The 144,179-nt window shown below is 38.7% G+C and overlaps 1 protein-coding gene across 2 annotated transcripts; it reads left to right on the forward strand.

Annotated features, from left to right (window-relative positions):
• The first annotated feature begins 10,515 nt into the window (after positions 1 to 10,515).
• DEPDC1B (DEP domain containing 1B) lies at positions 10,516 to 116,977 on the forward strand. 2 transcript variants are annotated; one of them, XM_003827405.5, is made up of 11 exons: positions 10,516 to 10,676; positions 21,970 to 22,235; positions 66,411 to 66,546; positions 68,326 to 68,453; positions 69,066 to 69,196; positions 71,082 to 71,129; positions 75,046 to 75,186; positions 108,063 to 108,229; positions 110,332 to 110,508; positions 114,629 to 114,814; positions 115,975 to 116,977. In XM_003827405.5, the coding sequence occupies exons 1-11, from the start codon at positions 10,629 to 10,631 to the stop codon at positions 116,134 to 116,136; spliced, it is 1,590 nt and encodes a 529-aa protein (XP_003827453.3). In that variant the 5' UTR covers positions 10,516 to 10,628; the 3' UTR covers positions 116,137 to 116,977. The 2 variants fall into 2 exon arrangements, with proteins under 2 accessions (XP_003827453.3, XP_057158277.1); XM_057302294.2 differs by lacking the exon at positions 10,516 to 10,676 and adding an exon at positions 10,691 to 10,880.
• Positions 116,978 to 144,179: the final 27,202 nt, after the last annotated feature.

Genomic DNA, 144,179 nt, shown 5'->3' on the forward strand with positions numbered 1-144,179 from the left:
ACTTTGCTCATTGTACCCCACCCCTCTTTTCTTCTATCCTCTGCATTCCTGTAAATTGGTAATTGGATCACAATGATGAGGTATGGTCAGCTTTAGCTTCAAATTTTGTGGCAAGAACTCTCAGTAGATGGAGCTGTGGTCCTTATCTCTTTAAAGGTTCATGGTCAAAACTTGGCTCTGGCTATTTGCACTGCAGCTTATAGCTGCTCCAGGCTCTGCCTCAACATCCTCTCTGATTGTGCCTCCTCTGTTTCCATCTCCTTCGGCTCTGTACTTTTCCTGGTTCAGTTTGAAGACTGGACTTGAATCTCTTTATGACTTTTATCTAATATTCCTTTAAGATGCTACTTCTGATAGCTTAAGCTTCAAGCACAGAAGAACAGCAAGAGCTATTCTCTCCTAGGATTCTGCCCAGGTCCTCATGACACTTACTAGCAAGGCCTGCAGAACCCCACTTTCAGCTCTCAGGTAGCTTGCAGGAGGAGATCAGATAATAATGGCATTTCTGGCTGGACAGTGTGGCTCATACTGTAATCCAAGCACTGAGTTGAGAGGATTGCCTGAGGCCAGGAGTTAAAGACTAGCCTGGACAACATAGCAAGACCCCTTCCATACAAAAATGAAGAAAACAAATTAGCCAGATGTGATAGTCCTAGCTACTCAGGAGGCTGGGGCAGGAGGATCATTGAGCTCAGGAGTTTGAGGTTGCAGTGAGCTATGATTGTACCACTGCATTTCAGTGATGTCACTGGGTGACAGTGAGACTCTGTCTTAAAAAAAAAAAAGCCTGGGCATGGTGGCTCATGTCTGTAATCCCAGCACTTTGAGAGGCCAAGGTGGGCAGATCTCTTGAGCCCAGGAGTCGAAGACCAGCCTGGGCAACATGGCAAAACCCCATCTCTACAAAAAATACAAAAATTAGCTGGGCATGGTGGCTTGCACCTGTGGTTCCAGCTACTTGGGAGGCTCAGATGGGAGGATTACTTGAGCCCGGGAAGCAGAGGCTGCAGTGAGACAAGAGATAACACCGCTGCACTCCAGTTTGGGCAACAGAGTGAGGCCCTATCTTAAAAAAAGAAAAAAAAAGACATTTCTGTGGTAACTCTTCTGGTCCTTCTCTCCTAAAAGCAGCTACTTTCAAGGGCTCTGAAGTCAGGCCTTGGCAACTCTTTTTAAAATACTCTCCAGGGTTCTGGTTTGTTGACAGATTTGGAGGCAACTTCATAGTGAATTCTGCAGAGCCACTCTCTACTAATCCCTCGCTGGAGCTGGAATAACACCACTGCCCTGCGAATTAATTCCAGGAGCAAGCCAGAGGCTTTTCAGAGAAAGTTAGACAAGAAAATGCAGTCAAACAGGTTTCAATGTCTAGAAAGTCACTCTTTAGTTTTAACTGAAACAGGAAAATTCACAAATGGTAGATCCAGTCTGAAACTGGATACTATAAGGGTTTTGTCTATTAAATAAAATCCTTTTATCTTTTTCTCCTTAAGTTTCCAACATTGGTTTTTGGGTTATAACGTAGAGGGACTAAATTCCTATAACTTGTGTCTCAGCGTCTGTTCCCTTTTTGGTCTGCTGTATAGTCTTTTTTGCTTCTCTTTTTTCTTACACAGTAAAATATCTGTGTCAGTTACCCTTAGCGAGTAGAGACTGGCAGTGCCATGAGAGGGTCTTCTCAGGTGCTGGTCATCCTTTGTTTCTTGAACTTGAACAGCTGGATTCAGAATCCAGAGTGTTCACCATTACACTGTGGAACTGCTTGAGGAGGGATACTCTTCATATATTGTTTCTTGATCTGGGTGCTGGTTACAAGATGTGTTTAGGTTGTGAAATTCACCAAGAAATATAAAGAAGATTTGTGTACTTTTCTCCATATGTGTGTATTAGTCCATTCTTGCATTGCTATAAAGAAAAACCTGGGATGATAATTCATAAAGAAGAGGTTTAATTGGCTCACAGTTCCACAAGCTGTACAGGAAGCATGATGCTGGCCATCTGCTCAGCTTCTAGGGAGGCCTCAGGAAACGTACAATCATGGCAGAAGGCAAAGGGGAAGCAGGCTCATCTTACATGGTGGGAGTAGGAAGAAGAGAGAAAGGGGAGAGGTGCTATACACTTTATCCAGATCTCGTGAGAACTCCCTCAAGAGAATAGCACTAGGAGGATGATGCTAAACCATTGAAAACCACCCCCATGATCCAGTCACCTCCCACCAGGCCCCACCTCCAACACTGGGGATTACAATTTCACATAAGATTTGGGAAGGGACTTAGATTCCTACTAAAAAAGAAATATATGTCAATGTATTATAACCCAGTGAAAAGTTAAAACATCAGTTGTAACAAATGCACCACTGTGGTGGAGGATGTTGATAATGGGAGAAGCTATGCACATGTGGGTAAAAGGGTACATGAGAAATCTCTGAACCTTCCTCTCAATTTTGCTGTGAGCCTAAAACTACTCTAAAAAGTCTTTTAATAAAATGTGTATTTTTATACCACAGAGGATTTATCAGATTCAAAACATTGAATATGATTAAATGATAAGCCTACATTTGAATTCTCATTAAAACCTTTAAGAATAAACAAAAGAAAAATATAAAATCTAATGATCATCAGTAAGGACAAAAGCTTAAAATGATTTTGTTTTTTATATTTTTATAACCTTTCAAGTTTCAGTTGCTTGGCTGTGCAAGAAAATAAGAGCAGCAGTGTTGGGGGCGAACACAATCACCATTGTTGCCTTTGTTAGCCCTTCAAGGTAGCCCAACACATACAGACACCCTGCCCCAACCCCAGCTCACAGACCTTCCTTGTTCCCCAACTGCTTTTGCTCACAGTCTCAATTTCATCCTGTTTCTGGCTTAGTGACGCTGACCACTATCCATTTTTTAAAATTTATTTTTTATTTTTTAGAGACAGAATCTCGCTCTATTGCCCAGGCTGGAGTGCAGTGGCATGATCATAGCTCACTTCAGCCTCAAACTCCTGGACTTAAACAGTCTTCCCACCTCAGCCTCCTCAGTAACTGGGACCACAGGTGTGTGCCCCCAAGTCTGGCTAATTAAAAAAAAATTTTTTTTTGGTAGTGACAAGTGTCTCGCTATTTTGCTGAGGCTGGTCTCAAACTCATGGCTTCAAGCAATCCTCCAGTCACTGAGATTGTGCACCCGGCTACTCTCCACTTCTGATTCTGGGTTCTTGCATGTGCGTGTGGTCCATGGGCCTAGGCACCCAGGATGCTCTACTGTTGATTCCAGGTGTAAGAAATTTCCTGTTAAATATCTTGCCCTGAAGGAAGCACCCTCTGCCTTTTGCACCTTACTTCTTCTAAGTGTCTGTAGGATCTGGCAGTAGTGTTTCCCAAAAGTTCTATATATTCCCCACCCTTCTACCCTAACTTCCTTTTTAAACTTTTAATTGAGTTTTTTTCCCCCCAGCTAAATTAAGTACACTTGCTATTTCAGGGACCATTTGTGATGAATCTTTAAAAAATGCCAATAATTTTATCTTACTTTTTTCATTTCTTTTAAAACTGAGCTTAGGTGCCATGGGCAAGACAACTGATCTACTAATACTGGATATCAAACAATATATTGTTTGACTATTTGTCAGCTGCCCCAAAGTTCAGTAATATGTAATGATCTGTAATTCTGCTGAGGCAGAAACTTGACTCTTGTGCCTTTAAAAGTAAAATAGAGGAGAAGGTCTTTGATGAATGTCCAGAACTTTAGCCTCCAGGGTTGGAGCCAAGAATGGGACAAGCCCCTGTCATAAGATTTATCACGGGCCCAGGGAAGGCTGAGAGATTGTGGTACATGAAGAGCCAGGTGTAGGCAGATAAGTCTAGACACAGGGGTGAGGCAGTAGTATGAGGGCCAGAGAAACAGGTCAGTCAAGGCCATAAAGCAAAAGCCTTGAAATGGGACATTGGTAAGGTCCTCTGTTCCTCTCTCTATTCTTCCTCCCTGTAACTTCCCCAACTGTACCCAACCTCTTCATCTAGTATTTTCAAATATGGGTTATTTCTCTTTGGATATTTCATTCTCATTTGAATGCTGCATGTCCAAGTATCAACTTCTTTTGGCCTTTGGCATGTATAAGGAATAAGTCCAATGACTTGTGTGAATTATCCTATATCAGTATAACAAAATATTTTTCCGGTAACATGCATTGGCATGAAAAGTAGAGATTAACTCTTCTTTTCTCTATTAGAAAAGTAGAAAGCCATATTGAGCTGAGGATCCCAGGTGGCTGGATGGGCTTAATTACAAGCTGGATGATATTCTCTTACTCTCCATCCCCCAAGGTGGGGATTTCAAGTTTTTGATTCATCAAAATTAGAAATCTGTACATGTCATGGATCTTTGGAGCTACTAGCAAATGGTCAAACAGCAAATTAGCTATGGAATCTAGGTACTTCTAGCTACCTCTGTGGGTGGAATCCATAAAATTGAGTTTTATGCACTTTACTATGCATAAGAACCTTGACAATTCTTATGCACAGGAAAGTCTGAGACCCCTTCTCCATGTTCCTCCTTGCTTACCCAGACAACTCTTCTTTCCTTATGGTTAATGGCACAATTTTTTTTTTTTTTGCCAGGTTCCAGAATATATTTAGAGCCATCTTTGACGTTTTCTTCTCCCTCATCCCTTGTAAATAATTACTCATTAAATATTGATTTTTTTCTCCCATTCCTACTCCAGCCATAGAGTAACTAGAACAAGCATTTGAGAGTTTTGTATGTAAAATGTGTATCAGTTTTCTGTTGGTACATAAGAAATTACTACAGATTAACTGGATTTTAAGCAACACCTATTTATTAGTTCACAGTTCAGTAGGTGAGAAATCTGGCACAGTGTGGCTGCTCTCTGTTCAATGTATCAGGTATTGGGAGGCTGAAATCCAGGCATCAGCCAGCTGAGTTCTCCTGTAGAGGCTCTAGGGGAAAATTTGCTTCCAAGCTCATTCAGGTTGGTGGAATTTAGTTCTGGCTTCCCTTATACAACTAGTTGGAGAAATTTCTCTCCTTTTAAGGAGCTCATATGATTAAGTAGGCCTATCTAGATATCTGTCCTACCTCAAGATCAACAACCTTAATTACATGTGCAAAATCCCATTACAGCAGTGTCTAGATTAGTGTTTGGTTGAATAATGGGAAGAAGGTTTATGTATATCAGGGGCTGGGGATCTCAGGGGCTGTAATGGTTAATTTTTTGTGCAACTTTACTGGGCCACAGGGTGCCCAGATATGTGGTCAAACATTATTCTGAGTATTTCTTAGGGTATTTTTGATAGTTTAACATGTAAGTCAATAGACTAAAGTAGATTGCCCTCTCTAATATAGGTGGGCCTCATCCAATCAGTGGAAGGCTTCAATAAAACAAAAGACTGTTTCTCTCTTGCATAAGAGGGAATTTCTTCACCTGAATGCCTTCAGGCTGGAACAATTTTTTTCCTGACTTTAAACTCAAACTGAAACAAACATCAGCTCTTCCTGGTCTCAAGCCTACCAGACTTCAAACTGGAGCTATACCATTGGCCCTGGTTCTCAGATCTTTGAACTTGGACTGCAAATACACCATCATGTCTCCTGGGTTTTCAGTTTCCCAACTACAGATCTTGGGACTCATCAGGCTCCATAGTCATGTGAGCCAGTTCCTTTTAATAAATCTCTGTCTGTTTTTGTCTCTTTCTGTCTGTACATATATGTATATGTATTCTATTAGTTCTCTTTTTCTGAAATAGGGGCCTTCTTAGAATTCTGCGTACCATATAAGGGAAACAAAATTCTAAGAGCTTTGTATATATTTCCTCAGTTAAGTCTTTCAACAACCCTATGAAGCAAGTACCATTATTATTTCTGTTTTACTGATGAGGAAACTGATAATCAGAGAAGGTGAGTCTTGCTCAAGATTAGATGGGTATTTTCTCATAACACTGTATTACTCATGGAATTCCATGCCTATATTCCTTCAGCTGTCTTCCAAATGGCTTTCCTATCTTCAGAATCTTCCTCCTTTAATTCATCCTATATTTCTTGGCCAGATCAATGTTAGTTAAAATTTTTTTTCATTACGTCTCTTTCTGAGGTGTAGAGAATTATACTTCACCATATGTGCTACATGGCATAGCTGCGATGTGTCAGAAATTGAGCTTATTCTCAAATATGAAAATCCATTTAACTATATTCCTTGGCACAGGTTTTATTATGCTAACTTCGTACTGTAATGGTGTAAGTGTGAGGCGGCAGGAGGTGGAGGGGCAATTATAACACAAGTCATGGAGTATGTGCAGATTGTATTTTCCCAAACTCAAAATCTCAGAGGACTTTAATGATAAAAAGTAAGAGTTTTAAAAACAAATTTGATACATTAAAATAAAAATATAAAAGCTAGCTATTATTTTGTTGCCCATATTCATATGAGAAATGGCAAACAGAATGAATGAATCAAATTGATCTTTAAGAAATGAATAACTTCTAAAGCTTATGTAAGAATACACTACATGAGCAATATATTTGCTCACTCATTTACTCACTCAGTAAGTAGCTGTTGAAGGCCACTATGTGCCAAGCACCATACCAAGCAAATATGTTTACTTTCTCCAGTGAGGTATTGTAGCAGCTTCCTCAACTGGTTTTCCTGCCTCCTCTCTCACCCTCAATGCCTACCCGAGTCCAGTATCCACGCAATGGCCAGAGTGATTTGGCCAAAATGATTGGCCAAAGATCAACAGAGTGATTGTGATCTGTTTTGATCACTCTGCTGATCAAAACTTTCTAATATATTTTCACTAATTCAGAAGAGGATCAGAATCCCATGGCCCATAATGTGGTCTGAAAGCCCCACTCCACTCTGTATTCAACTCCATCTCCTCCACTGCCCCTTTTACTCCCTCACTTTAGTCAGCACCAACCTCCTTCCCATGTCTCCTGGAAGTTTCTCATGGACTGCTCATTCTTTCGGCTTAGAAGCTCTTCCCCAGACAACTACCCCTTACTTTACTCAGATCGTCTACACAGATGTCATTTCATCAAAGATGCCTTCCCTGACCACCTGAACCAAAACAGCAACTTCCCCCTACCACCCTCTCCACTTTAGTCTTTTACTTTTCTTCCCAGTACTCAATCACCACCTGATATATAATACATATTTGAATGTATTATAGCTGGCTTGTCATCCCTTCCTCTACTTAGGAGTCAGCTCCTAGAAGCTGCATTTTATCTATTGCATGATTTCAGTGACTGGAATTATACCTGGCACACAGTAGTGTATTCTTACATACTTGCTGAATAAGTGAATGAACAAATGTAAAACCTCGATTTCTTTGAGGCATTTATTTATTTATTTAGGGACAAGATCTCACTCTGTCACCCAGGCTGGAGTGTAGTGGGGCGATCTTGGCTCACTGCAACTTCCACCTCCCAGGTTCAAGCGATTCTCCCACCTCAGCCTCCTGAGTAGATGGGACTACAGGAGCGTGCCACCACAGCCAGATAATTTTTGTATTTTCAGTAGAGACAGTGTTTTGCCATGTTGCCCAGGCTGGTCTTGAACTCCTGGGCTCAAGTGATCCACCTGCCTTGGTCTCCCAAAGTACTGGGATTATAGGCATGAGGCATCGCTGGATGACACCATTTTATTGACCCTTTTGTAGAGAAATAGTGTGTGTGTTTGTGTTGCGTGATTGCAGAAGTCTGGGAAGGGTGCTGCACAGCATTGTCCAGCGTTGGGGAGATGTCCCTGGCCCGTGCAATGACTCTTTGTGTCTTCTGATATGTAGATCCTTTGGAAGTATGCCTTTCTAGTAACAGCCATCTTGTCTATGGCTAATAACAGGCTCTTGGGAAATGCTCAAGAAGCTGGCATGATTTTTTTAAAAAAATATATGGTTCTTTTTATTACTGCTATATGCTGGGCACTTTAAATACATGCTGGGCACTATATTTAGCACTTTACATACATCCTTACAACTCTGCAAGATAATCATTAATATTCCCAGTTTACCAGTGAGTAGATGGAAATTAAATAATTAGCTTGAAGTCACTCCACTGGTAAGCAGTACCAGTCATTACTGAAATCCAGATCTATGGAATTTCACAGTCTGTGATACTTACCGAACTAGAAAGCTGCATAATGCTGGACATAATGTTTTGTATCAGATTCCAGTTTCACCACCATGATAGGTGGTGGCAGGTCTCAGACAAGGCTCTAAATTCCCTTTCTCCTGTTTCTTGTGTAAAGGACACAAGTATCTCTTTATATTCCTTGCCAAGGACAAGAAGATCTCTTCCATGGAGCTTAGAGGTTAAAAGAAAAAAAGTTCTGATAAGGATTCACTTACTGGAAGTAAGAAAAAAAAATTTAAATTGCTTTTTCTAATTACAAAAGCAATATATATGTATCATCTCAGGACATTTCTTGGGCTAAATAAAAACCTAAGGCAGCAAATGGGTGGTGGTAGTGGTGTGGTTTTGAGGATGAGAAGAGGTGGTCCAATCCCTTACTTAGATCTTTCTTATGATGTTATAGGGGAGCCAGAGATCACCTCCAAACTCCCTTTTACCTCTTAATTGAGCTCTCCAGTTGTATCTAGAAACCACATTGACACCAGGAAGATTATCAGGAGAAAAGTATACACATTTTATTAGTTTTACATGCACATGGGGATCTTCACAAGAGAGTGAAGTCTGAAGAAGTGGCCAAAGTAAGATGCTTTTATTCATTTTTTTAGGCAAAGAGAGATAAATTTGAGAAGAAAAGCCATGACAAAGAAAATCTGGTTAAGGTGTTACAGTAGGTAGCTAGTCAGGCATGAGCAGGGCAGGAGAGGGCTCCCCCTCATACACACACACATCAGGAATGTCAGGCAGCCATCAGGTGATGGTCAGGTGGTTGTTAATCGTCTCTCTAAAATAATAGTTGGTCACAGCCGGCACCAGGGAAAGGCAGTCTCCTAATAGAAAACACTTGAACTGTTCATCAGCAGCTTCCTGATAAGATCTTAGGAGTTGGGCAAGTGGGCTCAAGTATGCGCCTGTGGACAGCCTACTCTAAGGGAAGAATCAGGAGAGAAGTAATGCAAAGCCCCAAAAGCAAGACCCCAGAAGTATGCCAACGTATAAAACCCCAGGTCAAAAGGTCAAACTACGCACTAGATCTCTCAAGTCACTGGCTTGGCCCTCTTCCAAGTGTACTTCCTTTCATTCAAAGCTTTTTAATAAACTTTCACTTCTGGTCTGATACTTGCCTTGGTCTCTCCTTCTGCCTTATGCCCCTCAGTCGAACTCTTTCTTCTGAGGAGTCAAGAATTGAGGTTGCTGCAGATCTGTAGGGATTCACTGCCTGTAACATACTTTGGGGCCGTGTCTCGGATATGGGCATCTGCTAACATATTTTGGTGCCCTGTGACTCGAGTTAACTTCCACAGCTCACAAAGGCAGTAACATTTTCTAGGGAGTCACTAGAAGATATATGTAAAAAATCTCCTATATCTCCTAGTGGAAGATAGGGTTACTTCGTTAAGAATGTTTATTCAGGTCCACTGCAGCCTTCAATTCCAAGCCTTTGGTGATAAAGGCTATTTTCTTACCGTGGTAGGGAGAGGATGCCCATCCCAGAGAAATCTTTGTGGCCTGCTGCATCGAAGAGGCAGGTCAGCTTGCCCTTTCTGAAACTACCATTTCTCCAATGTTTTCCGCTCGAAATAATCAATATACCAATTAGGCATATTTTGGAATGGCACACCTTCACTCCTTCAACGTCTTGTCCTGGGTACTTACCGAGATGACCAAATTTGAGTAGGTGTACAGAGTCCTAAGTATATGGAGTTACTTCATTTGTCCCTCTGAAAGATTGCAAATCGGACTAGCAATTCCCAGGGGGAAAATTCTAAGCAGTCAAAAAAGGACTCACAACCCTATTGCCGAGGACTAAAAGTATCAGCCCAATACAAAACATAGAACTCAAATTAAAGGAGAAAAGACTATCATGAGAACAAACAGAAGAGGAATCGGGGCTCCCTTCCCGCTCTTTATTGCCCTTAACACACTGTCTACGCTCCTTGTGCTCTCTATCCCGTTTTTAAATGTCCCTACACTGGTAAAAGCTGTCGCCTCGCTTCATTTCACTACCGCTTCTCCCAGCGTTAGCAGCACCTCCAGGCTCACAGTGCACTTGGTAGGGAGGACAGGTATTTATCCACGCGGCCCAAAGCTGGGTTTCGGTCGCTGGATAACACTTATTATTGACCCTTTTGTAGAGATAGCGTTGGGTGTGTTTGTGTTGCGCGGACGCAGAAATCTGGGAAGGGCGCCGCACAGCGTTGTCCAGCGCTGGGGAGACGCCCCCGGCCCCTTAGTCGCACCTGCCCAGGTGTGCTCGCACGGTGGGACCAGGGTGGGCAACAGATTTCGCCCCGGGCAAGTTCGCACCCGGAGCTCCCAGCGCCGCGCGTCTCGGAGAAGACGCCTGCCTCCCCGCCCACCCCGCGCATTTCCGGTGACGTGCTGCCGCGCCGCCCAATCAGCGCCCGGAGCCCGCGGGCTTGGGATTCAAACTGCTGCTCCTCCGGCTGGCGGGGATCAGCGCTGGCGCGGCTGCGGCCGCTGCTGCCTACGCGCCATGGAGCATCGCATCGTGGGGCCCGGGCCGTACCGAGCTACCAGGCTGGTGAGTGAGTGTGCTGGGGCCTGGGCGGAGCACCCGGTGCCGCGAGCCCCCAGTCAGCGCGCGGACAGAGTGCTTGTCAGTCTTCGCTTCCGCAGGCCAGCGGGGCTCGGGTGTGGAGCATTTCAGCTGGGACTACTGGGGCTGCCTTTTAGTGGACAAGCCTCAAAGAAACGCTAACGGGGCCCAGAGCTCAGCCGGCCGGGGGTGAGTGCAGCTTTGTCCATGAGATGTTGACTGGGTTCTCGGCAGTAGATGGCGCCTCTCTGTTTAAAGACCCCAAGACCAGGCTGTTCCCTGCCTTTTGTCCTCTGGAATCTAACCGACCCGGTCGGTAACCTGAGGGGCCACCACGTACCCCGTAACGCTCAGCGTTCGCGGCAGTCCAGGCAGGGCGTGTCTCCTTCCTGAGTGACACCTGATGATACCTGACGAGGTATTCGAACAAACGGTGCCCAGAACAGAGGGGCATCGCGCTGGCCACATTTCCGGCCCCTGGCGTTTCTGTTTCTGTCAGCACCGATCCAGATGAGGAGCTGGCCAGGACAGATGTTTTAGGAGAGTCTTTGCCGACTCTGAGTTCCTGGTTTTTTTTTTTTTTTTTTTTTCTGGGAGAAAAGCTTTGGTATTGAGGTGTACTTGGTCTGCTTTGACTTGGAACAAGTAATTTTAGTGATTTCTACCTCAAAGGCTTACTATAATGCAATAAAGGGTGACAATTTGGTAATGTCTGTGGCAAGTTTTTAGAGGACTTTCTGTGGAAGTGTAATGGTAATTTGGGAGGACAGTAACTTGCTCCTTGGTCTGCCGACCTCTCTGGCCACATTTAACATGGGAATTACTCTCATCGTTCCATGCATTATAATGAATACACAGGAAAAGATGGGAACTAACATCCAAACTCTTACTCAGCTAGACTCATGGAAGAGGTGAGGATGCTGGGATACAGATAATGTAAATAGGGTTTCCTTTTCTTTCCAAAGCCAGCCACACACTATACCAGTAAGTCAAGCCAGAGCTGAGAAGGCCAGCTTCTGGAAGAGAAATCATAGTTGGGGCTGATGGGTCTTTACTTGTTAAATTTGGCTCATAGATCACTTTGAGAATCTGATGAAGATTAAGGATCTTCTTCACAGAAAACTGCACATGGCACATACTCATGAAATTTTACATGATTTAAGGGGACGGATCACTTGAGGTCAGGAGTTCGAGACCAGCCTGGCCAACACAGCAAAACCCCGTCTCTACTAAAAATACAAAAATTAGCTGGGCATGGTGGCATGCGCCTGTAATCTCAGCTACTCAGGAGGCTGAGGCAGGAGAATCTCTTGAACCTGGGAGGCGGAGGTTGCAGTGAGCTGAGATCACGCCATTGCACTCCAGCCTGGGCAACAAGAGCGAAACTCCATCTCAAAAAAAAGTAATAATAATAAGGAGATTGGGAGAGTCTGTGACATTGTTTTATTTGGCATAAAGACAAGCATTTTATTTGCTCATCCTTTGGATCAGTAATCTGGGCTAGACTCATGTCAATGGTTCTTTTGTGGAGGTCACTCATGTGCCACAAATAATGTGACTTGGCTAGTACTGGATGATGGAAGATGGCTGCTTGACTTGGTCCTGGCTGTTACCTGGGCCAGATATCTCTAACAGGTTATCGGAGGCATCTTCACGTAGTGGTCTCATGGTTCCAACGTAGCTAAAAGGAAGTTTCAGCTTGTGACTTTTTCTTCGAATCTCATTGGTCAAAGCAAGTTAAACAGCTAAATCCAGATTCTAGAAATTCAACTCCACTTCTTGATGGGCAGGGTGGCAAAGCCACAGAGGTGCATGTGGAGAGGATGGGAAGAATCATTGCACTCATGTTTGCGAACACTCTATACAGACACCAGAATGATCTGGGGTCAAGAATATTGATAGGTCTAACTTTAGGGAGGAAAATAAGGCATTTGATCATTCCCTTCACCAGTTTATTTACAGCACTTACATAAGGAAAACATAGCAAGGCTCTGGTTCTTGACGTGACTAGTCTTCATTCTTCCTGCATTAGACTAAAAAAAAAAAAAACCTCATAATTGGAATTGTATTTTAGTCTCATATTCACAGAATTGTATGAGGTACTTCTTTTCATGGATGCAGAGGGTCCATATATAGATACTGCTGGATTCTTGAGTCACATTAAAATATTATCAAATGAATTTGTTTAATTAAAAAAAGGTGCTCTCTGCTCTCTAGAAGTCTTCAGTCCCTAACAAATAATATTCAGGCTAAATTTAGGTTGATTAAGTTAAGAAGATAAATGACATGGATAATTAATGAAACAAACACCTCAGTTTCACCAGAATTTCCCAGGTAATCAATTCAGTTCTCAACTTCATAGTGTTTGAGGAACATAATATTAAACTAAGATGTGGAAAACAGAAAACAATAGCCAATTTTTTTTTTTTCAAAAGTGAGTATTCCTGCTGTCAGTGATTGCAGCCAACATTGAAGATGCTTCTTTCCATTGTAAAATCTGTAATTGTTTCCCCAGTGTAATTCAGGTGTGACTTAAAGCTTTTGCTAGGTAAATCATATATTTAATAGTTTGAGACTAGTCCTCTTTTTACTTGTTGGACCTAGTTGGCCTTTCCTCCCTCTATCCGCAGCATACAATTTCTCCCTTTTCCCATCATGCTCATTCTAAACTTTCTTCAGGGGAAGCTTGGTAAAAATCTATTGGGATACAAAAACTAGGCCTTTATTTTGTCCTTTCATGGCTCACTTTACTTTCTCAAAGCATGTACAGCTTTAGAAAAAGCTCTTTGGTGCTTTTTCTAAAGCACCAAAGTCTTATTTGAAAATAACATTTTGTGGATTAGGTAAAATGTTATGACAAAAGTCAAATGACAGCCCCAACTCATGATAAATGTGAAGCTAATTAGCCATTTATACATTTTCACTGAAATAACTTTCATCTTTGTAAACTTGGTATAAATAATTCATTCAAGTAGAGAGAAAAATTTTTTTTCTAGAAACTGCTTAAATCTTTGAACTTATTCTGAGTTATATATATGGTCTGATGCAACTGATAAATTTTAAAAGACATACAGCTTTCATTGAATCTGAGAGTTAGAATGGCAAGATCACACAACGAGGTTGTGGCAAGTGCAAGTAGATCTAGGATTGGTTGTCACTGAACTCCCAGACCAGTCAGTTTTCTTTATAGCACCGCTATCATAATATTTTTGGTACTAAGAAGAAATGAAATGGAATATCCTGGAGAAAAGAACAGGATGCACAGCAGTAGGTGTATGTCTTATAGTTTGCCTCATCATGTTAAGAAAAAACAATTGTGTGATTTTATTTTTTCCTGAGAAACTAGGGGACTGAAATTAATAAGTAGAGCAAAACAAAAAGTGTTTTAAAATCATAAAACAAATCTGTTTTGTTCCATTTGTTGTAAAGATTCTCTTCAAATATAATGTCATGAAAAAAAAAATTCAAGCTCTTTCTTGTTCTTTATTGACATAGGATATTTTGTTTCCAAAAGTGACTGAGAATGGTATATTGTTAGATTATTTAAGATAATTATTTTTCTTTCTAAGCAGAGTAGCCAAATAACCCCTTAGTTATATTTGGAAATAAGTGGGAACAGAGACCAAAGTGACCTCAGTAGGCTTTGAAAAATCTAAAGTATCTCATATATTAAGGAAATATAACCCATAATGATAAATGCCATTCAAAATCAAAATGAGTAAATTCAAAAGTCTATTTATAAATGCTCTTTTTAAAAGGGGCAATGAGACTTTGATAAAGATGTTTTATTAGACATTTTCTAGTATGAAATAAAAGTCAGTAGCAATAGAGCGGTTAATCCATTCTGAATCCTAATGGATTTTTTTTTCCTGTGTGGGAGAATGCAATGAATTGAAAGCTCATGCTGAAGAGTAAAATTCTGAGAACTGAAAAAAGTTTTCCCTCACAAAAAGAAATGAACTTCACAAAAAGAAATTTTCACGCTGGGTGCGGTGGCTCATGCCTGTGATCTCAGCACTTTGGGAGGCCGAGGCGGGTGGATCACGAGGTCAGGAGATCAAGACCATCCTGGCCAACATGGTGAAACCCCGTCTCAACTAAAAATACAAAAATTAGCTGGGTGTGGTAGCACATGCCTGTAATCCCAGCTACTTGGGAGGCTGAGGCAGAAGAATCACTTGAACCAGGGAGTCGGAGGTTGCAGTCAGCCGAGATCACGCCACTGCACTCCAGCCTGGGCACCAGAGCGAGACTCTGTCTCAAAAAAAAAAAAAAAAAAGAAAGAAGTTTTCACATTCTCTTACAAAGAAGACAGGGGCCTTGTCCTACCAGGGATTTATACTTGGTATTAACTGACTGTAATGACAACTGTATGATATTACACAGGAACAGATAGTCGCTCAATGGGATAGAAACAATCAAGAAGTGTGATATGTAAGGTTACTTAATAGTATTTCTGTTCATTTAGAAAAGCATGGCATAATTGACTCTTGATATGGTTTGGACGTTTATCCCCTCCAAATCTCATGTTGAAATGTAATCCACAGTGTTGGAGGTGGGGCCTAGTGGAGGTGTTTGGGTCACTGGGGCAGATCACTCATGAATGGCCTGTTGCTGTCCTCATGATAATGAGTGAGTATTCACTCTGAGTTCATGTGCGATCTGATTGTTTAAAAGTGTGGCACCCTGTCCCTCACTCTCTCTTGTTCCCCCCTTGCTGTGTTACGTGCCTCCTTCTGCCTGCTTCCGCTTCACCTTCTGCCTTGAATAAAACCTTCCTGAGGCCTCACCAGAAACTGAGCAGATGCTGGCACCATGTTTCTTGTACACTCTGCAGAACCGTAAGGTGATTAAACCTCTTTCCTTTATAAATTACCCAGTGTCAGGTATTTCTTTACAGCAACGCAAGAATGGACTAACACAACTCTCCATCCAGAAAAAAATAGTGATCCCCTGCCTCCCACCACATAAAATTCAGTTAAAGGTTTACATATTAAAAAACATACCCTCTAAAATATTAAAAGAAAATTTTGATAAATATTTTAATACCTCAGGATAGGGAAGCTTTCTTAAGAGAATAAACCCTGAACTGATAAAGAAAATAGATAATTATTTCCTTATAAAAACATCAACATCTACAACAAAATCATTGTATAGCTAGAGACTATGTAAAGAAATTGATAGTCTAAGATAAAACATTCGTAACATAACAAAAAGGTTTAATATTCTATATTCATCAGTACATATTAAATGGGTATACTATATGTCTGGCACTGGTCTTTGTTGTGAGTATATTGAACTGAACAAAATCGATTAACTTTCCTGACTTCTGTGCCCTTAAACATTAACAGATTAAACAGTTCTTTAAATTGATTTTAAAAAAGAGATAACCCAGTAGAAAAATGGCAAATCTCAGAAGAAGAAATGAGTATGACTAAAGGTAAAGATATGAAAATGCAAACAAAATATGGATCTATCATTTCTTTTACATAGATTGGCAGAAATGAAAGAAATGATAACATCTAGTGTAGGCCAAAGTGTAAGGCTTTAGGCTCCCACATTGTTGGTGGAAGTGTGAATTGCTACAACTGATTTAAATATGCTGATACTTTCTAGAAATCTATCAAAAGTAAACAAAAGCCTTGGTACTTTAGGTTATATAAACAAGTATAACTTGTAACATATTTGTAAAAATTGAACTGGGCAGAACTTGTATGACCATTTGTTAGAAAATGGCAGAAGAAATTATGGCACATTCTTAAGAATGGGTTAGATCTGCAGGTATGACGCAGGGAGGTGTCTGTTAGGTGCAAAAGCATGTTTTAGGATAACATATACAACATGATTGATCTCATTTTTTAAAATGGCAAACAACAATAAATGACACACCTACAAAGGAAAAATTCTGTCTATGTGTCTGTATGTGATAGGTATGGAGTAAGACATGCAAACTCTTTTGTGTATACTTCTGTATTTAATTTGTTTGTTTCAATGAGTGTTATTACTTCTGTAATTAAAAGAACAACAGAACTGCTAACCAGACTGGGTCAATTAGTGGATATACCTAGTGATATTTGGAAATATTGGGTCCTAGAGAGCCATGTCTTCATTATGTTTATGTAATGCATAAGGTATTATGCATTAGGTAATTTTAGTTCATGATTATGATTGTTCAACCAACATAAACAAAAATCTTTTTTATTACCCCTTCCCCCGGCCCTACATACTTGATTATGCCTTTTCGGTGCAAAAATCTAATGATAAATGAAAGCTAGGTATCAGAGCATGTATTAAAAAATCAATAATCAATGATTAAAAATATGGGAAAATTGTTTAAAGGTATGGTAATATCCATAGGTACTTGGTATAGTGAAATGACTACTCGAAGAAAAGTCCGTAGCACAGGATTCCAGATCTTATTCACAGAGTAAGTACCTGAATGACATTTGCTAAGTTGTGTATCCTGCTAAGGTCTTCATTTTGTCCCAAAGATTTTTTCCAGCTCTAGAATAGATTGAACCTTATAATTTAAGAGATATCCTGGACATTTTATATATTATCCTTAAATTTGAGGAACACATTTTTAACAAAGGACTTTTATAGTCATGATCTCATTTGATCTTACAATAACCTTGTAAAGTGGGTGGATAGGTAGAGAAGTTAAATCAGCGTTCTTGGACTCTTTATGGGCTTCCTTTCTACTATTCATTATTTAGCCTTTGCTCTGCTTTTCCTGTTTACATACTTTCCCTCCTTCATCCACTCACTTGGTTTCTTCTCCAACCTCCCTACTCTCTTCCACATCCAGTTTACCACCCCAACCAACCAGTTCATATTTACCAACTTTCATGTGGGTAATAATTTTAGTATGTGAGCATGTGCATATGTGTATGTATGTGTTTTTGTTTTTAGGTGTTAATTAGGCATAATGTACAGAAAAATGCTCAAAAAAATTTGTTGAGTTGTATAAAAAGTGTACAACTCAACAAATTTTCATGAAGTGAGCATCCCATGTAACCAACATTCAGATCAAGGAATATCATATTACTAGCACCGCAGAAGTCTCCTTTCCCCCACTTGGTCCCTACCTCCTTATGAAGGTAACTGCTATCATTATTTTAAATATCATGGATCATTTGGCCTGCTTTTGAGCTTCAAGTAAATGGAATCATATAGTATTTACTTTTCATATGTGGCCTGTTCATCTCAATATTATTTTCTGAGATTCATTTATGTTATGGCATGTAGCAATAGTTTGTTCATTTTCACTGCATTCTATTGGTGAATATATTATAACTTATTCTTATGTTGATGGACATTTGGGTTGTTTCTGCCTATTATGGATAGTGCCATTATGAATAATGTGTCTTTTGGGGAACATATATATGGATTTCTGTTGGGTATATGCTTAGGAGTAGAATTGCTGAGTTATAAGGTGTTCAGATATTTAGCTTTTGTAGATATTGCCAATCTGTTTTCCAAACTGGTTGCACCAATTTACATTCCTTACAGCAGTGTATGAGATTTCTAGTTCTTTCACATTCTTACCAGCACTTAGTATTGCCTACCTTTTTTCTTATTTTTTAAGTCTCTAAAAAAAATTTTAGTTTTGTAAATTGTAAACTGACAAATTATAATTGTATATATTCGTAGGGTACAAAATGATGTTATGATTTATGAATTCAATGGAATAATTAAATCAAGCTAATTACCATATCCATCACCTCAAATACTTAATATTTTTTTGTTGTACACTTGCAATTTACTCTCAGATTTTGAAAGTACATTATTATTAATATCTTCACCATGATGTCAAGATATCTCAAATAAAAAAGATAATTTCCTGTCTAGTTGAGGCTTTGTACCTTTTGACCATTATCTCCCTGTTCCCCACTCCCCTCAGCCTCTGGTTACCACCATTCTGCTTTTTGCCTCTTTGAACTCAATTGTTTTAGATTCCACGTATAAATGAGAATAGACATTATTTGTTTTTCTCTTCCTGGCTTATTTCACTTGGTATAATGTTCTCCACTTCCATCCATGCCGTTGCAAATGACAACATTTCTTTCTTTTTTTAAAGGCTGAATAGTATTATATTGTATATGTATACTACATTTTCTTTATTCATTTATCTGTTGATGGACTTTTAGGTTGATTCCATAACTTAGCTCTTGTAAATAGTAAATGACATGGGAGTGCAGACATCTCTTTGACATCTTGACTTCAAATGTTTTGGGCAAATACCCAAAAGTGGGATCATTAGATCCGCCTGTCTTTCATTTTAGTTATTCTGACAGTCATGTCGTGATATTGACTTGTCGAGTTCTTTTACATTGCACTGATAATTAATGAGGTTTAACATCTTTGTATATGTTATAGGACATTTGAAGATCTTTTTTTTATGATATACCTGTTTAAATTTTTTTTTCATTTTTTAATTGGAATGTCTTTTTCTTATTGATTTTTTTTGTTTTGTTTGGAAATGATAGATATATCTTATCCTACTCAGTGGCTTGCCTTGTTTCTGTGTGTTTTTAAGTTAAAAAAGATTTTAAATTTGGACTAACTTAATTTGGAGCATGACTCACAACAGTGTCAAAAGAAGTAGAAAGATTAACGTAAGAATAAAAAGCTATTTCAATTTGGCCAGGAGAAAGACATGATTAGCAATTAGTGGGATTAAATTTCTTGAGGTTGAGAAGTTGGTTTAAAAAAGTAGAAAAAGTGCTGGGTGTGGTGGCTTACGCCTGTAATCCCAGCACTTTGGGAGGCTGAGGTGGGTGCATTACCTGAGGTCAGGAGTTCAAGACTAGCCTGACTAACATGGTGAAACCTCATCTCTACTAAAAATATAAAAATAAGCTGGGTGTGGTGGCGCATGCCTGTAACCCCAGCTGCTTGGGAGACTGAGGCAGGAGAATCGCTTTAACCCGGGAGGCGGAGGTTGCATTAAGCTGAGATCATGCCATTGCACTCCAGCCTGGACTATACGGTGAGACTCCGTCTCAAAAAAAAAAAAAAAAAAGTAGAAAAAGTGAAAGATCGATTAAGCACTTGCTTATTGACTACCTAGTGTGGGTCACACACTGTGCTACACATCCGGGGTACATGCATACACAAACCCCACTTCTGTCCCTCAAGCTCCTGCTGTTGTATGCTCAGGAATTATGAATGTGGCTGAGAAGGTTAGCCATCAAAAATAAAAGAGAAATAGGATAATAGTTTCTCAGGTGGTTGGGCAGCAGAGAGTATGAAGAGAAATCTGGAAGAAAAGTCATGATTAGAAGGGAAAACATGACCCAAGGTTGGGCAAAAACAAACAAACAAAACAAACAAAAAACAACTCTGAGATCAGAAATACAGTTTAAAGAAAAAGGTGACATCAGAAAAATCTGATTTAAATAGGAAGAGAGGTGAGAGACAAAAGATTCAGAGTTTGTAAAGTGACAGACTTGAAAGAGAAGAGTAAGAGAAAATGAGAATATGACTATGAATTTTAAGGACTTTAGGAGGACTGGCAGGGAGCCTACGTTCCTAAAAAGATGTTGAAATAATTATGTAGAAAGAAATTAGAAATATGTTACACAATAAAAGTTGCCTTATATTCCTTCTTCAAAAGAGATGACTTTCCTTTATTTTTAAGTTTGTTGTATATTCATTTAGCTTTTCATATGCATATACCAAAGCAGATAGGATCAGATTAAATATAGTGTTTTGTACATTTTTCTTCCACTTTTTTATATTTATGATACCTATTTCTGTCTGGAACTATTGATAATATTTTGTTTTGTGGCTATTCCACACTTCAGTCAATTTTACTCAAATTAGTTCTAGTTTTTCTCTGATTATAAAATGGCAAATTAGTTCTGATTTTTCTCTGATTATAAAGCATAAATATACTTATGTTTGTAAGTATATAAAATGCTTATAAATGCTTTCTCTGAAAAAACACTCAGGTTTATTAAATATAATTCAACATGTTTAAATAAAATTTAACTTGTAAATACTTTTATTTTATCTTTCTTTGAGACAGGGTCTTACTCTGTCGCCCAGGCTGGAAGGCAGTGGTGCAATCATGGCTTACTGCAGTCTTGACCTCCCAGGCTCAAGTGATCCTCCCACTTCAGCCTCCCCGCTCAGTCTGCCAAGTAGCTGCAGCTACAGGCACACACCACTACACCTGGCCAAGTTTTAAATTTTTTGTAGAAATGGGGTTTCCCCATGATGCCCAGGCGGGTCTCGAACTCCTTGGTTCAAGTGACCTACCCACCTCATCCTCTCAAAGTGCTGGGATTAGCGGTGTAAGCCACTGCACCTGGCCTGTAAATGCTTTTTAATCCGTTATATTTCTGCTTCTACATGGTGAATCCCTAAAAGTAAAGTGGCTGAAAAAAAAAAAAGAGATCACATCTTATATAAGCATTTATTAAACAAGTACTTATGAGATTCTTTTCTAGAGCTAGCTTTAAAACAATATGGAGATGAGACTGTTATTTCCCTTTAACATTTTTGTTAAAGCAAATAAAAGTCATTTATTTGCTTCCTGATTTCCTGCTCACTGATATAACTTCACAGATATAAGGAGAAAGAAGCTGAATTGTCATGAAGTTATTTGAAAGTAACATTTAAGAGAGACATCTGGTTTTTGTCTTCAAGGATGCTATGAGACATGGCAGTTCACCTGCCGCCTAGTGGCATCTTGTAGTGGAAGGAAACTGGATTTTTTTAAAGTTCTTAACCATGTGCCAGGGCCTGTGCAACCAGTATATGGCAGAACTGGGATTTGAACTCAGGTCTGACTCCATACCTCATGTTTTCCCCATTCCTCAGGGATTGATTCTGTTATCCTGAAGTGGTCCAGTGTTTCTTAACTTGAAGATTAGGATCATTGTGTGGTGAGCATGGCCAGCAGAGACACGCCACTGCACTCCAGCCTGGGCGACAAAGCTAGACTCTATCTCAAAAAAAAAAAAGTTTTTATTTTTTTTTAAATTGTGGTAAAATATATATAATATAAAACTATTTTAACTGTTTTTTATGTGTATAGTTCTACGGCACTAAGTACATTCACAGTGTTGTACAGCCATTACCACCATCCATTCTCCCAAACTTTTCTTTATTAGAGTTTGAAGCCTGTAAATAAAACATTTTCAAGGCTCTACCTGTTATTAAAGCAGTTTAAGTGGAAAAATTGCATTCTTTGCTTTAATTATTTGAGATGTGGTAATCTTAAAAAAATCAGTTGATTACTAAATGCCATTCTCTTTCTTTCCCCTAGTGGAATGAGACCGTGGAGCTTTTTCGTGCTAAGATGCCGTTACGGAAACATCGCTGTCGTTTCAAGAGCTATGAGCATTGTTTCACAGCGGCCGAAGCTGTGGATTGGCTGCATGAGCTGCTGAGGTGCAGTCAAAACTTCGGCCCTGAAGTGACCCGCAAACAAACGGTCCAGCTGCTAAAAAAATTCCTGAAGAATCACGTTATTGAAGACATCAAGGGAAAATGGGGTCAGGAAGATTTTGAAGACAATCGTCACTTATACAGGTAATGGCAACATGTAAACCTGGAAGGTGAGGAATTGGGGAGATTGCTGAGAATGATGGTTTCCAGCTTCATCCATGCAAAGGACATGAATTCATCCTTTTTTATGGCCGCATAGTATTCCATGGTGTATATGTGCCACATTTTTTTTTTTAAATTATACTTTAAGTTCTAGGGTACATGTGCACAATGTGCAGGTTTGTTACATATGTATACATGTGCCATGTTGGTGTGCTGCACCCATTAACTCATCATTTACATTAGGTGTATCTCCTAATGCTATCCCTCCTCCCTCCCTCCTCCCCATGACAGGCCCTGGTGTGTGATGTTCCTCACCCTGTGTTCAAGTGTTCTCATTGTTCATTTCCCACCTATAAGTGAGAACATGTGGTGTTCGGTTTTCTGTCCTTGTGATAGTTTGCTGAGAATGATGGTTTCCAGCTTCATCCATGTCCCTACGAAGGACATGAACTCATCCTTTTTTATGGCTGCATAGTATTCCATGGTGTATATGTGCCACATTTTCTTAATCCAGTCTATCATTGATGGACATTTGGGTTGGTTCCAAGTCTTTGCTGTTGTGAATAGTGCTGCAATAAACATACGTGTACATGTGTCTTTATAGCAGCATGATTTATAATCCTTTGAGTATATACCCAGTAATGGGATGGCTGGGTCAAATGGTATTTCTAGTTCTAGATCCTTGAGGAATTGCCACACTGTCTTCCACAATGGTTGAACTAGTTTACAGTCCCACCAACAGAGTAAAAGCATTCCTATTTCTCCACATCCTCTCCAGCATCTGTTGTTTCCTGACTTTTTAATGATCGCCATTCTAACTGGTGTGAGATGGTATCTCATTGTGGTTTTGATTTGCATTTCTCTGCTGGCCAGTGATGATGAGCATTTTTTCATGTGTCTGTTGGCTGCATAAGTGTCTTCTTTTGAGAAGTGTCTGTTCATATCCTTAGCCCACTTTTTGATGAGATTTTTTGATTTTTTTCTTGTAAATTTGTTTAAGTTCTTTGTAGATTCTGGATATTAGCCCTTTGTGAGATGGGTAGATTGCAAAATTTTTCTCCCATTCCGTAGGTTGCCTGTTCACTCTGATGGTAGTTTCTTTTGCTGTATAGAAGCTCTTTAGTTTAATTAGATCCCATTTCTCAATTTTGGCTTTTGTTGCCATTGCTTTTGGTGTTTTAGTCGTGAAGTCCTTGCCCATGCCTATGTCCTGAATGGTATTGCCTAGGTTTTCTTCTAGGGTTTTTATGGTTTTAGGTCTAACATTTAAGTCTTTAATCCATCTTGAATTAATTTTTGTATAAGGTGTAAGGAAGGGATCCAGTTTCAGCTTTCTACATATGGCTAGCCAGTTTTCCCAGCACCATTTATTCAGTAGGAATCCTTTCCCCATTTCTTGTTTTTGTCAGGTTTGTCAAAGATCAGATGGTTGTAGATGTGTGGTATTATTTCTGAGGGCTCTGTTCTGTTCCATTGGTCTGTATCTCTGTTTTGGTACCAGTACCATGCTGTTTTGGTTACTGTAGCCTTGTAGTATAGTTTGAAGTCAGGTAGTGTGATGCCTCCAGCTTTGTTCTTTTGGCTTAGGATTGTCTTGGCAATGCGGGCTCTTTTTTGGTTCCATATGAACTTTAAAGTAGTTTTTTCCAATTCTGTGAAGAAAGTCATTGGTAGCTTGATGGGGATGGCATTGAATCTATAAATTACCTTGGGCAATATGGCCATTTTCACGATATTGATTCTTCCTATCCATGAGCATGGAATGTTCTTCGATTTGTTTGTGTCCTCTTTTATTTCGTTGAGCAGTGGTTTGTAATTCTCCTTGAAGAGGTCCTTCACATCCCTTTTAAGTTGGATTCCTAGGTATTTTATTCTCTTTGAAGCAATTGTCAATGGGAGTTCACTCATGATTTAGCTTTCTGTTTGTTATTGGTGTATAGGAATGCTTGTGATTTTTGCACATTGATTTTGTATCCTGAGACTTTGCTGAAGTTGCTTATGAGCTTAAGGAGATTTTGGGCTGAGACGATGGGGTTTTCTAAATATACAATAATGTCATCTGCAAACAGGGACAATTTGACTTCCTCTTTTCCTAATTGAATACCTTTTATTTCTTTCTCCTGTCTGATTGCCCTGGCCAGAACTTCCAACACTATGTTGAATAGGAGTGGTGAGAGAAGGCCTCCTTGTCTTGTGCCAGTTTTCAAAGGGAATGCTTCCAGCTTTTGCCCATGCAATATGATATTGGCTGTGGGTTTGTCATAAATAGCTCTTATTATTTTGAGATACATCCTATCAATACCGAATTTATTGAGAGTTTTTAGCATGAAGGGCTGTTGAATTTTGTCAAAGGCCTTTTCTGCATCTATTGAGATAATCATGTGGTTTTTGTCATTGGTTCTGTTTATATGCTGGATTACGTGTATTGATTTGTGTATGTTGAACCAGCCTTGCATCCCAGGGATGAAGCCCACTTGTTCATGGTGGAAAAGCTTTTTGATGTGCTGCTGGATTCGGTTTGCCAGTATTTTACTGAGGATTTTTGCCTCGATGTTCTTCAGGGATATTGGTGTAAAATTCTCTATTTTTGTTGTGTCTTTGCCAGGCTTTGGTATCAGGATGATGCTGGCCTCATAAAATGAGTTAGGGAGGATTCCCTCTTTTTCTATTGATTGGAATAGTTTCAGAAGGAATGGTACCAGTTCCTCTTTGTACCTCTGGTAGAATTTGGCTGTGAATCCGTCTGGTCCTGGACTTTTATTGCTTTAATTTCAGAGCCTGTTATTGGTCTATTCAGGGATTCAACTTCTTCCTGGTTTAGTCTTGGGAGGGTGTATGTGTCCAGGAATTTATTCATTTCTTCTAGATTTTCTAGTTTATTTGCATAGAGGTGTTTATAGTATTCTCTGATGGTAGTTTGTATTTCTGTAGGATCGGTGGTGATATCCCCCTTATCATTTTTTATTGTGTCTATTTGATTCTTCTCTCTTTTCTTCTTTATTAGTCTTGCTAGCGGTCTATCAGTTTTGTTGATCTTTTCAAAAAACCAGCTCCTGGATTCACTGATTTTTTGAAGGGTTTTTGGTGTCTCTGTCTCCTTCAGTTCTGCTCTGATCTTAGCTATTTCTTGCCTTCTGCTAGCTTTTGAATGTGTTTGCTCTTGCTTCTCTAGTTCTTCTAATTGTGATGTTAGGGTGTCAATTTTAGATCTTTCCTGCTTTCTCTTGTGGGCATTCAGTGCTACAAATTTCCCTCTACACACTGCTTTAAATGTGTCCCAGAGATTCTGGTATGTTGTGTCTTTGTTCTCATTGGTTTCAAAGAACATCTTTATTTCTGCCTTCATTTCGTTATGTACCCAGTAGTCATTCAGGAGCAAGTTGTTCAGTTTCCATGTAGTTGAGCAGTTTTGAGTGAGTTTCTTAATCCTGAGTTCTAGTTTGATTGCACTGTGGTCTGAGACACAGTTTGTTGTAATTTCTGTTCTTTTGCATTTGCTGAGGAGTGCTTTACTTCCAACTATGTGGTTAATTTTGGAATAAGTGTGATGTGGTGCTGGGAAGAATGTATATTCTGTTGCTTTGGGGTGGAGAGTTCTGTAGATGTCTCTTAGGTCCACTTGGTGCAGAGCTGAGTTCAGTTCCTGGATATCCTTGTTAACTTTCTGTCGTGTGGTTCTGTCTAATGTTGACAGTTGGGTGTTAAAGTCTCCCATTATTATTGTGTGGGAGTCTACGTCTCTTAGTAGGTCTCTAAGGACTTGCTTTATGAATCTGGGTGCTCCTGTATTGGGTGCATATATATTTAGGATAGTTAGCTCTTCTTGTTGAATTGATCCCTTTGCCATTATGTAATGGCCTTCTTTGTCTCTTCTGATCTTTGTTGGTTTAAAGTCTGTTTTATCAGAGACTAGGATTGCAACCCCTGCTTTTTTTTGCTTTCCATTTGCTTGGTAGATCTTCCTCCATCCCTTTAGTTTGAGCCTATGTGTGTCTCTGCACGTGAGATGGGTCTCCTGAATACAGCACACTGATGGGTCTTGACTCTTTATCCAATTTGCCAGTCTGTGTCTTTAATTGGAACATTTAGTCCATTTCCATTTAAAGTTAATATTGTTATGTGTGAATTTGATCCTGTCATGATGACGTTAGCTGGTTATTTTGCTCGTTAGTTGATACAGTTTCTTCCTAGCCTTGATGGTCTTTACAATTTGGCATGTTTTTGCAGTGGCTGGTACCAGTTGTTCCTTTCCATGTTTAGTGCTTCCTTCAGGAGCTCTTATAAGGCAGGCATGGTGGTGACAAAATCTCTCAGCATTTGCTTGTCTGTAAAGAATTTTATTTTTCATTCACTTATGAAGCTTAGTTTGGCTGGATATGAAATTGTGGGTTGAAAATTCTTTTCTTTAAGAATGTTGAATATTGGCCCCCACTCTATTCTGGCTAGTAGAGTTTCTGCGAAGAGATCTGCTGTTAGTCTGATGGGCTTCCCTTTTTGGGTAGCCCGACCTTTCTCTCTGGCTGCCCTTAACATTTTTTCCTTTATTTCAACTTTGGTGAATCTGACAGTTATGTGTCTTGGAGTTGCTCTTCTCCAGCAGTATCTTTGTGGTGTTCTGTCTATTTCCTGAATTGAATGTTGGCCTGCCTTGCTAGGCTGGGGAAATTCTCCTGGATAATATCCTGCAGAGTGTTTTCCAACTTGGTTCCATTCTCCCCGTCACTTTCAGGTACACCAATCAGACGTAGATTTGGTCTTTTCACATAGTCCCATATTTCTTGGAGCCTTTGTTCATTTCTTTTTACTCTTTTTTCTCCAAACTTCTCTTCTTGCTTCATTTCATTCATTTGATCTTCCATCACTGATACCCTTTCTTCCTGTTGATTGAATTGGCTACTGAAGCTTGTTCATGTGTCACGTAGTTCTCATGCCATGGTTTTCAGCTCCATCAGGTCATTTAAGGTCTTCTCTACACTGTTTATTCTAGTTAGCCATTCATCTAATCTTTTTTCAAGGTTTTTAGCTTCTTTGCGACGGGTTCAAACTTCCTCGTTTAGCTTGCCGAAGTTTGTTATTACCGATCTTCTGAAGCCTTCTTCTCTCCACTCGTCGAAGTCATTCTCAATCCAGCTTTGTTCTATTGCTGACGAGGAACTGCGTTCCTTTGGAGGAGAAGAGGTGCTCTGATTTTTAGAATTTTCAGCTTTTCTGCTCTGGTTTCTCCCCGTCTTTGTGGTTTTTGTCTACCTTTGGTCTTTGATGATGGTGATGTACAGATTGGGTTTTGGTGTGGATGTCCTTTCTGTTTGTTAGTTTTCCTTCTAACAGTCGGGACCTTCAGCTGTAGGTGTGTTGGAGTTTGCTGGAGGTCCACTCCAGTCCATGTTTGCCTGGGTATCACCAGCAGAGGCTGCAGAACTGCAAATATTGCAGAATGGCAAATGTTGCTTCCTGATCATTCCTCTGGAAGCTCTGTCTCAGAGGAGCACCTGGCTGTATGAGGTGTCAGTTGGCTCCTACTAGGGGGTGCCTCCCAGTTAGGCTACTCGGGGGTCAGGGACCCACTTGAGGAGGTAGTCTGTCCATTCTCAGATCTCGAACTCCATGCTGGGAGAACCACTACTTTCTTCAAAGCTGTCAGACAGGGACGTTTAAATCTGCAGAAGTTTTTGCTGCCTTTTGTTTGACTATGCTCTGCCTCCAGAGGTGGAGTCTACAGAGGCTGGCAGGCCCCATTGAGTTGCGGTGGGCTCCACCCAGTTCGAGCTTCCCAGCTGCTTTGTTTACTTACTCAAACCTTGGCATTGGCGGGCACCTCTCCCCCAGCCTTGCTGCTGCCTTGCAGTTCCATCTCAGACCTCTGTGCTAGCAGTGAGCAAGGCTCTGTGGGCATGGGACCCTCTGAGCCAGGCGTGGGATATAATCTCCTGGTGTGCTGTTTGCTAAGACTGTTGGAAAAGCACAGTATTAGGGTGAGCGTGACCCAATTTTCCAGGTGCTGTCTGTCATGGCTTCCCTAGGTAGGAAGGGGAATTCCCCGACCCCTTGCACTTCCCGGGTGAGGCGATGCCTCACGGTCAGTGGGCTGCACCCACTGTCCTGCACCCAGTGTCCGACAAGCCCTGGTGAGATGAACCCGGTCCTTCAGTTGGAAATGCAGAAATCACCCGTCTTCTGTGTCGCTCGCACTGGGAGCTGTAGACTGGATCTGTTCCTATTTGGCCCTCTTGGAACCTCCATGTGCCACATTTTCTTAAGTCAGTCTATCATTGATGGACATTTGGGTTAGTTCCAAGTCTTTGCTATTGTGAACAGTGCTGCAATAAACATACGTGTGCATTTGTCTTTATAGTAGCATGATTTATAATCCTTTGGGTGTATAGCCAGTAATGGGATTTCTGGGTCAAATGGTAATAATTCAAGATGGATTAAAGACTTAAATGTTAGACCTAAAACCATACTGATTTCTATAGTAGTTATCCTAATTTACTTTCCCCCCAACAGTGTATGAGAGTTCCCTTTTCTCTGCCTTCCTGCCAGCATTCGTTGCTGGCATTTGTTATTTTTTGTCTTTGACAATAGCCATTCTAACTGAAGTAAGATGGTATCTCATTGTGATTTTCATTTGCATTACCCTCATGATTAGTGATGTTGAGCATTTTTTTCACATGCTTATCGGCCAATTGTATGTCTTCTTTTGAGAAATATCTATTCAGATCCTTTGCCCATTTTTTAATTGGATTATTTGAGTTTTGTTGTTGAGCTCCTTGTATATTCTGGATATTAGTCCCTTGTTGGATGAATAGTTTTCAAATATTTTCTCCCATTCTACGGGTTTACTCTTCATTGTGTTGTTTGCTATGCAGAAGCTTTTTAGTTTGATATAGTTCCATTTGTCTATTTTTGTTTTTGTTACCTGTGCTTTTGTAGTCTTACCCATAAAGTCTTTGCCTAGATCAGTGTCCTTGAAACATTTCCCCTGTTTTCTTCTAGTAGTTTTATAGTTTCAGGTCTTACAGTTTAGTGTTTAATCCATTTTGAGTTGACTTTTATACATGGTGAGAGATAGAGGTCTAGTTTCATTCTTCTGCATAAGGATATCCAGTTTTTCTAGCTTATTGAAAAGGATATCCTTTCCCCAATGTATGTTCTTGGCATCTTGGTTGAAAATCATTTGGTTGTAAACACATGGATTTATTTCTGAGTTCTTTTTTCTGTTCCATTGGTTTATGTGTATTTTTATACCAACACCATTTTGTTTCATTACTATTGCTTTGTAGTATATTTTGATGTCAGGTAGTGTGATGCTGTCAGCTTTGTTCTTTTTGCTTGGGATTGTTTTAGCTATTCAAGGTCTTTTGTGGATACATACAAATTTCAGGATTGTTTTTTTCTGTTCTCTAGAATGTCATTTGTAATTTGATAAAGATTGCGTTGAATCTGTAGATTGCTTTGGGTAGTATGGTCATTTTAACAGTATTAATTCTTCTGAGCCATGAGCATGGGATGTCTTTCCATTTTTTTGTGTCTCTCTTCAATTTCTTTCAACAGTGTTTTGTAGTTTTCATTATAGAGATTTTTTTACTTCCTTGTTAAATTTATTCCTAGGTATTTTTTTTTGTAGCTACTATAAATGGGATTGCTTTTTTGATTTCTTTTCAGCTAGTTTGTTATTGGTGTATAGAAATGCTACTGATTTTTGCGTGTTGATTTTGTATCCTATAACTTTATTGAATTTATCAGTTCTGAATTTTTTAGTGGCATCTTAGGATTTTCTCTATATAAGTTTATGTCGTTTGTGAAAAGGGAGTACTTGACTTCCTGTTTTCCAATTTATATGTCGTTTATTTCTTTCTCTTGCTTAATTGCTCTAGTTAGGACTTCCAGTACTATTTTCAGTAAGAGTGGTGAAACTGGGCATCTTATCTTGTTCTAATTCTTAGAGGAAAGGCTTGCAGCTTTTCTCTGTTCAATGATGTTAGCTGTGAGTTTGTCATATATGGCTTTTATTGTGTTATATTCCTTCTGTACCTAAGTTATGGAGAGTTTTTGTTATGAATGAATGTTGAATTTTATCTAATGCTTTTTTTCTGCATCTATTGAGTGGTCATATGGTTTTTATCCTTCATTCTGTTGTTGTGATGTATATATATAAGTAAATCTTTATTTCTTTCACTGCATTCTCTCTTTCTTTTTGAGACAGGGTCTTGCTCTGTTACCCAGGCTGGAGTGCAGTGGTGCGATCTTGGCTCACTGCAGCCTCAACCTCCCAGGCTCAAGCGATCTTCCCACCTCAGCCTCCTGCATAGTAGGGACTACAAGCGCACGCCACATGCTCAGCTAAATTTTTTAAAAATTTTTTGTAGAGACAGGGTTTTGCCATGTTCCCCAGGCTGGTCTTGAACCCCTGAGCTCAAGAAATCTGCCGGCCTCAGCTTCCCAAAGTGCTGGGATTATAGGCATGAGCCACCATGCCTGGCAGATTTGTGTATACTGATCCTTCCTTTCATCCTTGAGCTATGTCCCATGTGATTATTGTATATTACCTTTTTGATGTGTTGTTGGACTTGGTTTGCTAGTAATTTGTTGAGGATTTTTGTATCTATGTTCATCAGGGACATTGGCCACTTTTTTTCTTTTTTTGTTGTATCTTTGTCTGGTTTTGGTATCAGGGTAATGCTGGCCTTATAGAATGAGTTAGAAAGAATTTCCTTCTCTTCAAATTTTTTGGAATAATTTGATAAGAATTGATATTAATTCCTCTTCAAAGGTGTGGTAGCATTCATTAGTAAGGTTGTCCAGTCCTGGGCTTTTCTTTGTTAGGAGACTTTTTATTAGTGATTCAATCTTGTTACTTGTTATTGATCTATTACAGATTTTCTATTTATTTCTGGTTCAATCATGGTAAGTTACATGTGTCTATGAATATATCCATTTCCTTTAGGTTTTCCAATTCGTTGCTTATATTTATTCATTAAATAGGTTTTCTATGCCTTTTGCCATCTTTCACTTTCTGAAATGCTCAAGATACACATATTTATTTGCTTAATGGTAATCCCATATGTCATGTAGGCTTTCTTTATTTTCTTTATTCCTTTTTCTTTATTTATTTTTTATTTTTATTTTTTTAATTATACTTTAAGTTTTAGGGTGCATGTGCACAATGTGCAGGTTTGTTACATATGTATATATGTGCCATGTTGGTGTGCTGCACCCATTAACTCGTCATTTAACATTAGGTATATCTCTTAATGCTATCCCTCCCTGCTCCCCCCACCCCACAACAGGCACCGGTGTATGATGGTCCCCTTCCTGTGTCCATGCGTTCTCATTGTTCAATTCCCACCTATGAGTGAGAACATGTGGTGTTTGGTTTTTTGTTCTTGCAATAGTTTGCTGAGAATGGTGGTTTCCAGCTTCATCCATGTCCCTAACAAAGGACATGAACTCATCCTTTTTTATGGCTGCATAGTATTCCATGGTGTATATGTGCCACATTTTCTTAATCCAGTCTATCATTGTTGGACATTTGGGTTGGTTTCTTTTTCGTTTTTATCAGACAGGGTTATTTCAAAAGACCTGTCTTCAAATCGAGAAAGTTTTTCTTCTGCTTGGTCTAGCCTATTGAAATGTTGGTTGTATGCTTTTTTATTTCATTTACTGAATCCTTAATTTTCAGGATTTCTGTTTGGTTCTTTTTAATTATAACTATCTTTTTATTAAATTTCTCATTCAGAGCTGGGTGTGGTGGTGTGTACCTACAGCCCCAGCTACCCAGGAGGTGAGAGTATTGCTTGAGTAGGGGAGTTTGAGTCCAGCTAGGGCAACATAGTGAGACCTTGTCTCTTAAAAAAAAAAAATTATAATTCAGATCATAAGCTATTTTCCTTATTTCTTTGTATTGTCTGTCTGTGTTATTTTGTATCTTATTGAGCTTCCTTGAAATCATTATTTGAAATTCTTTTTCAGACGTTTCATTGATTTCCTTTTCTTTGAGATGTTAATGGGGAGTGATTGCGTCCCTTTGGAGGTTTCATGTTTCCTTGCCTTTTCATGTTTTTTATGTCTCAATGTTGTTATCTGTGTATCTGGTGGAACAGTTGCTTCTTCTAGTTTTATGGATTGGCTTTTGTAGGTAAAGACTTTTTTCCTGTAGATCTATCTATAGTGTTGGCTGGTTAGAGTGCCTTCCCTTTGATTTTGGGTATGCACAGTAATTTAGTCTCTATTATTTCTTTGGCTGTAATCAATGCCAGTGGTGTCTGTGAGTTCCTCAATGGCTTAGGTTGTTGGCAGAGGCTGTGGCAAGGCTTTTCTGATGATGTAGATGCCAGGCAGGCTGGTCCTGCCGCTCTGGGTGGTGTATGTGTGCCCTTGGGTGGTGGTAGTGGGCAAGGTGTGATGGTCCTCAGGTCCCTGGGTGGTATATGCAGGTGCTGGCATTGGTGGTGGGGGGCCTGGGTGGGCTGGTCTGAAGGGAAACATTTTGTAAGTAGTTCTGAGAATACCGGAATGGACATTGAAGGGTTCTTGCTGGAAAGGAAGGAACTAATGTTCTAGAGCTTCTATGATGTTCCATCCTCATCACATAATTCATTATTTAACTCAACACCTGTAGGTGGAAATGGTAGTATCCTAGTTGTAAAGATTAGGAAATTAATAAAGCCCAAATAACTAACTTGTCCAAAGTAATCCAGGTAGTGGTAGAAGAGTCAGGATTTGAAATGAGGTCTTCATCTCTGAAGCCTATGCCAGGCTGCCTCTATTTTCACAACATGAGGTTGACTTAGTTTATCAAATATATTAGTGAATGAAAGAGTAAACACACAGAAAAAGCAAGAAACATTTGATGTAATCAACACATTTATATTCACAAAGTTCTTGCAATGCATTAAGTACCATGTAATACGTATTAAATGATGAACTGTCTTCTTCAAGAAGTTCTTCTCAAATAAAGAAGGCAAGGGAAACATAACCTAAATACTTATATAAATATAGCAAAAGAGAGGTGGTTTCCTTTATCTATTTGTTAGAGAAAGCTACCTGAAATATAAGGGTTCTTTTTGTATATTTTGAAGAGAGGGAATTTGCATATATATATGTTAGAGAATTTTATAACAAAGATGATTAGTAAAGCCCTTATTTTGGAATATGTCAAAAATGATTTCTAGATTTAAAAAATGCATGTCATATTTGTTCTGTGAATGCATTTAAATTTGTAAGTTTTTTTTTTAAAGACTCAAGACGTTCAGTATAGAAAAATTGAAGGGAGGAGTGAATTTTAGTGTATAAGAAAGGAAAGCAAGTTTGTAATATCTGAATGCCTATAATAATAATGAGATGTTACAGAGATGTACTCAGCACTATACTTCTTTCCTGTTAACCAACAGCAATTACTAGAAAGAGTTCTGGGTTTGCTGCTGGTGAAAACAATTTTACATTTCACTAAATGGTGCTCATGGTTGAACCAGATGTTGTTGTCTGTGTCTTAAATCTTCATGACCCTAAACTTCTAATGGATAAGGAGATTGAATTATACTACTTTATATGTTTATAAGAAATTTTGGTTTATGAAACATTTCTACTTCTGTGATGTCATTTAATCTTTGTGATCTCCTCTGATCTTTACGACAATTCTATGAGGTAGACAGGGTACATATTTAATCCTCAGACACTTTCCCCTTTAAAATGTCTAAACAAAACACCAAGAATGTTCTAATTAAAGAAATTCTGTACTTACTGCTTCTGCCCATCTGTGTATGTGAACAATTATGTAATATTATTTAAACCTAACTTAGTGGGTTCTATACAAATAAAAATATATATTATGATAATTGTTTTGGATTATTTAATGAGAAAGGTGTTTGTCCTGTTGTAGCCCTTTAGCAGGAAAGGTTTCTCTGGCATGGAGCCTATACATGGCTCCTGACTTGCTCTCATCACTGGTGCTAGCTCTGGTGGGTGGTTGAACTGGGAAGGTTTTCATGGCTTACAGGTAGAAATTCACAGCTCAGATGGTGGGGATTGAGATCTAACATGTAGGGACCATTTTCTTTTTATTCTCCTGCCTGTCTCATTCCTTTTTTTCTTTCCTTCTCTTTTTTCTTTTTTGTTTCTACCTCTGTGTGTGTCATTCTCATGTTTCAACTTCTCTTTTTCTTCCTCTTTCTTTCTATTCCTTTTCTCTCATACTTTCTTGTTTTTCTGGCCTATTTCCAAAATACTGATTTTAATTTGAAACTAAAGTTTGTTATGTAGCTATCGCCAGATTTATTGAATAATGTTACTTTCACAGTTCTTAATGTAAAAAGCAGAGGAATCATACTACCCAGTTTTATGGCTTACTATAGAAAGCCACAGAAGTTAATACTATGGTGTTGGTGAAGTGAAAGACATATAGATCAGTGGTACAGAATAGAGAGTCCAGAAACAGATACATATAAATATGCCAATAGATTTTTTTACAAAGATGTAAATTCTATTTAATGGGAAAAGATGAGTATTTTCAGCAAATTATGTTGGAATAATTGGGCATCCATCCATGCATGTGCCAAAATAAAAAAAGAACCTCAACATAAACCTTATACTTCGTACAAATATTAGTTCAACGTGGATCATAGATTTAAATATAAAACTATAGAACTTTTAGAAAAACAGAAGAAAAATCTTTGTTTTGGTATTAGGCAAAGAGTTTTTAGACATGACACTAAAAGCACCAAACATAAAGGAAAAATATGATAAATTGGATTTCATCAAAATGAACAATTTTTGCTCTGTGAAAGACATTGGATGAGAGGATGAGAGGACAAGCTACAGATGGGGAAAATATTTGCAAACCACATATGTGACAGTGGAGTGGTATCAAGAATATGTAAAGAACTCATCACCTCAACAGTAAGTAAACAAGCAATCCAATTGAAAAATGAGCAAAAGACTTGAAAAGACATATCACCAAAAGTATGCAGTTAGCAGATGGACATTTGAAAAGATGTTTAATGTAGTATACATTAGGGTGATGCAAATTAAAGCCCTAGGGAGATACAACTATGTATCTATTAGTATGTTTAAAATAAAAATACTAATGATATCTAGTGCTAGTGAGGATGCAGTCACTGGAAATCTTATACATTGCTGTTGGACACCTAGATTGTTAGTCACTTTGGAAAAGTTAGTTTCTTTTAAAGTTAATAAGTACATTGACTATATGATTCAGCATTCCTACTCCTGGGTATTTATCCTAGAGAGACAAAAACAATGTTTACACAAAAACTCATTAAGTGAATATTTATAGATTGCCAGTAACTGGAAATAACCTAAACATTCTTCCATGGGTAAATGGATAACTGTTGTACATCCATACAATGTAGCACCATTGGGTGGGAGAAGGGTGCGACTGTAAAGGGAGAGCAGGAAGGAGCGTTTTTGGGAGTAATGGAATAGTTCTGTTTCTTGATTTTGGTGGTAGATACACAAATGTATACATGTGTTAAACTTGATAGGGCTATACACCAAATAAAAAATTTTTTTTTTACCATATGCTAATAACTTTCTTAAGCTAGAGATTTGCAAAACCTGTATTTGTACCTCCAGTGAAAGAATCTCAAATTTAAGTTGTTTGAGGGAGGTGGCCCTTAAGTCATTTTCTGTGGCCCTGGGAAAAATTCTTTCATCACTACCCAGTAGGTCTTTTGGACCCGTTTTAGATACCTCACCTTTAAATTAATGGACTACTTCCTCCCTCTAGTGGACATCTTTTGTTTTTCTAGGAAAGCACAAAACTTGTTAGTGTGATTTTATTTTTCTTTTGTTTTTACTCATTTCATCGTCATGGGTTGTTGTCCTGTGATTAGTTGGATAAGTTCTTAGCCTTACTGGGCATTGTTTTTCTCAAATATAAACTGACAGGGCAACAAAGTGATACCCTGTCTTTACAAAAAGTTAAAAGTTTAGTTAGGTGAAGTGGTGGCATGTACCATAGACCAAGCTACTCCAGAGGCTGAATGGGGCAGATTGCTTGAGTCTCAGAGTTCAAGGGTGCGGTGAGCCATGATCATGCCACTGTACTTCAGCCTGGGTGACAGAGAGAGACCTTGTCTCATAAAAAAAAGAAAAAATAAAAAAGAAAAAAATGACAGGGAGGACTAGATCTTTAAGATCCTTTTTAGTTCTAAACTTTTATGTTTCCAGGTATGGAGTACCTATCACATGTTTTCTAATCCGTGGCAGTGAAGGATCTAAAAAGGAAATACAATGTGATTCTTTATCTGCCTGACTTTATAATCTCTTTTGAGAGAGAGAGAGAGAGAGAGAGAGAGTGTGTGTGTGTGTGTGTGTGTGTGTGTGTGTCTGTCTGTATGAAAAAGATTCTGCTACTTAGCAGAATCAAGACAGTATTTAATTAATTACCTAAAATAACCCATAACAAACAATCAGTTACACTGGCAGTCATTGGGTTGACATATCTATTTTGTTTGACCAGCATTGTGGTTTAGTCATCAAGTTTTTTCTATCTCCTTTTTATTTTTAAATTTTGTATATTTTGTGAAGATAATACATTTATGTGGTTCAAAATTTACAAAGTACAAAAGGGCATATGCAATGAAAAGCCTTCCTCACATATCCCTCCCCCAGCCACTCAGTTCTCTTTCTCATAGACACTTAAGATTATTAACTTCTAGCACAGTGTCTTAATACATTATGAACTGGAAAGTCTTTAGATGGGGCAAACTCACTCCAGTGGCCACATTCCCCACCATTTCCCTATAATATTATACCAGACTGTGTTATGATTATGTTATCTGCCTGGCCATTGTAGGAATTGTGTCTGTGATCCAGTTGGTGTGGACTGGAGTGTTTGGAACCTCATGGAACGGGAGGGGAATGGGGAGGAGAAGGAGAAGGGGAAGGAGACGGAGGAGGAGCAGGACTTCAGCCTGGGTCTGCTAAACAGTGCAGGATCTGGATAAAAAGAAGGGATGGGAAGGAAAAGGAAAGATGGCAAGATCAAGGCTGTCAGTCAAAAACACACAAATAAGCTTCCTGGGAGAAAAGGGAGGAGGATGACCTGGCTGGAACAGAAATCTTAGGTCAGGAAATCATGAGGGATACATTTGGTGGAATTTCTTACATTTCTGACTACGGAGTAGGGTTTTATTTCAAAAGGAGAAGTTATTAAAGCGAGGCATAGTGCCATGCGCCTGTAGTCTTAGCTACTTAGGAGGCTGAAGCCAGAGGATTCCTTAAGCTCAGGATTTTTTTTTTTCATTATTATACTTTAAGTTCTAGAGTACATGTGTACAACGTGCAGGTTTGTTACATATGTATACATGTGCCGTGTTGGTGTGCTACAGGATTTTTAAGGCCAGCCTGGGGAACATAGTGAGACCCTGTCTCTTAAAGAAGAAAAAAAAAAAAGGCCGGGCACGGTGGCTGACGCCTGTAATCGCAGCACTTTGGGTGGCTGAGGTGGGCAGATCACGAGGTCAGGAGATCGAGACCATCCTGGCTAACACAGTGAAATCCCGTCTTTACTAAAAATACAAAAAAATTGTAGCTGGGCGTGGTGGCGGGTGCCTGTAGTCCCAGCTACTCGGGAGGCTGAGGCAGGAGAATGGCATGAACCCAGGAAGCAGAGCTTGCAGTGAGCCGAGATCGCGCCAGTGCATTCCAGGCCTGGGCAACAGAGCAAGACTCCGTCTCAAAACAAAAAACAAAAAAAAAAAAAAAAAAAAGAAAAAAGAAACAGAGAAGGCAGCTACTGTTAGTGTTTTGAGCAGTGATGGAGTCTTTGTTCTAGAACAGAGTTAATTGAATAATAGGGACAGAATAGATTGTAAGGCAGAGAAGCTGGTGAGGCGTTTAAGGTAACTGGTGAAAGCGATATTGCCTAGATGAGAATGCTAGCCATAGGGCTGAAAAGGAAGGAAGGGCCTGTGTTTTATAGGCAAATTTCAGGCTAGACCCTGTAACTGCTTTGTATGTAGTCCGTAAGCTTTGAAGTCTGATTATTTTTGAACAAAGTTTTAAACATATTGTTCATTAATCTGAAATTGCTGTTTACATTTAGAATCTTTGTTAATGTTTAGCATCTGCTTACAGAGGCTTGGAATGTAACTGTAACTGTTTTCAAGCCAATGAACAGTTCTTCAAACATACCTGCAGTGTTTAGTGGGTGTCTAAGTCTTTGTGATGGCTTTGTTCCTAGGTAATCTCTCAAGGATTTTGGAGTCCCTGGAGCTGGGTGACTGTCTCAGAGTCTGTACCCACATCTCCTACAAAGATCAAGAATGAATGCCCAGGTTGTTGTGGGATAATGATGAAAAAAATATATAGGGACAACTTTGTTGCTGCCAGGCATTTCTTTTCTATTTCTGTTTCTTGCCAAACTCCTTTTCTATTTTGTGGGAATCCCCATTTGTGTGGGTGTTGGTGGGAGGCAGGGCCCTGTGCCCTACAGTGGAAACCGACAGGGGTGAGACACTCCTGCTTCCTACCCCTGGCAGTGAGGGCTCAGGCATGTCTTCTCCTTGGCCATTTATATGTTCCTCCTTAGGACTTTGAATCTTGAATGAGGCATGCAAAGGGGAAGGGACAGCTTAGAATCCTCCTGTGACAGAAGTGGTGGACTGCAGGAGCAAGGACAGAAGTACACAGAGGCATCCAGAGCTACTGGCAGTGGCTTTAGGACCAGATTATTCCTGGAGCATGAACTCACTTGTGCTTCCTTCTGTGTGTGCTGGGTGGCCTCCTTTTCCCCCTTTGTCTTATCCGCCACCCCCATCCTGTTTCTCCAGCTGTCCAATTGATTTTGTGCTCTATTTGATATCTCCAAATTCCTTTATGGTTAAATCAGCCAGAATTTGTTTCTGTTCCTTACAGTTGCAACTAAGAACCCAGATGGATATAACAAGCAATGGCTGTAGAGTGAGCAAGACTGGGGCAGCTTTTTGGGCCTAGGAAATAGCACAATGACTATTATGTCTTTGTGACTGCAACAGATTATTAGGTGTATGTGAAAGCAAAGCAACAGATCAGATTGATCTGTAGCAATCACAGATATGGGGGATGGATTTGAGTTCAGGATCCTTTGTAGGCACTGAGGCACAGGAGCAGAGTCTACCAAGTATAAGTAGTAGGCCAGTTATATGTGGACCCAAGGTTCAAAGTTATGTATTAAGCTGTTAAGTCAAACTGATTCTGGGGTTATGTTATCATTGCCATCTTTGCAAAAGAACTAGTACATGTAGGTGTGTTAAATAGAATGTTGAAATATATTGCCCTGAGTCATAAAAGGTAATTCCTGGTTATTGATAGACTTTTGTTTTATAATGTCATTTTTTAGGCTTTTTGGTGATTAACTCATGATAATTTCAAATCCTTGGCTTATTCTTCTATCCTGATCCTTCATTTGGGGTCATAGTTCCTGCTGATTTCTTTATCCTTTTCTTTTATATTTATTTGTTTTAAACACTTGGTCTTACAAACTGGCCTTGAAATTTTTTTTTTTTAAATATCCTTACCCAGGTTTCTTTGCTGAGAATTCATGATGCCTAGTTATCCACTAGTGTCCTTAACCTGTTTATTCCTGAGGTTGCAATTTTTTGAATTTTTGCAATCAGACCTTGGTGGTGACCTTGAGCAGTAGGATAGAGATGACTCCCACATGCTTAGCGTTCCAATAATGGAACACTAGGCATAAATGAGTTTAAATGGGAAATGGAATAAAGGACTCCAGAAATATGAAAGGAGCACGGCTGACTGAAAGCTCCCAATTTACACAGAAGAGAACACTCTTTTGGAGAGAACAGGGATTGAACAAGAGTAGTTCTCAGATATTATTGACCTAGAAACAAAATAATAAATATCATATAGGCATTAATCAGTTGTAAACTATAACTTGCTGAGAAGAGTGGTAACTTGCCTTGAGATGTTGGTTGTTAAGACTAGATTTATAAAAGTTGTTGAAAGCTGGGGTATACTAATCCCTGAATTTGTGGAGTTGACAAGCTCTCAAACTAGGAATGGGAGAGGCCCACCAAATGTTTCCTGTGAACATAAGGAAGCACAGTCAGCTTAAGCATTTTATGCAGCTAGTGCCCAGTCAGCATTTCCCCAGTCACTTGATTAACACTTCTTTTCTGGCTTCTTAGCTCAGTTTTGTGTTTTTGGGTCTCTGTTAATTAGATCCTCACATATGCTGCTTCTTCCAGTGCCCCCCGCTCCTCCTCCTCTCCTTTCTCAGGCATCATGGAGTTCCTGTTGTATGCCAGGCATGGTGCTAAACACTTTTGATGCATGCCCCTATCTATAGTTTAGTTAGAAAGACAAACAGATAAATTCGAATTTATTGTTTCAAATACTGTAATGTATGTGAATTCATTGTTATAGGAGGGCTGAGGAATTAACTCTGCTTGAATCAGTCAGAGAATAGTTTGCTGTAGAGGTGACACTTGAGTCTTGATGCATCAACAGGTGTGTGTCAGGGAAGGAAGAGAGACAGGTTGGTCAGGGTGATCAAGGGCGCGGGAACCCAGTAAACAAGTTAGGTATTATTACGCAGGCAGTTGTGGGAGATAAGGCTGTGAAAGAATTTGCCTTTTATCTCTGTGTCCTCAACACCCAGCATAATGCCCAGTATTTATTGACAAAGAAGTTCAAAGGTTAGTCAGTGAGTTCCCTTTCTTACTGTGAAGGAGTTAAACAATAATCACCCCACCTCTGTTCCCCAGTTAAGGTCTCTCAGTCCTCCCCATATCAGGTGAACTGCAGTTAAGTATAATGTGAGCTTAGTATGGAAGGACTATAACAAACACAGGTTTAGAATGAGGCAGGCCTGGGGTCTAATCTCAGCTTTCAGTTACTACCATTCATATGATCTTAAGCAAAATGCTGACACTCTCTGAATCTCTGTGACCTCATCTACAAAGTAAGACTGCTAACATTTCTGTTTTTAGGATATACTGGTCACCAAAATAGATGTAGGTATGACATGATTTGCCTCTGTGTCCCCACCCAAATCTCATGATGAATTGTAATCCCCACATGTCAGGGGAGGGACCTGGTGGGAAGTGATTGGATCATGGGGGAGGATTTCCCCCTTTCTGTTCTTGTGATAGTGAGTTATCACGAGATCTGATGGTTTAAAAGTGTGGCACTTTCCCCTTTGCGCTCTTTCTTTCTCTCCTGCCACCTTGTGAAGAAGGTGCTTGCTTCTCCTTTGCCTTCTGCCATGATTTTAAGTTTCCCGAGGCCTCCCCAGCCATGTGGAACTGTGAGTAAATTAAATCTCTTTTCTTTATAAACTACCCAGTCTCAGGTAGTTCTTTATACCAGTGTGAAAACGGACTAATACAAGGTATTTACCAAGTCTGCTGTAACTTGCGCTCAAATTGAATGAGCCAGTTGTTGGGGATACAGTGGGAACATGACAGACAGACTTTTTACCCTGGTGAAGGCTATACAACAAGCAAATAAGTGTTCCTTTATCTCTGTATCCACCAGACCCAGGTCAACAAACTTGTTCTGAAAAGGGCCAGATAGTGAATATTTGCAGGTCATATAACCTCTGTCAGAATTGCTTAACTGCAGTTGTAGGGAGAAAGCAGCCATACACGGTGTGTCAATGAATGGACATGGCTGTGTTCCACCAGTAAGACTTTACATCTAATAAAGCAAGTGGTGGGATTTGGCTCACAGGGCATAGTTGTTAGACTCTAAGTTTCTTGAGGGCAAAGACTTGTTTATTCTTGTATCTTTGTTACCTATTGGTGTCTGATATGTGGCAGGTACTTACATTGTTTGGACTGATCTGAATTCATTACACATAAATAAGTACAAACTAATAGGAGACTCCATTAATTCAGGTCCTCTGAGAAGAGAAGCAGATGCCAAGAGGGAACTAGATGTGCAAGAGATTTAATGCCAGGGGTTGGGGTGGGGCACCAGGAAAGGATAAATGGGGAAGGGAACAGGAGGCGATGGAGTGAGCCTATAGGCTGTGATGAACGCCTGACCTCAGGGAAAGCAGAGGGGAAAGAATTGGGTAGCAAGAGCCTAAGACCACATGCCACAGTTCTGAAAATTTCCCCGGGCTGATGGGGAGTTCCCAAGCAAAGGATGCTGTTAGAGGAGTTTTAGGTCTTCTGGAAGGATTATCTTGGCTCATTACCTTGCTGTGCTCCTTGGTGGGCTGGAAGCAGCCTGGGGAAGTGTGAAAGGTAGAGCAGCTGGGAGCTGTTGGCTTCTTGGAGGGAAATGTGAGCTGTGCACCCCTATGGCCAGCACAGTCCATTTCTTGTGCTTCACGGATCCGCTTGCCCACACGTTGGTGCTTTCTTCTTGAGTGGAAACCTAGAAGATGGAAATTACTAGGAAGACTATAGCCCCTATTGTTGCAGTTAGTCTCATTGCTGCAGCTGGTACTCATTCTCTCCCTCCTTGACTCTTCATCCTCAATCCCCTTACTGTCAGCCATCACCTTGGCAGGCCTTGGGTGCCTTACCTGGTAGTGTGACCCAAAACTTCATTCCTAAAGATCTGGACCCATGGTAATCATGCACTTTTTGAGCTAATGTTTCTGTACAAACCCATTCACAGTTACAGTGGGACAAGGAAGTATCAGGAAGTGCCATGTAGATCTCCAGGAAGTGCCACAGGTGTTTCTCCCTGCCCCGATTGTGTAAATGCAACTCTCCTGCCTGCTGATCAGGATCCATGACCTCTGCCAAGATAGTGATTCCTTTTCTCTTCTCACCTGCTGCTCCCTGGCCACAAGGAGTCCAAATTACCCTTAGTATGTCCCCTGTCAAGAATATGTCCCCTTGAGTGACAAGACTGCTAATTGCAGAGCCCAGGGTTATAGAGATGGGAAGCACAGGGAGGGATGGTAAGTAGGGCCACTCCTGCTTCCACCCTCTGGTTCCCAGTACCTGTATTCTTCCTAGGGGGATACAATGCCATATAGAGTCCTCTGACTTAATTCATATACCATTCCATTCTACATGTGTAGCTTGTCTCCATTGAAATCAGGTAATGTGAGTCCTCCAACTTTGTTCTTTTTCAAGATTGTTTGGGTTATTCTAGTTCTTTTTCTTTTTCATATACATTTTAGAATCAACTTGTTTATTCCTATAAAAATTCTTGCTGGGATTTTGAGTGAAATCATATATTTAGGTGCTTAATCTCTCAGCATTTTTTTTGTAGCTTTCCTGAGTATATAGATCCTGAACATATTTTGTTATTTTTTATTTTTTTGAGACGGAGTCTCGCTCTGTTGCCTAGGCTGGAGTGCAGTGGCGCAATCTCAGTTCACTGCAAGCTCCGCCTCCCTGGGTTCATGCCATTCTCCTGCCTTAGCCTCATAGTAGCTGGGACTACAGGCGCCTGGCACCACGCCCGGCTAATTTTTTGTATTTTTAGTAGAGACGGGGTTTTACTGAGTTAGCCAGGATGGTCTTGATCTTCTGACCTCGCGATCTGCCCGCCTGGGCTTCCCAAAGTGCTGGAATTACAGGTGTGAGCCACTGCGCCCTGCCTGTTATATTTATATCTAAGTAGTTCATGTTTTTTGGTGCAATAATCACCCCACGTATTTCTGGGGTGATTATTTTGGTGCAGTTTTCACCCCACCTATTGTGGGGTTTGGTGCAATAATCACCCCACTTATTGTGGGATTGTGCTTTTTTAAGTGGTTGTAGTTTTTCTTGTAAATCTTGTATATGTATATATTTTTAAGTCATAGATATTTTATAGATTTTTTTCTGTTGCAAATGGAATTTATTTTCTAAATAACTATTGTTAATTTAAGGTAGGAGTGTCTTTCAGATAAGCTCACCTCTCTCCTTAAAAATGCTCACTTGATCCTTTACTTACAATGGAATCTTTATTCATGTGGAATAAGGAAAGATTTCTGAGTTTGGATTTTAAAGCCTTCCTTAGTTTGGTTTCCAGCTTCATCTCCCATTCTCCTTTCCTCAAACACTTTATGTTCCTGACACACTTTCAGAAAGTATTGTGAAATGTAATCATTAGCAGTTTTTCAGCATTTAGGTGATATATACCACTAATGGGCTCAAGAAATATGTTGAATGGGTTTACAGAGCACAGCAAAACCCTACAAATTGGTATGGTTTTGCATAACTCATGGATTTCTGGGAAATAGTAGTCTCAGAAGGATCAGCCCATATAATAAACAATATCTGGCTGTGTTTTTTTGTATTGTTGTTTGCTTTTTGTTTTTGGGTACAAAGTCTGTAAGTTAGTAAGGCAAGGAGGCAGGCTGGCCAAAGCTGTTGATGTTGCAAATTTCTGCTGATGCTTCCACAGTATATAGTTAATCTCTTAAAAGGGCTTTAAATCATTGAGAGAGCTATCATTTATCAAGTTTATTAAGATTTATAACTATGTTTCTTTGTGGTTTAGATGACTTAGAATAATTTTATTGATTTATTAGGTAATAAATCCTAATTTTTTTACAAGTAAATTCACCAGAGGATAGTTCTGGTATGAATTATTTTTAAATTGCTTTTCTCCAGCCAATATTTGGCAGTGGTGGTGGCACTAGGAGACCTGCTTGTTTGGTTGGACAATTAGCTGTGGCCAGTAACTTTTCTGGCCTTAATTTCTTCAGTGTACAAATGTGTAATTTGTTCTAGATGTTTTCTAAGGGAGTTTATAATTCTGGAATCCATGATCATGTTAGGATTAAATTTACAGTTTTTAAAGCAAAATGAAATTTAGCCCACTAGAGGGAGCTCTGCTCTTTTTTTAAATGTCAGTTTTATTGAGAAAGACATCCTTCATAAAAGAACGTATGCTAATTTTTATTTCAGTAGCAGAAAATATTTGATGTTGACTTAAACTTTTGCCAATTTGATGTGTGTGAAATTCTGTTTCATGATGTTATTTTGAATTTCCTTGATTACTGATGAGCTTGAGTATATTTTTATGCTTATTCACCGTTCCTAATTCCATATCTGGAAATGCCTGATTCATGTGTTTTGCCTTTCTTCACAGAAGTTTTTTCTTATAGATTCATTGTGGTTTAAAAAAATATATTCTGGGCCGGGCATGGTGGCTCATGCCTGTAATCCCAGCACTTTGGGAGGCCGAGGCAGGCAGATCACCTGAGGGCCAGGAGTTCGAGACCAGCCTTGCCAACATCATGAAACCCCGACTCTGCTAAAAATACAAAAATTAGCCAGGCGTGGTGGGACACACCTGTAGTCCAAGCTACTTGGGAGGCTGAGGCAGGACAATTGCTTGAACCTGGGAGGCGGAGGTTGCAATGAGATGAGATTGCACCACTGCACTCTGGGCGACAGAGCGAGACTCCATCTCAAAAAAAAAAAAAAAATATATATAAAATATCCATTTTATATATATATAAAATATCCATTATATATATATATAAAATATCCATTTTATATATATATATAAAATATCCATTTTATATATATATATAAAATATCCATTTTATATATATATAAAATATCCATTTTATATATATATAAAATATCCATTTTATATATATATAAAATATCCATTTTATATATATATAAAATATCCATTTTATATATATATAAAATATTCATTTTTATATATATAAAATATCCATTATATATATAAAATATCCATTTTATATATATAAAATATCCATTTTTTATATATATATAAAATATCCATTTTTTATATATATATAAAATATCCATTTTTTATATATATATAAAATATCCATTTTTTATATATATAAAATATCCATTTTTTATATATATATAAAATATCCATTTTTATATATATATAAAATATCCATTTTTATATATATATAAAATATCCATTTTTTATATATATAAAATATCCATTTTTTATATATAAAATATCCATTATATATAAAATATCCATTTTTTATACATAGAAAATATCCATTTTTTATATATAGAAAATATCCATTTTTATATATAGAAAATATCCATTTATATATAGAAAATATCCATTTTTTATATATATATAAAATATCCATTTTTTATATATATAAAATATCCATTTTTTATATATAGATAAAATATCCATTTTTATATATAGATAAAATATCCATTTTTTATATATAGATAAAATATCCATTTTTTATATATAGATAAAATATCCATTTTTTATATATAGATAAAATATCCATTTTTTATATATAGATAAAATATCCATTTTTTATATATGTAAAATATCCATTTTTATATATGTAAAATATCCATTTTTTATATATATGTAAAATATCCATTTTTTATATATATGTACAATATCCATTTTTTATATATATGTAAAATATCCATTTTTTATATATATGTAAAATATCCATTTTTTATATATATGTATTCTGGATATTTACACTTTATCAGTTATATGGATTACAAAGATCTTTCTTTTTTTCACTTTATGGTGTCTTGATGAACAGAAAAGTTCTTAATTTTAATGTAGTTGAATCTATCAGTCTTTTCCTTTATGTTGTATGGTCTTAATACCTTTCTTAAAACAAGTCCCTTCATTACTCAAAGTCAGAGAGATATATTTTCTTTTATCTTAGAATAAGAGATATTTTTGTGCCTTATGTTTAATGGTTTTGCCCATGATTTTTTATTCATGCTGTGAGTTAGGAATTGTTTTGATTTTGTATTGCTGAGAAACAATCTACCCCAAACTTTAGTGACTTAAAGTAACCATTTTATTTTACTCATGGGTTTTGTGGCAAGCATTTAGAAAGAGCTCAACTAGTAGTTTTTCTCTTCCAATAAAGGTGGTGTCAGTTGGGCTAGAAGATTTACTTCTAAGATGGCTTCTTTCTCTGCTCACAAATGTGTCTTTGTGCTACTTGACCTCTCTTTCTACATGAGGTTTCATTCTCTAGGTTATCTCCATGTGGGTTGTGCTTCTTGTAGCGTGATGGTCTTAGGGTAGTCGGTGCCACCTCTGGGCTGGAGGCCAACCAACACAAAACCAGTCACTAAACAAAACTACAACCAAGGACCCTCACAGAGTCCACTTCACTCCCCTGCTACCCTCACCTGAGCAGATGCTGGTATCCATGGCTGAGGGACCTGAAGACAGATCACATCACAGGAATCTTGGCAGACACTCCCCAGTACCAGTCCAGAGCCCAGTATGCACTGGGTGGCTAGACCCAGAAGAGAAATAACATAATCACTGCAATTTGGGTCTCAGAAAGCCCATCCTTAGGGAAAAGGGGAGAGTACCACATCAAGGTGTTATAGGGGGGTCTTTGTTCTTAGAGCTCCCAAGATGTGGCGGTTCCCTCCCAAGATGGCAGCAAGCCTTTTGTTCTCTGACCTGGGGTTTTTGGCTTCACGGATTCTAAGGAATGGAACCTTGGGCCATGCGGTGAGTGTTATAGCTCCATTAGAAGCAGTGGATCACGGAAGAGAACTGTGGAACCCAGCAACTAGTGTTCAGCTCGATTAGACGAACCCTGGGCCCTTAGCCATGCAGGAACAATGGCAGGCCTCTAGCCCTATCAGGAGTGGCAATGGGCGCCTCGCTGGGTTAGAAGCACAGCCAACACCCTCCCGGATCTGGAGGGGTGGAAGTCAGTGGCGAGTCTGCGACAGTGGCAAACAACAGTGGTGGACGGCGAGCGAAAGCTCAGCTCGAGCTGTAACAAACGCGGACCAGAAGAGTGTGCAGTTGCAAGATTTAATAGAGTGAAAACAGAGCTCCCATACAATGGGAGGGACCCTAAGGGGGTTGCTGCTCCCTGCTGGAATGCCTGGGTTTATATCCCAATCATTGTCCCTCCCCCTGTACTCTAAGGCGATATATGATTTGACTATTTCTTTACCTCCTGCTTTAGCCTAATTTGTATTTTAGTGAGCCCTCTTTACTACGTGATTAGTTGAGTGTGAGCTGAGTTACAAGCCCCGTGTTTAAAGGTAGGTGCGGTCACCTTTCCCAGCTAGGCTTAGGAATTCTTAGTCGGCCTAGGAAATCCAGCTAGTCCTGTCTCTCGGTCCCCGCTTCCAACAGGAAAACCCAAGTGCTGTTGGGGAGGTTGGCCGACTACCACTCTTAACTGCTTCCTGCTGAATTGGGGCGTGATAGGGGTCATGCAGTTGAGATTTCCTTGGGAGGGGTGCCTTCAATGTCATTAACATCGGAGCATGGGCTAGCAGGCCGGTCCAGGGGTCCTGCGGTAGATCTTCATCATGGACTGCATCTGGGGCTTCATTTGAAGAACGATTTGTAGTTTTACAGCTTTGATTTTGGAAGAGACAAACTTAACAAGGAGGTTAAAGATACAGAGATTGAAATGTATAGCCTGAAGTGCAGGGGATTATTTCTTTGGCACACTTTACAGGCCCTGACTATCTGCTTCATAGTTTTGAAAAGGCCTGGTCCAGTAAATAATGATTTGGCCATATCATGGGTGCTATTAATGCCTAAGTGAAAGGTCTGGTGAAGGGTTTTAAGTAATTTTCATTGGTTAGCTGCAGGCAAAAGTATTTCTTCTTCTTCAGTGGCTAGCAATCCTGAGGGGAGGAAACTATGTCCTCGTGAGGTTCCCCTTTCTATTTCTTCTGCTGAGTACTGGGGTTTGGTTTCCCAGAGGGGATTACTCCATACTAGGGGTCCTCTATAAGCATTTCTAATGGAGGGTCCCACCTTGCGGCTCTTTTGGTTTTAATATCCACTTGGCGGTTCCCTTCTATTTCCCTTTCCTTTCCTTTCTGATGACCCCGGCAGTGTAAGACTGCCACCTCTTTAGGTTTTTGTACAGCCAATAATAATTTCCTAATGGCTTCCTGATGTTTGATAGGTGTTCCCTCGGAAGTTAGGAATTCCCTTTCTCTCCATATTGTTGCACAGGCATGGAGGACTAGGTAAGCATACTTAGATTCTGTATATATATTTACTCTTTTTCCTTCTCCTAACTCTAGTGTCTGAATGAGGGCTATTAGTTCTGCCACCTGAGCGCTAGTTCCTGGAGTGAGGGGATTACTTTCAAGTATTCCATTGTCACTGACCACTGCATACTCCGCCTTTTGAAGTCTTTTTTCTACAAAGGAGCTTCCATCAGTATACAAGTTGAGGTCGGGATCAGCCAAGGGAACTTCTAGAAGGTCCCCTCGAGCAGCGTAGGTTTGAGCAATTACTTGTTGACAGTTACGTTCTATCTTTTCTTCATTGTCTGGAAGAAATGTGGCTGGGTTAAGAGTTGCACAAGTGCACAGTCGCAGCACTGGCCCTTCAAGTAATAGAGCCTGATATTTAAGCAAATGGTTGTCTGACAGCCACAAGTCTCCTTTAGCAGTGAGTATGCTGTTCACATTATGAGATGGCCACACAGTAAGATCTCTTCCCTGTATCATTTTAACTGCTTTAGATACTAAGACTGCTACTGCTGCCACTACCTGTAAACAATGAGGCCAACCCTTTGTCACTACATAAATTTCCTTACTCAGGTATGCCACGGGTTGCAAGCTGGTCTCTCGGACATGTGTAAGGACTCCTAGAGCTATTCCTGTTTTTTCTGTGACATATAAAGAAAAGTCTTGCCCCGTTGGCAAGCTTAACACTGGGGCTTAGGTTAGGACCTTCTTTAGGGCCAGAAAAGCCACTTCTGCTTCAGGTGTCCATTCTACTAAATGGGTATTGGCTTTCTGAGTTTCCTTAATTAGTGTATATAATGGCCTGGCTATTTCACTGTACCTGGGAATCCATATTCGGCAGAAGCCTGTTATGCCAAGGAACCTCTTAATTGCTTCAGGGTTTTGGGATGAGGATAAGCCAGTATAGGCTGGATACATTCCTCACTGAGGGCCCTGGTGCCTTTGGATAATTTTAGCCCTAAGTATTTAACCTGCTGTAAGCAGAGCTGAGCCTTTGGTTTGGAAACCTTGTAGCCACAAGTGGTGAGGAAGTTTAAAAGCGCTTGAGTGGCTTGATGGCACAAGGTTTCTGAATGGGTGGCTAGAAGTAAATCATCCACGTACCGAAGGACAAGAGTGACCAAGTATGAGAACTGGCTCAAGTCTTGGGCTAATGCCTGGCCAAATAGATGGGGGCTATCCCTGAACCCTGTGGGGTAAAACAGTCCAGGTGAGTTGAGATGTTGGGTTTGAAGGATCTTTAAAGGCAAATAAGAATTGAGAGTCAGAATGTACAGGGATGCAGAAAAAGGTATCCTTAAGGTCCAGGACTGTAAACCACTCTGCTTTCTCTGGTATTTGGGAAAGCATAGTATAAGGGTTAGGTACAGCTGGGTATAGAGGGACAACGGCCTCATTGATAATCCTGAGATCTTGCACTAACCTCCACTGTCTGTTGGGTTTCTGTACTCCTAAAATTGGAGTATTGCAGGAGCTATTGCTTGGTTTTACTAGGCCGTGGGCTTTTAGGTCCTTAACAATCTTTTGGAGTCCTTATTGGTCCTCGGGTCTAAGCAGGTAATGCCTTTCGTAGGGAACGGAGGTGGAACCCTTTAGTTTAACTTGAACGGGACGGGCATTGTTTGCTCATCCATATTGTCGTTTTGTTGCCCAGACTTCAGGATTAATTCCTTCCTTAAGTAGGGGACAAAAAAACGTGTTTCTTTTCCTATGTTCAGGTGTATAATGGCCCCTGCTTTTGCTAGAATGTCTTTCCCTAACAAAGGAGTGGGCTTTCAGGCATAATTAGAAAGGCATGTGAAAAGAGTGAAGTTCCCCAATCATAACTTAGTGGCTAGGAGAAGTATTTAGTGACTGCCTGTTCTAGGACTCCTCGGATAATGACAGATCTGGAGGACAGTTGGCTGGGACAGGAGAGTAAGACTGAGAAGGCCACGTCAGTGTCCAGGAGACAGTTAACCTCCTGTCCCTCAATGGTCAAGCATACCTGGGGCTCTGTGAGGGTGATGGCATGGGCTGGCACTTGTCCTGGGCATCCTCAATCCTGCTCCTGGATCATCTGGTTAGTGGCTTCTGACTCAGAGGACTTTTGTCCCCTGAGGCAGTGGGCCTTCCAGTGATTCCCTTGACATCACCGGCATGGACGAGGGGGCAGCTTATTTTTATTCGGACAGTCTTTTTTAAGGTGTCCTTGTAGGCTGCACTGGAAGAAAGCCCTATTAGGCATTCGATTTGCTCAACCTTTCCCTGTTTTAGAGCCTCCAAAGTCCGCTTGCCTGAGGGCCATGACTAAAGCAGTGGCCTTATTTTTATCCCATTTGTCCCGTTCCACCTGTTCCTCTTGATCTCTATTATAAAAAACCGAGGTTGCCAAGTTCAATGGGGTTTCTAAGTTTTGCTCTGGGCCTACGGCAGACTTTTGAAGTTTTTTTTTTTGAGACGGAGTCTCACTCTGTTGCCCAGGCTGGAGTGCAGTGGCGTGATCTCAGCTCACTGCAAGCTCTGCCTCCCGGGTTCACGCCATTCTCCCGCCTCAGCCTCTGGAGTAGCTGGGACTATAGGCGCCTGCCACCATGCCCGGCTAATTTTTTGTATTTTTAGTAGAGATGGGGTTTCACTGTGTTAGCCAGGATGGTCTCAATCTCCTGACCTCGTGATCCACCTGCCTCAGCCTCCCAAAGTGCTGGGATTACAGGCGTGAATCACTACGCCCGGCCTGAAGTTTTTTTTTTAATGTCTGCAGCTGACTGAGTGATAAACTTATCCTTTAAGATTAGTTGGCCTTTAATAGAGTTAGGTGACAAAGAGGTATGCTTTCTCAATACCTCCCTTAGTCTCTCCAGAAAGGCAATAGGATTTTCTTTCTTTCCCTATATTATGGTAGACATCATTGAATAATTTATAGGCTTTTTCCTAGTTTTTTAAAGTCCTTCTAGCACGCAAGTTAGTAAATGTCTGCAGCACCAATCTCCATGTTCTGATTCTGTGTCACAATGAGGGTCTACACTGGGAACTGCCTGCTGGCTGATGGGGAATTGTTCTTTTTCCTCTGTTGTCATCCTATCATTGACCTGACTGAGATACCAGAGATCGCCAAACTCGGGCTGCAGTTATGGCGGCACTTTTCTTATTTAGGGTTAGTATCTGATCTAGCAGTAACATTATATCTCTCCATGTCAGATCAAAGGATTGTCCTAGCCCTTGTAAAACATCAATATAGCCATCAGGGTTATCTGATAATTTACCTAGGTCTGTTTTAATTTGCTTCAAGTCTGAGAGGGAAAAAGGTACATGCACTCTGACTGGGCTGAATTCTCCAGAATACATCTTAAGGGCATTTTTGCCTTGAGGGGAACGTTTCCCGTCTGAAAAAAGTACATAGGGATGCCAGGACCCCTAGTCTTTTTCCGACGAGCATAGTCCTGGAGTGTTCTCTATGGTCCTAATGCTTATTCCTTTCCAGGGTGTGTAACCACCCACGGACCTCTGCTTATCGGATTAGTTACATTTACCGATGTAGCAGTCCTGCACCCCTTTTCCTGCTTTTCTTGACCACAAAGAAAGGATTCCAGGCTGCTGGATTCTAGTGGTCCTTTACCAGCGTGCCCAACATTGCCTTTGTGCTCTGGGGTGAGTCCTAGAACTGAGCTGGGTTCCTGAGTATTTCATAACCCAGCTGCCCCATTAAGATGTATTCCCATAAACAACAGTTCTTATGCAAATTTATTTCAGAGAGGGTGTAGGTAACCTTTTGAGTCAGGATTGAGATAGAGTTTTTTTGTTTTTATTCCGTAAGTGCTTTAAGGCTTGGCTGAGTGCAAACAGCTTGCACGTTTCAGCAGACCAACTATTAGGCAATTTTCCTAACTCTGCTTTTACAAGAGTTTCCCTATTAATTACTGAATACCCATTGTGTTTTTTCCTTAATCACCTGGGAGGAACCATCTGTCCTCCTTTTCTGAAGGGAGTTCCTCCTAGGTCTGGTTGGACCTTTGTATGGTAATTAAGATTTAAATCCTCTGTTAGGAAGTCTGCTGGGTTAAGGGAATTTTCAGTGGTTAGTGTTAAATCACCTTTTTTCTAACAGAATAGCCCCATACTTTAAGATTTTTGAGTTAGTAAGCTACCTTTTTGCTTTTTTTGACTTAGGATAGTTCTGAACTGGTGAGGTGTGCTTACAATGAGGTTTCCCCTAAAAGTTATTTTTTTACTTTCTTCTGCTAGCAAAGCAGTTGCTGCTACAGATTGAATGCATTTGGGCCATCCACGGGTTACTGGGTTAAGGATTTTTGATAGGAAGGCTGTGGGTTGTCAGTGGCCTCAGTCCTTTTGGGCTACGCTCTTGTTTATACTGACAACAAAGTGGTATTGGAGTGTTATAGGGTCCCGGAGAAGACCTTCAGTTATTAATTATAGGTTTTAAATTTACCCTGGCTTTTAAAGGAATAGGGTACACTTTTTTCTTTACTACTTCTTTTCTTTCTCTCTCTCTCTCCCCCCCTTTTGTCTCTCTCTCTCTCCTGTCTCTTTCTCTATCCTCTCTGTCTCTCTCTCTGTCTCTCTCCTCTCTGTCTCTCCTCTCTGTCTGTCTCTCTCCTCGCTTTCTGTCTCCTGTTTTTCTCTCTCTCTCTCCTCTCTGTCTCTCTCTCTTTCTCTCTCTCCTCCTCTCTATCTCCTTGTAGATGGATTTTGGAAACACAGTGGAAGGACGTTTGCTTGTTGCCCCTATTTGCCACTATAGGAATACGCGCCTCCCTTTAATTTACTCAATTCATTTTCATCCTGATCTATTATGTTGTTGTAGATCCAGTTCCAGTTGTTAAAGTACTGGGTTATCAGTTCTAAGGCCCTGCAAGGGTGGTGGGGAACAGGTCCCACATAACTGCCCATGTCAAGAGCTGTATACCTAAATTGGAGGGACACCAGGGACAAGACTCCCTGGGTTCATAGCTTAGATGCCTAATGATACAGCATAGAGCTTCTTTAGATCCCTTGGGAGATACAACTTGCTAGAGGGAATGAAAGTCTGAACCATTAGTACCTAGAAGGCAGGGATCAAAGGAAGTAGATTCAGAGATAAGGAGAATTTGGGGGCTACACTTTCAAGAAAGTCATGGTTGGGACCCAGGAGGTATGGGTCAGAAGGAAAGGTGGGGCGCACACATGGGTGGCTGGTTGAATAGAGACTTCTGGCTGTGCCGTGATTTCAACTGGCTAATGCCAGGAGTTCGGGATGACAGCTTTCTGCCACTAGTCAGCCCTTGGCTTCCCCAGGAAAATTGTGAAAGTAGAAGCTGGTTCCAGGCAGACCAATGCTCCCAAGCCAGAAGGGTTGGGGGTTGTTAGAAAGTCCTTCCCTAGATAGCCTCACACCTGAGTCTTAAGTCCAGCAGCCACGCTACTGTTTTTAACTAGCTGACAGGTGCCCAGTATTTTACTCCAATTCTAAGGAAGTATAGGACAGAATAGCAAGCGAAAGTGGTCCGATATTACTCACTGCTTTGGAGAATCCCCATAGGGGCCACCAGATGTTACGGGGGTGGAGGGGGTCTTTGTTCTTAGAGCTCCCAAGATGCGACGGGCCGCTCTCAAGATGGGGGTGGGCTGCTCCCAAGATGGCTGCAAGCCTTTTGTTCTCTGACCAGGAGTTCTTGGCCTCATGGATTCCAAGGAATGGAACCTTGGGCCATGCGGTGAGTGGTATAGCTCTATTAGAAGCTGTGGGTCATGGAAGAGAACTGTGGAACCAAGCAACTAGTGTTCAGCTCAATTAGGATGAACCCTGGTCCCTTAGCCATGCAGGAACAATGGTGAGCCTCTAGCCCGATTGGGAGCGGCAATGGGTGTCTCGTTGGATCAGAAGCACAGCAGACACCCTGCTAGATCCGGAGGGGTGGAAGTCAGTGGCCGGTCTGCGACAGTGGCAAACAGCAGTGGTGGATGGTGAGCGAAAGCTCAGCTTGAGCCGTAACAAACATGGACCAAAAGAGTGTGCAGTTGCAAGATTTAATAGAGTGAAAACAGAGCTCCCATACAATGGGAGGGGACCCTAAGGGGGTTGCTGCTCCCTGCTGGAATGCTTGGGTTTATATCCTGATCATTGTCCCTCCCCCTGTGCTCTCAGGTGATATATGATTTGACTATTTCTTTACCTCCTGCTTTAGCCTAATTTGTATTTTAGTGAGTCCTCTTTACTACCTGATTAGTTGGGTGTGAGCTGAGTTACAAGCCCCATGTTTAAAGGTAGATGTAGTCACCTTTCTCAGCTAGGCTTAGGAATTCTTAGTCGGCCTAGGAAATCCAGCTAGTGTTGTCTCTCAAAGGGATCACCCCATGGGACAAAATAATCTGAACAATAGCCCTTGATCCCCAGATCTTCCCTTTGACATAATCTACCCAAATGAAAAGGAAGCAGAAAAACAATTCTGGTAATATAACAAAACAAGGTTTTTTAACACTGCCCAAAAGATTACACTAGTTCACCAGCAACGGATCCAAACCAAGAAGAAATCCTTGAATTACCAGAAAAAGAATTGTGAAGGTCGATTATTAAGCTTCTCAAGGAGTCACCAGAGAAAGGGGAAGTTCAACTTAAAGAAATTTAAAAAATGATACAGGATATGGATGGAAAAATCTTCAGAGAAACAGATAGCATAAATAAAAAACAATCACAACTTCTGGAAATAAAGGACAAACTTAGAGAAATGCAAAATACACTGGAAAGTCTCAGTGATAGAATCAAACAAATAGAAGAAAGAACTTCAGAGCTTGAAGACAAGGCTTTTGAATTAACCCAATCCAATAAAGACAAAGAAAAAAAGAATTAAAAAAGTGAACAAAGCCTCAAAGAAATTTGGGATTATGCTAAATGACCAAACCTAAGAGTAATTGGTATTCCTGAGGAAGAAGAGAAATCTAAAAGTCTGGAAAACATATTTGAGGGAATAATCGAGGAAAACTTCCCTGGCCTTGCCAGAGATCTAGACATCCAAATACAAGAAGCTCAAAGAACATCTGGGAAATTCATCGCAAAAAGATAATCACCTAGGCACATAGTCATCAGATTATCTAAAGTCGAGATGAAGGAAGGAATCTTGAGTTGTGAGGCAAAAGCACCAGGTAACCTACAAAGGAAAACCTATCAGATTAACAGGAGATTTTTAGCAGAAACCCTGTAAGCTAGAAGGGATTGGGGTCCTATCTTTAGCCTCCTTAAACAAAACAATCAGCCAAGAATTTTGTATCCAGTAAAACTAAGCTTCATAAACAAAGCAAAGATACAGTCTTTTAAAGACAAATGCTGAGAGAATTTGCTACTACCAAGCTACTATAAGAACTGCTAAAAGGAGCTCTAAATCCTGAAACAAATGCATGAAATACACCAAAATAGAACCTCTTTAAAGCATAAATCTCACAGGACCTATAAAACAATAAAACAATGAAAAAAAACAACAAGGTATTCAGGCAACAAGTAGCACAATGAATAGAATAGTACCTCACTTCTCAGTACTAACATTGAATGTAAATGGCCTAAATGCTCCACTTAAAAGATACAGAATGTGGCAGAATGGATAAGAATTCACCAACCAAGTATCTGTTATTTTCAAGAGACTCACCTAACACATAAGCACTCATATAAACTAAAGGTAATGGGGTAGAAAAAGATATTCCATGCAAATGGATGCCAAAAGCGAGCAGGAGTAGCTGTTCTTATATCAGACAAAACAGACTTTAAAGCAACAATAGTTAAAAAAGACAAAGAGGAATATTATATAATGATAAAAAGGACTGTTCCAACAGAAAAATATCACAATCCTAAATATATATGTACCTAACACTGGAGCTTTCAAATTTATAAAACTATTACTACTAGACCTAAGAAATGAGATAGACAGCAACACAGTAATTGTGGGTGAAATGGTTTGGCTCTGTGTTCTCACCCAAATCTCATCTAGAATTGAAATCCCTACAATCCCCATGTGTTGAGGGAGGAACCAGGTGGGCGATGATTGGATCCTGGGGACAGTTTTCCTCATGCTGTTCTCCTGAGAGTGAGTTCTCATGAGATCTGATGGTTTTATAGGGCAATTTTCTCTGCTCTTGTTTGCTCTTTCTCTCCTGCTGCCTTGTGAAGAAGGACACGTTTGCTTCCCCTTCTGCCATGATTGTAAGTTTCCTAAGGTAAGTTTCCTAAGGCCTCCCCAGCAATGCAGAACTATGATTTAATTAAACTTCTTTTCTTTATAAATTACCTGGTCTCTGGCAGTTTTTATAGCAGTATGAAAACAGACTAATACAGTGGGGGACTTCAGTACTCCACTGGCAGCACTAAACAAATCATCAAGACAGAAAATCTACAAAGAAACAGTGGACTGGGGCTGGGCACGGTGGCTCATGCCTGTAATCCCAGCACTTTGGGAGGCGGGTAGATCACGAGGTCAGGAGATCGAGACCACAGTGAAACCCTGTCTCTACTAAAAATACAAAAAATTAGCTGGGTGCAGTGGTGGGTGCTTGTAGTCTCAGCTACTCGGGAGGCTGAGGCAGGAGAATGGCGTGAACCCAGGAGGCAGAGCTTGTAGTGAGCCAAAATCGCGCCACTGCACTCCAGCCTGGGTGGCAGAGTGAGACTCCGTCTCAAAAAAAAAACAAAAAAAACAATGGACTTAAACTATACCTTAGGACAAATGGACTTAAGAGATATTTACAGAACATTCTATCCAGTGAGTGCAGAATATACATTCTATTCATCAGCACGTGGAACATTCTCCAAGATAGACCATATGATAGGCCACAAAACAAGTCTCAATAAATTTAAGAAAATTGAAATTATATCAAGTACTCTCTTAGACCACAGGGGAATAAAATTGGAAATCAACTCCAAAAGGAACCCTCAAAGCCATGCAAAGACATGGAAATTAAATAACCTGCTCCTGGATTATTGTTGGGTCAATAACAAAATCGAGATGGAAATTAAATTATTTGAACTGAACTATGGTAGTGACCCAACCTATGAAAATCTCTGGGATACAGCAAAAGCAGTACTAAGAGGAAAATTCATTGTATTGAATGGCTACATAAAAAAATCTGAAAGAGCACAAATAGGCAATCTAAAGTCACACCTCAAGGAACTAGAGAAAGAAGAACAAACCAAAACCCAGCAGAAGAAAATAAATAACAAAGATCAGAGCAGAGCTAAATGAAATTGAAACAAAAAATAATACAAATGATAAACGAAACAAAAAGCTGGTTCTTTGGAAAGATAAACAAAATCAATAGACCATTAGTAAGATTAACCAAGAAAAGAGAGACGATCCAAATAAGCTCAATTAGAAACAAAATGGGAAATATTACAACTGATACCATATAAATACAAAAGATCATTAAAGGCTACTAGGAACACCTTAATGTGCACAAACTAGAAAACCTAGAGGAGATGTATAAATTTCTGAAAATATATAACCCTCCTAGATAAAACCAGGAAGAAATAGAAACTCTGAACAGACCAATAGCAAGCAGCGAGATTCAAATGGTAAGAAAAAAATAGCCAGCAACAACAAAAAGTCTAGGATCAGAAGGATTCACAGCTGAATTCTATCAGATATTCAAGGAAGAATTGGTACCAATCCTATTGACACTATTTCAAAATATAGAGAAAGAGGGAATCCTCCCTAAATCATTCTATGAAGCCATTATCACCCTTATATCAAACCAGGAAAGGATGTAACAAAAAAATAAAACTATAGACCAATATCCCTGATGAACATAGATACAAAAATCCTCAACAAAATACTACCTAACCGAATCCAACAGCATATCAAAAAGATAATCCACCATGGTCAGTTGGGTTTCATATCAGGGATGCAGGGATGGTTTAACATCTGCAAGTCAATAAATGTGATATACCACATAAACAGAACTAAAAACAAAAATCATGATCATCCCAATAGACACAGAAAGAGCATTTGACAAAATCCAGCATCACTTTATGATTGAAATCTTCAGCAAAATCAGCCTAGAGGGGATGTACCTTAAGGTAATAAAAGCCATCTATGACATACCCACAGCCAACACTATACTGAACAGGGAAAAGTGGAAAGCATTCCCCCTGAGAACCGGAAAAAGACAAGGACGCTGACTTTCACCACTTCTATTCAACATAGTACTGGAAGTCCTAGTTGGAGCAATCAGACAAGAGAAAGAAATAAAGGCATCCAAATTGGTAAAGCGGAAGTCAAACTGTCACTGTTTCTTGATGATATGATCGTATACATAGAAAACCTTAAAGACTCATCCAAAAAGCTCCTGGAACTGATCAATGAATTCAGTAAAGTTTCAGGATACAAAATTAATGTACACAAATCAGTAGCACTGCTATACCCCAACAGTGACCAAGCTGAGAATCAAATCAATAACTCAATTCCTTTTACAATAGTACCCCCCACCAAAAAAAAAAAAGAAAAAAAAAAACACCAAAAAACTTAGGGAATATACCTAATCAAGAAGGGGAAAGACCTCTACAAAGAAAACTACAAAACACTGCTGAAAGAAATCATAGATGACACAAACAAATGGAAACACATTCCATGCTCAGGGATGGGTAGCATTAACATTGTAAAAATGACTGTACTACCAAAAGCAATCTACAAATTCAATGCAATTCCCATTAATATACCACCATCATTCTTCACAGAACTAGTAAAAACAATCCTAAAATTTATGTGGAACCAAAAAAGAGCCCACATAGCCAAAGCAAGGCTAAGCAAAAAGAACAAATCTGGAAGTATTACATTGCCTGACTTCAAGCTATGCTATAAACCTATAGTCACCAAAACAGCATGGTATTGGTATGAAAATAGGCACATAGAGCAATGGAACAGAATAGAGAACCCAGAAATAAAGTGAAATACTTACAGCCAACTGATCTTCAACAAAGCAAAGAAAAACATAAAGTGGGGAAAGGACACCCTATTCAACAAATGGTGCTGGGATAATTGGCAAGCCACATGTAGGAGAGTGAATCTGGATCCTCATCTCTCACCTTATGCAAAAATCAACTCAAGATGGATTAAAGACTTAAATATAAGACCTGAAATCATAAAAATCGCAGAACATCGGAAAAACCCTTCTAGATATTGGCTTAGACAAAGACTTCATGACCAAGAACCCAAAAGCAAATGCAACAAAACAAAGACAAATAAATAAATAGATGGGACTTAGTTAAACTAAAAAGCTTCTGCATAGCAAAATAAATAATCAGCAGAGTAAACAAACAACCCACAGAGTAGGAGAAAAATGTTCACAAAGTACGCACCTGACAAAGGACTAATATCCACAATGTACACGGAACTCAATCAAACCAGCAAGATAACAACAAACAATCCTTTCAAAAAGTGGGGTAAGGACATGAGTAGACAATTCTCAAAAAAAGATATGCGAATGGCCCACAAACACATGAAAAAATGGTCAACATTACTAACGATGAGGGAAATGCAAATCAAAATCGCAATGTGATACCACTGTACTCCTGCAAGAATGACCATTAAAAATAAAAAGATGTTGAAATGGATGTGGCAAAAAAGGAACACGTTTAGACTGCTGGTGGGAATGTAAACTAGTACAACTATGGAAAACAGTGTGGAGATTCCTTAAAGAACTTAAAGTAAATCTGCCATTTGATCCAGCAATCCCACAACTGGGTATCGACCCAGAGGAAAGGAAGTCATTATACGAAAAAGACACTTGCACACACATGTTTATAGCAGCACAATTTGCAGTTGCAAAAATATGGAACCAGCCCAAATGCCCATTAATCAATGAGTGGATAAAGAAAATATGGTGTGTATATAAATATACACCATAGAATACTACTCCACCATAAAAAGGAACAAAATAATGACATTTGCAGCAATCTGGATGAAATTGGAGACCATTATTCTAAGTGAAGTAACTCAGGAATAAAAAACCAAACATTGCGTGTCCTCACTTATAAGTGGGAGCTAAGCTATGAGGATGCAAAGGCATAAGAATGATATGATAGACTTTAGGGACTTGGGGAATGGGTGGGAGGGTGATGAGGGATAAAAGACTATACATTGGTTACAGTATACACTGCTCGGGTGATGGGTGCACCAAAATCTCAGAAATCATCACTGAAGAACTTATTCATGTAACCAAACACCACCTGTCCCTCAAGACTTATTGAAATAATAAATAAATAAAAAGGATTCTACAAAAAAGAAACCTTAAAAACTGAGTTCCTAGCCATGATGGGATAGGGGGTTGGACAAGCCTCAATATGTCCCTTCCTTAGTAACCTTTAACCAGATTTCTTTCCTAAGAAATAAACAGAAACCAGCTCTGGAGAACAAGAAACAGATGACTCATTGCTTTATCATCTTAAGCCAATCATCTGAGGCTGTGACTGGACTCTTCCTACTTTTTTTGCAATTTCACAATACATCCCTTGCTAAAAACTGACCACCATCTCCAGACCAGTTTTGGCTGACTGGTGGAGGATACACGGTGATGGTTTTGTGTCCTCTGCTTCATCTTTTGACATCAGTGGGCTGAAAACTCCATTTTCAGATCATGCTAATGCCACCATTTTTTGAACATGCAACTCATGAAAGGTGCATGAAGCGCAATTGCACATGTGCATATTTCTTCTTTCATAAATATTCATGACTCTTCCTTTAGCTTATTAAATATGCATATTTGGCTACCTCACTCAGCATAAATTCCTGTTCCCTTTACCCCTCCCTCAAAGTGCTTGCTCTCAGCTGCTGTTGGAGGCTTTGCTTCCCATCCTGTGGGATGGCCAGCATACAGGCTGAAACCCTTTATGAGAAATAAAGCTCTTCTTTTCAAATTTATCCACCTCATCATTCTTAAGTTGGCACAATCCACACCTGGTTATTGCAGCTGTTATGAAAGAAACCAGTTGTCATTTTCATCATTCATCCTGGGAAATTTGTTCGCCAGATCCACCTTTTCTAGTTTCCCTATTAACACAGGTGACAGTTTTACTGAAATTTATGCCACTGTGCAACACAGATTTTTTTCTCCACCTTCCATACTGTTTCACAACAACTTCCTTACTGTTCTTTCAACCTCTATTAAGAAGTCCATCTGAGGCCCTTCATGCATCCATTTCACTGCCCGATCCTGTTGCATATACCACACATTTCTTTTCTAGTTATCTGTTGTGTAATAAAACTATGTCAAACTTACTGGATTAAAATAACCATTGTAGTTTTTTTTTTTTTTTTTTTAAGATGGAGTCTCGCTCTGTTGCCCAGTCTGAAGTGGTGCAGTGGTGCAATTTCAGCTCACTGCAACCTCCGCCTCCTGGGTTCAGGCAATTCTCCTGTCTTTGCCTTCCGAGTAGCTGGAATTACAGGCACACGCCACCATGCACGGCTACTTTTTGTATTTTTAGTAGAGACGAGATTTCACGATGTTGGCCAGGCTGGTCTCGAATTCCTGACCTCAGGCAATCCACCCACCCTGGTCTCCCAAAGTGCTGGGATTACAGGTGTGAGCCACTGTGCCGGCCCATTGTAGTTTTTACATAATTGTGTGGATCAGGAATTTTGGAAGATTGCTTAGGTGGGCATCAGCTGTGGCTGCTGAGGCTAGAGAATCCACCTCCAGGAATATTTGTTTATTTGCAGATCTGGAATTTTGGTGTTCCTTTACCTCAGTTTATTTCCTTGCAGTATCTCATCTTCTAGGGCCTCTTCCTGTTGCTTAGGTATTTGACAACATGGTGGGCTCACGGTAGTCATACTTCTTATAAGATGGCTGGTTTCCAAGAGGGAGCTTCATAATAATGAGTTATACAAGAGTGAGAGTTTCAAGAGGCAGGAAGAGAGTTCTAGCCAGTTAGGCTAGTGCTTCTTCCTTATTGTATTTATCAAAGCAGTTAGACAGGGCTCACCTAGACTTGAAGAGGGTAGAGAAAGACATTCTGCCTCTTGATACAGTAGTGGCAAGATCATATTGCAAAAGAGCATATGGTTAGGAGGTATGATTGTAAACACCTTTGGAAATATGGCAGGCTGAACCGGGATGCAATTTCATTTTTCCCAAATGGATAACCAGTTGGCTCAGTACTATTTATTGAGCAGTCCATACTTTCCCACTGATCTGTAATGTCTGCTCTATCATAAATCATGTTTCTAAAGAGTAGTGTGTATTTGTTTTGAATTCTCTTTGTTTAGGCCCATGATTCGCAACTGGGGGCCATTTTGCAGAAGACATTTGGCAATGTCTGGAGAAATGTTTTGTTGTCACAACAGGTGTGTGTGTTGTGTGTAGGGTGCTACTAACATCCAGTGAGTAGAGGCCAGGGATGCTTTGCACTTAGCAGCATCCCCCAGTGCACAGGACAGCTCCCCACAACAAAGAACTATCCGGCCCTAAATGTCAACAGTGCGGAGCTTGAGGAACTATGGTCTCTGCCATCAGTATTGCCCTATTATGTTAGCCTTGATATCTGATAGGACAATTCACCTCACTTTGTTTTTCTTCTTTAAGAATGTCTTATCTTTGGGCCTTTGCATTTTCATAAAAATTTTAGAATCAGTTGATCATGTTTCTTATTTTTTTACTTTAGAGATGGGGTCTTGCTTTATTGCCCAGGCTGGTCTTGAACTCCTGGCTTCAAGTGATCCTCTCATCTCAGCTTCCTGAGTAGCTGGGACTACAAGTGTAAGCCACCGTGCCTGGTTTGGAATAAGTTTACGATGTTTCATAAAAATTTTTATATTAATATTTTTATTAAATTTTCTTTGTAACTATGTATCTTCATGGGGGAAAATTAACATTGTATGATATGGAATCTTATTCACCAAGCTGCGCACAGTGGCAACTACTTGTAATCCCAGCTACTTGGGAGGCTGAAACAGAAGGACAGGAGGATTGCTTGAACCTGAGTTTAAGAAAGAATCTTATTCACCAGCATAATATAGCTATCAATTTAGTTCTTCTTTAATGTCTTTCAATAAAATTTTATAGTTTTCTTTCTTTTTAGGGGGGCACACTGTCTTTTTTGCATAAAAATTTTATAATTTTCTTAATAAAAGGCTTGCAAATCCTTTGTGTAAGATGGTTTGTTCTCTTGGCCAGTTGTGAGGCTTTTAAATTAGTTGCTTTCCTCTTTTGAGCCTTAATTTCTCTGAGTGAAAAATGTGGCATTTGAACTGGATCATCTTTAACAGGTGAAATATTACATTATTAAAATATTAGGATTAAATAGCTAACTTTCAATGCCCGAAATAGAAGTACTCCACTGGAGGGAGCTCTTCTGCATTTTTTCTCAGACAAAGTTGTCAGACTGCTGTGAAAATAGATAGCACACCTTCTATTGGTAACTGCAGATATTACTGACAGCAAAGATCTCATCTTCTTAGTGTGGAGGAAAAAAGTGATTTCCTGGTATTTCTTCAATCACAGTTTTGCATGTAACAAATTCTGTTTTGGTCTTTGGAAGATACTACTTTTTTCTGGTTATGGGAATATAAGAAGCATCTTTTTGAACTTAGGAGAAAATTTATGGGTCATCCAATTTAATTCCTTCATTTGACAAATAAATAAATTATTATTTAGAGAGACTTATACTTTCCAAAAGACACATAGAGAGTTTGTGAGAAAGCCTGGAATTCAGGTCCAAAAATTTTTATGCCATAGTCGAGGGAATGAAGTGGGAGAATAAACAGAGGGCATTAGTGGTGGGATGGGAGTAGGGATTGCTTTTAGTTTTGAATGAACTGAGAAGTGGGTGATCTGTGAACTCCGGGAATTACATTCAATATCCTACCTGTATGTGAGCATATGTGCACATACACATGCATAAATGCTGTACTTTGTCTGGAAATGGGCATTTGTTGGGATTGTTGACTTGTAGGAAATAAAATTGGACTTTTATAAGCCACCCTTTATTTATAAAGAAAGATGCTTTGGCTATAGAGATTCTTTTAGTTTATATTTTGGAATCTTTTGGGAACACCTGCCTTGGTAACTTGATTACCAAACTTTAAACTATCTTTAACTTAATTTACTGATTTCCAGAACTCTCTTTTTTTAACTGACCCAAAACTGATGTTTAAAATAGTTATTGGATATTCTTTTCAGAAAAGATGAAATGCAACTTTTCTCCACTTGTCATTCCTTTTCAAATCTATTGCGACTGTTTTTGAAATGTTTCTCTATTTGAAGATGAGAAATCATAGTTTTCCTCAACCTTCAGAAGTTCATACTTGGGACATATTCCTGCAAGAAAAGACAGATTAACAAGAGAAAAACAAGCAAGTTTGTTAATGTGTGCAGTGCACATCCCGTGGGAGAAAAATAACTAGATGCAGTGCCTTAGAGTCCCAGCTTATATGGTCTTCAACAAAGAGCAATAAATTTTAGAGAAGCGTCAGGACACATGAAAGCAGTTTAAGGCTTCCAAAGGCAGGAAGGTGTGGGAAGGTAAATTTATGGGGAAACTAATGAAGTCTGCTTAGATGCCTCTGGTGCAGTCTCTAAGCTGATAAAGGTTGTAAAGGAGAATTTACATACTGTTTTGAGGCAGGAAAGAGGGAAAGATAGACTTTTTGTCTTTATATTAATAATACTCCTGCTCTTAGGCAAACAGAGGAAAGACAAAGCACTTTTCCATATTTGCTTCAAATGGCCTTTAGCCCCAAAAAATTATGTCAAAGAGGAATGTTTTGAGGTGACACATTCTGTTTCCTTCAGTACTCTCATTGGTGAGTCTCCGGATTCACCTTCATATAAACTTCCCTTGAACACTATAGACATTTTATAATTCTTTATTTCTGCATTTGCTTTGAGATAAGGTCTTTAGTTATTTGTATGATTTTTTTCTGTGGATAACATGGGTAAGATTTTTAAGCTGTTATTTTGGCTTAAGTAAATAAAAAGTCAAAATAAAAGTCAACAACCCGCTGCCTTTTATGTCAACATTAAGAACTAGAGTTCTTACATTGCTTTTGCAGTGCAATGTAATGCATTGTATCCTTTTCTAACAAGCCTACAGAAAAAGATTATCTGATAAAAAATATGTATTCAATCACCTTTCTTTTCTTTATCAGGTATGGTATAGAGCAGTTTAAAAAATTAAAATTTATGTAATCATTGTATAAATATTGTACAAATTATTGTATAAATTTTCAGATACACCAAAGTGGAGACTCTTGTTAAAATATCTGTGTCTCCCACTGACTGCAGTAATAGAGAATTTCTTCTTGGGTTTTAGATTTCCTCCTTCTTCACCCCTGAAACCATATCCAAAGAAGCCCCCATACCAAAAGGATGTTATTAAATTTCCAGAATGGAATGATCCCCCACCAGGCACTTCACAAGAGAACATCCCAGTGAGGCCAGTTGTGATGGTAAGTGCCGTGACTGAAAGATGGAGGGGCTGGCAGCAGGGAGAATCATCCATGAACTCCTAGGCTTGGTCTTTCTGTGGTCCTTTATGAGCAATAGTTTAAAGGTACTTTAAAACAAAATTGTACCTGCCAACAGCTGGGAGACCAGTAACAAAGAAAGAATGACTCTTGCAGTTTTTCACTCTTGCATGTAAATAGTTGTTGTACTGTATTGTTTAGGGCAGCAGTCCCCAACCTTTTTGGCACCAGCGATGGGTTTCATGGAAGACAATTTCTCCATGGACCAGGGCTGCTGGGGTGGAGGTGGGGGTGGTTTCGGGATGATTCAAGTGCATTACATTTATTGTGCATTTTATTTATATTATTATTACATTTTAATATATAATGAGATAATTATGCTACTCACCATAATATAGAATCAGTGGGAGCCCTGAGCTTGTTTTCCTGTAACTAGATGGTCCCATCTGGGGATGATGGGAGACAGTGACAGATCATCAGGCATTAGATTCTCATAAGGAGCACACAACTTAGATCCCCCAGATGCACAGTTCACAAAAGGGTTCACGCTCCTATGAGAATCTAATGCGGCTGATCTGACAGGAGGTGGAACTCAGGCAGTATGTGAACAACAGGGAGCTGCTGTAAATACAGATGAAGCTTCACTCACTTGCCCAACGCTTACCTCCTCCTGTGCAGCCTGGTTCCTTATAGGCTATAGACTGATACCAGTCTGTGGCCTGTGGGTTGAGGACCCCTGGTTCAGGGAATAACAAGAAGAAGAAAATGCTACATGTTCAGTACAGATGCAACCATCCATTTTTTTCCTCTGAATATTTTCAATCTGTGGTTGGTTGAATCCATAGATGCAGAACCCATAAATACAAAGAGTCAATTGTATATGGCAGCTGTTTTTATATATTCAGACTGAGCAGGTTTCTGTTAAAACTCTCTTGTAATCCCCTTTTCCTGTACATTCTATAACTTACTACTCTTCTTCCTCTTTGTCTTTTCCTCCTAAACTGTTATTATTGCCAGTTGAGGGTAAGAAGGTTAGGATGTGGAATATTGTGTAATAGCCCCTGACCAAATATATAAACAAAGGTAGATTCTTTTAGTCTTAGAAAACCGAAGCTCATTGTAGAATTGACTGCCTCTTTTTTTCACATTTTTTCCTTAAAATACCCCCAGTAGAAGACCACCAGGACTGAGGTGTAATGCTAAAAAGCAAACAACAAAAAAATTTCTGTTCCTTTTGCCATCTTCAGCTGTCCTTGTGGAGCCTTTTGCAGATGGCTAAGATGTGGGGACTACTTTCGAACATTGCACTTACTTGATGTTTGCTTATAAAAAATAAGACAGTCCTCAAAAGTAATACATTTTAATTCCATTTTCAATAATCAGTCTGTACAGTGTATGAATTTAGATATGTATTCCTTAATTTTGAATTGATAAAATTTTATTTCATTGCTATTTCACTGATTAGTTGAAACGTCCACAGGAAAAATTAGCTAGTTAATGCCATACTTACTGCCATAGCTCTTTTGTAATTCATGAATATTCATTTATAACATGACCTAGTCTTAAGAATCACGCTTTACTTCTCTGAGGTCCATGTAAAGAAAGTTAGTTTATATTTCTAATTATTATTTAAAATCAAGTTACAAGTAACCAAATCAAAGACATTTCTCATAAAAATCCCACCACCTTATATTGAAATATTTATTCACTGTCTTTCTACCGTTTCTCCTTCCCTCCCTTCTTACATCCCCCCTCCATTAGAATTCTGAGATGTGGTACAAGCGTCACAGTATTGCAATTGGAGAGGTGCCAGCTTGCCGTCTTGTCCACCGCAGACAGCTGACAGAGGCTAATGTAGAAGAGATATGGAAGTCTATGACATTATCATAGTATGTACATTTGATATTAATGAGAAATTTTAGAGATATTGTTTCCTATTTTGCTACTTCTTCACTCTCTGCATATTTAATTTTCTGAAATTATGTATAAAAATCTCAACTTTGCATTATTTGCAGTTGTGATCAGCAAACATAGTTTAACTGAATTCTGGGGATTATCTCCTGCTATTTACATAATAGGAGTTTAAAAGTTCTTAAGAGTAATAAGACACATAATAGAAAATTTGGTCTCCTAGATACTGATGTACTGTATGTATAAAGTTAACAATCATATACAGCAAAATTTTGTTCCTCATGAAGATATGCTAATAGTAGTTTCTTATCATTGGATAAGTTAGTTTTTATGTTGTAGTATTTTTACTTACAAAATTACTTTCTTGTCATTTGGTGTGTTACTAAATCTGTGAAGCAAAATGTTAATAGCAAAAGGATATCTTTTACATTTGTTTTATTGTACTCCATTTCTACCCTTTTTGCCCCACAAAGATTGGGTGCAATGCATGAAAATAAAGCATTATAAAGATTGATTTTTTGTAGTACCAGGTTTTTGAGTAAATATAGTATTAAAGACAGAACTAATTAATATAATTACTTATCTTTTAGCTTACAGAAAATTCTTGGCCTGGATTCCTTAGAAGAAGTTTTAGACGTCAAACTTGTCAATTCGAAGTTCATCATCCATAATGTATATAGTGTTAGCAAGCAGGGAGTTGTTATTCTTGATGACAAGTCAAGTAAGTGCATAAATATAATTTTGTTACTTATTGACATAATATATTGGCTGCATAGGTTCATCAGCTCCTATCTGACCCTTCCCTAAACCCTGAATAAGTTTGTTCCTTCATTACGTATATTCTTTCTAATACCTTTTAACAAATTGTTTGGAATAAGGGAATGTCATAGGAAGATGAGTATCTAGGAATGAGAGCCTCAGCAAAATCCATCCAGAAGCTAGTTCAGTGTTAGCCACCTTGGGCATTAAGTGGTTCCATATTCCCAGGGAAATCTCTGAAAAGTGAGAATATTCAAGACATAACTAAGAGTTAGAGTCAGTTTTCAGGTGGGCCCTGGGGTCTGACTGCATTTAGAATTCTCACGTTTTTGTTTTGGCTTCTCTGTGTTAGATTTTCTGGAATAGTCTTGGTTCTTTTTAATAAGGTAGTTTTTGAAATGTTGATATTGCTTTGATTTTTTATATTTCCCACCCTAGACCAGTTTACAAATCAGAAGAAACAAACAAACAAACAAACAAAAGAACCATATAACAGCCACCTAACATGGTTTTTGGTTTATAAAAATGTGGTTAGGGTACTGAAAGTGGACCACAGTCCCCACTCTGATTTTAAATCTTTCTGTGGATAAGGACCAGATTTGGATGGGCTCATTGATTTGTTCTTCCTTTAGTTCAAACCCTTGATGCTGGGAATTGGCTGGAACTTGATGATCTTTGGATGTGGGAAGATGGCATAATACTTCTTGACTTTTTAAAAATATGATTAAATTTAGGGCTGGAGGCTCCTGAGAAGCAGACAGAATGTAGCAGAATAGCCTGAGCAGTGGTGAGAGGGGAAGAGATTTTTCTATGCCATGTTTCCTGACAGGAGCAGAACCTATCTTCAGACCTGAAACACTTCTCCTTTTATAGTCACTATATGAGGAATGGAGGACAATGAGAGACAAATAAGTTTGTGGTGACTTTATGAGTTTTGAGGTTAATATCAACATATAAAATTAAGTTCCATAGAATGAAGGGAAGAGTGCAGCCTTTGAAATACATCTAAAATTCTTCCACATTCTCTGAGTGTAGCAAATTAATATTTTTAGTTATCAGTTAGATGATCAATCATCTTTCATTTTATTAAGTAAGATCTTAAGAAAGAAGAGAGCATTTTACAAGACTCCGGTTCATTAGATCTAACACAATTCAACAAGTGTCTTCGCAGTTTTACAGAAATAGAGAAGATGAAGTGGCAGCCTGAGTGCTAGCCCATCTCATCAGATGTCTGTGGCAGGGCGTGGAGGGAAGAGATTCTGTACCAAATGGTTCAGCTGGGATTTTTTTGTAGCAATGTTCAGTTACTATTATTTAAAGGTTGTCCTAATACTAATAGCCTAACATTAATATGTCAGTGGAACTTTCTTGGCCTAAAGCATTTTGAAAATGGAAACATGTAAAATGATACTTATATTGGACCTACAGAATTACCCTTTTTGAGGGGCTGGTGGTGTTTGATGAACTTGTTTCACAAATGTGTTTGACGACTAATATTTTTTCTTTTCTTTTTCTTTTTGTAATTCTTAAAATAATTGGTTTGTCTTTTGGTTTGTTTTTTTTGTTTGGAGCAAACTATACATTTTTTTCTTTTTACTATAGCTTTAAAAAGGTGCATTGTGTCCTTAGAGAAATCTGTAGGCATTATTTATGTAAGTGCATGTTATAACACTGCTGACAAGGAAAGGTTTCCATCTTTTAAATGTTCTAATAACATAAATTGGTGATTTGTGATTAGCAGATATGGTTCATATTACTTGGGCAAGTAATACATTCTTATGATACCAAGTATGTATATGATTTCTTGAGTTATATGGAATTAAGTACAAATTTTCTTTTTCCTTCAGAAGAACTTCCTCATTGGGTGCTGTCAGCTATGAAGTGTTTGGCAAATTGTAAGTACTAATTATCTGCCAGTTTTGTGAAATTAACAGAAATTAGTGCCCTAAATTAGGAAAAATTTCTGCTCAATGGCCTGAACATTGATTTGACACCTGTGAGACTGGCAGTTAATTATTTTGGGACTACTGTGCTTTTAGTGATAAATTTGTGACTTAGTGAAAGGACTGAATTCTAGAACAGTTTTAAAGGGATTTAGTACTTCTACTTTCTAGTAGATCCATCCACACTAGTTCTAATTGCTTCATCACAGGATGAAGGATGGTTTGGAAGGAGAAGAACCTGCCATGTAGAGAAATGAGAAAGACTGTTTCAGTAATTTGGATGTTAGATGAGAGGGCCTGGACCAGGGTGGTCCCTGTGAGGATTTTTATAGGTATATGAAATCCATTTCATAGGCATGTGATTTCCATATCATTGAATATCATAGGCACTGTGAAGGCATTAGTTGTTATAGTATCTCAGAAACACTACCATTCTTCTGGGAATTTTCAGAAGGGTTAACCCAAAGAAGGGATTCTAATGATTAATGGCTTAACCCAAACAAATAATTTTGATGGAAAGAGTTCTAGTTATTTTGGCTGACTGATAATAGTGATATTTGGTCTGGAGTGCCTTTTGAGTCTCACAGATACCACAAGGTAGTAGTTCATTTTCATTTCTTTTGTACGGAACTAGCATTACAGATATAGGTGAAAATTCCCTTTAAATTCGTGAATTAGTAAACCCTAAAACATGGGTTTAACTGAAATTAGTTTTGTTTGATTATAGAATGAAACTAAAATAACTCTTAAGCTTAATGTGGGGAATCTTAGTGGTAGTATATGGAACATGATCCTATGATTTTGAATAGCCTTTTGAAGATGAATGCTATTCATTCATTCTATACTATCCTTCTGTATATGAATAGTAACCATTGGTTTGTGTGAAGCCCAAGGTTCTCTGAGTTTAACTGTTAACATTTTCATTGGTTTTTGGTTAAAATTTGGAGCCTCTGAGATGCAGAGTACTATGGTCTTAGCTTGGGGAAGTGCTTTTTTTCTTCCTGCTCAGGCATTTGAAGTCAATGAAATTTAAATTACATCCTTGTCTAGGGTTGACAATGATGAGATAGAGAGTATAAATGAGAAGTTAAACTTCCCATTTCTGAACTGGCAAATCAAGGTTTTAGAAGTTCATCAGGCCAGGTGCGGTGGCTCACGCCTGTAATCCCGGCACTTTGGGAGGCCGAGGTGGGTGGATCACAAGGTCAGGAGATGGAGACCATCCTGGCTAACATGGTGAAACTCCGTCTCTACTAAAAATACAAAAAAAATTAGCTGGGCTTGGTGGCGGGCGCCTATAGTCCCAGCTACTTGGGAGGCTGAGGCAGGAGAATGGCATGAACCCGAGATTGTGCCACTGCACTCCAGCCTGGGTGACAGAGCAAGACTCCGTCTCAAAAAAAAAAAAAAGAAGTTGATCAGCTAGGAATGAACATAGGAAGCTAGTATAACCAATCTAGCCTGTAATATGTTGTAAAATATATAGTAAGATGCTTATGATGTTGAATTTTCAATGATTACTGAAATGTAGTAAAGAACATAATTTTCCCTCAAGCAGCATGTGCACCGAAAGCCAAAAAATTTCTGCAGAAAGCTTAGAATAACTGGAATTTCTTATCAGTGGAGAGCAAAGATGTGAGGGGTGAATTACTAATGATCTTCATGTGTGTGAGGTGGCATGATACTAGTTGGCAAGTGCTGGGAAAAGGGAACTTGTCTCATATGTATCAAGTACTATGCTTTATGAGTGGCTGGCATATCTGTAAAGATGTTTATTTATGTGTCAAACAAATAAAGGTGGCCAAAGGGCAAGATTAACCTTTTGAGTAACTTTATAAAGTCACAATGTTTTCTGAAATTCCTGTTGACCCTCAGAATCTACTTTGAGTCTACCAAAGTCACAACCTGTTTCTTGTCCATCCTATCCTTAATAAGTCCCAATTCATGTTTCAGTCATCTAAAAGGGAACAGAAAGGATAGGCTGATTGTATGGTATTTTGAAGGCCTATTGCCTCCTTTTCTGAAAGAGGTGCTGCTCACCTCTTTCTCTTCAGCCCATCTGTGTTTATTGTCACACCCGTGTGCACATGGGCCTGTATACATTCATTGTTGGCCAGCCTCAATGCTGGCTACATAAATGCAAAACCAAGTTAACTGTGTTTTTCTTCTTTGCGCAAGTCCAGGATTCAATAAAAAATAGACACAAAAAAGTCAAAGCATTTCTTTTCCAGAATCTGTCAGGAATAACATTTATAAAAAATTTTTTTAAATATTATTAAAGTTCAAGATGACTGAGAAAGAAAAGGTCATAAAAATATGGCTTCCTCTCATAGGGCTCACCATGCACTGATTTTTTTTAGGGAAACCTTTAAAATTTTTTTGCGTATTTTTAAGAAGGATGATGAGATGTTCATAAAGGGGTACAACTGCTTAGAATGAACCGTATACTTATCCTGACAGGGAGTAATTCTAGGCAATGTGTATTGCTTGCTGAGACATATCAACCTAATTATTTTAATTGATTAAGCTTGGGATATGTCAGAGCAGGAGGCAAGCAAAATGGCAGCTACCTTTGCTGCTGGATTCATGCTGTACCACACACATAGATATTTCACAATTTTCTTTATTTTAGCCAATCAAATTATTTTATAAGAAGAGAACAGAATATTGAAAGGTAAGAGAGTCTTTAAGGAGGCCGAAAAGGCCATTTGATCATGTCACAGTGACCTTGAAATGTAAAGACCCAGAATGCTTTACTGTCCTTTTTAGCTTGATCCCCTTTCTTTAGTTATAGAGATTCTGTAGGAAGAATTTCAGTTTATCTTGGCTGCTGCTTTTGTTCCTCTGGGGGTAGAGGTCTATTTGGGTACAGTTGTTTAGTCTTCTGCTGAGCCAGAACTAGGCAATGAGGATGTGGTCCTTTCTTCCATGCTGTAATGGAAATAGAGAAGGCTGGCTACACTGTTCCTCATGGGACGACTTGCTATTTTCCTCAAGGTACAGGCAGCTCCAGTTCATCTCTCAACTTGGCAGTGTAAATCTGTGGTCTGTGGATGGATTGGTGGAGCAGTTGTTGCCAACTCTGTAGAGAACATTTCTTGTTCCTCTTTGGGCCAGACACAAGTGGATGTTTTCCTTGCTTGTTGCTGGAGTAGGATATGGTTGGGAGCAGGCTGTTTCAGGGTTTCAGTGGTTGCTTCAACTTTGCAGTATGACTTTGCTTGATAAACTGTCTTTTGATGGTTGGCCAGTGATCAAATAAAGAGTTTATAATCAGAGTGAATTAAGACAAAATATAAAATCCCCTTTTAAGGATTTTTTTAAGTTTAAATATTTATTAGTCTGAAATAGAGGCAGAAATTGATTATTTTGCTCAACTCTATGACTGTAGGATTTTATAATATAACAAGAATGAAATAATGAAAGTCTTTAAAAATTGCTTTATAACTTGTCTGTTACATATGTGAGCTAATTGTTATCTTGGTCAACTTTATTAAGACTAGGATAATGTTGAGTATTTCAAAGAAAATTATTGTTTACATTTAATAAAAATGCCTTTCAGAAGAATGTTTTTTTCTTAAAGAAAGGTTTCTTTTAAAATGGAAGTAAGCCAGTGATTTTCTTCATTGTTTTATAATAGATTTCAATTTAGACATAAAACATATTTGTGTAGGCAAAATGTAAAATGCCTATTTAATTAATATCAGTGTAGAATGCCTATTTAATTAATGTCAGTTTTCCCCATAAAAACTTTTCTGTATATGTCAAATATCTGAATATCTGTACACGCCACACATATTCACAGAGAATAATACTTAGAGGTAATTACTCCATTAATGTTCCTCTTTCACTCTCTTTTTGAAAATAGGGCCCAACTGTTCTGATTTGAAGCAGCCTATGTACTTGGGATTTGAAAAAGATGTCTTTAAAACCATAGCTGATTACTATGGTCACTTGAAAGAGCCTCTACTTACATTTCATCTTTTTGATGCTTTTGTCAGTGTACTGGGTAAGTTGGAATATAATGAACATATATCTACATCACTGATATTGAATCGTTTCATTTTTCACTATTTTGAGACTTCCATTAGCCAAAACTCATGCCATTTTAAAAATAAAAACTGATAGAGTATTTGGCATAGCTAGTCTTACTCTGTTGCTCTGTGAAGAAGTAAAAGAAAGTGGTTAAGCTCTATTAAGAAACTCAAAGCAAGGACCAGTAGTTTTTGTTTCTTAAGAAAGAATATAATATGTTGTATGTCATTTTTATTCAAAAGACTATAACTTTATTGGCAGAGGAGAATGTAAGTTTGACATTTACTATTCCTGGCTAAATCTGTTATTCTGGCTATGACTTCATGAATAGTCAAGTGTGGGAGGTATATTTTCATTTAGAAATCTAATTTCTTTTTATAGAAGAAACAGGTTTTTTGTAGTATTTTGTAATTTGAGACATATGAAATAAATATAGTGACTTTATCATTAATTAAAACATGTAGCTATTCCTCATATAGATTTATACTTTAGAATTTACACTGAAAGGAACATGGTAGAAAGGAAAAAAATCAACATTATTGTTATAGTTCGTTCCGATATTCCTTTCTTCTTGGAAATCAGATTTTCTTGTTCTTGTAATTGTTCATTAAGTATTATTGTTTTCTTGTCAAAAGAGCTTTAAGGATGAAATTATTGTGTGGGTATCATATTCTGTTAGGTAAAGTTGTAGGAATTAACACACTTTTGTTTTTGATTGTTGTTGGGTTTAGCCATCTTTCCCTTTCCCTTCTTTTCACTTGCTTACTCTTCCTCCTCCTTCTCTATGTCGTTCTTTCATTTTGGAAACTATGGATGCTGCCATTGTATTGTAACAAAGTATCAGCAATATGTAAATAAGTTACTTGATCTCATGAGAAATACTTTGGATTTTATGCTTTTATAGATTTCCTGATAATAACAAAATACAACAATTATCAATCATGTAAATAAGAGTCAGTGTTTTCCCACAGAACAACACTGGAACAAATTAAAAGATTAGGCCTATTACTGGGTTTTGAGACTACTGGACCTTCTTGGTATTTTGGCTCCAACTGAGGAGAACTGGGGGCCCATGGACTTGTGAGCATCATGGCTAATGATGAATATTTGCTGTTGCTTAGTATGCTTATGGACTAATTGGGTAGATTCCTATTACAGCAACTGTATTAGGAATTGCATTGCTATAGAGAAATACCTGAGACTTGGTAATGTATAAAGAAAAGAGGTTTAATTGGCTCATGGTTCTGCAGACTGTTTAAGAAGCATGGCAGTGTCTGCCTGTGGGGAGTCCTAAGGGAGCTTTTACTCATGGCAGAAGGCAAAACGGGAGCAGGCATCTTACATGGCGGGAGCAGGACCAAAAGGATTAGGGGAGGTGCTACACACTTTAAAATAACTAGATCTTGAGAGAACTCACAGTTGCAACAGTGTCACCAAGGGGGATGGTGCTAAGCCATTAGAAACTGCCCCCATGATCCAATCACCTCCCACCATGCCCCACCTCGAACACTGGAGATTACCTTTCAACATGAGATTTGGGCGGGGATGCAGATCCAAACCATACCAGCCACTTACTGCCTTTATGCCACTGGCAAAATAAGAGTTCTAAAGATTGTATTAAAAATAACTTCTTAGATTTCATTCTCATTTTCTATTTTTATAGTGTTCTATAGTAAAAGTATCTGTTTTGGAAACTTTTTCAAAAACAAATTCCAATTTGTGTCAGTTATATTTACGATGTCACTGTTCTATTTTATCACAATTATTCATTTTAATCTCAGCTAGGCATGAAAGCTGCTTCTAAATTAGTATCGGAGTCAGCTGCCCTCTAATATATCATCTTTAGTGGCTTCAGGGTGGAAAAGGATGGGCAGATTGGGGGAATTTATTGCCTTTAGGTATCAGCAGGAATGCACTAATGCATATGGATGGTAATACATTAACCTTGCCTCATCCAGTCCTGTTCAAGTGAATATATTTGAGATATCTTACATCGAAAACTATTTTCTTAGATCCTTTCATAGTGGAAGAAGAAAGAAGAAGGCCTTCTAGATACGGAAGACCACAGTTTGTTTATCTGTTTAACAAAGTATCTAACATAGCAATCCTGTTAGATTCTGTGGGAAAAGGTAAATATCTACATATGTAGGTTGGATCCCAGTGGGGCTGACCCATCCTTTAAACCTTTTACTTACTTTGATTGGAATAGGATATCATTAAAGTATTTTAAAGTAAATAATAAGTCTACTTTGCGGAGAAGCTAAAAATTCTACAGTGTTTTCAATGGAAGTGATGTTCAGCTTAGTTAATGAACTTCTTCTGAGGTTTCTTCCTTTGCTTGTGGCATGGTTGGGCTTGGTGGCAAAGCTGTATGAGAGCAGTTAGTCATCACTGATACATGAGATAGGACATCTAAAGATTCTTTAAAAAAGACTTGGCAGTTTTGGAGATGAAAGACTTGTTACTTATATTAAAAAAAATATTTAATTTGGCCCAGCTGTCTGACCTGCAAGTATGACTCCATTGTAATTGATCTTCATTTCCAAAATAGCAATTCCTTGTAGTGAGATCAGAGCTTAGCTGACTCTTGAATGGGGTGATTGAGATAGAGTAGCATTCTTTACTCACACTCCATACCCAACCTAGAGTCCGTTGAGATGTGTAGCATGCAATAATTTGGCATATTGAGGAAAGGAGGGAGGCAGATAGGAAGCAGAAAAGGCTACAGGAGCAGGGTAGACTGTTTTGGAAAATTGAGTGACTTGTAGGCTGTATAATCTGAGAACCCACACTGTTCATTTGTAGGCCAAATATGGCCCACATAAATTCACCATGAAAACGTCTGATTTGACCTGTGTTTTTAAAAAGAGAATTTAATTAAATTGCCAATCCTTAAGAAATGGGAGATTCACATCAGAATTCATATTTCTGTTTTTTTAAAAAAAATTTAGAAGATCTGGCAGCCCTGGGCTTGAATTTTTGGTGATACAAACTGCTGCAGCTGCATAGTGAGTGCTCCCACTAGAAGCAGCAAGTATTTAAGGAGTGTGAACTCCAATTTGCCAAATCTCTAATACTCCTCATTGCTTCTCAGACTCTGAAGCCAAGTTCACTTGATTCTCTTCACTTATTTATTTCATTTGTCTGCTCCCGTAGGCAGTTGAGCTTGCAACTCCTGGTTTATTTGTTAGGAGGCTGGAATACTGAGATAATAGCTCTTTGCTGTTCCCTTTCTCCTAAATGTTAAATATAGAAGATGCCATAGACATTCACTAGATTGATTATGCACTGGATCATTTAACTCAATAGGTTGAGATCTTCGCCTGTGATTTTTAACCTAGAAACATCCTTAAGGTTAGGGTTTCCATTCATTGGTTCTTTTGTCTAGTGACTTCAAGGAGACCCTCTGGAGCAGTGAAATCTTTGCCTTATTACCTCTCTGCCCTTATGTTCTTCAAGTTATGTCAGGGTCCCTATCCCATGGTAATTCTTAAGGGAAAACAATTTTTTGTTTTGTTTTGTTTTTTTGCAGAGAGTGCCTAGTTTGTGTGCTTGACCAGACAGAGGGCTTTTGCCCATGTTAGTCCAAAGTTCTTGCCAATGGTGCTATCTGCTCTCAGAGCCCAGGGCTTATGGCCGGAGTTTTTTTTTTTTTTTTCTCTTGAGATGGAGTTCCGCTCTTGTTGCCCAGGCTGGAGTGCAATGGCGCAATCTCAGCTCACCGCAACCTCCATCTTCTGGGTTCAAGTGATTCTTTTGCCTCAGCCTCCTGAGTAGCTGGGATTACAGGCATGCACCACCGTGCCCAGCTAATTTTGTATTGGCTGGAGCTTTTAAAGATGCAGATGGGCCAAGGTAAGGATGTTGAATTACCTCAAAACATAATGACTGTCGCTGCCTACCAAGATTGTCAGAATAAAGTGGAGTTAGGTACTCATTAAAGGTAGAAATTTAGGGAAATGCCTAGGTATTACCTGGCTGTAACTAAATACACAAGCTATTTATTTATTTATTTTTATATTTATTTATTTATTTATTTATTTATTTATTTTTTTGAGACAGTCTCACTGTGTTGCCCAGGCTGGAGTGCAGTGGCACGATCTTGGCTCACTGCAAGCTCCCTCTCCTGGGTTCACACCATTCTCCTGCCTCAGCCTCTCGAGTAGCTGGGACTACAGGCACCCACCACCATGCCCAGCTAATTTTTTGTATTTTTAGTAGAGACGGGGTTTCACCATGTTAGCCAGGATGGTCTCGATCTCCTAATCTCGTGATCCGCCCGCCTCGGCCTCCCAAAATGCTGGGATTACAGGCATGAGCCACTGTGCCCGGCCTATTTGTTTTTATTTTTTAAGAGCATTTGGAATGATTTATTTCCAAGATTCATGATTGCAGATAATGTATGGTCAGCAAGTGGTCACAAAGGAAGTCTGCTGTATGTGTCTGACTTGGAAGGAAAAAACACTGATAAGACAGTGGGTTCTTTGGCTTCCTCATTCAGACCATGCATGCCAGTGCTTCTGTTTCCTCCTTCTTGGCCCTTGCTTGGTGTCTAGGCAGATTAAATTCTTAGAAGGGTACTGGTCACCCAGAGATTGCAGATGTGCAAAAGTTGGCTTTTAAAGTTTAGCGTCCCATAATTGGATTTTTCACTGCTGCAGACTCTACTGCATGCCACTCTCTGCCACTTGCCTATGCCTGTCCATAGTTGCCTCTTCTGCATTTTCCTTGGTAGTAGCTTTAAGTCTCTGTCTCACACACCCAACATTGTGCTTCCTGGATTTGTGGGTATAATTTGCGAGTGTAAAGGGGTGCCCTGTACTATCTATTTCTGAGGCATAGTTTCAAATAAAATGGTATTTTATAGCCTGCATTAATGGGAAATTACTTTCAATTAGGATTCTGAGTAATTTACACATAATGTTTGTAAAGTGAAGGAAAAATGCCAAGCATTTCACTAACAAATGAAAGCAAAGCTCACAAGTCTCTGCCAGAAATGAATTCCAAGAACACTTTCTTTATCATTTCTCTTTTCAGCTCACAAATCTACAGGCTGGTGATTTAGCCTGGACAGCTCTTCAGGTCTCAGCTGGGCTCACTCCCAGGACTGCAGGCTGTTGGTAGGGGCCTCCCAGGTCTGGAGGTTGGCTGGGGTGACTCAGTTCTGCTCCACATGTCGCCCTCCAGCAGGCCAACCCTGGAATGTTCTCACGGTGAAGGCAGAGCTTCTATTGGAGTACTTGCCTACAGCTACTCTTTTTTCCCAAGCCTCCAGCATAGCTTTCTTGTGTGCTTCCCAAGTCTACTTCACAGTTTCTCCACAAGAATCCAGTCATTTTACATGGAGTAGAGAGAGAGTCTTGCAGATCCTCTCCTTGGCCAGAGGAAGACATCAGAGTAAGGAAGGAGAGAAGAGGCAAGGAAGGCAGCAGGGCCAGCTCCTCTTGTTAAAGTGTGAACACTAACTGAACAGTACCTACCATAGAGAAGGCAGGAGAGTAACTTCAGGGGTAAGGAGTCCAGGCTCTAGAGAGAAGCAGACATGGATTCCAGTCCTGGCTTCTGCACTCACTGTGGGCAAGTTATCCCCTAGCCTCAGATTCCTCAGAAGTGAAATGGCATAATGCTATTAACTATTGCCTTAAGGCCTTTGTGAAGTTCAGATACACACAAAGAGCTTGGCACAGCAGCTGGCACACAGCAGGCACTCAAGGAAATGATTGTGGTAGTACTTAGGTGAGGGCATAATGCAGGTTTTAAAAGGAATCTCCCAGCCTGTGGCTTATTCTGCTGGCATCAGGACAAGGACAGGGACAGACATTTCCCCTGACTTCTCTTCGCTTCCAGAAGTCCACTGGCAACTTGCCTCAGTCTCCTGTCCCCAACACCACCACAGCCACCTAAAATCCCAGACCTGGATGCTGCATTATCCCCACAGCTGTGGAGGTCTCCATTCCCCAGGCTGGCTTATATAACGTGGTACCAGGGACCCAGCCTAGAGGGACCCCTGCTAGTTTGCCAGTGGTCCCTGGTGGTCAAATGTCCAAGGCCCTGGGTGCTGAGCACTTTGGAGGCCATGGGCCCTTGAAGCAAGGCCTGTGCTGGGCACTGCAGAAGGCAGAGGCCAGGTCGGAGTAGCCACTGCTGTCCAGCTTTGGTCTTGTGGGGGCAGACGCACCCATGGCTCTTAGGCAGGAGCTGGATATTCTGGGCAAAGTTCCGTGTGGCCGCTGGGCCTGACTTCGCAGAGGGGGCGCTCTGGCCAGATGGGTGGAGGCTGCAGGATTTGGGGCTGAGTGGGACCAGGCTCCAATCAAGGCAGGTGGCCTGGCTGGCTGCTCAGTTTGCAGCAGCCGCCTTTCCCCAGCGTGCCTGTGGTGGTGGCATCAATGATCCTAGCACCTGGGATGATGGCTGGCAGCCGATTTGGGGTGAGGAGTGGCTTCCAGGACACGGGCATGGAGTGCTCCAGCCAAGCATTGCCATCGCCGTGGCCCTGTGTGCTCTGAGTGGCCTGGGCTGCCCCGACAGATGGCCTTTTAGTGCCCCTGGTGCCCCAGGTTCAGGCAGAGAGCACAGTGCCCAGGCATGCAGTCTCATAGTGAATTAATGAAACAGCAACAAAATAGACAAATTGTTCCACTGGTCCTTTATATAGGTTATTTCCAACAGCTTTGGAGAGTGAGGGTGTCTCTTCATCCTCATCAGCACAGGACATCATTCATGTTGAACAGTTTTGACATTACGTACACCAGGAATGGGTTTAGTGTATGGGGAGATTCCCAGGATAGCCAGAATGGTTAGAAAAATGGCAAAGTTCAGATAGTGTGCCCCACTTATTAACTTAGGACAGCCACTAGCCACCAACCAATTTTCTGTTCTGTGGGTGAACTCTGTGATCCTATGAATAAGGCTGACCACAATTTCAGTGAGACCCTAGAACCCTGTGTTGATTGACTATTTTATAGTAGATGGCAAGGAGGAAAATAGCTATAATTGGAGGCCCTGTAATGAGCAATTTATTCTATGTAATAGAAGAGTGGCCCATTTGGAGATATCTGTGCTAATAGGACCCATATGATGCAAATGAGACTTATCAGGATGAGAAATAACCTGGAGAGTCCTCCTCATCACTTATCCTTTCCAGAATCCACTTGCTTTCCCTGGCAGTTGATGATATATTGCCAGTGCCTTCTTCCTTTTCAGATCTGGTTTCCACATGGTCCTTGGAGGGAGCTGGAGAGTCCTCCCCATCACTTATGCTCTCCAGAATCCACTCTGGGTCACATGAAGTTGACAACGTGTGGGAACATGTCATTTCCCTGAGAAGAAATCTTCCTCATTTCTGCTGAGAAGATCCTCAGGAGCAGCTGATGAGTCTTCGTCATTACAGCTGCCCTCATAGATGATGTCCAGGGGCTAATCATATTCATTGATTCTTGAGGCTGCCATTGTCTTTCATGGGACCTTTTCCAATGCCCAGTAATGAGGAAGCTGTTCCAATATTTCCTCAGTGGGAAGGTTTTCACTTGCTTTTGAGTCTACCTTGACCTCAAATAAGGTCTCCTCCTCTGACCTGTCATCTGGAGGCTCCTCCACCAGGTCTTCAGCCTGAGCTTCAATGAATTGTTCCCCAGGGTACATTCTGTTATGTGACCAGATGTGGATTTTTTTCACCAACTGCTTGGCGTGGGCAGCGGATCTTCTGGACCACTGAAGACACATTCTCATATTCTCAAGGCAAAATTCTGAAGAAATCATAAAACTGTTCCCACCACAAAATGTTCTTTGTAGGTGGTTCATGTCTGATGCATTCTTCTAACATTATCCACAATGTAGAGGTATTTCTGGAGGTTCACACCCTTTCAATAACAGGAGCACAATATTCTGCTAGGTACAGATGTCTTCAGCAGTAGGAGTTCTTGCGCTCATTTGTCTTCTGAGAATATTGTTGAGAATTTGAACACGTCTTTTTGATTCTCAAAGTCAGCGAGCTGTGGATCAGCTCCTAAGTGCTAAAGAGCCCACAGTTGCAGAGTTCCTGAGTGGGTTGAGTGCAGTTTCAGTCTGTGGCTGGTTTTTATTTGTGCTTGCAGAATTTCTTTCATGGCAACCAGAGTTTTGGAAACTTCTAAAGGCTTTTCTGCTTCTTTGTTTTGTTTTGTTTTGGTTTTTGGTTAGAAATGCCTTTCTTTTCCAGAACAGCCATGCTTTTCAGGGCCTGCACAGTGCCTGTCGCAGATGTGCAAGGCATCCCAAGAGGAAGCAAAGCCCTCACTGCTTGGTGGGGCCAGGTTGCCTGCTCTTGGTCTCCATGTCCTCCCTTTCCCCGTCCAAGGCCGTCACTGGCTTGGGCTGCTCCGTTGGTCCTTGCAGCCGTGCCGAGCGCACATCTCCCGATAGCTCCTACTCTGGGCAAGGAGCTGACTCGGCAGTGGACAAATTGAGGCAACCAAATAATAAACACAAATGGATAGTCAACACATTTTTTGAAAGAACATCTGAAAGACAAAATGGGGAATGGCGAGTCTGTCTAATAAACCATTTTGAGAAAACTGGATATTCATATAAAGAAGTATAAAGAGGACTGTTAATGTTGCACAATACACAAAAATCAACTCAAAATAAATTAATGACCTAAACTTAATATCAGAAATGATGAAACTTTTAAAAGAAAACATAGGGTGAATGTATGTTTAGGGAAACTCAAATTTATGTTCACAGGTTGCAAAAAGAAAAATATGAGAAAAACATAGAGGAAAATGATTCTGCCAATAAAGTGAGTTGGAAATAATTTTTCTGTTTTCACAAAAATCATTGCTAACAAAAGCAAAAACAAGTGTGGGACTATAGAAAACTGATGAGCTTCTGCATAGGAAAGAAAAGAATGAACCAATACAGAAGGCACCCAGTAGATTGGGACAAAATTATGGGGGATTATATATCTGAAAGGGTTGTTATCTAACATGTATAAGAAATTACCACTACTAAGTAGGAAAAACAACAACACAAAACAACAAATAACCAGATGGAAATTGGGCAAAGAACCTGAATAGATGTTTCTGAATAGAAGACATGAATTTGACTACCAGGTAAAAGAAAAGGTTCTCAACATACCTAATCATCAAGAAAATGTACATTAAAACTCACTGAGATATCTTCTCCACTCTAATTGGAATTAATGTTACAAAAAAGAAACAAATTTTTTACAATGAAATGATCAGTGTGGAGTTGGACGAAGGGGTACTATTACACTACTACACAATGTAGGGTGGAATTTAAGTCAGTATACACACTATGAAAAATAGTTGGAGGTTGCTCAAAAAATAAAATACAACTATCATTTGCTGTAGTAATCCCACCACTGAATATACATTTTAAGAAAATGAAATCAGTATATTGAAGAGATACGTGAAATCCTACATTTCTTGACACATTATTCACAGTACTCAAGATGTGGAATCAACCTACCTGTCCAGGAACAGATGAAGAGATAAAGAAAATGCAGTGTATATACACAATGGAATGCTCTTCACCATAAAAAATTCACGGAATCATGTCATTGCAGCAACATGGTGGACAATGTAAGAAAACCTCCCCGGAGAAGCTGTACAGAAGCTGCCTCCTCAGCAGTCAGGGCCAGGGACCGGAGCTGTTTTTACCCCAGGACAGGGCCGGCCCCAAGTCATCCCAGAGCTGCCATGGCACCCCCTCAGTCGGGTCCTGAGGAATCCTACACAAGCTACTTATATCAGTGATCACTAGGATAATCCATAGAACTTTTGGGAAAGAAGTTTAAGACCTTTCTCCCACCATTTCAGCAGGATAAATTCCAACTGGATTAGAAAATGAAATGTTAATAATGCAAATAAATACATATTTGTATCTGTATATAAAATACAGTTGATATTTGCCTGGTGTTTAGGTGTCTAAAGGACTTTCTAAGCATAAAAGCAAAAAAAAAGTCATAAAAATGCTATAGCAGTTTGAGACTCTATTCAGGAAAGGGCATCATCACGTGCATGGATGAATCTGTATCTAATTTTAAACAATTTCCAATGGTGCCTGTTTCCTTTTCTTTGAAAATCTCTGGAGAAATAGTTCCTCTTGCTGTGTCTTTCTTTAGGCAAGAATTTTTACTAATTGATGTGTAGTCTGAATCCTGGCTAAGTATAAACCTTTTATTTTTTATACCTGTTCTTAGTGAAAATGAAACTGTGACTTTTTTTTTAAATTCCTTTTGTTGGTCAAAAACTACAATTAACTCTTCTGAGTTTCTTCTCTGGCTGAACAAACAATGGTCCCATTGGCCTTTCAGGGAACTCCAGGCCGTCTCAAAAACCTTCATGTTTCATTTCTTTTCAGAGCTCCCAAAAGGAATAGCTTGCTCTTGACGTTGTACATGTTAGTGGAATGATCAGGTCTACTTTGCAAAGATGAAAAATTTGTGTTTCTAGTGATTTGAAAATAGAAATCTGATGTAACTATTAGATATTGGGAAAGAAGGTGACGAAGGTAGGTATCACCGAAAGCACTTAACAATTCTGAATAATTCTGTACTTGATTGCATTTATGTGTATCATAGGAACAGTTGGGTTTCCTTGAGTGTTAAATTATTTATTCACTTATTCCACTTCAAGCCAGCTAAATGATTGTTTCCCTGATTGCAAAAGTCTCAGATTGATTGCACAGTTTATTTGGTTGGATTGTTTATGCTCTTTTTATTATTTATTCTTATTTCACCAATGAAAATATCACTAAGTTCTTTGGTTTGTTGACCTGATTGTACCTACTTTGACAAATCAATGCCTTTCTGGACCCAGTTTTCTCATTAAGTGGCAGTGATAACCTGTCATACTTACAGATATAAAAACATGAAAGTTAAAGTATTGGGTAATACTTTCCTCCTTTTTTTTTATTTTGAAAAAGATAAAAAAATTGGCATAATGTATTAGTTAAGATGGAATAATCATATGTTGATATCCAGCCATTTCTTCTCTCAAATGATAGGAAGATTTTTATGTGAAACTACTTGTGAGAGATCTTAACAATCTGTAGTTAGAGGAAGCACTATTATATCATTTGGAAATGCAAGAAACAAGTTACCTTTGGGGCAACAGAGGCCCTTGTCATTTTCTCAAAAGAAGGAAGAATCAGCATTTTGATGATAATGTTGAGATTGTAGAAATGATGAAGGTAAAAAAGTTATTCTAGCTTATGTTTAGCAAAATGAAATGAACCCAAATAATAAAACAGTTATAACATTGAATCTCTTTGGGAGAAAAAAAAAAAAGATAGAATGCTAATGTCCTTCAGAACTTCTTAAACCAGAACCTTAAAAAAAAGAGAAGCTTTTAAAAAATCATAATAGTTTATGATCTTGAAGGGTTTAAAAGTATTTGATGAAGATGTCTTTTGAATTTATTTGTAGGTCTTCTTGTGTATTTAAAAGCTAAGTTATCTTGTAATCATTTTTTTCTATACCTTTGTCAGTAACCTCTTAGTGATGAAATAAAAAAGATTAGGTAATCATCCAGCAATGGGGAAGAAGTTAAGGAACAAAGAGCTCAGATTAAACTAGTTTTTAGAATCTAAGCATTTCTGCATGAATTTGAATCATGGAAAACAAAATGTAGCACTCCAACATTTGATGCAAAACTAAAATTGGAATACTGCTTTGACATTTGAATGAATTGAAAAATAATTAACATCCTTGGAACTGTATGTAAAGAAGGACTTCACAAGTATGATGGATACCCCCAGCCTTAGCCCTTTTCCCATGTATCTCTTTGATCACATCCCTACCTCATAGATCACCCATGTGCTGAAGACTTTCAGTTCTGTATCTTCATTCTAGATCTCCTGAACTCAAGATCAGAATATCTTTCTGACTTCTGACTGTGTATTTCTGGATGTTATACAAGAACCTCAGCTCAAACTCAGTATTCCCTAAACCATTGTTTTTGAAACTTTATGTTGGATGTGAAATCTGTATTGTAGAATAACATTAAAAAAAGAAAAAATAGAATAGTATGCAAAATATCAGAGTGCATTGTATGTAGCAAGAGTAGGTATTTTTGTAAACTTTTTTGTTTTATTTAAACACATATATTTATTATTGCAGTGTAAAATGTATTTCTTAATTTGGATAAGTGTTAGTGAGGATGTGGATAAATTGGAACTCTTGTACATTACTGGTGGGACTATAAAATGGCACCGCCGTTTGGTAAAACAGTTTGGCAGTTCTTCAAAAAGTTAAACATACAGTTAACATGTGATATAGAAATTTCACTTTTAGATGTACACCCAAAAGAATTGAGAACACATGTTCACACAGCAACTTGTACACAAATGTTCATAGCAGCATTACTCAGAAGAGCCAAAAAGTGGAAACAACTGAAATGTCCATCAAGTGATGAAGCAGTAAAATGTAGTATATCCGTACAATGAAATATTATTCAGCCATAAAAAGGAATGCAATGTTATTGCATGCTACAACAACTTGGATGAATCTTGGAAACATTATTCTAAGTAAAAGATTCCATTTTTATGAAATGTCCAGAATAGGCAAATCTATAGAGACAAAGATAAGTGGTTTCCAGGGGTTGTGGGGAGGAGAGAATGGGAAGGTGACAAAATGTTCTGGATTAGATAATAGGGATGGGTATAACTTAGTGACTATACAAAAAAAATCACTAGAATCATATACTTTAAAAAAGATATTCCCATAAAAAAAAAGAACAAGCAAGAAAAAATAACTAAATTTGACTTTAGGAGTTAAAAAGAATATAGTATCTCGAATGAAAATTTTGCTGGATAGGATTAGGGGTAGATTAGACACTCCAGAAGTTAAAGATCAGTGAGCTTGAATACACACAATAGAAGCTAGTCTAAACAAAGCACAGAGAGAAAAAAGAACAAAACAAACCTCCCACAACAAAACAAAACAAAAGCCAACCAAAAATACAGCCTCAATGACCTATGGGAAATATTTAGCAGTCTAATATACATGTAATTGGAATCCCTGAAGGAGGAGGGGGGTCGAATGTATCTTTTTTTGTCTCCTATGACTGCTGTTAAGATTTTATTATTGATTTTTAGGAATTGCATTATATCTTGGTGTGGTTGTTTAAACAGAGGTATAGCTTATCAACCAATGGTGGAGCTAAAATAGAATACTTGAAAGTACTTATGGATGCACAGAATCCAAGATGGCCCCCAATTTTCCTGCTACCTTGTACCCTTGAGTATATGTGGGACCTATTACTTGCTTCTAACCAATAAAATCTCACACCAGTTAGAATGGTGATTATTAAAAAGTCAGGAAACAACAGATGCTGGAGAGGATGTGGAAAAATAGGAACGCTTTTACACTGTTGGTGGAAGTGTAAATTAGCTCAGCCATTGTGGAAGACAGTGGCAATTCCTCAAGGATCTAGAACTAGAAATACCATTTGACCCAGCCATCCCGTTACTGGGTATATAACCAGAGGACTATAAATCATTCTACTATAAAGACACATGCACACGTATGTTTATTGCGGCACTGTTCACAATAGCAAAGACTTGGAACCAACCCAAATGTCCATCAGTGATAGACTGGATGAAGACAATGTAGCACATATACACCAGGGAATACTATGCAGCTATAAAAAATGACGAGTTCATGTCCTTTGCAGGGACATGGATGAAGCTGGAAACCATCATTCTCAGCAAACTATCACAAGAACAGAAAACCAAACACCACATCTTCTCACTCATAAGTGGCAGTTGAACAATGAGAACACATGGACACAAGGCAGGGAACATCACACACCGGGGCCTATGCGGGGGGTCGGGGGCAGGGGAAGGGATAGCATTAGGAGAAATACCTAATGTAGTTGATGGGTTGATGGGTGCCACAAACCACCATGGCACATGTATACCTGTGTTACAAACCTGCACGTTCTGTACATGTACCCCAGAACTTAAAGTATAATAATAATAAAATAATATGTATGTCAAGGGTGACATGTAATTAAGCAAAGCTCAGTAAATTTAAAATGATTGAAATTGTACTAAGTTTTCTGACTACGCTAGAATTAAGCTAGAACTCCAGGTCCAGATGGCTTACTGATCAATTTTACCCAACACTTCGGAATGAATAATGACATTTGTATGAAAGTCCTTTCAGAAAATAGAAGATGAGGGAATATTTCCTGAACCATTTTATGAGGCCAGTATTGACATGGGTAATAAAACCAACAAATACATTACACAAAAAAATTGTAGCACATGATATCCCTGATAAAACCAAATGCAAAAATACATTAAATTTGCAAATTGAATGCAGCAGTAGATAAAAAGGACAATAATACATCATGGCCAAGTAGGGTTTATCCCAGCAAGGTAAGACTGGTTTAACATCTAAAATCAATCAGTATAATTCATCATATCGATAGGATGAAGGAAAAAAACTCATGTGACCATCTCAACGATTGCAGAAAATGTATGTGACAATATTCAACACCCATTAATGATAAAAATGTTAAATACATTAGAATAGAAGAAAAATTCCTCAGCCTTATCAAGGGTACCTGTGAGAAAATTATGGATAACATTTTTCTTAATGGTGGTAGACTGAATGCTTTCCCCCATGGTCAGAAAAAGACAAAACTCATCACTTCTATGCAACATTTCATGAGAGGTCAGCAGTGCTTTCATGCCTTAAAGGCATGAAAATGAAATAAGTGATTTAAGATTGGAAAGAAGAACTAAAACTACGTTTGCTGATATCAAAAATCCCAAGAAATCTGCCCCCAAAAAGCACTTATGAATTAATAATTAAACTTAACAAGGAAGCAGGATATAAGACCACTGTATAAAAATCAATTGGAAAACTAAAACAAAACCCCAAAAAACCCAACCTAATAATCTGTTTCCAATAACACCAAAAAACATGGAATACTCAGGGATGAATTATAAGTAGGGATAAACAAGGTGTGTGCAAGACCTGACAATGAAAACTATTAAATATTGTTGAGAGGAACTAAGGATGACTTAAATAACTGGAGAGACATACTATGTTCATGGACTGAAAGATATGCAATATTGATAAGATGTCAATTCTTCCAAAATTGATCCATGGATTATTTAGCTTGGTAAAAATCCAAGCTTTTTTTTGTAGAGTTTTCAAGCATTTTGTAAAATTTATTTGGAAATACAAATAATCTGAATAGCCAAAACAATGTGGAGAAAAGGAGAAAAAATTAGAGAACTTACATTACCTGTTTTTAAGACTTACTATAAAATCTTACTTTCAGGTGTGGTATTGGTATCTTACTGTAAAGTCTTCCTGTAAAGTATATTGATATTTAGTGTGGTGTTGGCATAAGGATAGATATTTAGGCCTATGGAATAGAATAGAGGGTCCAATAGTAGATTCATGTATCTGTAGTCAAGTGATTTTCAGCAAAGAAGCCAAGGGAAGGGATCATCTTTTCAGGGTAGTGTTGGAACAACTGGATATCTATTATGGAAAAAGTGAACCTTTATACTGTATACTGTATGCACTCAAATTTTACTTTGGACTGGATCACAGATTCAAATATAATAGAGATATCTAAAAACCTTCCAAAAGAAAGTATAGGAGAAAAATTCTTGCAATTTTGCATAGACAAAGATATCTTAGTTCCTAGAAAACATAACCATAAAATAAAAATTATATCAAATAGACTTCATCAAAATTGGAAATTTCTGCTCTTTGAAATATACTGTTAAGAAAATGAAAAGACAAGAAAATTCCCATTACATAGCTCACAAAATACTTATAACTAGGATATGTAGAGAACACTTCAATACTAAGACAATGCAATAAAAAAACAAAAAAATTGGACACAAGAATATATATGAAATACTCATAAGCACATGAAAAGATTATTAACATCATTAATCATACAGGAAATGCAGATTAAAACCACAATGAGATACTACCATGTACACACTAAAATGGCTAAAGCCAAAGACACTGACATAAATTTTTGGTGAGATGTGGGGCTCCTGGAGCCCTCAGACATTGCTGATAGGACTGTGAAATGACACAGCCACTTTGGAAAATGAGTTCATCATTTCTAACTAAGTTAAACATACACATACCTTAATTTCATTCCTAGGTATTTATCTAAGGGATAAGAACACATGTGTTCACACAAATTGTGTGGTGTTCATAGCAGCTTTATTCATAATATCACAACACTGGAAACAATCTACATGTCTATCAGCAAGTGAATGGAAAAATATTTTGTAGTATATCCATGCAATGAAATATTACCCAGTAATAAAAATAAACTATGGGTACATACAACAATATAAATGAATCTCAAAAATATGCTGAGTGATAAAAGCCATTCTGGTTCCATTTACATGAAATTCTAGGAAAGGGGAATCTATGGAGGCAGAAAGCAGGTCAGAGGTTGCTTTGGTCTAGGGGATCGAGAGGCCTTACTGCCAAACAGCACCAGTAGATTATTTGGGGGGCGGAAGAGTTTTACATTTTCATTGTTGTGCTGTTTACATGGGGATATGAATTTGTCAAAACTCACTGAGCTCTACATTTAAAATGGGTACATTTTTGTAGTATTTTAATTATAAATCAAAATTGAACAAAAAAGTAACATGTTATTTGAGGACTTTTTTTTTTAAAAGCATCATGTTTTATTTTTATTTTTTATTTTTTGCAGACAAGGGTTTTATTTAATACAACTCATAAATTACATTGCCAATATCCTAAAGGTAATAAAGAAGTCAAAAGCACTATTTGTGAAAATCAGTATATCATATGACGGTAAGCATAGTTGCTATTCACCAAAAACGTTCAGAAAACATTTGAATTCATTGTCTGAAAGAGCTTAGGCTCAAGACTTGAATTACTAAGAAAAGAAAGTAGTATATAATTATACAAAGATGAGTAATAACCAAAAACTGTTCTTTAATGCATGTTTGTTTTTCCTGAAAGCCATTTCTTTCTTTTTTTCTTTTAATACTTTAAGTTCTAGGGTATACTTTAAGTTCTAGGGTACATGTGCACAACATGCAGATTTGTTACATATGTATACATGTGCCATGTTGGTGTGCTGCACCCATTAAGTCGACATTTACATTAGGTATGTCTCCTAATGCTATCCCTCCCCACTCCCCCTACCCCAGGACAGGCCCCAGTGTGTTATATTCCCCTTTCTGTGTTCAAGTGTTCTCATTGTTCAATGAGTGAGAATATGAGGTGTTTGGTTTTTTGTCCCTGCGATAGTTTGCTGAGAATAATGGTTTACAACTTCATCCATGTCCCTACAAAGGACATGAACTCATCCTTTTTTATGGCTGCATAGTATTCCATGGTGTATATGTGCCACATTTTATTTTTATTTTTATTATTTTTATTTTTAAAATTTTATTATTATTATACTTTAAGTTAGTGTACATGTGCACAACGTGCAGGTTTGTTACATATGTATATATGTGCCATGTTGGTGTGCTGCACCCATTAACTCATCATTTAACATTAGATATATCTCCTAATGCTATCCCTCCCCCTACCCCCACCCCACAACAGTCCCCGGTGTGTGATGTTCCCCTTCCTGTGTCCATGTGTTCTCATTATTCAATTCTCACCTGTGAGTGGCAACATGTGGTGTTTGGTTTTTTGTCCTTGAGATAGTTTCCTGAGAATGATGGTTTCAAGTTTCATCCATGTCCCTACAAAGCACACGAACTCATTATTTTTTATGGCTGCATAGTATTCCGTGGTGTATAGTGCCACATTTTCTTAATCCAGTCTATCACTGATGGACATTTGGGTTGGTTCCAAGTCTTTGCTATTGTGAATAGTGCCTCAATAAACATACGTGTGCATGTGTCTTTATAGCAGCATGATTTATAATCCTTTGGGTACATACCCAGTAATGGGATGGCTGGGTCAAATGGTATTTCTAGTTCTAGATCCTTGAGGAATCGCCACACTGTCTTCCACAATGGTTGAACCAGTTTACAGTCCCACCAACAGTGTAAAAGCATTCCTATTTCTCCACATCCTCTCCAGCACCTGTTGTTTCCTGACTTTTTAATGATCGCCATTCTAACTGGTGTGAGATGGTATCTCATTGTGGTTTTGATTTGCATTTCTCTGATGGCCAGTGATGATGAGCATTTTTTCATGTGTTTTTTGGCTGCATAAATGTCTTCTTTTGAGAAGTGTCTGTCCATATCCTTCGCCTACTTGTTGATGGGGTTGTTTGTTTTTTTCTTGTAAATTTGTTTGAGTTCATTGTAGATTCTGGATATTAGCCCTTTGTCAGATGAATAGATTGTGAAAATTTTCTCCCATCCTGTAGGTTGCTTGTTCACTCTGATGGTAGTTTCTTTTGCTGTGCAGAAGCTCTTTAGTTTAATTAGATCCTTTTTGTCAATTTTGGCTTTTGTTGCCTTGCTTTTGGTGTTTTAGACATGAAGTCCTTGCCCATGCCTATGTCCTGAATGGTATTGCCTAGGTTTTCTTCTAGGGTTTTTATGGTTTTAGGTCTAGCATTTAAGTCTTTAATCCATCTTGAATTAATTTTTGTATAAGGTGTAAGGAAGGGATCCAGTTTCAGCTTTCTACATATGGCTAGCCAGTTTTCCCAGCACCATTTATTAAATAGGGAATCATTTCCCCATTTCTTGTTTTTGTCAGGTTTGTCAAAGATCAGGTAGTTGTAGATATGTGGCATTATTTCTGAGGGCTCTGTTCTGTTCCATTGGTCTATATCTCTGTTTTGGTACCAGTACCATGCTGTTTTGGTTACTGTAGCCTTGTAGTATAGTTTGAAGTCAGGTACCGTGATGCCTCCAGCTTTGTTCTTTTGGCTTAGGATTGATTTGGTAATGCGGGCTCTTGTTTGGTTCCATATTAACTTTAAAGTAGTTTTTTTCAATTCTGTAAAGAAAGTCATTGGTAGCTTGATGGGGATGGCATTGAATCGATAAATTACCTTGGGCAATATGTCCATTTTCACGATATTGATTCTTCCTACCCATGAGCATGGAATGTTCTTCCATTTGTTTGTATCCTCTTTTATTTCATTGAGCAGTGGTTTGTAGTTCTCCTTGAAGAGGTCCTTCACATCCCTTGTAAGTTGAATTCCTAGGTATTTTATTCTCTTTGAAGCAATTGTGAATGGGAGTTCACTCATGATTTGGCTCTCTGTTTGTCTGTTATTGGTGTATAAGAATGCCTGTGATTTTTGCACATTGATTTTGTATCCTGAGACTTTGCTGAAGTTGTTTATGAGCTTAAGGAGATTTTGGGCTGAGACGATGGGGTTTTCTAGATATACAATCATGTCATCTGCAAACAGGGACAATTTGACTTCCTCTTTTCCTAATTGAATGCCCTTTATTTCCTTCTCCTGCCTGATTGCCCTGGCTAGAACTTCCAACACTATGTTGAATAGGAGTGGTGAGAGAGGGCATCCCTGTCTTGTGCCAGTTTTCAAAGGGAATGCTTCCAGTTTTTGTCCATTCAGTATGATATTGGCTGTGGGTTTGTCATAGATAGCTCTTATTATTTGGAGATACGTCCCATCAATACCGAATTTATTGAGAGTTTTTAGCATGAAGGGTTGTTGAATTCTGTCAAAGGCCTTTTCTGCATCTATTGAGATAATCATGTGGTTTTTGTCTTTGATTCTGTTTATATGCTGGATTACGTTTATTGATTTTCATATGTTGAACCAGCCTTGCATCCCAGGGATGAAGCCCACTTGATCATGGTGGATAAGCTTTTTGATGTGCTGCTGGATTCGGTTTGCCAGTATTTTATTGAGGATTTTTGCATCAGTGTTCATCAAGGATATTGTTGTAAAATTCTCTTTTTTTTGTTGTGTCTCTGCCAGGCTTTGGTATCAGGATGATGCTGGCCTCATCAAATGAGTTAGGGAGGATTCCCTCTTTTTCTATTGATTGGAATAGTTTCAGAAGGAATGGTACCAGCTCCTCCTTGTACCTCTGGTAGAATTTGACTGTGAATCCGTCTGGTCCTGGACTTTTATTGGTTGGTAAGCTATTAATTATTGCCTCAATTTCAGAGCCTGTTATTGGTCTATTCAGAGATTCAACTTCTTCCTGGTTTAGTTTTGGGAGAGTGTATGTATCGAGGAATTTATCCATTTCTTCCAGATTTTCTAGTTCATTTTCATAGAGGTGTTTATAGTATTCTCTGATGGTAGTTTGTATTTCTGTGGGATTGGTGGTGATATCCCCTTTATCATTTTTTATTGCATCTCTTTGATTCTTCTCTCTTTTCTTCTTTATTAGTCTTGCTAGCGGTCTATCAATTTTGTTGATCTTTTCAAGAAACCAGCTCCTGGATTCATTGATTTTTTGAAGGGTTTTTTGTGTCTCTATTTCCTTCAGTTCCGCTCTGATCTTAGTTATTTCTTGCCTTCTGCTGGCTTTTGAATGTGTTTGCTCTTGCTTCTCTAGTTCTTTTAACTGTGATGTTATTGTGTCAATTTTAGATCTTTCCTGCTTTCTCTTGTGGACATTCAGTGCAATAAATTTCCCCCTACAAACTGCTTTGAATGTGTCCCAGAGATTCTGGTATGTTTTGTCTTTGTTCTCATTGGTTTCAAAGAACATCTTTATTTCTGCCTTCATTTTGTTATGTACCCAGTAGTCATTCAGGAGCAGGTTGTTCAGTTTCCATGTAGTCGAGCGGTTTTGAGTGAGTTTCTTAATCCTGAGTTCTAGTTTGATTGCACTGTGGTCTAAGAGACAGTTTGTCATAATTTCTTTTCTTTTACATTTGCTGAGGAGTGCTTTACTTCCAACTATGTGGTCAATTTTGGAATAGGAGTGGTGTGGTGCTGAGAAGAATGTATATTCTGTTGCTTTGGGGTGCAGAGTTCTGTAGATGTCTATTAGATCCGCTTGGTGCAGAGCTGAGTTCAATTCCTGGATATCCTTGTTAACTTTCTGTCGTGTGGATCTGTCTAGTGTTGACACTGGGGTATTGAAGTCTCCCATTATTATTGTGTGGGAGTCTACGTCTCTTAGTAGGTCTCTAAGGACTTGCTTTATGAATCTGGGTGCTCCTGTATTGGGTGCATATATATTTAGGATAGTTAGCTCTTCTTGTTGAATTGATCCCTTTATCATTATGTAATGGCCTTCTTTGTCTCTTTTGACCTTTGTTGGTTTAAAGTCTGTTTTATCAGAGACTAGGATTGCAACCCCTGCCTTATTTTGTTTTCCATTTGCTTGACAGATCTTCCTCCATCCCTTTAATTTGAGCCTATGTGTGTCTCTGCATGTGAGATGGGTTTCCTGAATACAGCACACTGATGAGTCTTGACTCTTTATCCAATTTGCCAGTTTGGGTCTCTTAATTGGAGCATTTAGTCCATTTACATTTAAGGTTAATATTGTTATGTGTGAATTTGATCCTGTCATTATGATGTTAGCTGGTTAATTTGCTTGTTAGTTGATGCAGTTTCTTCCTAGCCTCGATGGTCTTTACAATTTGGCATGATTTTGCAGTGGCTGGTACCGTATGTTCCTTTCCATGTTTAGTGCTTCCTTCAGGAGCTCTTTTAGGGCAGGCCTGGTGGTGACAAAATCTCTCAGCATTTGCTTGTCTGTAAAGGATTTTATTTCTCCTTCACTTATGAAGCTTAGTTTGGCTGGATATGAAATTGTGGGTTGAAAATTCTTTCCTTCAGGAATGTTGAATATTGGTCTCCACTCTCTTCCGGCTTGTAGGGTTTCTGCCGAGAGATCAGCTGTTAGTCTAATGGGCTTCCCTTTGTGGGTAACCTGACCTTTCTCTCTGGCTGCCCTTAACATTTTTTCCTTCATTTCAACTTTGGTGAATCTGACAATTATGTGTCTTGGAGTTGCTCTTCTTGAGGAGTATCTTTGTGGCGTTCTCTGTATTTCCTGAATTTGAATGTTGGCCTGCCTTGCTAGATTGGAGAAGTTCTCCTGGATAATATCCTGAAGTGTTTTTTTCAACTTGGTTCCATTCTCCCCGTCACTTTCAGGTACACCAATCAGATATAGATTTGGTCTTTTCACATAGTCCCATATTTCTTGGAGGCTTTGTTCGTTTCTTTTTATTCTTTTTTCTGTAAACTTCTCGTTCCATTTCATTCATTTGATCTTCCATCACTGATACCCTTCCTTCCAGTTGATCGAATCAGCAACTGAGGCTTGTGCATTCGTCACGCAGTTCTTGTGCTGTGGTTTTCATCTTCATCTGGTCCTTTAAGGACTTCTCTGCATTGGTTATTCTAGTTAGCCGTTCGTCTGATTTTTTTTCAAGGTTTTTAACTTCTTTGCCATGGGTTCGAACTTCCTCCTTTACCTCGGAGTAGTTTGATCATCTGAAGCCTTCTTCTCTCAACTCGTCAAAGTCGTTCTCCATCCAGCTCTGTTCTGTTGCTGCTGAGGAGCTGCGTTCCTTTGGAGGAGGAGAGGTGCTCTGATTTTTAGAGTTTCCAGTTTTTCTGCTCTGTTTTTCCCCCATCTTTGTGGTTTTATTTACCTTTGGTCTTTGATGATGGTGACGTACAGATGGGGTTTTGGTGTGGATGTCCTTTCTGTTTGATAGTTTTCCTTCTAACAGTTAGGACCCTCAGCTGCAGGTCTGTTGGTGTTTGCTGGCGGTCCACTCCAGACCCTGTTTGCCTGGGTATCAGCAGCAGAGGCTGCAGAACAGCAGATATTGGTGAACAGCAAATGTTGCTGCCTGATCGTTCCTTTGGAAGTTTTGTCTCAGAGGAGTACCCGGCCATGTGAGGTGTCATTCAGCCCCTACTGGGGGGTGCCTCCCAGTTAAGCTACTCGGGAGTCAGGGACCCACTTGAGGAGGCAGTCTGTCCATTCTCAGATCTCAAGCTGCGTGCTGGGAGAACCCACTACTCTCTTCAAGGCTGTCAGACAGGGACATTTAAGTCTGCAGAGGTTATTGCTCCCTTTTGTTTGGCTATGCCCTGCCCCCAGAGGTGGAGTCTACAGAGGCAGGCAGGCCTCCTTGAGCTGCAGTGGGCTCCACCCAGTTCAAGCTTCCCGGCTGCTTTGTTTACCTACTCAAGCCTGGGCAATGGCGGGCGCCCCTCCCCCAGCCTGGCTGCCACCTTGCAGTTTGATCTCAGACTGCTGTGCTAGCAATGAGCAAGGCTCCGTGGGCGTAGGACCCTCCGAGCCAGGCACGGGATATAATCTCCTGGTGTGCTGTTTGCTAAGACTGTTGGAAAAGTGCAGTATTAGGGTGAGAGTGACCCGATTTTCCAGGTGCCGTCTGTCACCCCTTTCTTTGACTAGGAAAGGGAATTCCCTGACCCCTTGTGCTTCCCAGGTGAGGCGATGCCTCACCATTCTTTGGCTCACGCTTGGTGCGCTGCACCCACTGTCCGACACTCCCCAGTGAGATGAACCCGTTATGTCAGTTGGAAATGCAGAAATCACCCGTCTTCTGCGTTGCTCACGCTGGGCGCTGTAGACTGGAGCTGTTCCTATTTGGCCATCTTGGTTCCATCCCCCCTACTTTTGAGATTTTAAACCTGGGATGCCTTTGATTCATTTTACTCAAGTATTAATTTGAGTAAAAAGTCATGTATGTGCATGAAGTATTAGCTGCAGGGGTGGTTTTGTTCTTCATAACTTTGCTCATAATAGCTTTGTTTATTTATTTATTCATTTATTTATTTTTGAGACAGGGTCTTGCTCTGTCACCCAGGCTGTAGTGCAGTGACATGATCTTGGCTGACAGCAACCTCTGCTTCCCAGGTTCAAGTGATTCTCCTGTCTCTGCCTCCTGAGTAGCTGGAATTACAGGCATGTGCCACCATGCCTGGCTATGTTTTGTATTTTTAGTAGAGACAGGGTTTTGCCATGTTGGCCAGGCTGGTCTCGAACTCCTGACCTCAGGTGATCCACCCGCCTTGGCTGCCCAAAGTGCTGGGATTACAGGCATCAGCCACCATGCCTGGCCTGGTAATAATAACTTTAAAAATCCTAACATTTCATATTTGGATAAATAAATGCAGTACTCATATCCAGTTGAAAGGGAAATACAACATTATTTAATAAACATATTACATCTAAATATTAAAAAATTCCTATCATATGATAAGTTAAAAAAAAGAGAAGAGATTAAGCAGGGGCTTAGAAACAAACAAATATAAACAAACTTTACAAAACTGAATGGATTAGCAGGGTGTTGGGGCACATGCTTGTAGTTCCATCTCCTTGGAAGGCTGAAGCAGGAGGATCCCTTGAACCTAGCCCAGGCAATAAAGCAAGACCCTGTCTCTTAAACAAAACAAAACAAAACACAAAACAAAACAGAGACGATTGGAGGAAGACAGAAACTAGAAAGAAAGTGTAAAAAAATAAAAACACCCCAAAACTCACAGAAATTAAAGTGATTTTTAAAAGTTGGGTTGTTTATTTATTAACTATGAGCATGACCGCTCTACAGTCAGAAAAGATAAAATCAAGGCTCAGATGGGGAAATGCATGGTGCTGCTTTTAGAACCATGCTCAGAAAGATTTGGTGGAGTTTAAACAAACAAGTTCAGACTTCTGTTGCCCTCTTTTATAGAAGTGAAAGAGAAAGGAAGGAAAGATTTACAAAGGTGTAAATCCCTTTCATCCCCTGGACCACAGAGGTGTAGCAGAGAATGGTTCCTGTAAGACTTGAAAACTGAAAGTACAACATAGGTGCAATTTGTGACTAAGTATCACTGGTACAAAGAACTTAACTGATTAAAATATATCAATAAGTAATCTCTTGGGTGGTCATACAGGAATGCTTAAAACCTCAGACCCAATTAATGGCAAAACAATGACCCTACATCTGTTTTTTATGTGTATACACACACACACACACACACACACACACACACACACACACACACAAATACATATGTAACAGCCTTTTTTCATGGACTGTCTTAGTTCATCTCATTTTGAGGAAATAGTTGTTGAATGACTTCTGTGTGTTTCTGTGACATTGTATTAAGTATTCAAATACAGACTTAAAAAAGTAACTTCCTCTTATGGCTATTATATTTTAATCTTCCTGAGGCAGATCATTATCGATTACCTGTCAGTCTCCTTGGGGCTTCCATGATATCCCCTTGACACATCTCTATTGTTGTCTTCCACATTGCTTTGTGATGGCTTCTGTTCGTTCATCTTCTTCTCCAGACTGTGAGCTTCTTGATAACAAGATCTTTGTCTCACTGTTTTGGGATTCTCAGATCTTAGCACAGTCCTAGAACATTTTATGCTCTTTTCAAACCTTCGTTGAATGAATACATTAATGATTCTCAAGTATATATTTCAAGTGTTGACCTGTCCCCTAAATTCCAGAGCTGCTATCGTCATCTGCCTGTTGAATATTTCCATGAGTCTACTATCTTTCACAAACCCAAACTGCTTCTCTTCCGTGACAAATCAGCAGCCCCTTCTGGCTCCACTGTTTTTGAAGTAGGCCCCCTTAAAGCTGAAGATTCACAGTTTATTTGTCCATAGTTGCCCTATCTTAGCACCCTATTTTAAAATGTGTTTTTGTTATGCAGATATTGTAAGGGTCAAATCATGGCCTTCAAATTGATTTAGAGAAATTGAAATCTCGCAATGAATATCTCATGAGAAGAGAAGCATAATGAAGACTACAAAAAAGCAATGCATTTAAAAAGTAGCATGTTGCTCCTGTGTGTGTATAGCACAAGAGAAGCTTAGAAGAGTGACGATATCTCCCAGCTGTCACACTTTTATTTTATATCCTTCAGTTATTTGTGGCAATGATGGAAACCAGAACAATATGATTGACATCCTTAGAGTATTCATAACACTATTCTTAGCTCACATGTGACCTTGCATTCCCTCAGACCTTTCACCATTTCTCTTTTAAACAAATTTTTAAATTTTCTAACAATCTCCAGTTTACAAGAACGGCTATAGCACAGTCCAAAGACTTTTTTTTTTTTCTGAACCATTTGAAAGTAAATTGCTAATCAAATGTTCTATCACCTATAAATACTTCTGTGTGTTTTTCCTACAAACTAGGTCACTTCCCTGCAGGACCCTCAGACAAGCATAAAAATCAGGAAAGTAACACTGATTACTTACTATTACTTACTATTCTTTTTTTTTTTTTTTTTTTTTTGAGCAGATCTCAACAGTGGGCTTAAAATCTTCACTAAACCATGTGTTGTCATTTCTGGAACACAGGTAGAATAGATGTAGCATAATTCTATTTTTTTTTTTTTTTTTTTAGGTGGAGTCTTGCGCTGTTGCTCAGGCTGGAGTGCAGTGGCGCAATCTTGGCTCATTGCAACCTCCACTTCCTGGGCTCAAGCAATTCTCCTGCCTCAGCCTCCCAAATAGCTGGGACGACAGGCACATGCCACCATGCCTGGCTAATTTTTGTATTTTTAGTAGAGATAAGGTTTCACCATGTTGGCCAGGCTGGACTTGAGCTCCAGACCTCAGGTGATCCACTCACCTCAGCCTCCCAAAGTGCTAGAATTACAGGCATAAGCCACTGCACTCAGCCAGATGTAGCATAATTCTTAAGGGCCCTAGGATTTTTGGAATGGTAAAGGAGCACTGGTTTCAACTTCAAGTCACCAGCTGTATTAGCCCCTAACAAGAGAGCCAGGCTGTCCTTTCAAGCTTTGAAGCCAAATATTGACTTCTCCCTTCTAGTTACAAATGTCCTAGATGGCATCTTTTCCCATTAAAGGCTGTTTTTGTCTACATTGGAAATCTGTTGTTTAATGTAGCCACTTTCATCATGATCTTAGCTAGATTTTCTAGATAACTTGCTGCAGCTTCTACATTAACCCTTGCTGCTTCACCTTGCACTTTTATGTTATGAAGACAGCCTCTTTCCTCAAACCTCATAAACCAGCCTCTGCTAGATTCCAAGTTTTCTTCTGTAGTTTCCCCACCTCCCTCAGCCTTTATAGAATTGAAGAGTTAGGACTTTTCTCTAGGTTAGGGTGGGGCTTAAAGAAATGTTGTGATTGGTTGGATCTTCTATCTAGGCCACTCAAACTTTCTCCCTATCAGCAACACAGCTGTTTCACTGCTTTATCATTTGTGTGCTCACTGGAGTGGCACTTTAGTCTCTTTCAAGAACTTTTCTTTGCATTCATAACTTGGCTGTTTGGCACCAGAGGCCTAGCTTGTGACTTCTCTCAGCTTTTGACCTGCCACCCTTACTAAGGTCAATAGTTTCTTTTGATTTAAGGTGACAGATATGCGACTCTTCTTTCATTTGAACACTTAGAGGCCATTGTAGGGTTATTAATTGGCCCAATTTCAATATTGTTGTGTCTGAGGGAATAGAGAGGCCCAAAGAGAGGGAGAGAGACAGGGGAACCACCTGTTGGTGGAGCAGTCAGAACACACACATTGGTTGATTAAGTTCACAGTCTTATGGGCATATTGTGTGGTTCCCCCAAACACTTACAGTAGTAACAGCAAAGATTACTTATTGATCATAGGTCATAATAATAGATAAAATAATAATTAAAAAATTGAAATATTCTGAATTACCAAAATGTGATACAGAGACATGGTGTGAGCACATGTTGTTGGAAAAATGGTGGTGATAGCCTTGATTAACACAGGGTTGCCACAAAACTTCAATTTGTAAAAAACATAATACCTACAAAGCAACTAAAGGGAAGTGCAGTAAAACGAGGTTATACCTGTATATTAATAGGTGACTCCAATAAAGACTTCGGTAATCTATAACAAGGAGCCAACTCTCAAATGGCAACTGCAAAGATAGTTCTCTCACTGAAGCTAACAAAAACATCTACAAACTTTCAGCTGAAAAATCAAAAAAGTTTGAGTGGTTTAGGACATTCTAACACCAGGGAATGAGACATATCTTTTTGTATGTAATAATCAAGCCTGAAAATCTTCCAGTGACTCACAGAGTAATAACTGTGACAGAGGCTTTCTGAATTACACATGGTGAATTTTACAAAAACATAATATATGGATGATGTTTACATAAGTTTATATCTTCTTCCATACTATGTAATGTGGTTCTACAAATGTTTAGGTAATTAGGGTTTAGGAGGGTATAATTAAATGATTTATTATTCAATAATATGCTTGTGTTGGGACATTGTGGAATTTTACCTGCTATTGTTGTGACACCCAGAGCCAAATTTAATCTTATCTATTAGTGCACAATATATTTCTTAACCAGATTTTAAAGAAAATCTAGCCAAAGTTGTATGTGATTCATGTTGTATCTTCCTCCTGATGTTAGTTTTAATGCTTTAAGATAGTAGTAGCTATGATTGATGCCACTGAAACTTTTAGTTCACTTGACTCCTCTATATAGCCCATGGATACCCAGTGTAGTACATTGATTTGGTTTTATGACTATTGACAACATTTTCTGATTTATGAAGGTTGACTTGTCCACAATCGGTGAGAGCTGGGATTTAATCCAGATATTCTGGCTACAATCCCAATAAGAGATGGGTCATTCTTATCCTTCATTCATGTATTCATTCATTCATATCATTCATTCATTCATTCTTTACACAGAAATGTGTTGGTACCTATGATGTACCAGGTATTTTTCTAGCCATGGGAGGCATATCAACAAATGAAAATGATAAGAACCCCTACCCTGTGGAGCTTACATTCCAGTAGGGCAGAGAGGAAACAATGGCAGATAACATAATAAGTAAATTCTGTAGTATATTAAGTGGTAGTAATGTATACTTGGAAAAAAGTAAGCAGGTAAATGGAATTGGGCATACCAGTTTTATACCTCTTTGGAGGGAGATATGAATTAATTTTTCAATTTTATCTCATAAATTATGTCAAAATAATAGGTTTTGTCCCAAGCCTTTCCAAGCAGGTAGCTTGGAACAAGTGTTCTGCTCTTCTCCTCTCTCTCCACTACTCAGAACATTGCTATAAAAGATAGCTAAATTACAAGATCAACTTACAGAGTCCTACTTAATTCATTATGTAGCTCAACTGTGGTTCAAATCTAGTAGTGTTATAGACCTAACCAGTCCTTACAGTGGGTTTTCTCCCCAGTCTGGTAAACTGTATTCCATGCTCCAGCTGCAGGTGACAGGAACCTCATCCTTTCATGCTGCTCTTTTAGCTTTGGGAGTAAGCAACTCCCTCTCCTTCCACATTATCCAATATTGTGCGGCAGAGACTTGCTTCCATTAAAGATACTGATAGTGGCTCCTCCACTGCTAGAAGCAGGAGGATGATCTTGGGGAATGATTATGGATTTAAAGGAGGAAGAGATAGTAGCATAGGCTTCTGTTTTCACAGGAAATAGGAAGGTTGACAGTTGGAAGAAATCGTAGAGGAGTCCCAGCTGGGATCAGTGACAGGAGGGAGGAAAAGGGAGGCCCTGGTCTCACAGGAAGGTTGAGTTATTGGGATGTTTATGAGTCAAGGATGGTCGCTTATCACCCAGTATGTAGGTTTCTGTAGATAAATTCCTGAGATGAATTTACCTATGCCTTCTTGCTTGATTTCTTTTTTGCTTTTTCTTTCTTTGTCCCTTTCCCTTTCCTTTTCCTTTCCCAGGGTATTGCTCTTTTGCCCAGGCTGGAGTGCAGTGTGCAATCATAGCTCACTGCAGACTCAAACTCATAGGCTCAAGTGATCCTCTTGCCTCAGTCTTCTGAGTAGCTAGGACCACAAGCATGCACCACTATGCCTATCTAATTTTTTAATGTTTTTGTAGGGATGGGATTTTGCTATGTTGTCCAGGCTGGTCTTAAGCTCCTGGCCTCAGGTGATCCTTCCATCTTGGCCTCCCAAAATGCTGAGATTATAGGTGTAAGCCACCATGCCTAGCCTCATTTAATTTTCATAAAGTCTGAAATTATTATCTACTCTAAGTTTGGCAAGCAACTGGTTGTTTAGAGTTTAGTAATAATTTTTTGAAAAGATATAATGGATATAATTTTTACATATTTGTTTAATAGCATCCTCACAAAGAAATTTTTAAATTTCTTTTATAAAATTCTGATTATTTTATAGCCCTGAGGTACTCTTAATTTTAAAATATATTTCTTTTTTAATACATTATTTTTCATAAAGGCTTTATAATCAGCATGCTTTTATTTTTTAAAAATATTGTACTAATATTGTTGCATAACTTCAAAAATTATCATTTAGTAGCCATATAATACTGGCTAATAATTAACATAATATAATAAATATAATATAATATAATATAATATATAGTCTATTGATAAATAGGTATTTGAGTGTTTATCTGTTTGCCTTGTATTATACTAGGAAATGTGGCTTGCCAAAATAAATGCATTATGCTTTCGGTTAGCTTGTAGTCTCATTCATAAAGCAATATAGATACAATGCAGTAAGGATAAGGTGAAATCTGCCTTTGCAAAGGGATTTTTAATTTGGAAAAAGAAGGGATTTGTGGGACAATGAGATAGAAGGCTTTACAGAAAAACTAGATGGCTTTGTGGAGAAAGAGAATTTAACTAGTTATTACCAGTTCAAGCACTACATCCCCATTCAGACCATCAGCATGCTGTGTGTCTTCCTTTTTCCCTGCTTTCCCCTTGCAATCTATTTGCTATACAGGTGCCACAGTAAAAAGCAATTCAGATCAAGTGACTCCTCTGTTCAGAACCCACCAGTGGTTTCTCAGGTCATTTATAATGAACCCCTCAGTCTTTAATGACATAGCCTACAAAGTTCTGCATGATCCGCCCCTTGGCTGCCTCTCTATCCTGATTTCTGACTTGTGTTTTCCTTACACACACTGTCTCTTGATGCTGGACGCATTCCTGTACGTCACACACTCCCAGCATGCTCTCACATTACAATGTTTGTAATTGCCATTCCCTCCACCTTGAAAGTTTGTCTCTGCAGTATTTCCCTGGCTTGCTCTCATTTCCTTTGGGTCTCTGCTCACATGTTACCTCCTTAGAGAGGGCCTTCCTGAAAATGATAGAAGTGTTTTTTTTGGAGCACATCCCCTCACTCCCCAGCTCCTCTCCAGTGTATTTTTCTCCATAGCATCTTTCCGCCTGACCTTGTATTTCTATATCTTTTTGCTTTTTATCTTCTGGAAAACAAGCTCCATGAGATCACACAGGGATTTTGCTTTATTCCTCACTGCATGTCCCCTCCTAATACAGTTCCTGGAATACAGGTGGGGGTTCATAAATATTTGTTGGGTAAATGAAAGAATATATTAAAATATCATCGTAAACCTTTTTTCTTTCCATGATTTGATGATGTGGAATTGAAAACAGGTCTACATAGATGATAGTGATATAATCAACAGCATTCCTGAGTACGTCTAGGATCAGCACTTGGTCTAGAAAAGATCTGCCTTCTGCCCTCCTTTCCCGTCCATGCACATCCACTGCCTTTGGGATCAAACCCAATCTCCTTCCTCTGGCAGTCAGGGCCTTCTGAGACCTCATCTCTGTTGATCTTTCTAGCTTTACTTCTACCAAGTCATTCCCCTCATAACTGCATGTCATACTGAGTGGCTTATAGTTCCCCTCCTGTGGCCCTTGCAGATATTTCTTGCATTGCTTTTCATTTGTCACTTATTTGTTTATGGGTTTCTCCTCACAGTGCATAAGCTCTTCAAAGGAAGAGGCCTGGTATATCTTTGTATTTCTGGGATCTAGCGCAGTTCTTGTATATTGTAGATGGTCAGAAAATACTTATTCAATCTAAAAGATGTTTTTTGCCTTCCAAAGACTAGTGGTAACTTGAAATGGTTGGATATAGGACAGATAAACTGATAGAAGCAGTTTTACCTCATTAGAGGGCTTGGATATAAGTATGTCCAGGGACAAATATAGTAAAAAAGAGAGCAATATTATAATATCCTTTAAAAAAAAAAAAAAAGAGACAGGGTCTTGCTGTGTTGCCCAGGCTGGTGCCATTATGGCTCACTGTAACCTCAAACTCCTGGGCTCAAACAGTTCTCCTCCTTCAGCTTCCTGAATAGCTAGGACTACTGGCGTGTGCCACCATGGCAGCTAATTAAATTTTTTTTTTTTTTTTTTTTTTGTAGAAATGGGTTCTCACTATGTTGCCCAGGCTGGTCTCAAATTCCTGGCCTCAAGTGATCCTCCCATCTCAGCATCTCAAAGTGCTGAGATTACAGGCGTGAGCCACTGTGCCTGGCTAGAATATCCTAACTTTTAGCAAAATCATACCTGAGATGAGGAAGGATGGCATATAACATGATTGAATCAGCACACTTAACTAAGAAAGATAGCCTAAGTGGAAAGAAGGGTTATTTGAAAGGCATTATTTAGAAAGAAGGGGAGCCATTTGGCAGTGGACTGACTATGTGGGCATCAGTCCTTTATTTAGTCACTGAGAGTCATGCAAGGTGGTGAGCCTGCTGATAATGAGGAAATAATACAGAGGGGAGAATTCAGGGGAGTGATGACACGTTCACGTTCTTGCTATTTTGGACTTATTAACAACGTGAATGTTGAGGGTTATGATAGTGTTAGCCTGGCTGCTCCTGGTTCGGGAAAGAGTGCTATGAAAATTGAGATATATCTGTCTAGTGTATGGGAGGAGAAAATGGCTGTATTTGGTTCTATATATTTGTCATGCCTGGTTGATGGTTTGTATTTTCTATAGTGATTTGTGAGTGACAATGGATCTATATTCAATTGACCCAGTATAGTTGAATATGTGAAAATATTTTATGTAATTTTACTAATATATATTTTGTTAAAATACAACCATATAGAATCTACTAGGCTATAGGTGTTGAAAGATAACATTTTTTTTTTCCTAAATCAGGTTTGTTACAGAAGGAGAAAGTGGCAGTTGAAGCATTTCAGATTTGCTGCCTTCTCCTACCTCCTGAAAATAGGAGAAAGTTACAGCTATTGATGAGGATGATGGCAAGGATTTGCTTAAACAAAGAGATGCCACCCCTGTGTGATGGCTTTGGTACCCGAACACTGGTAGGTTGATTTTTAACATCAGGTATGACTTTTTGGAATGAAAGTCGACTGAGTAAGGTGTATTAGTTTGGGTGATCAGAGGGAAGTACAAAGCAGGCTTGCTTAAAAGAGCCACAGTCAGTGTCCACCCAGACTTGTGTCGTGCTTTTGTTCTAAGTGTCTTAAAGAACATAATGAGAAATGGAGACTTGAGTAGGGCAGACTCTGTAGAGAGATCTGCTACATCCTGTTCTCCCACTTAAAATTATTTTAAATTTATTCTTAATTGACAAATAATAATTGCATATGTGATGTTTTAATTCATGTATACATTATAGAGTCAATCAAGCTAATTAACAGATTCATTACCATACCAACTTATCATTTTTTTGTAATGAGATCATTAAAAATCTATTCTTTTCGCAATTTTGAAATATACAATATATTATTATAATTGTCGTCACCGTGCTGTGCACTAGAGCATTAAGACTTGCTCCTCCTGTCTTACTGGATCTTTGTACCCTTTGACCAACATCTTCTATTTCCATGTCCCTGTATCCCCCAGCCTGTGGTACCTACCATCTAATCTCTGCTTCTATTGGCATATGTTTTTAAAGAGAGTTTATTTTAGAATTTACTTACTAGCAAAATCTCTTAATTTTCCTCAAAAAATGTCTTTGAGCAAAACTGGTGCTTCAGTGGAATGTATGTGCTTTCCATATCCTGTTAAAACACTGTGTACTCCCTGGGGATTCACTGGCCCAGTTTTAGAAGTAATAGAGTGAGATCAGAGGAGCACTTAGTGCCCAGTAGGATTCTTGATCTCTATATTTTTTTGGAGTGAGTGGATGGTTAGAGAGGCTAATAGACCTTTTTGAAAAGCTGAAGAAAACTTTATATCTATTCTGCATATAAAATACACGTGCAAAACTTTGCATGCAGTTTCAAGGCGATCACAGAGTCCCTGGGGTCCATGGTCTCCAGGCAAAAAATTCTCTGCCTGTGTGTCTCTCTGTACATGTAAATGTAAGTGAAGATCATTTGCAGTGTGTTAATGAAGTGTTACTAAGCAGAATTACATGATTTTTTGCTTAAAGATTTTGAAGGAAGATTGTCAGCGATAAAAGTAGTAGGAAAAAACAAAACAAAACAAAAGCCAGTCCAAAGAACAGTATTAAGAATGGAGTAGTTAGGCTGGGCGTGGTGGCTCACTCCTGTAATCCCAGCACTTTGGGAGGCCGAGGCAGGTGGATCACCTGAGGTCAGGAGTTCTAGACCAGCCTGACCAACATGGTGAAACCCCGTCTCTATTAAAATTACAAAAATTAGCTGGGCATGGTGTCAGGCGCCTGTAATCCCAGCTACTCGGGAGGCTGGGGCAGGAGAATTGCTTGAACCTGGGAGGCGGAGGTTGCAGTGAGCCAAGATCACACCATTGCACTCCAGCATAGGTTACAGAGCGAGACTCCGTCAAAAAAAAAAAAAAAAAAAAGAATAGTTAATTTCAATTCTATGGAAATTATTACATTGATGCTATAATATATTTTGCATTTCTGCTTGCCTCATCACTTAATGTACTTCTTGAAAAGTCCCATGGCTTTGTTCAAAGATGATTGTCAAATATACATCGAAAATCCTAGAGAAAATAAGCTAACTAGGAAAAGATGTAATGGTTGAGGCATGTGGACTGTGTTAGCGGTTTAAAACAAATCAATAATGAAATTAGGATAAATAATAATTGACTAAATGGCTATAAAGTGCTTTGAACTTAGTAGTGCTACATGATTCAAGTCATGGTGATAATGATTTTCAAAATTTGTTTTCATATATTTATATGTGTGTATGTGTGTGTATATATATATATGTATATTTAAAATCGTGTAAAAGGAGGTTTAAAAATTGCTCAGATAAGCATCTCTCTGCAGTCTCTTAACAGGAAGATGCACATTTTGTTTGTTCTGGTTGTTGAGACCATCAACCCATCTGAGATGGCTGGGTACTCTTGGTAGAATATGCACCCTGTGCCTTAGACCATTTCTCATATTTGCCTTTTGCAAATTAGATTGCACTCAGTTCAGAAAAATACTCATCTGCGTTTACCCCCCACCCCGCTCTTTTTTTAGATGGTTCAGACGTTTTCCCGTTGCATCTTGTGTTCCAAGGATGAAGTGGACTTGGATGAGTTATTAGCTGCTAGATTGGTAACATTTCTGATGGACAATTACCAGGAAATTCTGAAAGTCCCTTTGGCCTTGCAGACCTCTATAGAGGAGCGTGTGGCTCATCTACGAAGAGTCCAGGTAAAGGAAAGGATATTATCAGTTCTATGAAATTGGCAATATAAAGTCACGTAAGCTTGCTAGGCTTCTTGGGGCATTTTATTATGAGGATTAAGTGAATTAATGTTTATAAAGTACTTACAACAGGTCTTGGCACATAGTAATCCCCTGCATGTGTTTGTATTGTCATTGAAAAGTTTACAGAATGCACATTTGGTTTTGTTGTATCAATCCATGCGGCATATTTTTTATTGCTAATTCCTTGAATGAGTTTGTTTAGAATCTACATACACCTACTGATGGAAATGATTTTATGTGCAGTAAGTGTCTTGATTCATAATTGCCCTGTGACCTAGTTTAATATTCCCACTCTTTGCATGAAAAAGCTAAGGCACAAAGAACTTAAATAACTTCGCTTAAGGCCACAGAGCCAGAATTCTGACTGTTGCAGTCAGCCTCTGTAATCAGTGCTCTAAACTATCATTCCATATTGCCTGTCTAAAAATCATAGTACAGTAGAAGAACACTGGCATGAGAGCCATGAATCCCTGGCCAAATTCCTAGCTGTATCCTTTCTGTCGTGTGACTCTGGGCAAGTCCCTTAACCTCTTTGGATTTTACTTTCTTTCCTCAGGCATTAAAATGGGCTATTCTTTCTTTATAAAGTTGTGAAGATTAGAACACTATACTTTACAATTCCTAGGATGAATTTCTGATATATGTCAGGTATTCTTTGAAAGGTAGCTGCTGCTGTTGTCATGGTGGTTATATAAAAACAATGCAAAAGAAATATAATATATTATTATCGTGTGGACCCCAAAGTGGGGTTTGTATGTCAGCCTGTGGGAGCAGAAACCTGGTAAAGGCAGGCAGAAGGTCCACTTGACTCCTTCGGACTGATTGGACCTCTTCTCATTTGAGATCTTTTTGAGGCACCACAATCAAGGACCAGTGAACTGCCTCCTTCTGAGGTATTACAAAAATAATTAATTGTCCAGCTGTTTCTAGAAGGCAATTTTAAAATTAAAATTTTTTCTATTTTTTTGCAATTATCAACCTAACACATTGAAGAAACTTGGGAAATATAGAAAAAACACACCAAAAAGTATCAGAGTTACACTAAAATGTTCATAGTCAGTATTATAGTCTTTCAGATTTTTTTTTTCTGTGTCTGTCTGCTGTCTATGTCCATGCCTACCTTACTTTCTTCCCTCTCTCTTCCCTCCCCACCCTCCCTTCCTTCCTTCCCTCCTTCCCGCCTTCCCTGCTTCCTTCTTGCCTGCCTCCCTTCCTGCCTGCCTCCCTTCCTGCCACTTACATTCTGTTAACAATGAGAAAAAAATTCCCCCATCATTAAATATTGTTGATTGGCATGAGAATGGCCAAGAGCACAGACTCAGGAGCCTGTGAATTCATGACATGCCTTTTGTTAGCTGTGTCACCTTAGGCAAATTGTATAACATGTCTGTGCTTCAACATCTGTCCCAACATTTCTTTTTCTCATCTGTAAAATGGGAATAATAGTAGTTAATATTTACCTCATAGAGTTTTTCTGGGGAATTAAAACATGTGATTAAAATACATGTGGGCTTAATACATGTGAAATGCTCACAATAATGTTTATCACATTGTAAACCTACAATTAGTAGCTGCCTTTGTTGTTGGTATCATCATTATTGTTATATTATTCCATAATAATATTATTGGCAACATAGTATTCCATAATATGGATATACCATAATTTATTTAAATGATACTTTTTGGTTGGTATTTAGATTGTTTTCATGCTTTCCCCCATTTTGGAAGCAATATAGCAGTAAATATTTTTAAAGGTAGATTTTTTTTGGCTAATCTGTGATTATTTTTTAAGAATAAACTCCTAGGGGCAGCATTGCTTGGCCAAAGGCCATGAACATATTTTAAATATCTATAGCATATTGCCAAATTTAGAATGATCATTTCAATTTACATTTCTGTCAGTGGTATAAGAGAGTGTTCATTTCTTTGCCCCTTTGCCTACTTTGGATATTATCATTAACACGTATATATCTTTGCCACTTGCATGGGTGAAAAGTGTAATTTTAACTGCTGTTTTAGTTTAATTTTTTTCCTCTGATATTTTTATGAGCCAACCCTAAAGAAAATAAAAATGAACAGAAATACTTCACCAAGTTTCTGCAAGGAAATGTTATAGCAGTGTATTAGTCTGCTCTCATGCTGCTAATAAAGACATACCCAAGACTGGGTAATTTGTAAAGGAAAGAGGTTTCATTGACTCAGAGTTCAGCATGGCTGGGGAGGCCCCAGGAAACTTACAATCATGGCAGAAGGGGAAGCAAACACATCCTTCATGAGGCAGCAGGAGAGAGAAGCACCGAGCAAAAGGGAGAAAAGCCCCTCATAAAACCATCAGATCTCATGAGAACTCACTCACTATCATAAGAACAGCATGGGGGGAACCACCCTGTGATTCAGTTACCTCCCATCTCCCACAGCAAGGGGATTATGGGAACTACATTTCAAGATGAGATTTGGGTGAGGACACAGCCAAACAATATCAAGCAATAACTGTGTTGCCCTGTATACTTGCTAGGTTTGTGTATTCACATGCATAGCACAGGCATATATTGTAGTAACTTAGTCTTGTGAGCCCTTTGCTATTACTTGAAGTTCAGAAGGCTGAGCTATGGTGATTAATTTAACTGCAGGTAAACATGATCTTGTTAAGAGACACTGCAGTGTGCTCTGAATAAAATCAGTAGTGATTCATTTGTCCAGTTACCTTTTCTCTCTTGCAAGTACATATTAGAATTGCCAAGCACCTGTTCCATTCAGCACTCAGAACCTATAGATCTTTGTTCTTTTGATTAGGCTCCTAAGCCTCTACACTGTATCACATTTAGGGGAGTGCTTCTCTGAAAATGCAGTGTTGCTTGGATTATTCCAGTGATTGTTTTAGGACAGTTTCAGGGCTGACCCTGGGATACATTATTAGGTAGGCAATGTTTTTGACACAAGCCTTCTATGATCCTCATCTGCAACCTTCTATTTCAAAGGACTCCAGGCTCTGAAATTAAATATTTTTAATGTATGTTCATTTATTCACAGGCCTTGGTTTCCTTTTTCCTCTTATTTCTCTCTTCTCCCTTATCCCTTCTGCAATGTCTGCACCTTTGTTGTTTTACTTGATTCTCATGGGTAAGATGTTAGGAAATGATTTTAGTACCCCTCTCTTCCTAAAAGCTTAGCTAAATGCGTGCCACTACCATCCCCAAGGCATTGAGAATCACACTCTTCAGATGTGGGAATGCGCCTGGATAGTTCCAGTGGATATCCAACATTATCAATGTTTTGAATCATTTTAGTCAATGTGTTTAATTTATGCTTGAATTTCAGATCTTGTTAAAAGAGGGAATGCCGAGACCAGCTCGGTCGTGGAGACCCTAACCCTGTGGCCCTAGAGGAATTAAAGACACACACACACAAATATAGAATGTGGAGTGGGAAATCAGGGGTCTTACAGCCTTCAGAGCTGAGAGCTTTGAACAGAGATTTACCCACATATTTATTGACAGCAAGCCAGTCATAAGATTTACTAAAAGTATTCCTTATGGGAAATAAAGGGGTGGGCGAAATAAAGGGAAGAGCTCTGGCTAGTTATCTGCAGCATGAACATGTCTTTAAGGCACAGATCGCTCATGCTATTGTTTGTGGTTTAAGAATGCCTTAAGCGGTTTTCCGCCCTGGGTGGGCCAGGTGTTCCTTGCCCTCATTCCTGTAAACCAACAACCTTCCAGCATGGGCATCAAGGCCATCACGAGCATGTCACAGTGCTGCAGAGATTTTGTTTATGGCCAGTTTTGGGGCCTGTTCCCAACGAGGGCACAAGCTTTTTTTGTTATTGAAATGGCTCTTGGGTTTACAAAGGTAAAAATCCAATTTAAAACCGTGGCTTTAAATAATATTTTGAAGTTATGGAAATACTTTTACTTTTCAATATAGAGTTTCCCCCAATCAAATTTTGAGGACTAACATGGCATTGCTACAGTACAAGGAGATATCCTGTATTTGATCTAAACTAATTCTTATAATTTATTTGAAAATATGCTATATTCTTTCACTACTAATCCTTTTGCCTCAGATAAAATACCCAGGAGCTGATATGGATATCACTTTATCTGCTCCATCATTTTGCCGTCAAATTAGTCCAGAGGAATTTGAATATCAAAGATCATATGGCTCTCAGGAACCTCTGGCAGCCTTGTTGGAGGAAGTCATAACAGATGCCAAACTCTCCAACAAAGAGAAAAAGAAGAAACTGAAGCAGGTAAAAGGATATTCTTTATAAGCCATTTTTTCTCCTCCCTACTGTTTTTATGTTTTTTTTTAAATTTTAATAGGCTTCATGTAAATCTCATCTTCTGAGCCATAGCAGTTTTCTAAGTATATTAGTTCATACATTCTAGAAGTCTCACTGATTTACACACTTGTGGTCAGTTTCCTAGATCTTTATTCTTCAGTGTAAATCTGTTACCATTGCCAAACTCTTCATTTTTGGAGCTATTCTCTAATATTTGTCCTTTGTTTTGGTATGTGGCATGATGTGAATTAGCAGAGCATCTGCTTTAATCTCAGAGAAGCTATCAGTGAGGGTGGATTCCTTTTCATGTTTTCAAAAGGCAAATCAGATGGAATTCACAGGTGTAAAATGTTTAGAGTTTAAAAGCCGTTGGTTTTAGATAGCCACTATCAAATTAGTTTCTTGCCTCAGGTATCAGTACAAGTTTTTAGTTCCTCTTATGTTAGGGAACACAGCTTAGGGTTCCAGCGAATCGTTTTTAACTCACAATATGTTACTTTTGACTATTCATAAAGGTTGATCCATGATCAGGTGAGTGGTTTTTGTTTTTAAAGACTGAACTCTACATAGTTGGATTCAGGGAACACCGTACATGTGGGATTACACACAGAGCACCAGAGTTCTGGGCTTCTGATCATATTATTCTCAGAGTAATTTTGGAGGAGAGTTTAGTGGTAAAGATCAACAGAAAGTATACTGCCTCTCTTTTAAGCTTTTCACAAAGTAATATACACCAGAATATTCCCTCTTCCATTTGAGCAGAAGCTGGTGGGGCTGAGTTGGAGAAACAGAGAAATGATGAAATGTAATTGGGCCAAAATTTTATTTAACTGTGTAGAACAGAAGTTATTTTGAAGTCAGAGTTACTTGTGAATATATAAAAAGTGAGGTCTATTTATAGTTGGCAGTGGGGGGAATTTTCAGAAACATGATTAAAAGGGGAACTTATTTGAAGCTTAGATCAAAGGAAAGATGGATTAGCTCTATAGAAATTGGAATGAAATGTTTTAACAAAAATAAACAAAAACAGGAAAATACAGGCTCAGAAACTCTTAAAATTTGGCTGCCAAATTTTATTGGCTTTTATGTGTCTTTTTTTACTCTTCTTGGACCATTCATTTTTTTAGTTTCAGAAATCCTATCCTGAAGTCTATCAAGAACGATTTCCTACACCAGAAAGTGAAGCACTTCTGTTTCCTGAAAAACCCAAACCGAAACCACAGCTGCTAATGTGGGCACTAAAGAAGCCTTTCCAACCATTTCAAAGAACTAGAAGTTTTCGAATGTAATAATACTTCCACAGCAACAGGTGCTAGAGACCACTGTTGTTGTTTTGAGTGAATGGTGGTTAGGAGAAAGACTTTGGTGGTGGAAGAAAGAAAAGCATAAAACAAAGACTACTGAAATATAGATAAAGATTGCCTTAGTTTTTAAAAATGTTTGGCCATTAGTATTTTTATAAAACTCAATGCTATTTTTAAAGTGTATAAATTGGTTAAAATTTATGAGTCAAATATATAGTGATAATGTTAACATGTTTGTAATTGCTACAGAATTTAAGGGTATTTTTATCTCTTTGCTTTCTTTTTCATGGTGTTTATTAAATAATTGTGTATATACATCCTAGCTACTGATATCTTTATTATAGCCTTAAGACTTAATTTTAAGTCTTAAAAATAGTGTGTATACTTGAATAAGAAAGACACTGGGTACTGTTACTGTGATGCTATTGACTTAGTAGCCAATTATCATTTCTCCTGTATAAATTCCAGTTTTTATTGCTGCACATAAATTTTTTAATGTCTTATATTGTGATAGCTATGTCTTTTATTGCAGATTTATTGGATGTTATGACAGATTTTACTAAAGCTAGTGTTTTTATAACATATATATTAGTTGATGTTTACCTATAAGTGGAGTAGATTTTCATCTGCCTGCAATGGTATAATTTCAGTCTTAGCTAAAAATGGAAAGTTGAACTGGATAAATTCTTTGGGTACCCTTAGACCTCTGATTCTAAGTCAAACGCAAATGGGTTAAATAAAATGAGACTACTTCCTTTATAAATATATTTTCATCCTTTTGAAAGTAAGTGAAATGTAAATAAACTTATTTTTTTTAAAAATGCCATACCTCGTGTTTCTTTTTTGGCATTTATTTAGATCAGTTAGAGAGCATCCTCAAATGCCTTTGCCAATGGTCTTCATCAGTCATTTATTTCTCTGAGAAAATGAAAAGTAAGATTTGGGCTTTTGTACTGACTGGTCTTTAGGTGAGCACTTTGCCAATTTTTTAGCATTGCTTTGTCCTTTTGTAAAATTGTGGTGCACTTGGATTATGGAGCATCTGAAAGTCTTCCTCTGAGCGCAATTACCCAGAAAGCTGAGAGCAACACCCACTAATTGGCTTACAGTACTCCTTGGACTGATTTTTCCTTGCACTTAAGATTTGCTCCTGTTCTCTTGTAGCAAAATACCTCCTACATCTGATGCAGATTTTGCTTTTAAAAATGGACCAAAGTATTCCTATTGGTTTGGGTACCACCTTACATTCCAAATACATAATGTAATGGGAGATTTTTAGTGTTTCAGGATTCATTCTCAGACTTTGGCATTCTGTTTAGAGCCAAGAATAATTCTTCTTTCTGCTCTATTTTCACTCCGAGGTAGAGTTTATTTTTCAGAATCTCTTTTCCTGTTGCTTGTCTTTGGAAGTATATGTGGTTGTTTTCTTTCCTTTTTTTTTTTAAGATTACTTTTTTTAAAAAAAATAACATATTTATGGAGAGATCATAAAACATAAGCACCAATTAAGTGTGAAATTGATGAATAGATAATAGCAGTTATCCAAAGTGGTTGTCCCAATTAACACTCCCATTAACAGTGTATGAGAACTCCTTTTGTTTAATATCCTCACTGAAACTTGCTATCGTCAGAGTTTGAAATGTTGTCAATGTGGTGGTTATTAATAGTGTCTGATTATGGTTTTATTTTGCATTTCCATGATTATTAATATGGCTGAACATTTTTTTCCATTTTTTTGACTTTTTCGTCTTTGTACAAATTTTGGTATCAGATTGTCAAGGCTACACACACACACACATGCAGAGACACACACTAACCCTGTTGAGTTTTTTTTTAATTTTGATTGTATTATATGTATAAATCAATTTGCAGAGAATTGCTGTCTACAATATTAGGTCTTCTAGTCCATGACCATGGTTTACCTTTCCATTTATTTGAAATAAATGAGAAAAAAAGTTGCTTTTTTCTGTGAAGATTTACAAATCTTTTGTTAGATTTGTTCCCAAGTATTTGATACTTTAAAAAAAGTATCAAAATTTTCAAAGACTGTAGTACCCATTTCCTGTTTCAACAGTTACTCAGCTGATCAATGTTGACGTTTAATTCTTTTGTAAATGCTGGTGTTGTAAATTTCCTTATAGTGTTTGTTGCTTGTGTATGGTATAAAACTGATTTTTCCTGAGTTTTGTTTACAGTGAACCTTGCTAGACTTGTTAATTCTAAACATTTATTATGATTCTTTGGCATTGTCTACATATTAGGAAAAAAACAGCTTTTGCTTTTCCATTCCATGGTAGACAGCATCTATATTGTCCTCAGTGATCCTTGCCTCCTGGTATTTAATGCCTTGTGTAATTTCCTGTCCTTGAGTGTGGGTGGAGCTAAAATGACACATTTCTAAATAATAGAATACATCATCAGTGATGGGGTATCACTTCTCAGATTAGATTCCAAAACTCTGGCTTCCATCTTGCTTGTCTTCCTTCTTATTCTCTCCCTGGCTTGCTCTGAGGAAAGCCAGCTGTCATGTTGTGAGCTGCCCTTTCAGAGGCCCACCAGGCAAGGAACTGATGTCTCTGGCCAACAGCCAGCGTGGACATGAAGCCTGCCAACAGCTTTACGAGTGATCTTGGAAGTGGATCTTCCCTTGGTCAAACCTTGAGGTGACTCTACCCTAGCTGACACCTTGATTGGAGACTTTTGAGAAACTCTAAGCCAGAGGACTTAGCAAAGCTGTGCCTGGATTCCTTATTCACAGAAACTGATGTAATAAATGTTTATTGTTTTAACCCACTTAGTTGAAGAATAACTTGTTATAAAGTGACCTAGATACAATATACTTTCCAATCTCCATACCCTTCCCTCCCTTCCCTTCCGTCCCTTCCCTCCCTTCTCTCCCTTCCCTTCCCTTCCTTTCCTCCCTTCCCTCCCTTCCCTCCCTTCCCTCCCTTCCTTTCCTTCTTTTCCTTCCTTTCCTTCCTTCCTTTCCCTGGCTCCCTCCATCCTTTCCTTCTTTTTTGTCTCAGGACACTGGAGATCTTCAGTACAGCAGTTCCCTGGTTCCCATTTATCTGCTGTTTCACTTTGTACAGTTTCAGTAAGCCACGCTCAACCACAGTCAGAAAATATTAAATGGAAATTTCCAGAAATAAACAAGTTTTAAATTGTGTGCTGTTCTTATAGCATGATGAAATCTTGGACTGTCCTGCTTTGTCCACTCTGAAAATGACTTATCCCTTTGTTTCATGGATCCATGCCTGGTAGACCAGGTACATTGTCAATGAGCAGTAATATTTTGAAAGGAATCTTTTTTTTTTTTTTTTTTTTGAGCAGCAGATCTCAATAGTGGGCTTAAAATATTGAGTAAACTATGCTGTAAACAGATGTACTGTTATCCAGGCTTTGTAGAGCACAGGCAGAGTAGATATAGTGTATTTTTTAAGGGCCCAAGGATTTTTTGAATGATAGATGAGCATTAGCTTCAGCTTCAGGTCACCAGCTGCTAACAGGAAAGTCAGCTTGTCCTTTGAAGTTTTGAAGCCAGGCATTGGCTTCTTTATAGCTATGAAAGTCCTAGATGACATCTGCCAATAGAACGCTGTTTTATCTACAGTGAAAAGCTATTGTTTAGTGCAACCACCTTCATCATTGATCTTAGCTAGATTTTCTGGATAACTTGCTGCAGCTTCTCCAGCCTTTGTTGCTTCACCTTGCACTTTTCAGTTATGGAGATGGCTTCTTTCCTTAAACCTCATGAACCAGGCTTTGCTTGCTTTCAACTTTTCTTCTGCAGTTTCCTCACCTCTCTCAGTCTTTATAGAATTGAAGAGTTAGGGCCTTGCTCTGTAGTAGGCTTTGGCTTAAGGGAATATTGTCGCTGGTTTTATCTTCTGTCCTGACCACTCAAATGTTCTCCATTTCAGCAATAAGGCTGCTTAGCTTTTGTATCATGTGTGTGTTTACTGGAGTGGTGCTTTTAATTTCCTTCAAGGACTATTCCTTTGCACTCACAACTTGACTAACTGTTTGGCACAAGAGACCTAAACTTTCCTTCTATCTTGGCTTTCAACATACCTTTCTCATTAAGCTCAATCATTTATAGCTTTCGATTTAAAGTGAGAGGCGTGCAACTGTTTCACCTGAACAGAGGCCATTGTAGGGTTATTAATTGGCCTGACTTCAATATTGTTGTGTCTCTGGGAATAGTGAAGCCCAAGGATAGGGAGAGTGATGGGGGAATGGCTGGTGGGTAGAGCAGTCAGAACACACAACATTTATCGATTAAGTTCTCAGCCTTATATGGGCATGGATTGTGACACCAACAAACAATTACAATAGTAACATCAAGTTCACTGATCACAGATCACCGTAACAGATGTAATAATAATGAAAAACCTTTGAGTATTGTAAGAATTACCAAAATGTGACTCAAAGACATGAAGTGAGCACATTACTGTTGGAAAAATGGCACCAAGAGACTTTCTCAATGCAGGGTTGCCACAAACCTTCAATTTGTAAAATAAGCAGTGATCTGGATACAATATACAATATAATCTGTGAAGTGCAATGAAACCAGATAGGCCTGTGTATGTAGTGTTCAATACTATATGGTTTCAGGGCCAGGCATGGTGGCTCACGCCTGTAATCCTAACACTTTGGGAGGCCAAGGCGGGCAGACTGCTTGAAGCCAGGAGTTTGAGACCAGCCTGGCCAACCTGGTGAAATTCTGTCTCTACTAAAAATTTAAAAATTAGCCAGGTGTGGTGGCGGGCGCTTCTAGTCCCAGCTACTCTGGAGGCTGAGGCACGAGAATCACTTGAACCTGGGAGGCAGAGGTTGCAGTGAGCCCAGATCACACCACTGCACTCCAGCCTGGGTGACAGAGTGAGACCCTGTATCAACAAAACAAAACAAAACTATATGGTTTCAGGCACCTATGGAGGTCTGACATATCCCTAGCAGATAAGGGGGAGTTACTGTTTAATGTGGAATAGAGTGGGGATCGCAGCAGCATCATCTTGCTCCTAATTTCAAAGAGGAGGTTTTTAGCATTAGAGTATTTGTAGATACCCTTTTATAATTTTAAAAGAAGTTATTTTCTATTTCTATTCTATTGTCAAAAAATTTTTATTGCTCGTTTTAACCATAAGTTGATGTTGAATCTTAATCAACTACCTTTCCTACATTTGAGGATTTTATAAGTTCTATCTTTTAGTCTATCATTGGGGTTATATTACATTAATTGATTACTAATATTAAGCCACTTTGCATTCTGGGAGTGGCATAAATCTAATTGTGATGTATTATCATTTGAATATATATATCTAGATTCTTTTGCTAATATTTAGTTTATAGTTCTTGTATCTATGTTCATGAGTAAAATTGGCCTGAAAATTTCCTTCTCTTACTATCTTTGTTGACTTTCTGATCAAGGTTATAAATTAAGCTGAAAATTACTCTCTTTTTCTATATATGGTTGGAATGATTTCTTTCTTGAATCTTGGGTGAAACTTAGTTAACTTTTAAAAAATAAATAATGTAATTACACCGAAGTCAGAAAAATGGTTTGTATAATTTCAGTCTTTGAAATTTGTTGAGACTTGTTGCATAGCCTAGTATATGGTCAATTTTTGTTAATATTCTGTACACATGAAAAGAATATGAATTTTGCATCGATTACAGTTTTTTTCTCTCTCTATAAAATCTTGTTTAAATTTCCTACAATTTTACTGATTTATTTTGCCTGCGTGTGTGTGTGTGTGTGTGTGTGTGTGTGTGTGTGTGTGTATGTTTTTTTCCCCCTTTTCTTTTTAGAGACAGGGTTTCACTCTGTTGCCTAAGCTGGAGTGCAGTGGTGCAGTCATAGCTCACAGCAGCCTTGGCCTCCTGGGCTCAAGTGATGCTCCTGTCTCAGCCTCCCAAGTAGCTAGGACTAATTATGCTTAGCTAATTTTATTCAAATTTTTTAGAGATTTTGTCTTGCTGTGCTTGTTACCCAGACTGGTCCCAAGCTCCTAGTCTTAAGTGATCTTCCCACCTTGGCTGCATTTATATTTATTATTGAGAGAATTATTATAGATTTCTGATTAAATTCATTTTGAATTTTCATATTTATCTGGTGGACTGATCTTTTTATTTATCATTATAAAATGTCATTCTTTATCATTAGTAATGTGTTTGTCTGTAGTCTTTCTGTATTATATTTTAGGTGTATCTCTTATAAACAGCATGTAGTTTATGTTTTAAGAAGCCAGCTTCACAGTCTTTATTTTTAATTGTAGCATTTAGACAGTTTTGGGTAAAAGCACCTTTACTGATGCTTTCTAACATTATCTTCACTTTCTTGCCTTTGTTTGGATTTTGGAAATAATTTCATGGTTTCTCCTGCTAATTTTGAAACTTATGCACTGTTTCCAATCTTCTTGTTGGATTCCCTAGGAATTATGTCTTTTATACTAACATATCAAAGTTTAAAGTTAGTCAGTATCTTTTCCCTCATCCCAGACTATTTAGGGACCTTAATGCAGTAAGAACACCCTTCCAATTAGATATTATTATAATGTATTATGTTTTATTGCTTTTTAAACTTCATAATATATTATTGTTATTTTATATAGTCTTTGTTTACTAGACTTACCCATGCATTTTACCACTTTTTTTCTTCTTAAAGTAAATTCTTTAGAATTTATCTGCAGTAAGGGATTGCTTTGTTTTTGTCTGAAAACTTTTTAAATTTTGCCCTTATTCTTTTTAACAGCTTTATTGAGATATAAGTCACATAACCATACAGTTCACCCACTTACAATGTATAATTCAGTGATTTGGGGTATGTTACTTTTTTTTTAAGTTGTGGTAAAATATATATGGCAGAAAATTTGTATTTTAGCCATTCAGTGTACAATTTAGTGTAAAGAATGCCATCATTGTTTAAAGATAGTTTAACTGTAAGTTATGGACTAAATATTTGTCTCCCCAGAAAACTCATGTTTTGAAATCCTAACCCCCAAAGTGATGGTATTAGGAGATGAGGCCTTTGGGAGGTGATTAGGCCAAGAGAGTAGACCATGAATAGAATGAGTGCCCTTATAAAAGAGAACCCACAGAGCTCTCTTGCCCTCTTTCTATCGTGTGGGGATACAATAAGAAGTCAGTAGTCTACAACATGGAAGAGAGCCCTCACCAGAAATGGACCATGCTCACACCTTGATCTTGGACTTCCAGCCTCCAGGATTATGAGAAATAAATTTCTATTTATAAGCCACCCAGTGTATGGTACTTGTTATAGCAGCCTGAACTGACTAATACACTGTGTATAGAATTCTAGGTTGATAGCTATTTTATTTCCATATACTGCAGTTATGCCTTTGTTAGCTGGCTTCCATTACTGCTGTTTAAAAGTCAGCTGCCACTCTAGATATCACTTCTTTATCAATAATGTGCCCCTTTCTTGGCAGGCTGCTTTTCTCTCTGTCTTTCGTGGTCTTTCATTGATGTTGCTATATCTTGGTGTGTACTTTTTAAATAATTATCCTGCTTGGGATTTCTTGAGCTTCTTGAATCAGAAGTTTGAGGTCTTTCGTCAGTTTAAATATTGCCTTTGTCACAATCTCTCCTCTGCTTTTGAATCTTTAATTAAATATATGTTAGCTCTCACTCTGTCTCTTAATCTCAATGTATGTCTGTATTTTTGTGTTTCTATGCTGCTTTCTGGATAATTTCTTCAGAATGTTCTTATATTTCAGCACTTCTAGTCTCCTGTTCAATTCATATATCCACTATTATGGATTTTACATTCATTTTACTGTCCATTTTACAGCTCAGGAAACTGAGGCTCAGTCAGGTTGTGTAATATCCCTAAGATTACTCAGCTTGCAAGTAAAATAGATGGCAGTCAAAACAAGCACTGTCTAACTGCAAACCCCAGGCTCCTGACTAATGTGTTGTGTAGTTTCCAGTGAGCAATGTTTTATGGTTTTTAGCACATTTACTTTGGATACTTATGTATAAGCTCATTTGTCATTTTTCAACCTATACTTTAAAAAATTTAAGATCTCAAATTTCTTTTTGATTTGCAGCATTTTCATTGTCTTAACCAGCTTTGCCAAATTCATTTCCAATTTCTTTTGGTCTCTTTCTACAAATATATGCTAAAGATTTTTCATCGAATTTTCCACAAATTCCCACAAAAGATACTGCAAGAGTGATGAAAACAAAGTCTTTCTTTGATGCTCTATAGACATAAGCATGTATTTGTTTTATTTTTATGTATGATTTTTATAGTATTTTTCATTTTTATGTATAATTGCTTTTATTTTTAGGTATGATAAGTCAAAAATGTCATAGGGAGTATCATTGCCCTAAGAGACTCTGGTAAGAAATTTATCAAATGAATGTTCCATACAGAAAATTTTGAAAGAGTACTATAGCAAATTTTCAAGGTTGAAGACACTCTGTATGAGCAGGGTGATGGAATTCAGCAATTTCTCATTTTTATTTCTCACACGTCTTTGTGTTCCTGCATCTGCCTTCAGGGAAGTCGTGTCTGGGAGTCTAGAAAATTTAATAGACATATGGGTCACGACTTAGCACTTATGTTATCCAAGAGTTTGGTTTTGATTCCCACATATAGAAGAGTTTCTGCACATTGTTATAGGAAATATAACTTTTAAAAAGCTGATGTTTGTGAGCTGCTTGTGTACAGGAAGAAGAAACTAAAAATGTCTTATGTTTGGAAAGTCACAAAAATCTTAAATCATGATTAAAAGAGGAATCAGTTAAAATGGTCCTTAGTTATATGGGTGTGGCTGTGGTAAATCATTACTTTTACCCTCAAGAACAAAACCCTATATATGTCAAAGACCTAGGAAAAAGTAAGAGTTTTATTACCTATCAAAAATCAGTATTTAGGAGAGATTCAACTGTATTTATATTCATCATCATAGTATTTTGAAGTACTCACTTCAGCATGAAACATAGGAAATTCCAATTTTACAGCATTTGCGATCGTGCATTTTCTTGCTTAAGACAATATAACCTGCAGAGTGTAATACCTTGACATCACTGGGTCTTCCAAACAAGTTGCCATAAAACATAAACTATGATTATTGAGTCTTAAAGAAATTATTTGCTCATGGGTACTCAAGTGATTTGAAAGTTGGGATCTAAGACCACGTTAATAAACAGAATTTGCTACTTTGTATCAACTTGGAAATATATTTCTTATTTAATTTTGTAGAACAAATATACTTCCTGGGATAAGTGGAGGATATATTAAGTACCCTCTGATGAATTTTTTCAGTGTCTAGTTAACTTTAACGTTTAAATTTTCAATTTGAAGAAATAAACTAGGAACAGTAATGGGACAACAGGGTGCTAACCCAATAAAAAAAGTCACTTTCAGTTTGTTAGTGCATATTTATGTTGCAATGTAAGTTTCATAATTAAGTAGTGAATCTAAGTTAAAATTCTGTTTACAGTTTTTGCAAATTTCACCTTGGAGATGTTGAGTGAATTGTTTGCTTCATTTGAGGATGTAGAATAAATTATATTTTCCATAAAATGTCACCAACAGTGCTTATTTCCAAACAAAAAATAATTATGTATGTGGCTAGGTCTGCTCACTTTGTAATACCTCTTTTGGGGCTCTTCTGTCAGAACTGAGGACACTTACAGTATCTAGAGCCTTTTCTAGGGAATATAACAAAAGCTTTTCTCCCTCTTCTAGGCCCCACAAATTTTACATCTTGCTGCCAGCGTATCTTTCAAAATAATAACAAGGTAGTCTTCTTGAGTAGTTTTTAATGGATTTCTTTCTATGTTTAATAAAGCAAATGAAACTTAATTTTTAAAAAAACTAGAGGACTAAAAATTATTTTCATGAGAACTAAGTAAAATATAATTGATATTTGTATTAGTCCATTCTCATGGTACTATGAAGAAATACCTGAGACTGGGAAATTCATAAAGAGAAGAGGTTTAACTGACTCACAGTTCTGCATGGCTGGGGAGGCCTTAGGAAACTTACAATCATGGTGGAAGGTGAAGCAAACACATCCTTTTTCACAAGGCGACAGGAGAAGAAGCGCTGAGCAAAGGGGGAAAAGCCCCTTATATAACCATCAGATCTTGTGAGAACCCACTATCATGAGAACAGCATGGGGATAACTGCCCCCATGATTTGATTACCTCCCATTGGGCTCCTCTCACGACACGTGGGAATTATGGGAACTACAACTCAAGATGAGATTTGGGTGGGGACACAGCCAACCACATCAATATTTAAAATTGAAGTACTTCAGTTTTGATTAGTGTAGACTAATACAACATGCGAATGTAGAGGCCTTTTGCTCACTCTTCCCACTAAGAACTCAAGACCTTTGAAGGGTCCTGACAACAGACATTTCAGTGATAATTTACCAAGATAGCAGAACTGTTTGTTGCTAAAAATAGTTATGCAGGATAAAATGCAATCTATAATTTTATGAGAACCTGTGATTCTAGTTTACCTCCAATTACTAATATCCATATCTATGTTTGTATATTTTTTAATCAGGTGTGTTTTGGACTCAGAAGTTATTAAAAATTCAGTCAAATGATGGGAGTGATGTTTTGAAGATTAGAATCATGTAGCTGATTCACATGCGTTATTAGACCATGATAAGAAGCACAGAGGAAATATAACAAATGAAATCAGCCTTCTTGCCTACTGATTCTGCATAATTTTAAAAATTAAATTTGGGTTTTTGTCCATATGCAAATTTGTCCTAAAAATTTCCATCTTTTGAAAGCGTTTTGATACTTAGAAAAAAAAATTTAAGACTTTTCTAAACAGAATATACAAGATGGTACAATCTGATTGGATAATAATGCATCAGTGTTCTAAGTTAATAATTGTCTAAGGCAATAATTAACATTTAAAACATGCAGTGACATCATTTCTGAATTTTTTTCTACTTTCTACTTATCAAAATGCCAAATATAATTATACACAATTACTGCTTAAAGATGATGAAGGTTTTGATTTCAGAAAGTTTATCACTCTTACCTTTTCACAGAGAATTTAATTTGATGATCTATTAAGACGCAACAGCTGTCTGATTTAGCATATTTGACTATTTTCACAAGTCACAATCCATCTAACAAGGACAGATGTTCCCAGTAGAGGTCAGTCTTGTGTTGATAGTTATTGTATCATAAAGGAAAAACTAGGGATTTTATGTTTAAGTCCAGTATATTTGATATAGGTAGTAAGCCATTAATTGTGGAAGAAAGAAACTTAAAGATTGGTCATCTTTATTGTAACAAAAATTACTGTGGGTAATATTTTGGGTCATTTATTACCATATGTTTTCCTCAAAACCCCAGAAAGCTTTACTATTTGCTAAATACTCCCTAAAAGGAACTTATCAATGGTAGAAATGAACAATTATCTAAATGTAGCAACAGATAATTTGGGATAAATGTCAGATTATTGGATTTGAAACTGAAAATATTTCTTGCAAATTTCAGTTTGAGAAGAGAAACACAGAGGTAGGATAATTTCACGCATCAGCCCCTCACCTTAGCTGTCTTCTCTGCAATATGGGGACAACTGTGCTTGTTCTCTTTCCTTCAGATAAATCTTGTTTTATTCCTCAGACTAATGTTTTGGTCTATAAACCAAGAATTTTATAATACATGCGGAGATGGCAATCGGAGATAAAGCATATGTTTACAAGTAATGCCTTTGGAGTTGTTGATGCCAAAATACAATAAGCAGTCAAATCAGCATAGCCCAGGAAACATCTTTGAGGTTACTGAGATGATAAATGAGTTTACTGCAGGTAGATGGTGTGATGGAAAGAGCAGTGTGTTAGCAGCAGTGGTTCTGCCACCAGATAGCTTGAGGAGGCTTTAATTTCCCACACCTTAAATAAACATAATTAAGTAAACTGTGTTTGCTATGCAAATACAGTCTAAAAGCAAGACTCCTAGTTCCTTCTTTCGAACTAAATTATTACCCAACGGTCCTTCCTATTAGAATTTGTAGCACCAATATTAGTTAGAAATCAGAATATTTGGATTTTAACTTGTGGCACTGCCAGTTGGGCAAGTGACCTTGAGCAAGTCACAACCTCTCTGAGATTTGTCTTTTTCTCAGTAAAGTGAAGGGATTGGATATGGAAGGAACAAACTCCAGTGTTTTCCAGGACAGGAAGATATTAGAAGTTGCTGAGAATGGAGGGGTCAGTGGAGAAATGGAGTGTGCGGACCTTACAATAAGGTATCTGATAGAAACAAAGTGTTGAATGCTCTATGTTGTCCAAACTTATGCTTTATGTAGAGGTGGGCAGACAGATGCAGATAAGAAAACTGGGAGAGAGGTGCCCAGTTACAAATGCAAAACTTCAACTCTGGTCTTCTGTCCGATGATCTGGAGTTCTTCCCACTTCGCCACACTAAGTCTTGTCGCTGACAGGAGTGTGTGGGCTTGATCTAAGCAAATCTCTGAAAGAGAGGGCTTATATTTGGTTCCCTTTATCCTCCATCTATGCCCCTTCTTTATTTTTTGGGTCCCTTTCTCTTTATCCACTACATCCTCAGTTGTGCTCAGGTGTTTCCTGAGCATGAGCTTTGTAGGCGACACCTTTCAGGAGCTGAAACAGCCCAGTCCCCACCTCTCTTTTCAAGCTCCACACTATGATGTTGACATTTGCCCTCCACAGAGCTTATACCAGGCTGCATTATGTTTCTTCATGAAGACTAGTTAGCTAAGCAAGTACTTAGAGCCCTTTCATTCATTCAGTTTATTGCAGAGCCGTAATACTGCAGGTGCTAGGCTGGGCAATGATGAAGGGAGAAAGACGGCTTTAACTCTGAAGGAGCCTCAGCCCAATGAGGAAAGCAATATGTCTACGTGTAACTCTAGATGATGAAATCAGACCCCTGTAGTGTGCAGGGTACACAGAGGAGAGGTAATTTTTCCAGGGCAGTGGAGGGATATGCAAGGTGTTACTGAGGAGCTAATATTCAAGCTGAACCCTGAAGAATGTGTCCACCAATGAGGAAGGCAGGGCAGAGGCATTTTCTCAGAGGAAATAGCATGAAATAGGATCTGGTGACAACTAGAAATGACTTACCATTCCATGTGGTCCAGGTAATGCTAATACTTCAATATAAAGTCTGACATGGCTCTCTGTAAAGGACTGAGTAATAAGGGGATTTCATGAACTGTGGCCAGGCAGGCAGCGGACTTATTTTTAAGTAAGGAGTTTTTTGGCACCTGTCAAATAACATCTCCGAGGTGGCTTCCTTTACATATTCCAGGTCAGTTGATCCAGATCTCAATGCTGTTTGCAATTTTTGGATTCTTAGTAGGTTGCTGCTACACCATGGTTTCTCTTTCCACATTTTCACAGGGCATTCCTGCATTAGTCTGTACTGATGAGTTTACAATGGTTGCAATAATTGTTGGTGTTGATGAACCTTCCTTGCACTTTATGTAAAACAGTGATCCTTTTATTGCCAGTTTCTATTTTTCCATCAACAGCCTGATATTCCATGCCTCTGGGTCCATACTGTTCCATTTCATAACATTTAATGGATGTTAGAAGTGGCTCTGCAAATGCATTGCCTTAATCTTGTTGCCTGCAGTGAGATGCTTTTAATATTTTCTCCACATGTGAACTCAGTGTTTTCCTTTAGGTTTTCTTTAATTTCCATGTGGTTAATGTCACTACTGCAGGGAGCCTGGATATTTATAGATTTTTCCCTTTCACTCTATCTTCAATAATTTGCTTTTGCATTCAGTGAACACATCCATCACAATAAATGGTCCTTTTCTCATTTGTATTGACTTGCATTTATATAAACCAGACTTCCTTTTTATAGTATTATTAATGTTCATGGCAATTTTCAGTAGCTTGGGGAGCTGGGTATGAGAGTTGGCACAGAGCTGCAAGTTTTCAAATGACTCATGTCATGATGCCTGGTTTCAAGCTTTATCATTAAGTCAAGACCAAAGTTATGTGGGTTTTTTTCCTTAATTGCCTCAATATAAAATGAGAGTATTAAATAAGCATCTCTAAATTATTCCCAATTTCATTAAAATGTTCTTGATTTGATAGCCCTTTTGTGCACTGAAAGATGTAAAATATTCCAATTACATTGTTGACTATTCATAGTCAGTTCAATGTTATAAACTTGTATAGCTCCTAGTAGAAATAAATAGGGAGCTGAGTTATATACAGTTCATATTGATCATTCTTAGATGCTATTGCTTTCTGATAGCTCAATTAATTTTAACAGAGTCTACAATGATGTCATTTTAAAATTATTATATTATTTTAATACATTTATATTCTTTTAATATAAGTTAATTTTTTCCTATCACTGTGCATGTCATTGGTTTGCAGATTGTTGGGAAGAATATCATTGGCAGGACTTGTATTGCTGTTCTTTAGGCAAAAGCAAACTGGTCAACCTAATCAAACTTTTTCTAGCTTGTGGAAGGCCTCTCAGAAAATATCTTTCAGAAGTAGCTCTGTGTGCTCAGACCCCTGGAACCAGTCATTCTGCTGCAACAGAGGCCTGTGCTTTCCTATTGCCACCCATTTTCACTGCTCAGTGGCCTCTTCAGATATTAGTGCTATTTCCATAATTCTAGTTGCATATGCTTTTTTGTTTCTTACCTATGCCACTTAAATATTGTGACATTTTGGGAGCACTTAAACATTTACTTCAAAACTTCACATCTTTGTGGTATTTTTCTATAGTAACTTGTGGTTGTTAGAAATGCTGAAAATAAATGGTGCTGGGATAACTGGGTAGTTAAATGCGGAACATTGAAACTGGACCCCTTTCTTTCACCATATAGCAAAATCAACTCAAGATGGATTAAGGACTTAAATATAAAACCTTAAACTATAAGAATCCTAGAAGAAACCCAGGAAATACCCTTCTGGACATCAGACCTGGCAAAGGTTTTATGATGAAGATTCTAAAAGCAATTGCACCAAAACCACAAATTGACAAGAGGGACCTAATTAAACAAAAGAGCTTCTGCACAGCAAAAGAAACTCTAAACAGAATAAACAGACAACCAACAGAATAGGAGAAAATATTTGCAAACTATGCATCTGACAAAGGTCAAATATCCAGAATCTATAAGTAACTTAACAAATCAACAAGCAAAAAAACAACCCCATTAAAAGTAGGCAAAGGACATGAACACTCATCAAAAGAAGAGAGATGAATGGATGAATGGCCAATAAGCATATAAAAATGCTCCACATCACTAATCATTAGAGAAGTTTAAATTAAAACCACAGTGAGATACCGTCTCATACCAGTCAGAATGACTATTCTTAAATGAAAGTAAAAAAATAACATGCTGGTCAGGTTGCAGAGAAAAGGGAATGCTTATACAACTGCTGGTGGGAAGGTAAATTAGTTCAGCCACAGTGGAAAGCAGTTTGGCTATTTCTCAAAGAACTTAAAACAGAACTACCATTCAATCCAGCAATCCCATTACTGGGTATATGCCCAAAGGAATAGAAATTGTTCTACCATATAGACACATGCATGCTTATGTTCATTGCAGCACTATTCGCAGTAGCAAAGACATGGACTCAACTTAGATGACCATCAGTGATGGACTAGATAAAGGAAATGTGGTTCATATATACCACAGAATACTACGCAGCCATAAAAAAGAATGAGAGATCATGTCCTCTACTGGAAGATAGATGGAGCTGGAGGCCATTAACCTAAGCAAATTAATATGGGAGCAGAAAACCAAATACCTCATGTTCTCATAAGTGGAAGCTAAACATTGAGTACACATGGACACAAAAAAGGGAACAAGAGACACTGAGACCTAGTTGAGGGTGGAGGGTGGGAGGAGGGTGAGGATTGAAAACTACCTATGGAGTACTATGCTCATTTTCTGGGTGATGAAGTAATCTGTACCCCAAACTCCTATGACATGCAGTTTACCCATAAAACAAACCTGCACATGTACCCCCCGAACCTAAAATAAAAGTTGGAATGGCAAAAAAAGAAATGCTAAAAATATATTATTTCATTATCCCAATAAGCTCTTACTGTAATTTTTTTTATCTGTGTGGCTTTTTTGGGGGGTATATCTCCAATATAATTTAAAATAATCAGTTAATTTTTGTTTTCTGGATTCAGTCATCTTTACTACCATATTAAATTACTTCGAAGACATATTTTTTTCTCCACATTTTAGCATCTCTGAAACTAGAATGCATCTTTCAATTAAGGATGTATCACAGTTTAATTGGAAGCATTTTTTTTTTGTAGTGGTAGAAAAATTAGTTGTGTCCTAGATTTAATAAAATGTGGCATTTTATTTTTATTTTCCAAGGACAGATAATGGAAGGTGGTTCATTATGTCAGTGATTTCATTTGTTTATGCTTTGAGTAAGCATTCCTGAGTATTCTCTGAGCTTCTTTTCTGTCCCAATCTTTTCTATGCAAGTCTATCTTCTATCTTGTTCATTTATTTATTCATTCTCTGCAATTAGTAGAAGTATTTAACAGAAGGTAAAAACATTTGAAATTTTTTTACTCTCCTCTCCTAAATTTCTATGCATATGACTTTATACCTGGTCAGGCCAAAGAATTTTTGCATAGCAGGGGATGGGAGAAGGAGAAATTATGGGAATAGTGGTGGGATTAGGACTTTCATAACAAGAATGCAAAGAAGAACCAGTGTTCAGCTTTTAATTACTGTAGGATGTTTCTAATAATGCTGGCAATGAGGAAAGCTTGACTTTGTCAGGAGAAGGAAGGATTTTCTAAATTTCTTTAAAGCTCAGATATGTAGTAAAAGAAAAATTTCTAGAATTTCTTCCAGAGTCTCAAGGTACTGGTTTATCTAGAAAGAATGATTTGGATTAGAGCAAGTAGATGCCCTCCCCTTTTGGTCTCATGGAGTAAGAGTCCCTGTTTTTTCTTTAAGGTCCTTGCTTTTCCCCTTCTTAGGACTGTGTCTCAAATGGGGTGAATGTAGAAACATCAGGGAAGGCATGGAGGAGTCTGAGAACATTTGAGCTAGTGGTCTGCTCCTCTGTCAAAGCATGAGGGAGCACACAGACATTAGTTGGCTCCACTTCAGCCTTCAGGTCTGGGACACAATCAATAGTGAGAGAGCAATGACATGGAGGTAACCTTGGAGACAGCTAGAAGGATTGAGACTGAGGATGTGCTCCTGGCTCTCCAGGGCCTGCGCTTGGTGTGCAGGGTATTGTGTGGGTTTCCATGCCTGGAGCTTTTCTACTGCCTCAGGGACCTCTGAGGCCAACAGATCAGAAAAGGCTGTATCGGAGTGAAGAGACTGTAATAGAAGGAGCCTTTAAGACTAGAGGCCAGGATCAGTTTCTAGTAGTGGTTGTCAGCATTTTCCACCCCAAACCAAGTGTGAACAGTTTTACTCATTGTAACTGGTCCAGGGAGCTGAGCAACTTACCTACCTGCAGTAGAATACAGTGGAGATTCAGAGAACATCTCTTGAATCTGAGGTCTGCCTCTCTCTGTCTCTGTCTCTGTCTCTCTCTCTCTGTCTCTCCCTTACTCTGTCTCTCTCTCCTTCCAAAAAGAATAAAGTAAATGTCTTCACATACCTAGATGCCATCTTTGGGAGGAGAAGAGGGTAGGGACAGAACTCTGAAATGCAGGTGTATCTGTTTGGGTTCAATCAGAAGATAGAGAACATACAGTAATCTGAATAGGGGAATTTTAATATAAAGATAACTATTAATATAAATATAATTACTAAACAAAAATAAAAGAGTAGCTATAAGATGTAAGAAAACACATTATTGTACCCTGTGACTGAATGAGAGTAGTCAGGAAAGACAAACTCGGAAGGAGAGCCCTCTTCTTGAGGCCGGAGTTCAGACCTCATTGGAGAACACGAGATGCAGATCTCTGGATGTTAGAGGAGTTTCCCTGGTTTGCCCATTCCAGAGCTGGTCTGTAGTCACTGGGCAAGCAGAAGTAATCCTCTGGAGTGCAGGTGGGGCACAGGTGAGCTGCAGCTGGTGGCTGGGTGGGTACACATGTAGAGAGAATGGGGATGCTGGTGGCAACCCTCTGGGGAGTGGCAGTTTTCAGTTACCCATGGCTGTGTAAGAGGAGTGTGCTGAGGGTTTGGGGGTACCAGTGTAGGCAAGAGGCCTAGAGTGTGCAGTATGCAGATTGTGAGGGTGTGGGAAGGTGATCAGGAGTCCTGGCCTACGCTGTAAGGTGGCCAAGGGACTGCACCTTCTGGACTAATGGCTGAGGCAGAACACCACTGGAGTCCTCACACCCACACCACTGACCCACTGTGCAGCAGCAAGAAACAGCAGAAGAGTCATTTCCTCCGGCATTGCCCCTCCAGCACCTTTAACTGTGAGAGTTTAGTATCATACACACTATAAAGGAGAAATGCTTAAAGGAATTCTGTTCATTATCACAGAGCATGTATTGAATGGTGAATTTGGAACTGAAAGGTGGTAAGTTGATAACTGGCACAATAAATCTTTATTCAGAAGAGACTAAATCATCCAAAAGAAATTCTAACAGCTGGCACTCTTTTAATGGGCCTCCAATGAACAGAGTTGTTGGATTAACCAATGCATTCTGTATCCTCCATAAAATTGTATATAGATTCATGTCCACTGTGTGGTGTTGACTCATAGCCAGTTGGCTGTGCTCTAGTATACCATTGTACCTATGTTTCCATACCATTTGGGAGCTGTGTTTATTCTCCATATGTTTATACTAGTTGTATTAAGTATCTATTTATTCCAAGTCTATTTATAGTAGTTGTATTAGTTTTCTATTTTCTAACACATTTTTATTTCCATTTTATAACAGATAATCTGAAAACTTAGTGACTTAAAACAACAATAGCAACAGTGGACATTTAGTCTGCCACAGTTTCTGCAAATCTTGAATTCTGGTTTGCATAATCTGGGTAGTTCTGACTTGGGGGTTTCTCAGATGTTGCATTCGAGTTACTGGATGGGCCTGCAGTCATCTGAAGACTTGACTGCAGTTGTAGGAAGGAATTCCAAAATGGCTCACTCATGTGGTTGACAAGCTGATGAGGGCTGTTGCCAGGAGCGTCAGTTTGTTGCCATGGAGATATCTCCACTAACTGAGTACCCTCATGACATGACAGTTGGTTTACCCCAAGTTGGGTGATCTTAAAGATAGTGAGGCAGAAGCCACAATGCCTTTTATAACAGTCTCAAGAAGTCACAAAGTGTCATTTCTGCAATATCCTGTTGGTTACACAGCTCACCCTTTTTAATGTAGAAGAGGACCACACAAAAGTGTTAGTACCAGGAGAGGCCACTGGAAGCTGTCTTGGCTACTGGCTACCACACTAATATCTGTTATTGTAATCGCAAAATTTAATTAAATACCATAAAAACAATTGAAATATGAATATAAAAGTATTTTTTATAAAAACTAAGTGCTTTCAAAAAACTTCTTAAAGTATAAAAAAAATCTGTTGTATAAAATGAGGCTAAGACAACTAAGAAATTGAGGATATTTTGTAAAAATCTGGATGGATTCTGCTCCCAAGTAACTTTGCAAGTGACATGAACTTTTTTTATTCCACTTTAAAGAAATTAATTGGTGATGCAAAAAGTTTTGGAGTAATAAATGGCTTGAATGTTAAGGGAAAAAAATACCCAACCCAGCATGATACCCATGTACTAAGCACCATTAGGGAGAAATTATCTTGCTGTTCCAAAGAGTAATGAAGTTAATGTCAATTCTTGAGAGATAACATTTGATTGAAGAACAAGCCTACAATACCACATCATAAGATATTATCTACAAAAATGGTAATAATAGCATAGGTATGAGGTTTTAATAAATAATATTTTATAACAATCGTTAATATTTGCAGCAATGCAACTAGAGTAAAAAATTGCTGTTATTGGCAAATTGACAAAAGAGGTTTTAGAAATAAAAAATATATTATTAATCTAACTACAGTACCAAAAATAAATTTGGAAGAATTCTGAAGTTTTCATCTATCATGACAGTAGAAATTAAAAAAAAAATCAAAAAACAACCACCCAAGCCATGGTACCTATATCAGTTTTCAATTGTAGCTTAACCAAAATCACCCTAAAATTTAGTAGTTTAAATAAATGGTTTATACAACAATCATATTATTATCTCTCGGGCTCTCTGTGAGTCAGGAATTCAGACAGAGTACAGTAGGGATGATGGGTTATTTTCCCACCGTGTATAGAGCCTCATCTAGGAAGACTTGTAGGCTGGGAATGACTCAACAGTTGGGGGTCTGGAATCATCTGGTGGAATCTACATTCACTTGTATTGCAGTTGATTCTGCTTATCATTTGGAATTCCAGCTGGTCTTGCTAAAGCACATACACATGGCTCTTCCATGTGACCTCTGTGTTTGTTTGGGCTTCCTTACAGCAGGGTGGGTGCCTTACAAGAATAAACATCACTGAGAAAACCAGAAGAAAGCTGTATTGCCATTTAGGACCTTGCCTTTGGAAGTCACACAGCTTTACTCCCTTTGTAGGCTCCATCTTGCTCAGATTCAGGTGGAGGGACCATATACACCACATCTTGATAGGAGGGTGGGTATCAAAGTCACACTGTAAGATGGTCATGCAGGATGGGAAATACTATTGTGGCACTCTTGGAAACTGCAATCTGTGCACATACACACACACACACACACAGGGAACAATCTTACTTCCTAACTGTATGAACCTTAAGGATGAAGATATGTAAAGGCCATATTTTTACCACTGAATATCATGAGAAAGTGTTTTAGTTCCATTTTAAAAAGATGGAATATAAGAAGATGAGTTTATAGAATTGATAAAATTCCTCGTTGATATGGTTTGGCTCTGTGTGCCCATCCAAATCTCATGTTGAATTGTGATCCTGAGTGTTGGAGGAGGGGCCTGGTGGGAGGTGATTAGATCATGGAGGCAGATTTCCCCCTTGCTGTTCTCATGATAGTTAGTGAGTTCTCATGAGACCTGGTTGTTTAAAAGTGTGGCACTTCCCCATTCTCTCACTCTCTGTCTCCTGCTCCACCATGGTAAGTCATGCTTGCTTCCCCTTCGCCTTCTACCATGATTGTAAGTTTCCTGAGGCCTCCCAGCCATGCTTCCTGTGCAGCCTGAAGAACTATGAGTCAAAGAAACCTCTTTTCTTCATAAATTACCAAGTTTCAGGTGGTTCTTTTTAGTTTAGTTGAGAACTAATACAGAAAGTTGGTACCAGAGAAGTGGGGCATTGCTATAAAGATACCTGAAAATGTGGAAGTGACTTTGGAACTGGGTAATGGGCAGAGGTTAGAAGAGTTTGGAAGGCTCAGAAGAAGACAGGAAGATGAGGGAAAGTTTGGAACTTCCTGGGGACTTGGTGAATGGTTATGACCAAAATGCTGATAGTGATATGGACAGTGAAGTCCAGGCTGAGGTGGTCTCAGATGGAGATGAACTGGTGCTGGGAAAACTGGCTAGCCATATGTAGAAAGCTGAAACTGGATCCCTTCCTTACACCTTATACAAAAATTAATTCAAGATGGATTAAAGACTTAAATGCTAGACCCCAAACCATAAAAATCCTAGAAGAAAACCTAGGCATTACCATTCAGGACATAGGCATGGGCAAGGACTTCATGTCTAAAACACCAAAAGCAATGGCAACAAAAGCCAAAATTGACAAATGGGATCTAATTAAACTAAAGAGCTTCTGCACAGCAAAAGAAACTACCATCAGAGTCAACAGGCAACCTACAAAATGGGAGAAAATTTTTGCAACCTACTCATCTGACAAAGGGCTAATATCCGGAATCTACAATGAACTCAAACAAATTTACAAGAAAAAAACAAACAACCCCATCAAAAAGTGGGCGAAGGACACAAACAGACACTTCTCAAAAGAAGACATTTATGCAGCCAAAAAACACATGAAAAAATGCTCACCATCACTGGCCATCAGAGAAATGCAAATCAAAACCACAATGAGATAACATCTCACACCAGTTAGAATGGTGATCATTAAAAAGTCAGGAAACAACAGGTGTTGGAGAGGATGTGGAGAAATAGGAACACTTTTACACTGTTGGTGGGACTGTAAACTAGTTCAACCATTGTGGAAGTCAGTGTGGCGATTCCTCAGGGATCTAGAACTAGAAATACCATTTGACCCAGCCATCCCATTACTGGGTATATATACCCAAAGGATTATAAATCATGCTGCTATAAAGACACATGCACATGTATGTTTATTGAAGCACTATTCACAATAGCAAAGACTTGGAACCAACCCAAATGTCCAACAATGATAGACTGGATTAAGAAAATGTGGCACATATACACCATGGAATACTATGCAGCCATAAAAAATGATGAGTTCATGTCCTTTGTAGGGACATGGATGAAATTGGAAATCATCATTCTCAGTAAACTATCACAAGAACGAAAAACCAAACACCGCATATTCTCACTCATAGGTGGGAATTGAACAATGAGAACACATGAACACAGAAAGGGGAACATCACACTCTGGGGACTGTTGTGGGGTGGAGGGATGGGGGAGGGATAGCTTTAGGAGTTATACCTAATGCTAAATGATGAGTTAATAGGTGCAGCACACCAGCATGGCACATGTATACATATGTAACTAACCTGCACATTATGCACATGTACCCTAAATCTTAAAGTATAATAATAATAAAGTAAAATTAAAAAAAAGAAGTTTTACATATAAAAATAAATAAATAAACATATAAAGATCTGTGGAATTTTGAACTTGAGAGAGATAATTTAGGGTATCTGGTGGAAGAAATTTCTAAGCAGCAAAGCATTCAAGAGATGGCCTGACTGCCTCTAAAAGCCTAATTCATTTGCATAAACAAAGAAATGACCTGAAACTAGAACTTGTATTTAAAAGGGAAGCAGAGCATAAAAGTTTGGAAAATTTTCAGCCAGACCATGCAGTAGAAAAGAAAAACAATTTTCTGGGGAGGAATTCAGGGCTGCAGAAATAAGCATAAGTAAAGAGGAGTCGAATGTTAATAGCAAAAACAATGGGGAAAATGCCTCCAAGGCATTTCAGAGGCCTTTGTGGCAGCCCCTCCAATCACAGTCCTGGAGGTCTAGCAGGGAAAAATGGTTTCATGGACCAGGCCCAAGACCCCGCTGCTCTCTGCAGCCTTGGGACATGGTGCCCTGCATCACAGCTGCTCCAGTTCCAGCTGTGGCTAAAAGGGGCCAAGGTATAGCTTGGGCTGTTTCTTCAGAGAGTGCAAGCTCCAAGCCTTGGTGGCTTCCAAGTGTATTGGGCCTGTGAGTGTGCAGAAGGTAAGCGTTGAGGTTTGGGAACCTTTGCCTAGATTTCAGAGGGTGTATGGAAACTCCTGGATGTCCAGGCAGAAGTGTGCTGCAGGGGTGGAGCCCTCATGGAGAACCTCTTCTAGGGCAGTGCAGAGGGGAAATGGGAAATGTGGGGTTGGAGCCCCCACACAGAGTCCCTCCTGGGGCACTGCCTAATGGAGCTGTGAGAACGGGGCCACCATACTTCAGACCTCAGAATGGCAGATCCACTGACAGCTTGCTCTGTGTGCCTGGAAAAGCTGTAGGCACTCAACACCAGCCTGTGAAAGCAGCCATGGGGGCTGTATTATGCAGAGCCACAGGGGTGGAGCTGCCCAAGGACTTGAGCCCACTGCTTGCATCAGTATAACCTGGATGTGAGACATGAAGTCAAAGGAGATAATTTTGAAGCTTTGAGGTTTAATGACTCCCCTGCTGAGTTTTGGACTTACATGGAGCCTGTAGCCCCTTTGTTTTGGTCAATTTCTTTCTTTTAGAATGGGAGAACTTACTCAATGCCTGTACTCTCATTGTATCTTGGAAGTAACTAACTTGTTTTTGATTTTACAGGCTTATAGGCAGAAGGGACTTGCCTTGTCTCTTCAAAGAGTCTCATCTTTGTCTCTCATAAAAGATGAGACTTTGGACCTAGACTTTTGAGTTAATGCTAGAATGAGTTAAGACTGTTGGGAAGGCATAATTGTGTTTTGAAATATAAGAAGGATATGTGATTTGGGAGGGGCCAGGGCAGAATTATATGGTTTGGCTTTGTGTCCCCACCCAAATCTCATGTTTAATTGTGATCTTAAGTGTTGGAGGTGGGGCCTAGTGGGAGGTAATTAGATCATGGGGGCGGATTTCCCCCTTGCCATTCTCATGAGACCTGGTTGTTTAAAAGTATGTAGCACTTCCCCCTTTGCTCACTCTCCTGCTCCACTATGGTAAGACATGCTTGCTTCCCCTTTACCTCTGCCATGATTTTAAGTTTCCTGAGGCCTCCCAGCCATGCTTCCTGTACAGCCTGCAGAACTGTGAGTCAATTAAAACTTTCTTCTTATACCATTTGATCCAGCAATCTCATTACTGGGTATATACCCAAAGTATTATAAATCATTCTACTATAAAGACACATGCATACGTATGTTTATTGCAACACTATTTACAATAGCAGAGACATGGAACCAACCTAAATGCCCATCAATGATAGACTGGATAAAGAAAATGTGGTACACATACACCATGGAATACTATGCAGCCATAAAAATGAATGAGATCATGTCTTTTGCAGGGACATGGATGAAGCTAGAAGGCATAATCCTCACCAAACTAACACAGGAACAGAAAACCAAATATCGCATGTTCTCACTCATAAGTGGGAGTTGAACAATGAGAACACATGGACACAGAGAGGGGAAAAATACACATCCAGGCCTGTTGGGGTGTGGGGGGTGAGGGGAGGGAACTTAGAGGATAGGTCAATAGGTGCAGCAAACCACCATGGCACATGTGTACCTATGTAAGGAACCTGGACATTCTGCACATGTATCCCATTTTTTAGAAGAAATCAAACAAACAAACAAAAAACTCTTTTCCTTGTAAATTGCTCAGTCTCAGGTAGTTCTTTATAGCAATGTGAGAAAAGACTAACATCAAAGGTCACTATTCACAGTGCAGTACTGGAGTGAAATGTGTTAAGAAAAAGATTTCCTAAACTTGGAAATAGCCATATTGGAGAAATGTGCAACAGATCCATCATTGATGATTTAATTATTTAAGGCTGTTAACTTTGATTTAATGCTATTTATTGGGATATTTACAACTCTATGCATAGATGGTGACTTATGAAAACTGAGAGTGGTGCAAATACATTCTTCCCAGTAGAAAAGAACACTCCAGGGGATATAGTTAATGCAGGACATTAACCAGTTTTATATCTCTTTTAGCATTTTTTATTCAGTCATCTTTTTTCAATAACTATAAATACTTCTGCTTCTGCTGTATTCTTTTTTCTCACCTTTGCTATTTTATTGGTTCCCATAATAATGAGTTAAATAAATCTTTGATACATGCTTACTTTATTTTATATGAGAGTCAGGTTTTTAAAATTATACTTTGACAAATGAAAGTCCTCAGTGAACATGTACTACATCTTGAAAAAAAGGATGGCCTGGGGCTGATAATACTATAAAACAAGAGTTGACAGACTATGGCCCCATGGGTCAAATGCACTTGTAAGGACGTTTTATTGGAACATAGACACACTCATTGATTATGTCTTGTCTATGGGTTTTGTTCTACTATAGCAGAATTGAGTAGTTGCAACTATGATCATATGGCCCATAAGGCCTAAAATATTTATTATCTGGCCTTTTACAGAAAAATTTTGCTAAATTCTGCTATAGGAAATCCTGAATTTTAAGACTAATCATGAACATAATTTGTTAATCATTCTCAGAAAATTGACAGCACTAATGATTTATAAGACATCAAACAATAGAATATTTAATTTGATTTACTAGAAAATTATGAATAATGCAGAATAATATATACTCTGAATTAAACTTATTGATCTCAATTTGGAAAACAGAAAACAATGAAGAGATATAATCAAATCTAGAGCCAAAAGTGGCCAATAACTACCTAAATATTACCATATATTAAACATCAGATGGAATCAACCGTCAAGAATATAATTAAAAAGGTGGAAGGACTATGCTGTGAAAAAAATCTATCATCTTAACAACTTGAACTCATTTTTATTAAATGTATATACATTTAGTTTAAATGAAAATATAGTATTTGTGTTATATACTTTATTTCTCACTTTGACTTTTTAAATATGTCTTGATTTCATCAGATAAGAAGGCATCTGGTGTATTAAGTTTTGTTAATTGAAAAATCTCAACTTTTTTATTGCCCAGCAGGGTAGAGGCTTGCTCGGAAGCTTGGACTAGCAAACATAACTAGCTTTTTTTATTTTTTTTTTGTCTTTCCTTCTCTTTTCTCTCCTGCCACCTTAATGTAGGGTGAATGAATTTGCCACCTCAAAGCTATCTACAATGGGTCAGGCAAAATAACCACAATATGGGTTTGTACATAATTTGGGAAGGAGTTCTTCTCCTGTCCCTTCTTCCTTTGGCAATGCCTCTTAAATCACCGTTGTGTTGGTTGAACAGCTCTATGAATATATGAAAAGCCACTGAATTGTGCACTTAATTGGGTGAGTTGCATGGTATGTAAAATACATCTTAATAAAGCTGACACCCCAAGAAAATCACAGGAGAAAAAAAATCGTACCGAGTTAATGGTATATAATGAAAAAGAAAAATTGATGTTCAGTGCCTACTGTGTACTAGAAACTTACAAATGGACAGATATATGAGTATGAAAATCAAAAGTGCACAGCAACCTAAAACAGCTCTGTCACCCAGGCTGTAGTGCAATGGCCTGATCATGGCCTATTGCAGCCTTTGCCAAAGGAGCTCAAGGGCTCCTCCCACCCCAGCCTTCGGAGTAGCTGGGACTACAGGCATGCACCACCATGCCTGGCTAATTTTTTTTTTTTTTTTTTTTTTTGTAGAGATGGAGTTTTGTCATGTTGTCCAGGCTGGCCTTGCACTCCTTGACTCAAGCCATCTGCCCATCTCAGCCTCTCAATGTGCTGGGGTTAGAGGGATGAGCCACCATGTCTAGCATAGAGTTGTATTTTCTAGGTTTAAAGTAATTAAATTATGGATCTGCAAGCCCAAATGATTTTTATAAGTTATAATTTTTCTTATTAATTATAAAGTATTCCCAGGGACTCTGTGAAGTCCTGTTATGTCTGGGCTCACGTATGAGGCACATAAGGCAGGCAGTAATGAGACTGCTTTTAATCTGTAAATATATAAGTAAACATTCAAATTAATTCCATTATTTTAAAGAGTGAGATTAAGAAATGTTAAAATGCACTCATTTTAACAATGTTTCCATTGTGCAAAACATTTTTGGCATTATTTGTCTTTTTCAGGCAGGAAAACCAGTGTCAAAACTTTATAATCATGTCTTATTTCTGTGTGTATGTGTCCATATAAAGTATTAATTAGCATCATTGCTTGTTTCCAAATGCCTTTTGTCTGTTTCAAAACTCAAATCTACCATTAAAGGAAAAAAAATTCACACAATTGAGAATATTCCAAAGAATGGGCCTAATGGGGATCACAGAACTGATTGGAAGACTGAGACTGAAGATCTAGGCTCAGAAATTTGGCATGAATCTTGGCAGTGGGTGACACAGTTCAGGTCACACCACAAAGCAATCTGGTGTAGCATGTCTCACTGGCATGGCCACCATTAGACTTTATCCTCACTGGCATCAATTGGCAATGGAGTGTTGTACCACTTCCTTTAGATGCAGTCATCCCAGGTGGGAGTGTTCGTGCAAGCCAAGCTTATGTGCCATGCACCAGATGCCAGTGGATGGGGGTGTGTGAATCTGTTAGGTAGCAGAGCACAGTTTGCCACCAAAATATACACAATGTAGGATTTCCCCACAATTGCCCATTAAAAATCTTTTACATTAAACATTACTGACATTATAGAAGTGTCTTTGGATTCTTTTATTAGTTAAGGTGAGCATATATTACGTTTGTAATTTTAAGTCGAGTA

This window comes from Pan paniscus, chromosome 4 (genome assembly GCF_029289425.2).
Source record: "Pan paniscus chromosome 4, NHGRI_mPanPan1-v2.0_pri, whole genome shotgun sequence".
NCBI classification, from domain to species: Eukaryota; Metazoa; Chordata; class Mammalia; order Primates; family Hominidae; genus Pan; species Pan paniscus.

Excerpts from the sequence above, each read along its gene's own strand:
- DEPDC1B (XM_003827405.5), top strand. The coding sequence starts at position 10,629 with ATGGAGCATCGCATCGTGGGGCCCGGGCCGTACCGAGCTACCAGGCTG. Across the intron at positions 22,236-66,410 it reads GACAATCGTCACTTATACAG|ATTTCCTCCTTCTTCACCCC; the intron begins GTAATGGCAACA and ends CTTGGGTTTTAG. Across the intron at positions 114,815-115,974 it reads AAAAGAAGAAACTGAAGCAG|TTTCAGAAATCCTATCCTGA; the intron begins GTAAAAGGATAT and ends TCATTTTTTTAG.